The sequence below is a fragment of the Oryx dammah genome, unplaced genomic scaffold, assembly GCF_014754425.2.
Source record: "Oryx dammah isolate SB20612 unplaced genomic scaffold, SCBI_Odam_1.1 HiC_scaffold_27, whole genome shotgun sequence".
Classification (NCBI taxonomy): domain Eukaryota; kingdom Metazoa; phylum Chordata; class Mammalia; order Artiodactyla; family Bovidae; genus Oryx; species Oryx dammah.
In genome coordinates, this window is record NW_024070211.1 from 115,224,155 (window position 1) to 115,368,333 (window position 144,179).

The following is a 144,179-nucleotide window of genomic DNA, read 5'->3' on the forward strand; positions in this document are numbered from 1 at the left end:
TTGCAGGCATTTTTGATAAAAGAAAATGTTTACATTTAAAATATTAATATTCTATTACATAAAAATGAGGATAAATGCTTTAGTACTTTAATCTTAATAAAGCATGTATTCACTACAATTACCATATATTTTTTATTTAACATGGTAATATAAAATTCAGATTAGAGACATGAAAATTACATGACAGAACAGTTTTGCAAGAAAAGTGATTTTATTAGAGCAAACAATAAGGCTGTTAGTGTCATGCATTAATATTTTATTTTAAATAATTATGTGATTAACCTTTTAGTAACATATGAATTCCTTAGCACTTTTTTAAAACCTCATTCTTAAAAATTCCAGTGGCTTGTTTTCTTGTATTTTTCTTAATCATGGTGATCTTAAACAGATCTTCAGTTTTAAATCTGCTAGTTGTTCTAATACAGATGCATAAATATATTTTATCCAGTTGGCTATTTATTACAAAGACAACTTGTTTGTGGGCACTGTCAGGACATCTGCATTTTATTGGATTTAATTTTCAGTAATAAAGACCTCCCACATTATAGATTCTTTCCAGCCCAAATTAGCCTGTGTGGGAAGCAAAGAACCATCAGTCAGGGAGAAAAAGTGAATCCATATGGCACCAATGATTCAGTTTCTTTGGCTACAGTGAAGAAAGAGTTGAGTATAGACAGTTTCCCCCAGCAGATCTTTTTTTTTTTTTTTTCTCAAAAGCTTGCTACAACAAGATTGGTGTCAGTCCCAACCCAAAGCCTGTTAGCTAGCCCAGCTCATCCATGTACCATGCATCTAGTCATAGACACCTAACTGAAATTTGAAGGGCTAATTATCCTTCCTCTAATAATTCTGTTTCTCTTATATGCATGCCCAGCCCCTGGCTCTCACCATGCTCTTTCATTTTGGGGCTCACTTCTGCCTTGTGGACTCATTTTTGCCTGTCCAAATTCTTAGCGCTTTCTCAGGGCTTTGTTTCAGGTTCCTAATCAAGGTCTATAATATGGAGAAATCTTAAAAAAAAATTATTGTGTCAAAAAGCAGTCAAAACATTCTATCTTCAGCTTTAAAGTGACAAACTAAACCTGGTAATAGAACTTGAATAGATGATGGATATTCTTCACTTTTAAAAGTTATATATAATTCTCTGCTGTACAGAGAACAGACAGGAACCAAAAGATTTTCTTTCAGTTGACACTTAAGTACCTGGAACAGTTCATTTCTCTTGGTCAGTGTCACTCATGGGATGAGGAGGAGGAAACTGGGCATAGCATACACTTTACTATCAGTGTTAACACCCTCAGCACAAGAGAAAGAAAGAAAGAAAAAGATAGTGCCAAGTCGTGTCCGACTCTTATGATCCCACAAACTGTAGTCCACCAGCTCCTCTGTCCATGAGATTCTCCAGGCAAGAATACTGGAGTGGGTTGCCATTTCCTTTTCCAAGGGATCTTCCCAACCCAGGAATTGAACCCAGGTCTTGCGCACTGCGGGCAGATGCTTTAGCGACTGAACTATGTAGGAAGCCTGAGGGATAAACCTATTATCTCTACTTCTTAAACACTGCTATGTTTATGTCCACGTGAGTTTTTGGTAAGTTGAAATTCAGTTTAGGAAGTTTCCTGGTTGCAGAGGGTGATATTGATGTGTGTGTATGTGTGTGCTTAGTCGCTTCAGTCATGTCCGATTCTTTGTGATGCTATGGACTGTAAGCCACCAGGCTCCTCTGTCCATGGGATTCTTCAGGCAAGGATACTTGAGAGGTTCTCATGCCTTCCTCCAGGGGATCTTCCTGACCCAGAGATTGAACCCACATCTCCTATGTCTCCTATGTTGCAGGTGGATTCTTTACCACTGAGACATGGGGAAAGCCCACAAATGTTGCTTTATCCTTAAAAAAATCATCTACTGTAGTGAGTAGAATTGTGTCTCTTCTCTCCCACAATAAGATAGGTACAAATTTCTGATCCCTGGTAACTGTGATCTTATTTGGAAATATGGTCTTTGCAGATGAAATCAACTTAAGATGAGGTCATCTTAAATGAGGTGGGCCCTAATCCAATGACTGGTGCCCTTATAAGAAGAGGGAAATATGCCCACATAGACACACAGCCTCTAGTTTATTGATGAAAGTGAAAGAGGAGAGTGAAAAAGCTGGCTTAAAACTCAACATTCAAAAAACTAAGATCATGGCATCCAGTCCCACCACTTCATGACAAATAGATGGGGAAACAATGGAAACAGTGACACACTTTTATTTTCTTGGGCTCCAAAATCATTGCAGATGGTGACTGCAGCCATGAAATTAAGACGCTTACTCCTTGGAAGAAAAGCTATGACAAACCTAGACAGCATATTAAAAACCAGAAACATTCCTTTGCCAATAAATTCCGTCTAGTCAAAGCTATGGTTTTTCCAGTAGTCATGTATGGATGTGAGAGTTGGACTATAAAGAAAGCTGAGTGCAGAAGAAGTGATGCTTTTGAACTGTGGTGTTGGAAAAGACTCTTGAGTCCCTTGGACAGCAAGGAGATCCAACCAGTCCATCCTAAAGGAAATCAGTCCTAAATATTCATTGGAAGGACTGATGCTGAAGCTGAAACTCCAATCCTTTGGCCACCTGATGCGAAGAACTGACTCATTTGAAAAGACCCTGATGCTGGGAAATATTGAAGGCAGAAGGAGAAGGGGATGACAGAGGATGAGGTGGTTGCATGGCATCACTGACTTGTTGGACATGAGTTTGAGCAAGCTTTGGGAGTTGGTGATGGACGGGGAAGCCTGGTGTGCTGCAGTCCATGGGGTCACAGAGTCGGACACGACTGTGTGACTGAACTGAACTGAGACACACAGCAAAAATGCATATGATGATGGGGGGCAGAGATTTGAGTGATGTGTCTACAAGCCAGAGAAGGCCAAGGATAGCTGACAATCCCCCAAAGCGACAAAGAAGCAGGGAAGAATTCTTCCCGGCAGCTTGGAGAGAAAGCATGGTTCTGATGACACCCTGATTTCAGACTTCTAGCCTCCATATATTTGAGAGAATAAATTTCTATTGTTTTTAGCCACCCAATTTATGGTTATATGTTATGGAACTAATATACTAGTTAAAGAAGCAGAACTATGGACCAAAAACTGTAATAGAGCTATAGAAGCACAAAGAAAGAAGACATTGCTTTCTAAATGTCATGGACAGTAATTCTCAGAACGTCATGTTTCTGTGCAGAAACTTAGTAAGCTATCTGACTTTTAAATTTACCGTGATTTTTTTTATTGAGGTATGATTGACGTAGTAGTAGTGTTAGTTGATCAGTTGTGTCTGACTCTTTGCAACCCCGTGGACTATAGCCCACCAGGCTTCTCTGTCCATGGGATTCTCCAGGTAAGAATACTGACGTGGGTTGCCATTCCTTTCTCCACAGCATCTTCCCAACCCAAGGGGCAAACCCTGGTCTCCTGAATTGCAGGCAGATTCTTTACCGTCCTAGCTACGTGGGAAGCTCTATGACTGACATACAACATTATATTAGTTTCAGATGTACAGCACAGAGATTCAAAATTTGTATGTATTGTGAAATGATCACCACAATACATCTAGTTAACATTTGTTATTCTGCATAGTTTCAGTGGGCTTCCCTGGCGGCTCAGACGGTAAAGCATCTGCCTGCAATGCAGGAGACCTGGGTTCGATCCCCGGGTGGGGAAGATCCCCTGGAGAAGGAAATGGCAACCTACTCCAGTACTCTTGCCTGGAAAATTCCATGGACAGAGAAGCCTTGTAGGCTACAGTCCATGGGGTCTCCAAAGAGTCGGACACGACTGAGCGACTTCACTTCACATAGTTACAGAAGTGTTTCTTGTGATGTAAACTTGTAGGATTTATTCTCTTAGCAACTTTTAAATATGCAGCACATTATTACCTATAGTTGCTGTGCTGTACATTATATACTCTTGACTTATTTTATAACTAGAGAAGTTTGTACCTTTTTATTTCTTTCACCCATTTCTTACACCTTGCCTCTGTCACCCACCAATCTGTTCTTTGTAACTATAAGATTTCATTTCTTCTTCTGTTTTTTTTTTTTCATGTATAAGTGAGATCATATGGTATTTGTCTTTCTCTGACCTATTTAAGTTAGGATAATGCCCTCAAGGTCCATCTATGTTGTTGCAATGGCAGTATTTCACTGTTTTCTATGGCTGAATAATATCCCTTTGTATGGATGTACATACGTGTACCTATATATTGTAACCTTGGGCAAACCACTTACGTTTTTAAGCCTCAGGCTTCCCTGGTGGCTCAGCTGGTAAGGAATCCACCTGCAATGCTGGAGGCCTGGGTTCGATCCCTGGGTTGGGAAGATCCCTTGGAGAAGAGAATGGCTGGAGCCATTCTCCAGCATTCTGGGCTGGAGAATTCCATGGACTGTATAGTCCACCGGGTCGCAGAGAGTCCAACAAGACTGAGTGACTTTCACTTTCTTATTTGCTTCAGCTACGTTCTCTCTGGCAAGCATGGTTGAGTAAATAAATAAACAATGACTGTCCATGGACCAATCAACAGTAGCTGAATAAAGGAAATTAATGTGGATTTGAAATCCGGGCTTGAGTGGACTCCCTGGGAAGGCAGTTTAACCTTCCTAAGCCTGTTTCTTTACCTGTAAAAGGGCAATAAGATCTCACCGGGTTGTTTAGAGGATGAAATGACATAGAATACTGTATATATATTTTAAGTCTGGTATTCAGTGGACGTTTAGGAACACTACACTAATACTTGGAATCTAAAAAATACAACAAAGTAGTGAATGTAACAACAACAACAAAAAGACAAACAGAAAACAAATTAATGGTTACAAGTGAGGAGGAGGAAGAGGCAATACACGAGTGGGAGTGTGTAAGGTACAAACTACTGGATGGAAGATAAGCTACAGGGGATAAGTCGGACACAGGGGATATAGCTAATATTTTGTAATGTAAATGGAGTTTAACCTTTAAAAATTGTATAAACATAAAATTTAAAGGAAATGGCAACCCACTCCAGTATTCTTGTCTGGAAAATCCCATGGACAAAGGAGCCTGGCGGGCTACAGTTAATGGGGTTGCAAAGAGTCGGACACGACTAAGTGCTCGAGAAGATAGAATCATGAGCTGCCTCTTGTTTGAAATCACTTAAAAAAAAAAAAAAAAAGAACTTATTTGCTTACAAAAATTTCGCTTGGAAAGGAAACTGAAAATTTCTGGGGTACACCCGCCCACGCTGTACGCCAGAGTCGGGAGTCAAATACTCTTCCCTTCTCCCTCCCCCTTCCTGGGGTGGCCCCCAGCGGCCGGGAGCCCGGGGACAGGAAATGCCAAAGAAGGCGGAGGCGGGGCCGGCGGAAGCGCTCGCGCGCCGCTGTCCGCTGCGCCGGAAGTTCCTGGCCCGGCCTGGCGGTAACCTTGGAGTCTCAGCCGGTGGTGCTGCCGCCGCGTCGCCGCGGGGGTGGGCTTTGGGAGTCCGAGCGTCAGCCGGAGCCAGGCCTGTTAGGTGCCCGGAGCCTCCGGGGTTGCGCGAGAGTTCGCTGAGGATCTCGGGGAGCAGGAACTGCGGGCGCAGGGCCGCCCAGCCGACATGTCTCTAGTTGCGGAAGCCTTAGTCTCCCAGATCGCAGGTAGCGTGTGTGGCCGCGGACCCGGACGGAGGCGGGGGCCGGCGTGGGGTAGTCGTAGGGAGCAGTGCGGCTTTAAGCACTGCAGCTTTCCTCCAGCCTTGCAGCATTAGACGCTGAACCCAAGCTTCGGGATAGAGGCGGGCACTGACTACCATCTCCTGGATGAGAGAACGGGGAGAAACGTGGCTAAGGTCAGCCTGGAGGAGTGGAAATCCCATGCGTTTTTCCTGGGCAGTGCTTTGTCCAGCTACCCATTGGGTCTGGAGGTGCTGGGATAAGTGGAGAACGCTGTGGGCTGGAATTAAGGTGGGGGGCGTGGCCATATCCGAGAGCTTCAGAGTTAAGTGTGGGGCAAGCCTCGGTGTGGGACCTGAAGTTTAAGGTGCATGTCACTAATGAGTCGCCATTGTCATTTGAGAGCCAGTGAAGTTTCATCTCCGAGCAGCACAGTATTGCCATTTGCTAGGCCTCCAGCATTCACTGACACATTTTTAAGGCTGCATGAATTTTTTGAAACACCTTTGACTTGACGGACTGAACATGACTGTTGTAAACAGAGTTACAATATATTTTGAAAATTTCTGTTATTGAATATATTTCTGTTATCGAGGTTCTTATTTACTGTAGTGAAAGACAGTAAATATTGTTGAGAAAGTGAGAGATTATTGTAGGTATAGGTTGATGCGTTAATCTTTAAATGGAGTTAGTCTTAAACGTCCTAGAAGTATTTTCATTGAGTACAGTAAATATTTAGTTACCCAGGATACTTAGGTACCTTTGCAATAAGGCAGTATTTTTGAAATGCAAAGTATTGAATGTCATGGAATTTGCCAAAATGTTTTTCATTACATTTTTGTTAAAATTCATTTCCTTTTTCTCACTCAAAGACATTGTCTTCTAAAAGTGAGGGAAGCTCCCACTAGATTGCAAGCTTCTTGAAGGCAGGAATGATACTTGCATTGTTTCTAGTATCTTGCGGACCTGTCAGTTGGTGCTCAGGAAGTATTCGTGACCTGAATCAATGAATAATCTTGAGATTTCAAGCAATGATTATTTGTTTTTACTGTTCATGTTTTTTAAAAAGTTAGATCATGAATGTAGATTACTATATTAAAATATTTCATATATTTAATATTTAATATAATAAATATATAATATTTAATATAATAAATATAATATTTACTATAATATATAATATTTAATATATTAATACTATATTAAAATATTTCACAATGTATGCTGATATTGGTATACAGTGTGCATGTTCCCTAATGTATGATTTCTTAAGGAAAAAATGAATATCTTTTAATCAATTTGGAACTTTACTTCAATTACTGAAATTTAGGAGTTTCTATGAATTTGATCAGTGTGCCATCCTAGCCTGGAAAATCCCATGGATGGAGGAGCCCGGTAGGCTGTAGTCCATGGGATCTAGAAGAGTCAGACACGACTGAGTGACTTCACTTTCACTTTTCACTTTCATGCATTGGAGAAGGAAATGGCACGCCACTCCAGTGTTCTTGCCTGGAGAATCCCAGGGATGGGGGAGCCTGGTGGGCTGCCATCTGTGGGGTCGCACAGAGTTGGACACGACTGAAGCGACTTAGCAGCAGCAGCAGCAGGCATCTTAGCTATTTGGGGTGATCACTCTAGGAGGAGGCATTTATAGATGGATAATTCAATAAGTGGTGTTGGGACAGCTCCTAAGTTATGACACTGCAAGAATAAATTCTAGATGGATTAAAAATTTAAGTGTAAAATAAGAACAAAAACCAAATTGTAATAAAATAATTAGGAAAAATATAGGTGATACAGTGCAGGATGCCTAAGCAAGACACAGAGTTCATAGTGCATGGAAGAAAAAATTAACAGAATTTTTGCAGATACCTTTTCAAAGCTTCTTATGATGAGGCACATAAGTTTCTACAAATTAATAAGAAAAAGGCAGACTAACAGAATCAAAGATAAAGGATAAGAACAGGCAGTTTACTAATGGGGGAATGCAAATCAGCAGTGAACATATGAAAAGAGGCCCTCCATCACTAATTTCCACCCAGTCAGATGGGCAGAAATGAATATGATAAATTTTAGTACTGACACTGGCATGGGGAAAACAGTTGCCCTCAAAGTATTGGGGAGTCTGTAAGAAACAGTTGCTTTTGGGGAACTTAACATAGCAATATTTATTGAAATGATACTGCAGATGGTGATTGCAGCCATGAAATTAAAAGACGCTTACTCCTTGGAAGGAAAGTTATGACCAACCTAGATAGCATATTCAAAAGCAGAGGTATTACTTTGCCAACAAAGGTCCGCTAGTCAAGGCTATGGTTTTTCCAGTAGTCATGTATGGATGCGAGAGTTGGACTGTGAAGAAGGCTGAGTGCCGAAGAATTGATACTTTTGAACTGTGGTGTTGGAGAAGACTCTTGAGAGTCCCTTGGACTGCAAGGAGATCCAGTCAATCCATTCTGAAGGAGATCAACTCTGGGATTTCTTTGGAAGGGCTGATGCTAAAGCTGAAACTCCAGTACTTTGGCCACCTGATGCGAAGAGTAGACTCATGGAAAAGACTCTGATGCTGGCAGGGATTGGGGGCAGGAGGAGAAGGGGACGACCGAGGATGAGATGGCTGGATGGCATCAACGGACTTGATGATGGATGTGAGTCTGAGTGAACTCTGGGAGATGGTGGTGGACAGGGAGGCCTGGCGTGCTGCGATTCATGGGGTCGTAAAGAGTCGGACATGACTGAGCGATTGAACTGAACTGAATTGACTCAGAAATTCTTCATGGGATTTATCTGATAGAAATATAAGGGCCAGTATTTATACGACTGTAGTAATTGTAGTACTATCTGTAATAGCAAAAACCCAGAGACATCCTAAATATATGTTAAGTTACAGCATGCGTGGTCAGTTGTGTCTGACTCTTTGTGACCTCATGGACTGTAGCCTGCCAGACTCCTCTGTTCATGAGCTTTCCCAGGCAGGAATACTGGAGTGGGTTGCCATTTTGTACTCCAGGGGAATTTCCTCATCCAGGGATCTAACCTGCATCTCGTGTCCCCTAATTGGCAGGCAGAGTCTTTATCACTGTGCCACCTGGGAGGGTATAGTTATGGCATGCCCACATTATTACAGATACTAAAAATGTAGAGGTATAGCTATTAAGCTTTCCTGGTGGCTCATTGGTAAAGAATCCACCTGCCAATGCTAGGGACATGGATTCAGTCCCTGGGTTAGGAAAATCCCCTGGAGAAGGAAATGGCAACCCACTCCAGTATTCTTGACTGGGAAATTCCATGGACAGAGGAACCTGATAGGCTGCAGTCCATGAGGTTGCGAAAGAGTCAGACACGACTTAGTGACTAAACAACAATAGCAACACAGCTGTTAAGCATATTGGCTTGAAGACTCTGATTATCTTAAATATTAATAAAAACGTTATAGAGTTATGTATGTATATATATAGTATGAACTATTTAAATGAATCCTGTGTAAACAGGTATATGTAAGCAAAAAAAATGTAGGAGAATATTCAATTTTAACTGGCAATTTCAGAGTAATAAGGATAGTATGTTGGTGGAATGAGAATATTTTACTTTTAAATGTAAATGGTTGTAATTATAAAAATTTGGAAGATTATATTTTGGCAACAGCAAAAAAAATGATGGGTAACATAATTTATATGAAACCTTGTATTTGACTAGTAAATGTGACTCAGATTCAGCAACTATTCACAGTATTCTGCTTCTTGTCACAGCTATTTGTAAGGCCTCCTCAGACAGCCATTTTGCTTTTTTGCATTTCTTTTTCTTGGGGGTGGTCTTGATCCCTGTCTCTTGTACAGTGTCACGAACTTTCGTCCATAGTTCATCAGGCACTCTTGTCTATCAGATCTAGTCCCTTAAATCTATTTCTCACACTGTATAATCGTAAGGGATTTGATTTAGATCATACCTGAATGGTGTAGTGGTTTTCCCTACTTTTCTTCAATTTAAGTCTGAATTTGGCAATAAGGAGTTGATGATCTGAGCCACAGTCAGCTCCTGGTCTTGTTTTTGTTGACTGTATATAGCTTCTCCATCTTTGGCTGCAGAGAATATAATCAGTCTGATTTCAGTGTTGGCCATCTGGTGATGTCCATGTGTAGAGTCTTCTTTTGTGTTGTTGCAAGACGGTGTTTGCTATGACCAGTGCATTCTTTTGGCAGAACTCTATTAGCCTTTGCCCTGCTTCATTCTGTACTCCAAGGCCAAATTTTCACAAATAGCTGTGAAAAGAGAAGTGAAAAGCAAAGGAGAAAAGGAAAGATATACCCATTTGAATGCAGAGTTTCAAAGCATAGCAAAGAGATAAGAAAGCCTTCCTCAGTGATCAGTGCAAAGAAATAGAGGAAAACAACAGAATGGGAAAGACTAGAGATCTCTTCAAGAAAATTAGAGATACCAAGGGAACATGTCATACAAAGATGGGCTCAATAAAGGACAGAAATGGTATGGACCTAACAGAAGCAGAAGATATTACGAAGAGGTGGCAAGAATACACAGAAGAACTATACAAAAAAGATCTTCATGACCCAGATAATCATGATGGTTTGATCACTCAGCTAGAGCCAGTCATCCTGGAATGTGAAGTCAAGTGGGCCTTAGAAAGCATCACTACGAAAAAGCTAGTGGAGGTGACGGAATTCCAGTTGAGCTATTTCAAATCCTAAAAGATGATGCTGTGAAAGTGCTGTACTCGATATGCCAGCAAATTTGGAAAACCTAGGAGTGGCCACAGGACTGGAAAAGGTCAGTTTTCATTCCAACCCCAAAGAAAGGCAATGCCAAAGAATGCTCAAACTACCATACAATTGAACTCATCTAACATGCTAGTAAAGTAGTGCTCAAAATTCTCCAAGCCAAGCTTCAACAATAGTTCACGTGAACCGTGAACTTCTAGATGTTCAAGCTGGTTTTAGAACAGGCAGAGGAACCAGAGATCCAAGTTGTCAACATCTGCTGGATCATCAAAAAAGCAAGAGTTCCAGAAACACATCTATTTCTGCTTTGTTGACTATGCCAAAGCCTTTGACTGTGTGGATCACAATAAACTGGAAAATTCTGAAAGAGATGGGAATACCAGACCACCTGACCTGCCTCTTGAGATATCTGTATGCAGGTCAAGAAGCAACGGTTAGAACTGGATATGGAACAACAGACTGGTTCCAAATAGGAAAAGGAGTACGTCAAGGCTGTATATTGTCACCCTGCTTATTTAACTTCTATGCAGAGTACATCATGAGAAGCGCTGGGCTGGAAGAAGCACAAGCTGGAATCAGAATTACCGGGAGAAATATCAATAACCTCAGATATGCAGATGACACCACCCTTATGGCAGAAAGTGAAGAAGAACTAAAGAGCCTTTTGATGAAAGTGAAAGAGGAGAGTGAGAAAGTTGGCTTAAAGCTCAACATTCAGAAAACGAAGATCATGGCATCTGGTCCCATCATTCCATGGCAAATAGATAGGGAAACAGTGACACAGTTTATTTTTGGGGGCTCCAGAATCACTGCAGATGGTGATTGCAGCCATGAAATTAAAAGATGCTTAGTCCTTGGAAGGAAAGTTATGACCAACCTAGACAGCATATTAAACATTCCTTTGCCAACAAAGGTCCGTCTAGTCAAGGCTATGGTTTTTCCAGTGGTCATGTATGGGTATGAGAGTTGGACTATAAAGAAAGCTGAGCACCAAAGAATTGATGCTTTTGAACTGTGGTGTTGAAGAAGACCTTTGAGAATCCCTTGGACAGAAAGGAGATCCAACCAGTCCATCCTAAAGGAAATCAGTCCTGAATATTCATTGGAAGGACTGATGCTGAAGCTGAAACTCCAATCCTTTGGCCACCTGATGCGAAGAGCTGACTCATTTGCAAAGACCCTGATGCTGGGAAAGATTGAAGACAGAAAGAGAAGGGGACGACAGAGGATGATTTGGTTGGATGACATCACCGACTCAATGGACATGAGTTTGGGTAAACTCTGGGAGTTGGTGATGGATAGGGAGGCCTGATAATGGATAGCGATCACTGTGGATAGGGAGACCCACATACACACACACACAGACAGACAGACACATAGACACACACCCAGACGCTTATGTTTTTGTGGAGGTTGGCCAACCAGATGCTAAGGCCGCAAGGTAGATAGCCATGAAGGGCTCCAGGAGGAGAGGGCATGTGCAGCTGCCTGCAGAGCCTGAGCTTCGTTTGTTAGTAAGTTGGGCCCACCCAGGATAATCTCCCTTTTGATTAACATAAAGTCAGCTCACTGGGGCTTGCTTTAATTATGTCAGCAAAATTCCTTCCCAGCTCGCCTAGAGTAGTATTTGAATAACTGGGAGGTGTTTGCTACAAAGTGGCTGTCTTCCCTCTGTGTTCCCAACACCTGCTGGAGGATGTCCCTTGTAGCTCACCCTGATAAGACACAGTAGAAAGGGTATTCTGGCAAAGGTAGTTTAGTCTCATCAGTTTAATGGACTTCAGAGCCATCACAGGTGTATATGAATTTGCTGATATAAATGGTACTTGCAAATACATATTTGTGTATCTAACTGACTAGTTTATTTGGATAAATTTTTTAAGGAGAGAATTTTGAATTTTTCTTTTAACTTAGTGACATGGAAAGGAATGGTAACTTACGATTTTTGAACTAAAGTTTGAATCTCTAGATAAGGACATGCTAGATTAAGAACTGTAAAAGGAAGATAAATAGTCTGGATATTGAATGGTTTTCAGAATCTTTTATAACAGCCTGTGTATTTTAAATTTTTACTTGCTTTTTTTTTAAACTGGCAAGATTTTCAATACATTACTTGAGTTTCAGGTTAAAAAATTATTTTTTTTACAGATAGTTGGGTATGAACATATCCTGGGGAATGATTCAGTATTCGCATTTGGGTTGTGTGACCACATTTGGCGTGGTCACTGTAGTAGCCAAAGGGATGGAATACTGAGACAGGAAAGGGCTGACTGATTTGCCTATCTCTGTACCAGGAGTGTCTCCAGCTTTTAGGGTTCCACACTGTCATCAGATACATGCAAAAAGCTAGAGAAATACTGAATTTAAACTGCAGGAATCTTCTACAGTGCTGATCACTTCCTTCGCCTTACTTTCTTCTTGTGGACTTGGAAGTGAGAGTCAGACCTGAGTTCTTATTCAGCTACTTGCTAAATGTGTGACCTTAGGTAAGTCACTTGCCTTTTAAAGCTTCAGTTCAGTTCAGTTTAGTCGCTCAGTCGTGTCTGACTCTTTGCGACCCCATGAATCGCAGCACGCCAGGCCTCCCTGTCTATCACCAACTCCGGGAGTTCACTCAGACCCACGTCCATCAAGTCAGTGATGCCATCCAGCCATCTCATCCTCTGTCGTCCCCTTCTCCTCCTGCCCCCAATCCCTCCCAGCATCAGAGTCTTTTCCAATGAGTCAACTCTTCGCATGAGGTGGCCAAAGTACTGGAGTTTCAGCTTCAGCATCATTCCTTCCAAAGAAATCCCTGGGCTGATCTTCAGAATGGACTGGTTGGATCTCCTTGCAGTCCAAGGGACTCTCAAGAGTCTTCTCCATCACCACAGTTCAAAAGCATCAATTCTTCGGCGCTCAGCCTTCTTCACAGTCCAGCTCTCACATCCATACATGACCACAGGAAAAACCATAGCCTTGACTAGACGGACGTTAGTCGGCAAAGTAATGTCTCTGCTTTTGAATATGCTATCTAGATTGGTCATAACTTTCCTTCCAAGGAGTAAGCGTCTTTTAATTTCATGGCTGCAATCACCATCTGCAGTGATTTTGGAGCCCCCCAAAATAAAGTCTGCCACTGTTTCCACTGTTTCCCCATCTATTTTAAGCTTCCGGTTTCTTATTTGCAAATTGGTAAAGATAATTGTAGATTATTTAAGGAGTAGATAAGAAAAGATAGAAAATGTTTGGCATTGTGTCTGGCACAGAGTAAGTGCTCAATAAGTGTTCATTACTGTTATTTTTGGCTCATTTACCTATCACTTTTTCTCTGTCACTGGACTTTGCCTATGTCCTCTTGTATAACAATACAAGTTTGGTAAAACTTGTAAAATTGCTTTTAGATAGAATACATAATTTATATCAATAATATAAAATATCTGTAAACAGTTACTACATTTATTAAAGTTAACTCCTATAACAAATTATTCTATTTGTTTCAAGATTATACCTTTGATAAGTTTCAGCCATATTTATCTTCGTTATATAATTGAATCTTCAGTATAGGTAATAGGTGTAAATACTCTGAGGCTTTTTCAGTGGTGGTTTATTTATGAGGTTTTGCTGAAAGGTTTTAGCCTTAAAAAATTAATTGCTGTGTATCTGGTTGATGATGAGAGTAAGTGTCCATTTTTGACCCACTGTGCTAGATAATACATAGCTGCTGATATTAACAATTTGATCCTTTTAGGTATTGTTTTTGTTTTATGGATAAGGAAGTTGAAACTTGTATAAAAACAAGGCTACTGGAGTAAGATAGAACTGAGTTCTAAGCTCAGTTCTGCCTTTTGTTTAATAGTCTTGGGCAGACCTCAGTAGGCCAGTTTCCTTATTTGTGAAAGGGGGACAGTATATTTTATAAAGTATGGAAGGCACCTCATTTAGGGTGGTACGTGATATGTTTAGTACATGGTAGTTTCTGTTATACTTTGTTTTCCTGGTGTCTTTGAGGATGTTATCATTGTAATATCCTCATAATATTTTGGACACCAAAATATCCGGTGTCTTTATTTTTATTAACTATACCATCTTTTCTGAGTTAGTGAATATTACTTCACTAATGTGTTGATATATTTTAAGCATATTAGTCAATTTCATCATAGCACAGTTAATAATCTTTTGAAATCAGGGCAATGTCTGTTCTGTTCTTTATTTAGAAGCTCCGTAAACTACATAAAGGATGAAAAAGAAGACGGGATATTTCATTTATCTCATTGTGGGTATGCAGGTGTTTAATTATTTAAATGTATTAATAATTTCCTTCTAGCAGTAGCATTACTTTATGGTATCATCTCAGAAAGTAGTTTTACAGCGTTCCATGACATCCTTATGTAAACATGAAGTTAAGTGTACAGACATGTTTAAAAATTTTGTTTTTATATCAGTAATAAACTTTTAAATTCCATCTTTCTTTCACATGAATACTGGGAAATCTGGACTTAGAGCATTTCAGGAGGATTCTAGAGGCTCAGTGAAGCGGAAACTATGGGTTAAAAGTCCTTTGTATAATAGAAGTGATGCTGTTGGTCACAAGATTTATTGAGAATAAAGAAATGATAGTCAGGGCTCTTATATCTGTATGTCAAATAATCATTGCAACAGATATTTGAAAAAATACATTAAATTTCTTTGTTATTGAAAATAAAGGTTTGTTAGTTATTTGTAATCTGCATTCTGAGGCTTTTCCAGTATTGAGGAAGGCACTGAAGGATTGATAAGAAGTTATTGAATTGGCCATCACATTTCAGAGAGTCTTTTTTCATTTGTGTTCATTGTAGGAATAGTCTCATACTGTAGTGCTTATCACCTTGGCACCTGTGAAGTAAATATTGAAGGGGCAAATGCAAAAACAAAGACAAAACAGGTTATACTTCAGATTAGAGGCAAAACACAATTTATTGACATCAGTGTGATCTATTTTCTTTTATCATGTTTGTATTCATGAATAGGTTGGAAACCAGATTCGTAGAGCCAATAGTTTGTTTCATTTTAGAAAACTTTGGTATGCTGTGAAGATCACATGAGAGACTTGTTTTTGATGTTGTAATAGTCCATATTAAGCATCACATGAATTTTGCTTCTGTTGTATGCTTCATTAACAATCTATACTCTGAAATTACTTGACTTTTCATTTTTAGCTTAAAAGATTTTAGTGCCCCATAAAATTTGTCAGTCTCACTTCTGTGAGAACTTACGAGTTATTAATGTTAACTCAAGCCTTTCATATTTGAGTGAAAATTGAAAGAAAACATCATCAAACGTCTTAACATTTTTCAAATGTTTTTGATATTTCTTGATAATCAGTTATCAGATGGACTGAAGATGTCAACTGGAAATGAGATATTAAATTCAGGCTTCTCATTTTTTGTTCAAAGACAGAAGTTATATTCAGCAAATCCAGCTACAGACATTTATGTGTAGAAGTATCTGCCTTGGCAGTAAGAGAAATGCATGTTTAATTTTTTATTGCTTTGTAAATGATCCTGTACTCTGTTCTTGAACACTTTTCTTATTTTTGTACGCTTTATAAATGAATCATGGTTTTGAACTTTTCTACATCAGTAATAAAAATGAAATTTGATTGGTTAGTAATAAAGAAGGTTCTTTTCATAAAAACAATCATTTTTTCATGGCAATTCCCATTAACTGTAACTGCTTTAGCAAAATAGAAACCATAAAAAGCATTTCATTATGCTTATACACTTAGCTCTGTTTTTGTGCTGATTATATATTTTTATCTCTAAGAAATTTTATAAGCCAAAGAAGTTACTTCATGACTTAACCTGAGATGTTAATTTGGTTAGATGGTTTTATTTCCAGACTTACAGCAAATTTTTGCTGTCAGTTATCTTTTAGGCTTTAGAGAGCAAAAGACCTGCTTGTATTTTCCATAGAATATATTTTTAGGCTGAGTATCTGATTTGTGCTGGGTGCTCTGCTAGGTGCTGGGGTACAAAACTGGGTAATAGTCGTTGCTTTTGATGAACTTAACATCCTTATGTAGGACACATCCATCAAAACAGATAATTTGAATACAAAGTGGTATATCCTATAATACAGATGCTAATTTAGGAAGTCTTTACTGAGCCTTTACCTCTCCTCTCAAACTGAATTAGGGGTGTTAGATATTTAGTGAACATCTGAACTCCTCTCCCTGCACCCTCACCCTCTGTCTGGTGCCCTTGTGATTATTATTATTTGTGTTTTTACTCAGTTCAGATTTCATCTCCTCTTGTGAATTCTTTCCTGTCTTCCTCAAGCAGGTTGTTATTTCTTCAAGAAGATTCCTATATTGCTTTATACAAACTTCTGGTCTGATGCTTATATTAATGTGATTGAATACATTCTGTGAGCTTAGAGATTGTATGTGGCATTCACATAGTTTATCTAGTTTTGTTCTTCCAAACAGCCTTACAAGGTGGGTCATTTTCCTCTTTTTACAGATGAAGTAAATGAGGCAAGAAAGATTATACAACTTGGTTAGGTCACTTAGGCAATAAGTTGTAGAATTGGGAGGGGAACCTAGCCATGTCTCACTTCGAGACCTGTGTTTTCCCCCTACCCCACCTGTATTGGTTTATTGTATTGTAAATTGTTATGTGTATCTCAGTCACCTCTTCTTACTCCCTCTATTCTGCGCCCCCCACCTGCTCAACAAAATTAGATCCTAGAGAGCAGTGGCAGTTTTATATTAATCTTTGTCTATTTATCATAGTCCTTGGTACATTTTGCAAGTTTAATAACCTGTGGTAGTTCAGTTACAGGCTTTAATATATTTTTTTCTGCCTCTCTGAGGATTTTCTTTCCCTGTGTTGCTTGTTCATGAAGGGATTCTGTGATGGTTAGGCTGTATTATCTTGTTTCCTGTTTATTCTGTCTTTTTGTTTTTGTTGTTGTTCTTGGGGAATCTTGCAATTCTATCAGGATTTCTGGAGATATAACAACAGATCAAATTCTCTGTAGGGAATCATTTGTCTCATGGCTACCGGAGAGGAGTGAGGCAGGAGGAATAGAGAGTTCTCTGGTTACCTAGCGTGATAGGAGAGAGTGAATCTATGTCTAGTATTAGAACATAGTAGATATTTAAAATAACAGATTCTATTATTACAATGATTGTAATGAGTTTAGAGTGGTGGGGAGGATTGCTTCTTAGTTGAAGGGACATTTATTTTCCATTTACTAGGATTAGATTTAGAAAACCATTAAATCTTGAAGGTTAACATTGTTGGCAGTGTTGAGGTCTGATATTTGTGTGGGACTGTTTGTCTTTTCTCAGTTTTTTGGCCAGATATTGCGCTTTTAATCTAAACCAGCTGTTTTTCTATAGGTCTGCTATAGATCACATATTCATCTTTGTTTCTGAGAAAAGCTCAGACATGGTGTCAGTGTTTCCTCTTTTATGAATTCCAGATTACCATTTTTAAAAACAAAATTCGCATTTTGAGCCCTAGCTACAAGGTTCATATCTATTCATAGTCATTTGGAGTTGGCCATCTTTTTATTGGAAATTAATGAAAAATGATGGATCGTTTTTATAATGAGACAAAGTCTAAACATAACCCTTTGAGAGGATGACATATGAGTCGTACTGAATAAGAATGGAACATTTTCAGTTTTAGCTTGTATTCAGTGTAGTCTGGGTTATTGGCTTGATGATGCTATGAATTTGTTTTCTTCACCCTTGTTAACCTCCAGAAATTTGTCTGTTTTCTGAAATTGATCCTTGAGTAACTTTTTAAAATTGATCTCTAGTTTCAAATAGATAGGTTCAAATGGCTCACGTTCAAATCTCATAACTACTAACTTAATTTTACTTTCCTTATTGATTACATTTAATGGAAAAACTATCATTTAACCACTTTCTGTTTCCAGAACAAGTGTGGCCTCAGTTCATTAATCTTAAAAGCTTATTCTGGAACACTGTAAAATTGCAAAATGTTAACTAAAGTATGTTTTAAAACATGGCTTTAAGCCATATCCACAAATACTTAAGTAGAATAAGATGGGCAAAAATCTTCTTGAATAAAATTAATCTACACAGATCCTTACTGCCACATTCTTTAATGAGGCAAATGAATGAAAGGGGTGAAAAGAACTTATTCTTACTTCAGGTATACTCCATGCCCTCTGGACAGTCTTTTTTTTTTTTTTTGTGGTCACAGACCATCTTCATCAGATTTACTGAGCATGCCTGTGGCAAGTTTGGATTCTTAGCCTTCATTTCTACAGTATCAGAATCTCTGAGTTTAGGGTTTGATGGATATACACAGTTTTACGAAGTTTTTTGGGGGATTCTTGTATATTAAAGGTTGAGAACCGTTGTTGTAGAATGATGATAATTGCTTTAATTATAATTAGTTATAATAATTATTACCCAAGTATGTTTATTTGTGAGTTCTGTAAGAGGTTAGCTAACACAGTTGTGTGTTCATGGACGCTGGAGCCACTACCTGACAAACCCTAGCCCTTGTCAGTGATTAGCACTGTGACTTTGGCAAATTATTTATGGATGTGCCTTAGTTTTCTTACTGTAAAATAGGGATAATAATAGTAGTGTCTGCCTTATCAGGGGCTTCCCAGGTGGCGCCAATGCTGAAGAACCTGCCTGCCAGTGCAGGAAACATCAGAGACATGGGTTCAGTCCTTGAGTCAGGAAGATCCCCTGGAGGAGAGCACAGCGACCCACTCCAGTACTCTTGCCGGGAGAAACCCATGGATCGAGGAGCCTGGTGGGCTGTAGTCCATAGGGTCGCGAAGAGTGAGGCATGACTGAAGCGACTCAGCACACATGCGCCTCATAAAGTTGTTGTGAAACAGTTACTGTGTCAAGCACTTAAGTGCGCAATAAATGCAAGAAGTGTTTTAAGATCTATTTATGATCTATAATTTATATACCTTTTTAAGTGTAAAGTTAAAAAAAAATAGTATATTTATAGAGTTGTGATTATTACCATAATCCAGTTGTAGGACAAACATTTTCTTCACCCCCAAAAGAAATTTCTTGCCTATATACAATCATTTCTATTCCCAGGCCCGCCTAGTCTACCACTAACCTACTGTCTGTAGATTTGCCTTTTCTGAGTATCTTGTATAAATGGAATCATACAGTGTGTATTCTTTAGCGGTTGGCTTTTTTCACTGGGAATAATGCTTTTGAAATTCATCTAGTTGCATCAGGTATTCTACTTGATTCTTTTTTATTGCCAAATAGTGTTCTATGGAATGGATATACCACATTTTGTTTACTCATCAGCTGATGGTCATTTGGGTTATTTCCACCATTTGATTATTATGAATAATGCTGCTGTGAACTTTCTTGTACAAATCTGTGTGTGAACATGTTTTCCCATTTCACATGGGTGAAATCCTAAGAGTGGAATTGCTGAGTCATAATGTTAATTTTCAGAAACCACTAAACATTTTATATCCCCACCAGCAGTGTGTGAGAATTCCAAATGCTCCATAGCCTTTAAATATTTGTTACTGTCTGTCTTGTTAATTATAGTCATTTTAGTGGCTCTGAAGTGGCGTCTCCTTGTGGTTTTCAATTGTGTCTCCCTAGTGACTCATGATATTATTTTTTCATGTGCTTGTTGGCCATTCATAGAGAAATATCTATTCATATCCTATGCTCATTGAAAAGACTGAGTTGTCATCTTTATTACTGAGTTGTAAGCATTTTAAACTATGTGCTAGATATTAGTGCTAAAATTCTTGAGAAATCTTAACTGTAGTCACCATCACCGCCACCACCACTGCCATCATCATCTGTGAAAGCAGAAGTCTAATTTTTTTTAATTTATTTTTTTATTGAAGGATAATTGCTTTACAGAATTTTGTTGTTTTCTGTCAAACCTCAACATGAATCAGCCATAGGTATACATATATCCTCTTCCTTTTGAATTTCCCTCCTATCTCCCTCCCATTCCACCCCTCTAGGTTGAAACAGAGCCCCTGTCTGAGTTTCCTGAGCCATAGAGCACTTTCCTGTTGGCTGTCTATTTTACATATGGTAATGTAAGTTTCCGTGTTACTCTTTCCATACCTCTCACCCTCTCCTCCCCTCTCCCCATGTTTGTAAGTCTATCTCTATGTCTGTTTCTCTATTGCTGCCTTATAAATAAGTTCAGTACCATTCTTCTGCTGCTGCTGCTGCTAAGTCACTTCAGTCGTTTCCAACTCTGTGCGACCCCATAGACGGCAGCCCACCAGGCTCCCCTGTCCCTGGGATTCTCCAGGCAAGAACACTGGAGTGGGTTGCCGTTTCCTTCTCCAATGCATGAAAGTGAAAAGTGAAAGTGAAGTTGCTCAGTCGTGCCCAACTCTTAGTGACCCCATGGACTGCAGCCTACCATGCTCCTCTGTCCATGGGATTTTCCAGGCAAGAGTACTGGAGTGGGGTGCCATTGCCTTCTCCAATTATTCTTCTAGATCCTGTATATATGTGTTCAGTTCAGTTCAGTCGCTCAGTCGTGTCCCCATGAATCGCAGCACGTCAGGCCTCCCTGTCCATCACCATCTCCCAGAGTTCACTCAGACTCACGTCCATCGAGTCTGTGATGCCATCCAGCCATCTCATCCTCGGTCGTCCCCTTCTTCTCCTGCCCCCAATCCCTCCCAGCATCAGAGTCTTTTCCAATGAGTCAACTCTTTGCATCAGGTGGCCAAAGTACTGGAGCTTCAGCTTTAGCATCATTCCTTCCAAAGAAATCCCAGGGTTGATCTCCTTCAGAATGGACTGGTTGGATCTCCTTGGAGTCCAGGGGACCCTCAAGAGTCTTCTCCAACACCACAGTTCAAAAGCATCAATTCTTCAGCGCTCAGCCTTCTTCACAATCCAACTCTCACATCCATACATGACCACTGGAAAAACCATAGCCTTGACTAGACGGACCTTAGTCGGCAAAGTAATATCTCTGCTTTTGAATATACTATCTAGGTTGGTCATAACTTTTCTTCCAAGGAGTAAGCGTCTTTTAATTTCATGGCTGCAGTCACCATCTGCAGTGATCTTGGAGCCCCCCAAAATAAAGTCTGCCACTGTTTCTGCTGTTTCCCCATCTATTTCCCATGAAGTGATGGGACCGGATGCCATGATCTTCGTTTTCTGAATGTTGAGCTTTAAGCCAACTTTTTCACTCTCCTCTTTCACTTTCATCAAGAGGCTTTTTAGCTCCTCTTCACTTTCTGCCATAAGGGTGGTGTCATCTGCATATCTGAGGTTATTGATATTTCTCCCGGCAATCTTGATTCCAGCTTGTGTTTCTTCCAGTCCAGCGTTTCTCATGATGTACTCTGCATAGAAGTTAAATAAGCAGGGTGACAATATACAGCCTTAACGTACTCCTTTTCCTATTTGGAACCAGTCTATTGTTCCATGTTCAGTTCTAACTGCTGCTTCCTGACCTGCACGCAGATTTCTCAAGAGGCAGGTCAGGTGGTCTGGTATTCCCATCTCTTTCAGAATTTTCCACAGTTTATTGTGATCCACACAGTCAAAGGCTTTGGCAGGGTCAATAAAGCAGAAATAGATGCGTTTTCGATGATCCAGCGGATGTTGGCAATTTGATCTCTGGGTCCTCTGCCTTTTCTAAAACCAGCTTGAACATCAGGGAGTTCACGGTTCACGTATTGCTGAAGCCTGGCTTGGAGAATTTTGAGCATTACTTTACTAGCATGTGAGATGAGTGCAGTTGTGTGGTAGAATACAATATTTATCTTTCTCTTTCTGGCTCATTTCCCTCTGTATAATACATTCTAGGTTCATCCACCTCATTAGAACTGACTCAAATGCATTCCTTTTTATGGCCGAGTAATATTCCACTGTGCGTATGTACTACAACTTCTTTATCCATTCATCTGTTGATGGACATCTAGGTTGCTTCCATGTTCTAGCTATTGTAAATAGTGCTGCACTGAACAATGGGATAATGTGTGTTTTTCAGTTTTGGTTTCCTTAGGGTATTTGCCTGGGAGTGAGATTGCTGGGTCACACAGTGATTTTATTCCTAGTTTTTTAAGGAATTTCCATACCATCTTCCATAGTGGCTGTGTCAGTTTACATTCCCACCAGCAGTGCAAGAGTGTTCCCTTTTCTCCACACTCTGTCCAGCATTTATTTTTTGTAGACTTTTTGATGATGGCCATTGTGACTGGTATAAGGTGATATCTCATTGTAGTTTTGATTTGCATTTCTCTAATAATGAGTGATTTTGAGTATCTTTTCATGTGTTTGTTAGCCATCTAGATGTCTTCTTTGGAGAAATGTCTGTTAGGTCTTTTCCCCACTTTTTGATTGGGTTGTTTGATTTTCTGGCATTGAGTTGTATGGCTGCTTGTATATTTTGGAAATTAATCCTTTGTCAGTTGTTTCATTTGCTGTTGTTTTCTCCGATTCTGAGGGTTGTCTTTGCACCTTGCTTATAGTTTCCTTTGCTGTGCAAAACCTTTTAAGTTTAATCAGGTCCCACTTGTTTACTTTTGTTTTTATTTCCATTACTCTAGGAGGTGGGTCATAGAGGATCTTGCTTTAATTTATGTCATCGAGTGTTCTGCCTATGTTTTCCTCTAAGAGTTTTAAAGTTTCTGGTCTTACATATAGGTCTTTAATCCATTTTGAGTTTATCTTTGTGTATGGTGTTAGGAAGTATTCTAATTTCATTCTTTTACATGTAGCTGTCCAGTTTTCCCAGCACCGTTTATTGAAGAGGCTGTCTTTGCCCCATTGCATATTCTTGTCTCCTTTGTCAAAAATAAGGTACCCATAGGTGCATGGGTTTATTTCTGGGTTTTCTATCTTGTTCCATTGGCCTATATTTCTGTTGCTGTGTTAGTACTGTACTGTCGTGATGACTGTAGCTTTGTAGTATAATCTGAAGTAAGGAAGGTTGATTCCTCCTCCTCCATTCTTCTTTCTCAAGACTTCTTTGGCTATTTGGGGTCTTTTGTGTTTCCATATGAATTGTGAAATTTTTTGTTCTAGTTCTGTGAAAAATGCCATTGGTAATTTGATAGGGATCACACTGAATCTGTTGATTGAGTTTGGCAATATAGTCATTTTCACAATACTGGCTCTTCCTACCCAGGAACATGGAATATCTCTCCATCTGTTTATGTCGTCTTTGATTTCTTTCATTAGTATGTTATAATTTTCTGTGTACAGTTCTTTTGTCTCCTTAGGTAAGTTTATTCCTAGATATTTAATTCCTTTTGTTGCAGTGGTGGATGGGATTGATTCCTTAATTTCTCTTTCTGATTTTCCATTGTTAGTGTATAGAAATGCAAGTGATTTCTGTGTGTTGATTTTGTATCCTGTAACCTTGCTAAATTCACTGATTAGCCCTAGTAATTTTCTGATACTATCTTTAGGGTTTTCTATGCACAGTATCATGTCATCTGCAAACAGTGAGAGCTTTACTTGTTCTTTTCTGATCTGGATTCCTTTTATTTATTTTTCTTCTCTGATTGCTATAGCTAGGACTTCAGAACTATGTTGAATAATAGTGGTGAAAACGGACACCCTTGTCTTGTTCTTGATCTTAGGGGAAATGGTTTCAGTTTTTCACCATTGAGACTAATGTTTGCTGTAGGCTTATCATACATGCTGCTAAGCTGCTAAGTCGCTTCAGTCATGTCCGACTCTGTGCAACCCCATAGACAGCAGCCTACCAGGCTCCCCCATTCCTGGGATTCTCTAGGCAAGAATACTGGAGTGGGTTGCCATTTCCTTCTCCAATGCATGAAAGTGAAAAGTCAAAGTGAAGTCGCTCAGTCGTGTCCGACTCTTTGCAACCCCATGGACTGCAGCCAACCAGGCCCCTCCGTCCATGGGATTTTCCAGGCAAGAGTACTGGAGTGGAGTGCCATTGCCTTTTCCATATCATATATGGCCTTTACTATGTTGAGAGGTTCCTTCTATGCCCATTTTTTAAAGAGTTTTAATCATAAATGGGTGCTGAATTTTGTCAAAGGCTTTTTCTGCATCTATTGAGATTATCATATGGTTTTTGTCTTTCAGTTTGTTAATATGGTGTATCACATTGATTGATTTGCATATATTGAAGAATCCTTGCATCCCTGGAATACACCCAACTTGATCATGGTGTATGAGCTTTTTGATATGTTGCTGAACTGTTTGCTAAAGTTTCATTGAGTGTTTTTGCATCTATGTTCATCAGTGATATTGACCTGTAGTTTTCTTTTTTTGTGTTGTTTTTGTCTGGTTTTGGTATCAGGGTGACAGTGGCCTCGTAGAATGAGTTTGGAAGTGTTCCTTCCTCTGTAATTTTTAAAAAGAGTTTTAGGAGGATAGGCATTAGCTCTTTAAATGTGTAATAGAATTCTCCTGTGAAGCCATCTGGTTCTGGGCTTTTGTTTTTTGGGAGCTTTTTGATCACAGCTTCAATTTCAGTGCTTGTAATTGGAGTGTTCATAATTTCTATTTCTGCTTGGGAAAGCTGAGCACAGAAGAATTGAAGCTTTTGAACTGTGGTGTTGGAGAAGGCTCTTGAGAGTCCCTTGGACTGCAAGGAGATCCAACCAGTCCATCCTAAAGGAGATCAGTCCTGGGTGTTCATTGGAGGGACTGATGTTGAAGCTGAAACTCCAATACTTTGGCCACCTGATGCGAAGAGCTGACTCATTTGAAAAGACCCTGATGCTGGGAAAGATTGAGGGCAGGAGGAGAAGGGCATGACAGAGGATGAGATGGTTGGATGGTGTCACTGACTCAATGGACATGGGTTTGGGTGGATTCTGGGAGTTGGTGATGGACAGGGAGGCCTATGCTGGTGATGGACAGGGAGGCGTGCTGCAGTTCATGGGGTCACAAAGAGTCAGATACAACTGAGCGACTAAACTGAACTGAACTTGGTTCAGTCTTGGAAGATTGAACTTTTCTAAGGAAGAATAGATATGCAAAGTTAAATAGAGGTAGATGAAAAAGGTTTATATACATTAAAGATTAACTGATAGGAGAAAAGAACAGTAGGAAAGGCAAAGAAGGGAATAAATGTAAAAAAATTTATAATAGGTTTAAAAAATTAATAATTAAAATTATAAAGAGAAAATAAAAAGAAAATGGAAGAAAAAAGAAAAAAGGGAAAAAAAGGAAAACTCCACAGGACTGCAAAAGGCCAGCTTAGAGGCAAAGGTTTATAACAACAATAAAAGGTGTGACTGATATTTGCATATACATATGCACCCATAAGCAAAATGAAAACAGTCCAACAAAAATAAAGTGCAATAGATTGACCTGGCGAACAAAGAAAACCAAAAATTATATCTACCAGAACAAAACTAACTAAAGCACAAACTGGGAAACAAAACTAAAGCAAGGTGCCAATTGGGGAATAAAGCAATAAAAATAAAACTAACAAATATGTTGAAGAAAGAAAGAATAGATATGCAAAGTTAAATATAGATAGATAAAGAAGATTATACATTAAAGATTAACTGCAAGGGGAAAAGGACAGTAGGAAAAGCAAACAAAGGAATAAATATAGAAAACATAATAGGTTTTAAAAATTAAGAAAAGAGAAAAAAAGGAAAACTCTGCAGAACTGCAAAAGCTCAACAGAGAGGCAAAGGTTTATAACAACTATAAAAAAAAGTGACAGAAAAAAACAAGCGTAAAAGCTTAATTAGATATCATAATGCCAATAAAATCGACAACCACAACAAAGTGGCGAAAAAAAGGAAAAAAATCCAAAAGAATCTAGAGAACAAAACATAAGAACAATAAATGTTTCTCTTGAGTCACTGCTGTCAGAGTCCTTTCCCTCGTTGGAAGTCACAGTCCACCTCGCCTCCCTAGTATGCCCTCCTAGGATGCTTATCTCCAGACCTGCTGTGGGGGCAGCTCAGATTCTAATCTGGTCCTACTCCTATGTGTTCTTGCTTCCAATGTCCATAGCTATCAGAACTAGTGTGTTTTCTTTTGTGGGAGCTCTCAAGACACAGAGTCTGCCTAGTTGATTGTGTGGATTTAATCTGCAGCTTGTACAGCTGGTGGGAAGGTTTTGGTTCTTCTTCCTTAGCCACACTGCCCCTGGGTTTCAATTGTGGTTTTATTTCCACCTCTGCATGTGGGTTGTCCACTGGGGCTGCCCAGGAGGACTTGGGTTTGCCCCTGTGAGGGCCAGTTGAGGTGGTGCAACTGCTTGGGTTGCAGGGGTTCTGACAGCACCAGGTACTCAGGGGAGTTGGCAGCTAGAGCAGAAGGAAATACAGTACTCTAGAAGAGTATGGCAACCAGAATTGGCCCATATGTTCCAGTGTTCTTGCCTGGAGAACCCCAATCCCTAACTGAGAAGCCTGGCAGGCCACAGTCTACAGGGTTGCAAAGAGTCAGATACTACCGAAGCGACCCTGTGCGCATAGATGCAAGACTTTTTTTTGCCTGTGGCAGCTCTGCCCCAGTGAGAGTGAGTGTGAAGGTGGTGCAGCTGCTTGGCTTGCGGGGACTCTGGCGGTGCCAAGTATGCAGGGACATGGACTGCCTCCGCTGCAGGAATTATGGCCCTATCAGTCTTTTTTTGAGCCTCTTGTAGCTGGCGTTTAGCAGGCTTCTTTGGCCAGTCTTTCTCTGTAGCTCTTCCTGTTCAGGCACTTAGAGGGCTCCCTTGCCTGGGGTCCTTCTCTGTTGTTCGGTGCATTGGGCTCATAGAAGGGCCCCCCTGGTTGGGGTCCTACTCTGTAGATCGGTGTGTCGGGCACTTAAAGGGGCACCCTGGGCGGGGTCCTACCCTACTGTAGTTCAGTGTGTCAGGCATTTGATGGGCCAGCCTCTCTGTTGTTCAGGTGCTGATGCTGGTGTGTGGGGTGAGAGAGGCTATGGTGATGGCTTAACCCCTACATGTGACTCAGCAGTATTGTCTTGCTTCTGTGGCTGCCTGGCTTTCCTCCACAGGCATTTCCCACCATAACTTCCTCCCTCATATCCCCTCGATCACGTCTCTTTGCAGCCAACAGCAGCCCTCACCCTAGGATTGCTCCACAGTTCCTAAACTCCAGCTCCCAGCTGCTGTGCTTTCTAGAGGACTTGTGTCCCTGTCCGGGGTAGGTATGGCTGCAGCAAGGACTGTCTGATTCTCATTCTATTTAGGCTGCCACAGATGAGCTGTTTCAGCCTCACATGTTTCTCCTCTGACTTAGACAGTTGCCCCGATGTGGGGATCGGGCCCCTGCTTCAGTTCCCCACTGGTGAGGGCAAGTCCAGTCCTACTAACCCTCCTGTTTTTTCCCCTAGTTTCTTTGTCCTACCGAGTTTTGCGTGGTTCCATATATTCTTTTCCACTGGTCAGGTACTCCTGTCTGCTCTCAGCTGGCATTCTGCATGCACTTCTGTGTCTGAAGATATATTCCTGATGTATCCGTGGAGAGAGATGTGTTCCATGTCCACCTACTCCTCTGCCATCTTGTTTTCTTTTTAGGTAGATTTTGACCAGAAGGAGATTTTTATTGTTCTCTAGTTTCATTTGGGCCCCCACTTTGGTTGTAAGGAGGAAGTTCTGCCCCTTACTAGTTGCCCTGAATTTTTAATCAGTTTTGCTCTTCTTCCTCTGCTTCCTGAATGGCAGGGTATTAGAACCCATTTATCTAATGTATCACTCAGTCATATATCCTCACTTTGAGTGAAAGTCTTTTGTTTACCACTTTGTTACAAATGAGTAGGTGGTTGGAGATATTCATGATGGGTTGGTGAGACTGATGATTTATCTGCTGAGGGCTCAGTAAATTGGCATTCCTTTGGCATTCTGGAGATTGTGCACTGTTGTATGTAGTTCTTAGTTGTCTGTAACATGTTGATAGAATTAAGACTTGTTATGAGTGTATTGTGTGTGCATGCATGCTCAGTTGCTCAGCTGTGTTCGACTCTGTGACCCCATGGACTGTAGCCTGCCAGGCTCCTCTGTCCATGGGATTGTCCTGGCAAGAATCCTGGAGCAGGTTGCCATTTCCTCCTTCAGGTTGGAATCTTTCCAACCCAGGGATCAAACCCGTGTCTCCTGCAACCCCTGCATTAGCAGGTGTATTCTTTACCACTGAGCCGTATCAGGTAATCCTTATTGTTATCTTCAGATGGGCTCGAGTATTCTAAAAAATATGGAGATGGGCCACATGGTACCACTAAAGTCTAAGTACCTTAAAGGCAGGTACTTGGTTTGCTTTGTAATTTTATCCTTAAGTGCTTGGACTGGTGCCTGGTACATTATATTTGGGGGGGTATATTTTTCTGTATATAAGTATATATATAAAATATGTGTGTGTGTTCTGTGAATATATGTTGAATGACTGATAAAACAGATTTGTAGAAGGTGGCTAAAAAGCTACATACAGTTTACTACATATATATGACAAGCAATAAAGAATATTCAGTGAATTTTGATGTCAGTCAACAAGTTTTTTCTCCTTAAGGACTGATGGATCAAGCCAAGGAAATGGTTCTAGTGTGGATCTTTTAGAGTTTGGCAGTCCCTTTGTTGTAGAAGGCAATGGCACTCCACTCCAGTACTCTTGCCTTAAAAGTCCCATGGACGGAGGAGCCTGGTAGGCTGCAGTCCATGGGGTCGCTAAGAGTCGGACACGAGTGAGCGACTTCACTTTCACTTTTCACTTTCATGCGTTGGAGCTGGAAATGGCAACCCACTCCAGTGTTCTTGCCTGGAGAATCCCAGGGACGGGGGAGCCTGGTGGGCTGCCGTCTATGGGGTTGCACAGAGTCAGACACAACTGAAGCGACTTAGCAGCAGCAGCAGTCCCTCTGTATTTATCTTACACTTCTCCAGTCTGTCTTAGAATGTCTGCTTCTTGCTTCAGGGCCCTTATTTCAGTCTAAGGTAGTCTTTAATCTTTTATCTGTGCTTTCTTGCAGTTTATTTTTTAAATGGCTCCTATGAATGTGTCCTCCTTCCCCCTACTCATGTTTTGAAATCCTAATCCCCAAGGTGATGTTATTAGAATATGGGGGTCATTGGGAGGTGATTAGGAATTAGTGCCATTATAAAAGAGATCCCAGAGAGCTCCCTCGCCCCTTCCACCATGTGAGGACCTGGCAGAAAGTCAGTAGTCAGTGACCTGGAAGAAGTCTCTTACCTGAACCCAACCGTGCCGGCACCCTGATTTTGGACTTTGAGCTTTTAGAACTGTGAGAAATCAATTTCTGTTGTTGTGAGCCACTCAGTCTGCGGTGTTTTGTTATAGTAGCCCAAAGGGACTAAGACTAACCTTACCACTGTGTTACAGAATACTACCTGTCAGTACTTTAGGGCTATGGAAATGACAGCATGACACTGCGTCCCTCCATTTGCTAACAGGAGCCACTTTCTTTTTTAAATTTTCTTGAAAATTGAAGTATAGTTGATGTACAGTATTGTATAAGTTACAGGTGTACAACATAGTGATTCACAATTTTTAAAGGTTCTACTCCACTAATAATTATTATAAAGTATTGGCTCTATTCCCTGAGTTGTAAAATACATGGACCACTTTCCCACATGTTGAACATTGATCTCTGACTGTTGAGGTGATTGGAGAATGGTTTTAAATTCCTGTTAAAGTGAAGAGTCACTTCCTGCTTACACATCCTCTGTAGTATCATTAAACATCCCCTAAGAGACAGTGCCTCAGGGACATTGTCATTTAATCATTTCATGATCAGTATTATCTGGGATACAGTGTTATCTTTGAATTGTACTATAATTTGAAAACTGAATTGCAGGTTTAATAGTTCTTAAAATTCTAGTTTTGATAAGGTTACATGTCATTATATTTTAAGTCTGAATATCTTGAAAATCTGTTTTAAATGAAGGCTTCATATCATAACTTCCTAAAACTTAACAGGTTTTGAACTTAGTGGCTATGATCAGTATAGTATTTATGTCAAACTAGTAAATTTATTTCCTTTTCTCTGTGTGTCTTGCAGCAAATTGTCCATGTTTAAGAGCTGCTAAATGTTCTTTGAGCATTTTGTTATATTAGTAGTATTTGCATTTACACCTTTGGCAGAAAGACATCCAAATTTGGAGACAGGTTACATGTGTTTCTTACCCCTTTTGTATTACACTGTCTAAATAGTCTTTGGAAGCTGAAGAGATGACATCTGTGAGCTTTTGGAGTGTAGTTGCCTAAGGATAAACTGGGTTTGACTTCATTAGTGCACAAATGATAGGTTTGTATAGAGTTATTATAGCATTAATCAATTTGATGGATTGGAAATATGACAGTACTGAAGCAGCATGTATTATTAGTGCCTATTATTCTACAAATTATGTCTTCACCTATATTCATATGCCAGAGGAGTCATGTTGTACATTAAGAATGCAGAACTTAAAAAAAAAAATCAACAACAGAGGGCATCTCTTTTCAGTGCCCTTCTCTTGTCGTTTTAGATTAGATCATCAAGAGGTGGACTTTGGAACTAGACTTGTTTATTAGGTCATAGCACTTTCATGCTGTGAAATGAGTGGAATGCCCTGAATTGAGTGGAATAGACAGATCTTCTGGCACCAGAAATACTTATGACCCAACTTGATACTTAAGAGAATACTGCAGGTAAAATGGCGTATTTAAGACTCTTAGGTATATACATACGTTAATTTGTTGGCAGTAGTCATTTCTTTAAAAGCTGTAATGGATTAATAGTAAAGAATGTTGGTGTTTTTGTTGTATTGGTTGATAAAACTTAAAAGTAGTAGGTACCTTAAAGAGAATTAAATGAGAATCAAATATGTATTTTGGGGGGCTATTAGAATTACTTTACCATGTATGCATTTCTAGCATAAATTTGTTTGTTTAGACGTTATTTATTTTATGTTAGGGTTTTCACAAGTCCAAGAGTATATATTCTCTCTTTCTAAACTTTCTTCTCCTCCAACCTAAATATTTATAGGAGATAGAAATTATCTTTGAAAAGCTTTGAAATTTATTTGCATAAAAAAGCCCTCTGTCTCACTAAAGGTTGCAACTTTAAGAGGAATCACCTTTGCTCCTAGTGAAGGAGACATTAGTGTAAAATTCTCAAGACAATTTTACCTAGATAAAATTGGAAAGACAGTAAAGGACAAAGGGATTAAAAGACTTCTAATAGTGTTATTTGAATAGGAAGTGTTGAGGTGCTCCAATATTTGCTTTGTTTCTAGATGTTTTAAATTTATACCTATAAAATAGTATATTTCTTCTTTATAAAAATGATAAACATTTTCATGGATCTTTTTGGTAGGGAATGGGATGTCATTGTAATGTTTAAAAATGAATTAATATAGGTTACTAAGAATGTCTTAGTGTAAGTTATTTCTTTGATATGAAAATGAGATAGTAGTTTCTGATTGTAAAAGAATTAATTTCTGAAAGGTGGGTAATTTTACTTTGGAACTCCTGTGATAAAGATTAGTTTTTAAATGATACTTAGACCAAAATAATTTAAATATTGCTTAATTTGAATTTCATATTTTTCCATATATTATATATTTTGTTATTAATATTGTATTCAGTTTGGGGCAGTTGAGAAGCTGAGTCTTTAATAAATACTCTCAGGATCATGGGAATTTTCACATTCTAGGAACTTACTGCCTAGAAAGGAAGATAAGATATTGACATAATAATAGAATAGAGTAGAAAGCAATATATAAGACAAGTGCAAACTGCTATGAGAAGTATAGATAAAGGAGAAATTAGATTTGTTTAGTTACAGAAGCCTTCTTGCTGGAGGTAGCATTTTAAGCTTGGTCTTGAAAAAGGTGTGGGATTTGGGCATGCAGTGGGAAGAAATATTCTAAGTAGAGGGTAACAGTTTGAGCAAAGTCACTAAGGTGAGAAAGTATAAAGTATATGGGAGAAATTGTAAATACTCTGGTTGGATGCAAGGGTCCTATTATTAGATGGTTGGGTAGTCAGGTATTCCCCCCACCCGACATTAATTTGTGTGTGTTCTTTCCAAGCTTTTTTTGTGGTCAAAAAGATGATTTCACCAGAATAGAGGAGGACTTGTCTTTGATCAAGGGTATGTGAATGGCTGAGTTCCCCGAAAAAATTTCAAATAAGTAGTTATTTAATCTGAACCATGTTTTCTAAAGTGGGGTTAGGTGTATATACAGGGGTTTTGTGCTAGATAATCCTTTCAAGTATGGAAAAGAAATACTGGAATTTAGGTTTCAACTTTTTAACTGTTTCTTTTTTAGTGTGTTTTTTAATGTGCACGATTCACTAGGTTAGGAATACCAGCTCTATGATGTCCAAATCTATTTGGGTCTGCATATTCAAATAGTTTATTGATGGGGACAAGAGATTTTAAAAAGTGGTAATCCCTAGGTTAGAGTTAAAGAATATCGACAGGGGAATAGTGAGATGACTTGTCAGATGGTTGAGGGCATTGGTGATGGTCTGAGGAGTATTGCAGTAGGAATATCCAATGGACATTATGTATTTGATATAAAACAGAAACAGATTTCCAGTTTTAGGGTAAGTTTACAGGATTAGATTCTGCCAGCTATTTCAGGGAGCTGTTTAATATTTTTATAGTTGTGTTATTGGCTGTAGAGTTGGCGTTCTCTGGGGCTTCCTTGGGGACTCAGTTAGTAAAGAATCTGCCTGCAGTACAGGAGACCCAGGTCAGGAAGATCTTCTAGAGAAGGAAATGGCAACCCATTCCAGTATTCTTACCTGAAGAATTCCATGGACAGAGAAGCCTGGTGAACTGCAGTCCATCAGGGACTGTAGAACTACAGTCTACAGTCTACAATCGTAGTCAGATAAGAGCGACTTACACTTTCACTTTCACTTCATCCAGAGAACCCCAATGTGTGTGTTAGTCCCTCAGTCATATCTGACTCTTTGTGACCTCCTTCTCTAGAGGATCTTCCTGACCCAGGGATCAAATCTGGATCTCTTGCGTTATAGGTAGATTCTTTACCATCTGAGCCATCAGGGATAAAAATTTACCTTTTTTGGCCATTTTGTATAGTTTTCTTGTCTTCTCTGCTGCATTTTTAGCCTAAACAGTACAGAATCATTAACAATAATGATAGCAGTAATAGTAAAAACAAACATTTATTCAACTAACATTTGCTGATTGCCTATTTGGCACTGGGTTCTAGGAATGAAAGTGAAAGTGAAGTTGCTCAGTCGTGTCCAACTCTTTGCAATCCCATGGACTGTAGGCCACCAGGCTCCTCCATCCATGGGATTTCCCAGGCAAGAATATTGGAGTGGGTTGCCATTTCCTTCTCCAGGGGATCTTCCCGACCCAGGGATCGAACCCTGGCCTCCCACATTGCAGGCAGATGCTTTAACCTCTGAGCCACCAGGAAAGCCCTCTAGGAATGAAGTGGTAAGCAAAAATCAGAACTGAACATTGAATTTATGGGGCTTACATTCTAAAGTGGGGGAGAGAAACAAATAGTCCTCAAATCCCTGTGAAAATGTTGACCTTGGTAAGTGGTACAAAGGAGTGTACATGCTGTTTAAGCTTGGAAAAGAGAGGCTTTGAACTATTCTAGAGGTCACTGAAGTCGTCCCTGAGGACAGGACCAGCTACATAATTTGTAGGGCCCAGTGCAAGATGAAAATGTGGAGCCCCCTTGTTTAAAAGAATTCTCGGACTGCCATAGTAGACTGTTAAACTGAGAATAGAACCCTTCAAGTACCACCCCTGTGCAGCTGCTCACATGTATGTCCATGAAGCTGGACCAACGTAAGGGAGTGATGTTTTTGCTGAGATGTAAGGACACGGTGGGTGGGGAAGATTGCTCCAGGGTAAAGGAAACACTTGAATGGCAGAAAGAGCCTCTTGATGAGGGTGAAGGAGGAGAGTGAAAGAGCTGGCTAAAGACTAAATATTAAAAAAAAACTAAGGTCATGGCACCTGGCCCCATTACTGCATAGCAAATAGAAAGGGAAAAGGTGGAAGTAGTAACAGATTTCCTCTTCTTGGGCTCCAGAATCACTGTGGATGGTGACTGCAGCCATGAAATGAGAAGATGATTGCTTCTTGGCAGGAAAGCCATCACAAACCTAGACAGTGTTGAAAAGCAGAGACATTAGTCTGCCGACAAATGTTCACATAGTTGAGGCTATGGTCTTTCTAGTGGTCATGTGTGGTTGTGAGAGCTAGACCATAAAAAAAGCAGAAGACCAAAGAATTGATGCTTTTGAACTGTGGTGCTGGAGAAGACTCCTGAAAGTCCTGTGGACAGCAAGGAGATCAAACCAGTCAATCTTAAGGGAGATCAACCTTGAATATTCACTGGAAGGACTGATGCTGAAGCTGAAGCTCCAGTATTTTGGTCATCTGATGTGAATAGATGACTCATTGGAAAAGTCCCTGATGCTGGGAAACATTGAGGGCAGAAAGAGTAGAGGGTGTCAGAGAATGAGATGGCTGGACAGCATCACCGATGGAATGAACATGAACTTGGGCAAACTCCAGGAGATGGTGAAGGACAGAGAGGTCTAGCGTGCTGCAGTCCATGGGGCCGCAAAGAGTTGGACACGACTGAGCAACTGAACAACAACAACAACAACAACAAAGGAAACAGCTTAAATGAATTTCCGGTGCAGGAAGAAACCTGATGCGTTCAGAAACTGGGTGAAGGCCAGTGTGGCTGATGTGCAGGGTGGTTGGAAAAGAAGGATGAGGCCAGAGAGGTAGAGAGAGCAATGTGTAAGGTCAAGTTGATCTTTATTCCCAAAGCCACAGAACTGTTGAGGTGTATTAAGCATAAAGTCTACTTTTGATACGCTAATTATACCAGTATCTTGTATCTTGACAGCCTTGGACAATGTTCTCTCTCAGTCCCCGTTTTTTAATCAGTCTCCTTTCCAGAAACTTTTAGTCTAACCTTCTATATTTATTCTAAGGCTGGTCCTTCCTTAAGGCAAGTCTAAAAAGGCTCTTCATATCAGGGAGGGCTTTTGGTGGTAGAACTTGAAAGTAGGATGAGTCATGAAATTTTATTCACTGTTGGATTAGTGTGGTCTAAAACATTTTAGGTTGACTGAGGGAAAACTAGTAAGAGATGAAAATGTTTTAATATTGTTTTAAAAAGATTTTTATTTTTAAATACTGAGATATTTAAGGCTTTTATCAGCACTATGATTTTGAATTCTTCATCTCCCTCTCTTTTATACATGATCAAGGGCAAGGGTGGGTATTGACCTGCCTGACCTTTGGAAACAGGAGTGGGGAATAATCGTATTTTTGGACTTTGTCTTTCACATAATAGGCATTCTCAATGAAAAGGCTTTATATAATATTACCCAAACCAAGAAATAGGCTTTGTACTTTGTTATGTGTGTATCATGTTTATGATTCCTAGACTTGCTTATTATGAAGACTTATTTCCTAGAAAGATAGCTACATGGTTGGTTTGTAGATCCAATGCCATGCCACACAATTTAGGATTTTCGCTCTTGTCTCTCTTGAATAACACACCAGCCATTTCTTCTCCCATGTCATGCTTAAAATGTGAGCTGATTCACATAGGTGATGCACTTAAATCGATGATGTTTATGTTTTCTGAACTGCTCATGGGTGAGATCATTCCCTGCATACTCTGCCATTTCTTCCCTTCTGGTCTGTGGGTGTACTGGAATTCCAAGCTGTTGACATAGCATGGTTATATAGGTTTACATCAGCTTGCCTTCCCTTTTTAAATGAAATGTTCTGTTTGTGACCCACTCCAGTATTCTTGCTGGGAGAATCCCATGGATGGAGGAGCCTGGTAGGCTACAGTCCACGGGGTTGCAAAGAGTCAGACATGACTGAGCAACTTCACTTTCTCTTCTTTCTATTTTCTGTTTGTGAAGACAACATTAAATGTTCTGGCAGAGTTACTTTCTGCGAATTTCTTTTCAGTAATAGTTTCTGAGTTAGAGCAGAAATTGGATAAAGGAAAATATACTCTGCCAAACCCATTTTCAGCTTTAGGTTCTTAATAACAACTTTTAAAAAATAATTTTCTTTTCTTCCTTTCTTTCTCTGTCTTTAGATTTGCTGGGTCTTCGTTGCTGCGTGGGCTTTTCCCTGCTTGCAGTGAGTGGGGGCTACCCTTTGTCATGGTGCATGGGCTTCTCCTCGCGGTGGCTTCTCATCTTGTGGAGCATGAAACTCTGCAGCACACTGGCATCAGTAGTTGTGGTGCATGGGCTGAGTAGTTGTGGTTCCTGGGCTGAGTAGTTGTGGCATATGAGCTTAGTTGCTCCATGGCATGTGGAATCTTCCCGAACCAGGGATTGAACCCATGTCTCCTGCATTGGCAGGCAGATTCTTTACCCGAGCTACCAGGGAAGCCCAGTTCAACTTCTTTATTCTTATTTGTGGTTGAGTAAATACCTTGGCCACCTCATGTGAAGAGTTGACTCATTGGAAAAGACTCTGATGCTGGGAAGGATTGGGGGCATGAAGAGAAGGGTTTGACAGAGGATGAGATGGCTGGATGGCATCACCAACTCGACACACATGAGTCTGGGTGAACTCTTGAGAGTTGGTGATAGACAGGGAGGCCTGGCGTGCTGTGATTCATGGGGTCGCAAAGAGTCGGACATGACTGAGCGACTGATCTGAACTGAACTGAATATGTTGCAAGATTTCTTTTATTTCTTATTTTTGTTTTTTTTTTTAAGATTTCTTTTAAATATGCCGGTTGTATTAGATCAGGAGAATGGGAGTGGGGCTGGTGATGATAAATGATTTTTTAACTGAACTTGCTAAACATATAAGTTCCTGTTCTTATGAGACCTCTGATATTGCAGAGTAGTGACTTTAGCTTCTGATTTATTAAAGAACACTTATATTCAGCATATATTTAATGCTAAATGTATGTTACTCTATTTTGAAAATTTGTAATCCATGGTCTCGTATGTATACAAAATAGCTAATCAAAAATTAAAATTATCAGAATATTTAATTAGAGCACCCTAGTACTTTAACCGGAAAAGGCAATGGCAACCCAATCCAGTACTCTTGCCTGGAAACTCCCATGGACAGAGGAGCCTGGTAGGCTGCAGTCCATGGGGTTGCTAAGGGTCGGACACGACTGAGTGACTTCACTTTCACTTTTCACTTTCATGCACTGGAGAAGGAAATGGCATTCCACTCCAGTGTTCTTGCCTGGAGAATCCCAGGGACGAGGGAGCCTGGTGGGCTGCTGTCTGTGGGTTGCACAGAGTCGGACACGACTGAAGTGACTTAGCAGCAGCAGCAGCAGTACTTTAACTGGAGAAGGCAATGGCAACCCACTCCAGTACTCTTGCCTGGAAAATCCCATGGGCAGAGGAGCCTGGAAGGCTGCAGTCCATGGGGTCGCTAAGGGTTGGACATGACTGAGCGACTTCACTCTTCACTTTCACTTTTCACTTTCATGCATTGGAGAGGGAAATGGCAACCCACTCCAGTGTTCTTGCTGGAGAATCCCAGGGATGGGGGAGCCTGGTGGGTTGCTGTCTCTGGGGTTGCACAGAGTTGGACACAACTGAAGTGACTTAGCAGCAGCAGCAGTACTTTAACATATTGATCAGTAAAACTTTGATTAGCCAGAATGTTTAGGGACTTGAGTGATAAGCTTAATATCCGTTTTCTTTCCATGCACGATTAATGAACACCACTGGATGTAAAACTTGGCACAGTGTGGCATAGACAATGCATGTGACACATTTTTGCCCTCAAGGAACTTAATTTCAGTGTCTTTGGAACTTTTGTAAATTTTATTCCTTTGCTTTATTGCTTTAATAAGATTAATAAATGCATTAATAAATAATTGAATCTTTGATGATGTAGTTTCTTATAACAAATGAACCTCACAGTATTGTTCGCATATGAATGTAAATGGTGTAGGTATGCTGACCATACAGTTTATCCTAAAAGGTTATTTTTGAGTAGTTTGCAGATGTCAGCTTGTTTTTGTTTCCCTGCCTTTTATTTTTAAAACTGTTAACACTGGTTAATTGGATTCTTATTGAAATTTTACTTTGTTAAAAGGTTTACAGTAACATAGTAAGATAGTCTCCAACTTAACAATGGTTTGACTTAGAATTTTCTGACTTTACAATAGTGCAAAAGTGATATGCATTCAGTAGACACTGTACTTCAAATTGTGAATTTTGATCTTTGCCTGGGCTAGTGATGTGTAGTGGGATACTCTATCTTGATGCTGGGCAGCTGCAGGGAACCGGAGTTCCAGTCAGCCAGAAATTGCAAGGGTGAACAGCTGGGCACTTAAAATAATTTTATACCCATAAAATCTTTCTGTTTTCACTTTCAGTACAGTATTCCATAAATGACATGAGATATTATCAATACTTTATTATAAAACAGGCTTTGTGTTAGGTGATTTCGCCTATCTGTAAGCTAATGTAAGTGTTCTGAGCACATTTAAGGTAGGCTAGGCTAGGCTATAATGTTTGGTAGGTGCGGTATATTAAATGCATTTTCAAGTTACAGTTTGTAACTCCACGGTAAGTTGAGGAAGGTCTGTAATATTGTGCATAACTGTACAAAACTATGATTTATTTGCTTGGTGATTTCATGGTGTCCCTAAGTATAAGTTTGATTTTGTGTAGCCCAGACCAAACCAAATTTTACAGTTTATAATAATTACTACACCTTTTTCTTTTCATTCTAAAGTGGAAGTAAAAGCAAATTAAGGTGTCCGCCTCCCACCCCCTCCTAAGACTGTTTAAGTGAATACATCTTAAATGATCATTCTTAAAAGAAAAAATGATTCATGTGTATAAATTTCTTTTTTAAAAAACCATCTAGAAGTATATATTAAAAAATAATTTGTTGCTATGTCACAGAGACTGCATTAGTTTAAACACCCTAAGAAAAGTTAATCAAATTTCATATATTTGACTGACTTTCTTGCTGACAGCAAATATAGTTAGTGTGTTAGAATTGGTGATTTTGATGTTTTATGGATTTTACAAAGAATTCAGCAAATAATATCCTGAATATTCTGTCTGTGGAGGCATTGCTTCTTATGTGCAGTTGATTAGACAAATTCAAATCTTGGGCTTTTTCCAAGCACTGGTAGGTTGCTAATACTCTTTGTAGCTGGAGTCTTTGCTAGATGAGAGGTTAAGAGTCCAGGTCAGGCCTGACTTTAGGCCTAAAATGAGCTTCACCAACTTTATTTCACATTGTTTTGATAGATACTTACTGCTTCATTGTATTCTCTGCTTTTGTGAGATGATGATATTGGGTTCAAGGCAATTAAACGTAGACAACAGGATTCCCCTGTTTAAATACTGCCAGCTTGTAAGGAAAGATGCACAGCCTGATATGCATAGATTTGATTCTTTCATAAAGTGTCTTCTGCAAATTTACTTTGTTAAAAGTTTACAGTAAAATATAAATATTGTTTCACTATTTTTCTTTTTGATAGCTGAAATTCAGTGTCTTTCTATATGTATGAATATAATTTTGGATATGTCTGTGTTTGAAGGAGGCTAAAGGAATAGGCAGTTTTATTTTTTTAATTTTCACTTTTGATTGGGCAAAATGTCTTCCATTTCCTCCCCATAAAAAATTAAACTGCCACCAAACATTCATTTGAATGAAATTATCTAACTTGCTTTTATAGGTTCTCATAGAATCTACAGTAATGTGACTAGTTGCCATATTTAAGGTATCCTTGGTAATTTAATCCTTGGCAATTTATGCTTGACATTAAATGCTCTAGGAAAATGTATGTGTTTATTAATTTGGTTGGTTATTGATATATTTTTGCCCTGTGTACCTGTTTCCACAGCTGCAGAACCTTGGCCTGAAAATGCTACATTGTATCAGCAACTGAAAGGTAGGTGCTTATTCTCCATTAAAAATGGCTTCATATCAAAATATGTGTGTTCAGTCATGTCTGACTCTTTGTGACCCCACGGACTGTAGTCCAGGGCTCCTCTGTCCATGGGATTCTTCAGGCAAGAATGTTGGAGTGGGTTGCTAATTTCCTCCTTCAGGGAATCTTCACTCAGGAATCAAACCTGCATGTCCTGTGACTTCTGCATTGACAGGTGGATTCTTTACCACTGAACCACCTGGGAAGCTCAGATATATCAAGTACATATCAAATATATCAAAATATATTTACTACAAAAAACACCCATTGATGATGTAATTTAATGCAAAGAGAACATGAAACATAAAGAAGGAATTCCCTTGTATAATTTGTCTGGGAGATTTTACCTAAACTTGTATGTGCCAGTGTAAACCAACTATTCATGGTCTGTAAGGTGCTTAGTTTATTATTGACTCATTATATTGGCTGCTGTAGACAGTGTAATATGATGTGGTTGCAGGAGTAGTTGGCAGATTTACTGCGCCAATAGCTGACACAGCAGATTTTTGAAGTCCTGTGGTAAAGTGGGCTCTCAGTAAAAAGGAACTGTTAAAATGTATAGGCTAGGATGGTTCAGGCTCCCGTTAGCAGCTCTTCATATATCATCAGATCACATTATGGACCCCATTTGGGGCTCAGCAGCCTGCTACCGTTGTCAGAAGACTGCAAAGTAATGAAGACTAATAGGCAGCAGCCCTCGTCTTCTAAGCATGGAATTTTTATTGCAGTGAACTTGTCATCTTTCTTTTGTGTGACAGATCTAGACACACTGTGCAATATTAACTGTGAGCTGGTTTTATACGAGTTTGAATGCTTTTACTTTTAACTAGAGAGGTTTGAGCAGAGATACTCTTTTACTTAATTTTAATGAAAGGGATTATTTCTTAAAAACTTGAAGAAAGCTTTCATTTTTAAGTGAGCAGTTTTACGTACATATTGCTGATAAAATATAATAAGTGATCAAATAGATTTAGAGGAAATAGTCTTCATTGTTATTTACATATCATGATACTTTAATCCAAATTATAATCTTGTAACATTGATATAGAACTTCATGATTACGCTTTCTTTTTAGAAATAGGAATAGTTTTTTAAAGTAAAAAGCATTTATAAGTGTATTTTACTTGTTTAGTAGTTATGCTTTTGACTCAGACCTTTCATTGTATTTCTACAGGGGAGCAAATTTTGCTTTCTGACAATGCAGCTTCTCTTGCTGTGCAGGTAAATATGTAAATAATTATTTACATATTATTTACATACAGTATTTTTTTACTTTTTGGTTTTGGCCAAATATGCTAGTATTGATTATTTGGGGTGATTTCTTCATTTATAGGCACAAACCTATTTTCTAACTAACTTGTAAAGATTTATTCACTGCGTATTTAAGTGTCACTCTCTCATTGTACTCATGCTAGCCTTAATCCATTTGGTGGTTATGAAGCAGACATATTTTTCTTCAGCGACGCCTTACATATTTATTGATTACATTAGTGCCTATTATCCCCAGACCACTTATTGAATATAATAGCTCTTCGAGTTTTATATCACAGTTGTGTAATCCACAAGATTTGTGGCCCTGTAAACTTTAAACTGCACTATAGGAAGAACAGGATACTTGGGGATTGTTTGCTTTTAAAGAAAAGAGAAATGTTTATGTAGATTATGGAATTACAAATATTGAAACATTTTACATATTTAGCTGCTCTTTGTTTGGTTAGCTTGCATAGTTTGAATCACAAAGAGTGTTTTAACGTGTAGCACCTAAAAGATAACTTAGAAATTTAAGACAAGCCATTTGTTGGAAATGAGATTGTGAGCTTGAGGACAGAAAGAAAAGAAAGAGGGACTGCTGCTGCTGTGTTGTAGGCATGATGCTAGGCACTTGGTCGTCTTGTGTTTTCTTTTTTTAAACACAACTTGGTATCTTCTGGACTTAATGATTGATCAGTATGTCATTCAGTACGTTTTACTTTTAAGTCGGAGAAAGAAGGAAAAGATAGAAGGAAATGTGTTTGAACAATATTTGTATGAGAATGAGTATTTTTAAGTTTCTTTCAAGTTTTTTTACTTCTTTTAGAAGATTTGTATATTTTTACAAAGAATATAAATTTTATTTACTTACATTTATCTTTAGGCACTAGTACTATAACTAGTGTATTTTCTTATGTTAATCTTTGAGAAGCAGAAATTCTAGGTTGGTTATATTTAATAAATGAGTATTTTATACTTTCTTTTTGGCAGGGACATAAGGAAGTTGGAGTTTGTTTAGTTTTCAAATACTAATAATATAGTGCCTAGCATATAAAGTGTGCTCAGTAAATATTTGTTGAATGAATGGTTTACAAGTGGGGTAGAAGCAGTCTTGCTTGATAACTGATAACACAAGTAAATTATTTGTTATGTATGAAATAGTGTCTTCAGTCTTTATATTTTTGAAAAGATAGCTTCAGGGCACAGTGACTATTTTAGTTGAAGCACTAATTCTTAACCCTGTTTTAGTCGCCATTTTGGGGATAATTCTTTCAGTCTCATGCAGCTATGGGATATTTTTCCAGAAAACATTGCAACACACACATAGATATAGACATACCTGGGCAATTCTGCGTATGGTATCAGGTTTATAGATCTCCCAGCTGAAGCTCTCTGGGTATCCTGTATGAAGAGCCACTAAAACTAAAGAATATTAGTTTAGGAAGTACTGCAGTAATTTTCACTGGTAGGAATGTTATTTTGGGTAAGAGTAGACCAGTGGTTCTTAGCTGAGGGAGGGTTTCAGACCCCCAGAGAACATCTGACAGCATTTAGACATTTCTGATGGTCACAGCTGTTGGGGAGGCTGTTTTTGGCATCTGTTGGGTAGATGCCAGGGATTCTGTGGAACAGTGCACGAGACAGTCCCGCCCCAGAAAGAATTATCCCACCCTAAATGTAAATGTGTTAAGAAACCCTAGAATAGATGGCTTAACTAGTTTTTGGTATAAACCAAGATATCAGTATATTACCGTTAAAAAAATTTAACATTTTAAATAATCTGGAGAAGGAAAGAAAAAAGAAATCTTAGTGTGTACCTTCTTTAGTAATTCTGTTTTTATGGTTCTTATTGATTTGTTTTCTCAACATTCATCTCAAATCATAGTTGCAATTAAAGCTAAAACCAGAAAATAAGAATCTTTTAAAATGCAGAATTTTGCATAACTGTTTTAATTTTTTGTTATCCTACACATGTCACTTAGATGATGAATTAACCAGCATATATTAAAAATTCTTGGTTTTCTTCAATATTCTTTGACTTGACAGCTGATAGTAGCCATGACTATAAATGTGACTTTTCCAGATATCTGATGTAAACTTTATGGAGTAATTTTCTTCTATATAGTGGATGAGTACCATTTGGAAGAATCAGTTAAATGTATAAAATTGATCTAACAGTGTGACAGGTATCCATAAGCTGGATATTTCCTAGAAAATACCAGATATTAAGCATTAGATACTTTAGTAGTTAGCCACCTAAGCCATCAGGAAATTTAAATTTTACATAGCGCATAGGCTTTGCATTTATTATGTTCCTGGAACTAAATGGTTAGACTTTTTTTTTTTTTTGATTAAAGAAACCTCTTTATGATTTCAGTTTAAAAGAAAATTAAAAAAATTTTCCCCTATGGCTGTTATTTTTGTCTTAGATTTGCTTTCCTTCTTTTATCCATGAAGTATTGTTGTTACCTGAAGTGTTTGCCTAGTCATAAAATAATCTTGTATGTTGAATATTATGAAATATTAGAGTAATGTGCCCTCTGGTTCTCACAAGCAGTACTATGTGTGTGTGTTTGTGTGTACACATACATATATATGGCAGTGCGTACATACAGTGTTGCTGTTGCTGCTGCTAAGTCGCTTCAGTCATGTCCGACTCTGTGTGACCCCATAGACGGCAGCCCACCAGGCTCCCCCGTCCCTGGGATTCTCCAGGCAAGAACACTGGAGTGGGTTGCCATTTCCTTCTCCAGTGCATGAAAGTGAAAAGTGAGAGTGAGTTCGCTTAGTTGTGTCTGACTCTTAGCGACCCCATGGACTGCAGCCCACCAGGCTCCTCCGTCCATGGGATTCTCCAGGGAAGAGCATTGGAGTAGGGTGCCATTGCCTTCTCCGACATAGTGTTATACATACACAAACATTAGGGAGAGAAATCTTCCATTTCATAGTATTATTTCCACTTTGAAGCTTGTACTGTTTGGAAAAGAACTTTGATACAATTCTCTGTTACTATCCTCTATCCCCTAAACCAACTGCCCGATCAATACATAATGTATATAATGTTGCCCACTTATATGTAAGGTGGTGGCCATTGTTTAGTCACTAAGTCATGTCTGACTCTTGTGACCCCATGGACTGTAGCCTGCTAGGCTTCTCTGTCCATGCAAGAATGGACAGGCAAGAATATTGGAGTGGGTTGCTATTTCCCTCTCCAAGGGATCTTCCCGACCCAGGGATTGAACCAGCTTCTTCTGCATTGCAGGTGGTCTTCTGCTTTACAAGTGGATTCTTTACCACTAAGCCACCAGGGAAGCCCACTCACATATGTATAATAGTTTAAAATTTTCTAGTAGCCACACTAAAAGAAGTAAAAAGAAATCTGAAATCAATTTTAATAAATATATTTCATGTAATATTGTCAAGTATTATCATTTTAACATAATCAATACAAAATTTATTAACGGGATGTTTTTCCTTTTTTTTTATGTTAAGGTCAAAATCTGATGTGTATTTTACACATCTCAATTTGTGCCAGCCACATTTCAAGTACTCGATAGCCATATGTAGCTGACAGCTCTTGTATTGGACAGCACATGTCTAGAAATACTGTATAAGCAAATATATATGAACTTCAAAGTTTTCTGCAGAAAATACTTTATTTGATTTTTCTTCAAGAAATGTATGTCTTTACGAATTCAGTATCTCGTCTTTTTTAGCAGATTCCACAAGTGAAATGAGTAAATAATCTCTGTTCCAGATACCTCAAACATTACTGTTTGTTTTAAGTTTCCTCATCTTTAAAATGCAGACATAATAGAAGCTGTCCTACTGGATGTCATGAAGGTTGAATGTGTTAAAAAATATATGAAATGTGTATAAACATTAAAGCACTTAGAAAAGCACCTGGTATATTTTAAACATACGGTGGTGAATACTGGTTATTTTCTTCTTTCCTGGTTCTTTGACAGAAGTACGCATTATCAGTGTCAGCAGCAGGAATGAAAGCTTGGAGGCTTTGTAATACCTAAAGTGATTAAAGCAAATGTTAGGTGTAAGAATTATTTTTGGATGTATTTAAATCTATATGAACATTAATAATTTTCTAATCATTCTTTCATTGTATGCCTAAAAGTTGTTAGTATAGATTGCTTTAATTCAAACAAAATATTATTTTAATAGTATTTACTAAATAAGGCCTGTTTTAGAATTAAGTATTGAATGCTTTTGTTGTTGAAGGCACTCTTTTTAAAGAGCTTTTCTGAGAGACATCTTATTCAATCATTACCATGACCCAAGTGTATGGTACTTGTTATTAAGCTCAGTTTTAAATAAGTGGAAATTGGGTGGGAGGAGGGTTCATGTTTGGGAACGCATGTACACCTGTGGTGGATTCATGTCAATGTATGGCAAAACCAATACAGAATTGTAAAGTAAAATAAAAAATAAATTAAAAAAATGCATTTTAATAAAAAAAAACAAATAAATATGTGGAAACTGAAGCGCAGGAAAAGTCTGGCTAAGGTCATAGAGCCCATAAATTGTGGAGGTAAAAAGACACCAGCAGCATTGGCTGAGTGCCTGCTACATGCTAATCACTGTGCTAAGCATTTAATTCTTAGGAACTCACTTAATCCTTATAATAACTGTATGAAGTTAGTGCTGTTAAAATCCCCCTTCTGCAGATAATACTAATAGAACAACAATAATAACTGTAGCTAAAATTTACACCGTACTTACTCCATGTGCCAGGTCTTATTATATCTACTTTAGGTATCATAGATAATCCTCATATGCAGCCACCATATGAGGTAAGTAGCATTATTATTATCATTTTACAGATTAGGAAGTTGAGGCAGAAAAGTTAAGCAGTTGGCCCAAACTTATATAATTAGTACTCGACAGAGCTGGAGTGCAAACTCAGGGAGTCTGGGTCAAGTCTATGCTTGTTAACACTTCGCTGCATACCAGTTAAGTGTGTGATACAGATCTTTGGAGTTTTATCTAGAAATAGGTAGATGAACTGAACTTAATTCAAAAATAATTTCTGACATTTCCTAGCAGATTATATATAACAATTTATGGATTACATTAAGACGTGAAAGCTATATTGCAGCTTTTGGATTTCTAAAATGTGATGAAGGTAGTCTTACCTATATTATGGGTTATTATGAAGTTCAAGTTAGGTAATAAATGGGAAATTCTTTTGAAAAAGGTGAAAGCAGTATAATTACAAGATGATGTTGAATGCTGAATTAGTGCCTATTTTTCAAGGATTGTGCATATTTTGTGAATGTCTGTATAATTTATTTCTAGTAAGTTTATTAGAATAGGATTACAAAATTCTATTCTAGAAAGGATTTTGTTTAGTATATATGAAGCCAATTTAAAAAGAAAACTGTTTCTCTTTTTTGTATAGCTTAATCTGAATACTGTAAAAGTTTAATTATTGAATTTATTTTTTAGACAGTGTCTCAAGCTGATTATTAGAATGCTGCATGAAAAAGTAGCCTTACTTTTTACTTGTGCAGTTTTTACTTATTTCAAGTAAGAATAACATTTAAGCTTAGGTTAAGGGAAATGTCCCTATTTTACTTAATATTCTTATTTTTTCCTATCCTTTGTGAATAAATACTTAATCTCTAAAAATGAAAGGGAACACAACAGAAAAACACTGTATTCTTTCTGTTGAATGTGTTTTAGTCATTTAAAAAGTCAGCATTTTTATAGGCTGCATTAATACTGGACCACAGACACTAATGTGTTAGATATGCTGATAAATAGCGGACACTTGCTTTTTCCTTTTTTGCAAATGATGCCTTTTAGGTGGACATATTAATTTGAGGTTAAATGGTAATATCCTGATGTTGTGATTGGGGAAGAGCAGAAGAGAGGAGTATCTCTTTTCTTTGAGACTGCAGGTCAGTTGTGTGGGGAAACAACTGTGGTTAAGAACTTACAGCCCTGTAAACTTGTTGTATCATTCAGATGGTCACAGTGGACAATTTACCTGCAGAATTTTCGAGGAAATTATTTTGAATTTTCAGTTTGGTTTAATACTTTTTTTGGTTTGCTGGTTCTATGCAGTTTCTAAGTGTCAGTTTAAACCTGATATAAATATAACAGGTAGGAATTCACCAGTGCAATTATTTTAATAGAGAAGTAATAGAATGCTATTTTATGTAAAACATTTTAAAATTGATATAACTTTCTTAAAATTTCATAAAGGAAATTAGTTTTAGTTTTTTAAAGTATGTTTATCCTTTCCACTTTGATCATTTTCTGCAAAACAAGGCTCCTGTGTTCCCTTTCAGGATGAGGAGAAGGAAAGCTAAGGGGTGGAGAGAATTCAGTGAATCCTTTTCAGTATTCTAAAATGAGCAGAATGCAGGCTGCAGATGTTTCCTTGATTTGAATTCTTCAGATTGAATGTTACATTAGGTTACCTTTTTAATCTCAGAAGTATTACAAAGTATTTTGGTGATATATGCTTATAGCACCTGTGATGATTTAAATGTACAAAATGTGACCTTTAAAAAAGATAACTGTGAGCTTAAATTGCAAATAGAATTTAGCAGATTAAAAAAATTCTCAGTATTAATCCCTCAACACATAAATGGTATGGTATATGTAAAACATTTAAATTAGTCTTACAAAATTTGTGAAAATGAAGTATATTCAAAACAGAATTAGATGGGTATTAGGGTTGTCATTATTAGTAATTAGTGAAATAATATAAAATGGTTACACAGAGGAATAGTTTGCTAATATCAGTATCTACCTAACTTAGCAAAAAATTTACATTCCTGTAGTTCTGAGAGATTACAAATTAGAATATCAACCATAGACTTTTTTCTGTTTAAGAAGTAAACAGCAAGCAGAATTTTAAAATTTGTTGCTGATAAACAGAACAATAAAGACATAGCAGTAAGATGAAAAAAATGACAGTCTATTTTCTTAAACAGAAAAAGCCTAGAATTCTTCATTATTAGATATACAGTATCAACATAATCAATCTAGCAGCATTATATTTGAGCTGAAAATACACTTAAATTTGAGGTCATACACTACCCCATGTGAGTGAAACATCTTTCATATACTTCTAAGATGAAATTACCCTTGAATGAATAGCATCTTCATTTATCTTCAAACCTCTTCTGTGCTTTTAGTGAATCTACTCTTTCAACATTCTACAACAAGAATTACATTATACCATTATACCAGAGTATTTCTGCAGTGTGAAATAGATTGGTTTGGAAAATGAACCTGGCTTTGCTATAAATTACATTCCCAGGTACAAAGGAATTTGTTATTTTGTCTAAAATAGTCACAAATATAATTAAGGTCTTAATTTATGTTAAACTACAAATGTGGCTATTGCTTTAACTGGATTAGGAACTTAATCTGTCACTTTAAGAATGATACCTAACACTTTTCATTTGTAACCTTTAGATACATTATTTCAATTATAGGGTCTACAGCTGTTTGATATAAAAAATGAATTATTTTAAAATTTGTTCTTGGTTTTTAATTTTAAAACATGTCTCTTAGTAAGGTGGAAAATAATTCTTCAGTTGTTGTCATAGATTTTCCTTTATGTCCTGGTGAAACAAGATATGAATTAAAATTTGGAATCATTTTAATTTTGTGCCCTGAAAATGGCATTGCATGATTTAGAAGAGTCCTTAGTGAGTTCTTACCTAAAATATTTCAAATTTAATTATGAAATGAATAGAAGCTTTGTCCTAAAGAGGAAAACCTGAGGTCTGCTGTCTGTGGATAACTGGTAACGGCTGAACTGAAAATGGATTTTCTCTATTTAGAATTTGGGTAATTTTGTAAATTTTAAATTTATGTACATTTGGAAACTATGTTTATAATCCCTTAAATTCCACAGTGTTAATCGGTGTAAAGCAGTGTAATAAGTTTTAAAAACTTATTAAAGACAATTCTTTAAAATTTTGAGTTATTTTAATGTTTTTATTGGCAAGCAATGTTGATTTTTTTGCTTAAGTGCAATTAAAGAATATTGTTTTGTGTTTAATTTATAAGACAAATATTCCTTCTGTTTTTGGGCTAAAGAAGTGGAAGGAAATTAATTGTGTTGTTCATTGGTAAATGATTCATTATTGAATTAATCATTAGGTTAAAAAATGAAATGAATACACTTTATATTGCTGCCATCTACCACTTAGTTTATCCTAAGAATTTTAAATTTAGTGGGTTTGTTGTTGTTGTTGTTATTTCTCTCAGTTGGAATATTTATTTTATCTGTGAATAACGGAACTTCACAACATTCACGGGAGCTTAGAAAAAAGTAGTTTCTTGTCATTAGGCCCAGATTGTTCACTGAATGCCAGTTATATGACTGGTATTCTGTTAGGTTCTTGGGTTCCAAGAGTTGGTTCTGGGTCTTTAACTACTTTATAACTCTTTTACTTAAATTTTGACTCTACAATTTACGTTTACTTATATTTAGTTCTAACAGGGAAAGTTTATACCTTTTCCTGTTATGGTCGTCTTTTTTGTTGCTTTCTTTCTGAACTTGATTTTTTTCTACAGCTGTCAGGTATGGATGTATCTAAATTTGAGTCAGATACTCCAAGAGTGGTATTCAGGTGAGAGTTGTGTTAATTAGGAAGGTCCTCTTTTATGTGATCTGTCTCATATGTGCTCCCAGTAGCATTTCTTGTTTTTGGTAACAAAGTTTCTCTGTTTAAAAGTTTTTGTGTGTATTGAAGTGTAGTTTCTGATGATTTCTGCATAGCTAATTTTTTAAAAAGTTGAATTCCTGTTACTGTTTTTCTAAAACATTACTTGTTTAAATACCTCTGAATTTAATAGGAATCACATTGATCTTTTTAATGCAGTGAGCTTTGGTACCATAAAATCATGAAATGCCAATCTGTGTTGTAGCTTACTAGTTTTCTGTGAACTTGGGTGTGTTTTTATTTTTATGGATATCTGTGTCTTATTTATTAAGCAAATGTTTGTTGAGAATCTATGGTGTGCTGAGGATAAAGTAGTGAACAGGATAGACATGGTCATTTTGTACTAATGGAGCTAATGTTCTGGAGGGGGAGGCCTTTTATCAGTTTCATCAGCGTGTGTGACTTTGAAAAGTTATTTGTAAAGTAGAAGTTTATGTCAGTATTAAAATATCTTCATTCTTATTTTTGCTTTGTTGAATCGAGTATGTATTGTATAGGCTTTTGGTTATATTCTATTTATTCTTTTAATATCTACTTAGAGGTTTTTATCTTAGTATACAGTTTTTCTATTTTGATTATAAATAGTTACAGTATATAATTACTATTTATTTACCCTTTTCTCTTAAGGACATGTTAATAGGTAAAGTTTTCTTTTGAAATCACCAAGGTTGAAAAGTCTTTTTTTCCCACAGATAGATCTATAAGTATTTATTAATACTAATATTATTACTACTAATTTTAATAATAATATATTTATTAAAATACTGTGTGCCAGCTGGTGTGTAAAGTGTTTCACATCCAACCCCTCAGTTCATCTGCCTAATAAACTGTCTTCCTTTTAGAAATGGGGAAGCTTATGAGGTAAAGAAACTTTCTCAGACTAACACAGGCGTCAAGATTCTACACTGAGATGGCTCACTGGGAGACTTCTGCTCTGTTACCTCTTATGGTTCTGTATAGACTCTTAAAAGAGTAATGCAGAGGTTCCCATTGTTCTAAGACACTCTAGTCTTCCACTTAAACAGCTTGCTTCTTAAATCTGTACTCTGTTAGGACCTATTGGGTTCTGCTGGGCACTTAACCAGTGACAAAGGAGTGGGATTGTGCTGATAGTAGCCCGGTTATAAGAGTGGGATGGCTTATGAGTCAGCAACAGCAAGTCAGAGTACTTTAAATGATGATCAGGACAGCATCTCAATGAGCGAGCATCTTCCCTCTGCAGATGCAGCAACAAGGGTGGGCCTGTTGTTGGGCGGCTGTGTTTCCATTCAACCAGGGTTGAGCCCTTTTCACCATTTCATAAACTGAGTATTTTTAATTATCTTACCAGAAGCCTTGCCACCATGTTACTGAAGGGTTGCTGTTATAGAATCCGTCTGTATTCCTGATGCTCTTTTTAAAAAAAAATTATTTTATTGAAGTGTAGTTGATTTATGGGCTTCCTCAGTGGCTCAGTGGGTCAAGAGTCTTCCTGCAGTACAGGAGACACAGGAGACACAGGTTCTATCCCTGGGTCAGGAAGATCCCTTGGAGAAGGAAATGGCAACCTGCTCCAGTATTCTTGCCTGTAAAACCCCATGGACAGAGGAGCCTGACTGGCTACAGTCCAAAGGGTTGCAAAGAATCAGACACAGCTAAGCATGAAGGCAGGGCATAGTTGATATACAATGTGTTCATTTCTGTTGTACAGCAGAATGATTCAGTTATGTGTATATATGTATATATTATATATTCTTTTTCCATTATGGTTTATCACAGGATATTGAATATAGTTCCCTATGCTATACAGTAGGACCTTATTGTTTATCCATTCTGTATATAATAGTTTATATCTGTTAACCCCAAACTCCTAATCAATACCCCACTCCTTGCCCCCAACCTGTTGTCAACCACAAATCTGTCCTCTGCTGCTGCTGCTGCTAAGTCGCTTCAGTCGTGTCCGACCCTGTGCGACCCCATAGACAGAAGCCCACCAGGCTCCCCCGTCCCTGGGATTCTCCAGGCAGGAACACTGGAGTGGGTTGTATTTCCTTCTCCAATGCATGAAAGTGAAAAGTGAAAGTGAAGTCGCTCAGTTGTGTCCGACTCTTTGAGACCCCACGGACTGCAGCCTACCAGGATCCTCCGTCCATGGGATTTTCCAGGCAAGACTACTGGAGTGGGTTGCCATTGCCTTCTCCAGTCTGTCCTCTATTGCCATTCTTTTATCTGCAGCGTGTGTTAGGTTTTTCCCCAACATTTAAGCTGCTAGTTTTATAATCAAAGCAGTTGCATTGTTATCTACAATAGCAACTTTTGAATATAGGATTTAAGATATTTGTAAGGGTCAAATTGATTGGTAACAGATTGTCCTTATTTCTTTAGACTCTTGGCCTTAATTTTAATTGTATGTAAATGAAGTATATTTTATTCCTGAGTTATTTTTTTATAAAGTATCTGAGCATTCTTGTATGTTAGTGGCTCTCTGCCTCCTTTCTTTTTGGTATATTTCTGGAAAGGGGGATTGTTGGCTGATAGAGTAGGCATAACCCACTCCAGTGCTCTTGCCTGGAGAATCCCAGGGATGGGGGATCCTGGTGGGCTGCTGTCTATGGGGTCGCACAGAGTCAGACATGACTGAAGTGACTTAGCAGTAGCAGAGTAGGCATCTGCTTAGTAGTCAGTATTACTAAACAGATCAAAGTGACTCATTTATACTCCCACCAGCAATGTATGGGAGGCCTATCACACAAAAAATGTATACTGTCCCACCCTACCCCAAATCCTGATACCCAGAGACAACATCTTTCAGTTCTTTTAGCTGCATTTTTTCTCTTGGGTATTTACTGCTATAATTTCAAAGTAAAGATGTTTGTGTTTCCTGTTGGGGTCCTTTAATGGACCAGAACCTGGTGTTCTGGAGTCAACAATAAGAAAGTAAAAGAGAGAGCCAGAGGGAGAGAGAGAGAGAGGGAAAGAAAGAAAGACATGGGGACCCAAGCTCAGATGGAGCATAGGTGCTTTAATGATGTTTCTGTGAGTACAAGAAATTTCTTTTGACAATGATAAAGATCAGAAAACAAAACGTACAGCAGCTGCTACCAAGGGAACAAGGAATTAATAATGGTCACAAGGTCAGGAGACAATCCATATCTCAAGAAAGAGACTAAGCAGTTATGTGGTAAGGAGAATGTTTACTGCAGGAGATTCAAGCCTGTCTCATCCTATGACCTCAGTCCTGGGAGCGGCTTGCCGTTCCATTGGTTTCTGGCAACAGAAACTGATAAGGAACAGAGGATTTATGAGAAACAGCACGTAGGAATTCTGTTAAACATTCCCTGACAATTCCCCCTTATTTATTTATAATATTTGTAAAAAGTGTTCTCACTTTTTGAGTTTCTTTAGTTTTAACAATTTTTGCATGAAGGCAACAGTTCAGTTCAGTCGCTCAGTCGTGTCCGACTCTTTGTGACCCCATGAATCGCAGCACGCCAGGCCTCCCTGTCCATCACCAGCTCCCGGAGTTCACTCAGACTCACGTCCATCAAGTCAGTGATGCCATCCAGCCATCTCATCCTCTGTCTTCTCCTTCTCCTCCTGCCCCCAATCCCTCCCAGCATCAGAGTCTTTTCCAATGAGTCAACTCTTTGCATGAGGTGCCCAAAGTACTGGAGCTTCAGCTTTACTTCAGCAACAGTAAGCGACAAATATAATTGTCAAGACAATCACCAAAATTACAGTTCCAGACCCGATGCTGGGTAATGCTTTGAAACCATCCGTGTGGGTCTAGCCCAGAAAACTGATCAGCTAGTTGTTCAGCTAAAGTTTTCAAATTAGTGGAAGAGGACAGATTTTTAGAAGAGGTGTCAAAGATTTCTTTTTGTAATAATGAGGCATTGTCATGTACGTTTTGTAAATGAAATTTGATTTGCTCCCAGTTGTAGGCGCTGTCATTGAATTGAACGGGAGTAACACGAAATTGAGTAGAATTCCAATCACATTTTAGCATCACCTGTTTTTGTACATCTATTAATTGATCTCAAGCCCATTTGATGGCTGTCTTTAGTTCCTGTATTTCATCTTGAATATCCTCATCTATCTGAGCCTGAGTGGCCCACATAGTAAGAGCATCTTTAGTCCAATTTTGGATCAAATTCTGTGTTTGAATTGAGGTTTGTAAAGCAACGCCAGTGACGGCAGCAGTGGTGCAAATAGCTGTTAATCCCAGAATGCCAAAAATCACCCATCCAATGAATCGTTTAGATCGCCGAAGGAATTTAATAAGTAACCAGGAAGCAGGTCCAGCCATGGGACCTTCTTTCCAGGGCCGCTGGAGATTTATTGGTAATCACAGACTATGTCGAGATCAAAGAATCAAAAGGGGCCTGGAGACGGCGGGAGCGCTTTCGCCATGGTGGCCGGGCCGATCTCCGAGCGAAACCAGGATGCCACTGTGTACGTGGGGGGCCTCGATGAGAAGGTTAGCGAACCACTGCTGTGGGAACTATTTCTCCAGGCAGGACCAGTAGTGAACACGCACATGCCAAAAGATAGAGTCACTGGTCAGCACCAAGGCTATGGCTTTGTGGAATTCTTGAGTGAGGAAGATGCTGACTATGCCATTAAGATCATGAACATGATCAAACTCTATGGGAAGCCAATACGGGTGAACAAGGCATCAGCTCACAACAAACACCTGGATGTGGGGGCCAACATTTTTATTGGAAACCTGGACCCAGAGATTGATGAGAAGTTGCTTTATGATACTTTTAGCGCCTTTGGGGTCATCTTACAAACCCCCAAGATTATGCGGGACCCTGACACAGGCAACTCCGAAGGTTATGCCTTTATTAATTTTGCTTCATTTGATGCTTCGGATGCAGCGATTGAGGCCATGAATGGGCAGTACCTCTGTAACCGCCCAATCACTGTGTCCTATGCATTCAAGAAGGACTCCAAGGGTGAGCGCCATGGCTCAGCCGCTGAAAGACTTCTGGCAGCACAGAACCCGCTCTCCCAGGCTGACCGCCCTCATCAGCTATTTGCAGATGCACCCCCTCCACCATCTGCTCCCAATCCTGTGGTATCATCATTGGGATCTGGGCTTCCTCCACCAGGCATGCCTCCTCCTGGCTCCTTCCCACCTCCAGTACCACCTCCTGGAGCCCTTCCTCCTGGGATACCCCCAGCCATGCCACCACCGTCTATGCCTCCTGGGGCTGGAGGACATGGCCCCCCATCAGCGGAAACCCCAGGGGCTGGACATCCTGGACACGGACACTCACATCCTCACCCATTCCCACCGGGTGGGATGCCCCATCCAGGGATGTCTCAGATGCAGCTGGCCCACCATGGCCCTCATGGCTTAGGGCACCCCCATGCTGGGCCGCCTGGCTCTGGGGGGCAGCCACCACCCTGACCACCACCTGGAATGCCTCATCCTGGACCTCCTCCAATGGGCATGCCCCCTCGAGGGCCTCCATTTGGCTCTCCTATGGGTCACCCAGGTCCTATGCCTCCGCATGGTATGCGTGGACCTCCTCCACTGATGCCTCCTCATGGATACACTGGCCCTCCACGACCTCCACCCTATGGCTACCAGCGGGGGCCCCTCCCTCCACCCAGACCCACTCCCTGACCTCCAGTGCCCCCTCGAGGCCCACTTCGAGGCCCTCTCCCTCAGTGATTTCTCATTGTTTTTCCTCCTATTGTAGCCTCCCAATATCTATTCACTTCCTTGGACCAATCAGAGTTGCTATAGCTCCGAGGGGCTAAGGCACTAATCCCTCTCAGGCTTTTCTTTTGTAAGTGTAATTTTTTCACAGGAGGCTGTATTTTATTTTATTTTTTCCTATGTTGGCCCTAAGTGTTTTACAAATACCCAGAGAAAATTAAACGAAAGTCCTTGTTTAAAAACAAAACAAAACAAAACAAAGAATCAAAAGGGATTCATTTCTTAAGGAAACGGAAGAGTTTAGACAAGTATATAATTTGCAATTTATACAGGTTACAGAACGTAAAGTCTTATTGAATTGTAAACTTCCTATAGCTAGAACAAAAGGAAGGGGAACACAAGCTTGTATGAAATATGATTGATTATAACAAAAGAAAGAAAGAGTTTCTTTCTATAATGAAAGAAATAGCTTCTGTGACTATGATTGGTCCCTGTGCAATGTCCAGTCCAAGTCCCAAGTTCTTCGTGCTCGCAGCAAGTTTCCAGATGTCCCATTGTTCAGGCCCAATCTGTTTATCAAGGATGATTCCAGGACGAGGCCACCCAGTAAGCCACCCAACATCAAGCCACCCAAGAAGCCCTTTGTCATGGTAACGCTCCATTGTACTGTTCAGTTCAGTTGAGGTCAGTCGCTCAGTCGTGTCTGACTCTCAGCAACCCTATGAATTGTAGCACGCCAGGCTTCCCTGTCCATCATCAACTCCCAGAGTTCACTCAAACTCACGTCCATTGAGTTGGTGATGCCATCCAGCCATCTCATCCTTGGTCGTCCCCTTCTCCTCCTGCCCCCAATCCCTCCCAGCATCAGGGTCTTTTCCAATGAGTCAACTCTTCACATCAGGTGGCCAAAGTACTGGAGTTTCAGCTTCAGCATCATTCCTTCCAAAGAAATCCCAGGGCTGATCTCCTTCAGAATGGACTGGTTGGATGTCCTTGCAGTCCAAGGGACTCTCAAGAGTCTTCTCCAACACCACAGTTCAAAAGCATCAATTCTTCGGTGCTCAGGTTTCTTCACAGTCCAACTCTCACATCCATACATGACCACAGGAAAAACCATAGCCTTGACTAGATGGACCTTTGTTGGCAAAGTAATGTCTCTGCTTTTCAATATGCTATCTAGGTTGGTCATAACTTTTCTTCCAAGGAGTAAGCGTCTTTTAATTTCATGGCTGCTGTCATCATCTGCAATGATTTTGGAGCCCCCAAAAATAAAGTCTGCCACTGTTTCCACTGTTTCCCCATCTATTTCCCATGAGGTGATGGGACCAGATGCCATGATCTTCGTTTTCTGAATGTTGAGCTTTAAGCCAACTTTTTCACTTTCCTCTTTAACTTTCATCAAGAGGCTCTTTAGTTCCTCTTCACTTTCTGCCATAAGGGTGGTGTCATCTGTATACCTGAGGTTATTGATATTTCTCCCGGCAATCTTGATTCCAGCTTGTGCTTCTTCCAGTCCAGCGTTTCTCATGATGTACTCTGCATATATGTTAAATAAGCACAGTGACAATATACAGCCTTGACATACTCCTTTTCCTCTTTGGAACCAGTCTGTTGTAGTGTTAGTAACCTTCTATGCTACTTGACCTGCCTTTTGAGAAACGTGTATGCAGGTCAGGAAGCAACAGAACTGGATATGGAACAACAGACTGGTTCCAAAGAGGAAAAGGAGTATGTCAAGGCTGTATATTGTCACTGTGCTTATTTAACTGATATGTAGAGTACATCATGAGAAATGCTGGGCTGGAGGAAACACAAGCTGGAATCAAGATTGCCAGGAGAAATATCAATAACCTCAGATATGCAGATGACACCACTCTTATGGCAGAAAGTAAAGAGGAACTAAAGAGTCTTTTGATGAAAGTCAAAAAGAGAGTGAAAAAGTTGTCTTAAAGCCCAACATTCAGAAAACGAAGATCATGGCATCTGGTCCCATCACTTCATGGCAAATAGATGGGGAGACAGTGGAAACAGTGTCAGACTTTATCGTTTTGGGCTCCAAAATCACTGCAGATGTTGACTGCAGCTGTGAAATTAAAAGACGCTTACTCCTTGGAAGAAAAGTTATGACCAACCTAGATAGCATATTGAAAAGCAGAGACATTACTTTGCCAACAAAGGTCCGTCTAGTCAAAGCTGTGGTTTTTCCATGTATGTGATGGATGTGAGAGTTGGACTGTGAAGAAAGCTGAGTGCCGAAGAATTGATGCATTTGAACCGTGGTGTTGGAGAAGACTGTTGAGAGTCCCTTGGACTGCAAGGAGATCCAACCAGTCCATTCTAAAGGAAATCGGTCCTGGGTGTTCATTGGAAGGACTGATACTAAAGCTGAAACTCCAGTACTTTGGCCACCTCATGCGAAGAGTTGACTCATTGACAAAGACCCTGATGCTGGGAGGGATTGGGGGCAGGAGGAGAAGGGGACAACCGAGATGAGATGGCTGGATGGCATCACCGACTCGATGGACGTGAGTTTGAGTAAACTCTGGGAGTTGGTGATGGACAGGGAGGCCTGGCATGCTGTGACTCATGGGGTCACAAAGACTCGGATACAACTGAGCGACTGAACTGAACTGATGCTACTTGAGTAGCATAATCACACATAGTGCTGTTAATATCATTTGAGCAGTTAGAAACCCACATACCATGGATCCCCAATCAACAGTGGTGTAATTGACCATAAACATTAATTTCCCTGATTTAGCTTGACATTTATCTCAATAAACAGGAGTATATTTAAAGCTTTCATAAGTAAACCTCTTACATTTTAACTTTTGTCCTTTTCCTAGAGTTTTGGTAGTATTGACATGGTTTTTATAAAAGGACAGGGCAGTAAACAGTCCAAGCAATGGGTGGACATTCCTTTTTGGAGGCAGGACGAAAGCCCATGTTTGTCGATTAAATTAATACATAATTTTGTTGGGCCCATACATAAAGGAAGGATTTCATAGCCTAGCGAAATGTTAGTCTTCTTTCTTCCTCAAAATGAGAGGGCCCCTCCAAGCTCCAAGGAGGGGGCATATATATTGAGTCATTAGTGGATATGATTGGTCTTATATCTGTCCATTCTATAACCTACAATAAAAGGGGGTAGGGGTGAGGTATATAAGCCCAATAAGTTTGATCAGTCAAGTCAGTCTGAGTGGGGAAAGCAAAAGCAAGCAAAGCAAGCATAGCGAAAAAATATTTTCAGGATTCTGAGGCATTCCCTGTTGAGAAATCAGATTTTCAGCTTGATTAGTAAGGGTTTTTATCTGTCCCCAAGTAGGGAGATCATAAGGTCTATGACGTCGAGTGCAGCGTTTTTTGGAAATTCTTAAAGCCGCCATGGCTTGTATTGGAATTTCTTCCTCTTGGGGTTTTTGTTGTTTCATCTCTAGTTTGAATGCTGGGGGCCCCCTTAGGTTGAATCTTCTGAAGAGGAAGGCATGTGAGTTCGTTGGATCCATCTAGAGAAATATAAGCATACCCTTTTCCCTGTAAGATTAGTTTCCTTGATTTCCATTGATTAGTTAACCTGTCTTGATACCAAATGGGCAAAGGAAGGGAGGTATCCTTCAATGTCTCCAAATGTTTTTCTGCTTTTGTCAAAATATCTTCCGGTAAGTTTAAAAAATTTAAAACAAATGAAGCTATATTGACAATAGTTACAGGCTTAAAGAATATACTGCATTGGAATCTAGTACAGTCTGCTCTGGATAAGGAAGATAAACGTGTTCCTGTGTATTCTCCCTTATTTAAGTTTTTATTTGTAGTTTCAGTGTGTAATGTGTTTGTTTAATTATGTCTTGTGTTTGTGGATTGTAAGGAATGTCTTTAATCTGTTTAATAGAGAATGAATGTAAAAATTGTTTGAAGTGCTTAGAAATATAGGCAGGGCCATTGTCTATTTTTATAGAATTAGGTGTTCTCATTATTGCAAAGTGAGCTAACAGGTGGGTTATAACATACTGTGTAGTTTTACCTTGGAGAGGTGTGGCCCATATAAAAGAAGAATTTGTATTGATAGAGACATGTAAGAAGGAAGAGGAAGAAAGTTCAGGGCAGTGAGTTACATCGATTTGCCATAAAATTCTCTTTCATTTGTCATAAACCTTTTTTATATTTTTGTATTCATCATTCACTTTCATGCATTGGAGAAGGAAATGGCAACCCACGCCAGTGTTCTTGGCTGGAGAATCCCAGGGACGGGGGAGCCTGGTGGGCTGCCGTCTATGGGGTTGTACAGAGTCGGACACAACTGAAGCGACTTAGCATAGCATTCATCATTTTATTTGCTATTTCTTATGTCTTTTTATTAAAAGCATATATCTTACTTTTCTTTAGCAACTATGAAGTGTCTTGTATATTAGCATTTTATAGATTGGTGAATATATTTATTATATTATATTATGTATTATATATATTTATATATATATTTATTAATAGTCTAATATCTCTTCAGTTTTTCTGTAAGAAAAACTTTTTGTAAGAGGAAGTTAGTATTCAGTAATTAATGTTTTAAAATCTTAGTTTATTTGGAAACAACCTAGCTATTTAATAAACTTTTATCATTTAGTTTAGTACAATTCTAGAAATTTAAGTTACCCTGATCCTAAGAGATTATTTTAGATAGACATTTTAAAAAATATAATTATTTTTAATAGAGTATATCTAAAACTTTTCATCTCATTTATATATTTATATATATATATATTAAATGAGTTACTTTTTTGTTGACAAACTTAGTTTACCTTAAATCTGAGCCTTTGACTGTGTGGATCACAATAAACTGTGGAAAATTATGAAAGAGATGGGAATACCAGACCACCTGACCTGCCTCTTGAGAAACCTGTATGCAGGTCAGGAAGCAACAGTTAGAACTAGACATGGAACGACAGACTGGTTCCAAATAGGAAAAGGAGTACGTCAAGGCTGTATATTGTCAATTTAACTTCTATGCAGAGCACGTTATGAGAAACGCTGGGCTGGAAGAAGCACAAGCTGGAATCAAGATTGCCGGGAGAAATATCAGTAACCTCAGATATGCAGATGACACCACCCTTATGGCAGAAAGTGAAGAGGAACTAAAAAGCCTCTTGATGAAAGTGAAAGAGGAGAGTGAAAAAGTTGGCTTAAAGCTCAACATTCAGAAAACGAAGATCATGGCATCTGGTCTCATCACTTCATGGGAAATAGATGGGGAAACAGTGGAAACAGTGTCAGACTTTATCTTTTTGGGCTCCAAAATCACTCAGATGGTGACTGCAGCCATGAAATTAAAAGATGCTTAGTCCTTGGAAGGAAAGTTATGACCAACCTAGACAGCATATTGAAAAGCAGAGACATTATTTTGCCAACAAAGGTCCGTCTAGTCAAGGCTATGGTTTTTCCAGTGGTCATGTGTGGATGTGAGAGTTGGACTGTGAAGAAAGCTGAGTGCCGAAGAATGATGCTTTTCAACCGTGGTGTTGGAGAAGACTCTTGAGAGTCCCTTGGACTGCAAGGAGATCCAACCAGTCCATTCTAAAGGAGATCAGCCCTGAGTGTTCCTTGGAAGGAATGATATTAAAACTAAAACTCCAGTACTTGGGCCACCTCATGTGAAGAGTTGACTCATTGACAAAGACTCTGATGCTGGGAGGGATTGGGGGCAGGAGAAGAAGGGGACGACCGAGGAAGAGATAGCTGGATGGCATCACCGACTCGGTGGACGTGAGTTTGAGTGAACTCCAGGAGTTGGTGATGAACAGGGAGGCCTGGTGTGCTGCGATTCATGGGGTCGCAAAGAGTCGGACACTACTGAGCAACTGAACTGAACTGAACTGAGGCACAATAAAAGTATTATATAATGTTGATGATTTAAGACATGAGTTAATTAGCAAACAATTATATTTAAATTATATTTAAATAAACATTATGTTTAGTATTGGATATTTTTCAGTGCATGTGAACTTGTATTTATCAATAGAGCTCATTAACTTCATATTATCCAAAAGCAAAGACATACATTGAGACATAGATCATTTTAGATAGACAGATATAGGTTTCTGCTTGAAATTTAAAATATCTTTTATATATATATCTATATATATATATATATTTTTTCTGAGTTCCACCAATTTGTGTATGGCTGGAGTCCCAGATAGAGTGGGCTGTGTATCCCAAGCACATGATAAGAGTTAACTTTAGGTTTTTTTCTTAGGCCTGTTTTTGTTTCCCAGGCAGAATTGGGAGCTCCAAAAAAGTATTTTAACAAGTTAACCTTTTCCTAACTGCACGTGTAAGAAGATCTCGTTTTGCAATTTCAAAAAAGATTTTATTTTAATCAGTTTTCTCTGGAGTCTAAAGAATATCATGGCCATTCAGTGTCAAAAATATCATTTCTCCTTTTTGTAGTTACAGTATATTATTAATGATATATGCATGAGGGAATTGCTGTCACATTGGATGTAAAGCCTTGGCTACAAAATTTTGACAAGTAGTAGGACTGTTAAGCATACCTTGAGTAACACAGTCTATTGAAATCTTTTATGAGGCCTGATATGATTAGAATAAGGGAGAGAGAAAGTGAATCTCTCTCGGTGTAAAGGGTATAAAGGTATATTAAAAAAAGCAATCTTGTAAATCATTAATAATAATGTACCAATTTTGAGGAATAGTAGTAGGTGATGGGATCCCTGGTTGTAATGCACCCATAGGTTTCATAGATGGATTAACTTTTCTAAGGTCTGTTAAGAGATGCCATTTGTTAGATTTCTTTTTTATAACAAAAATAGGAGAGTTCCAAGGAGAGCAAGATTCCTCAATATGTTTTAATTCTAATTGTGTCTATAAGTTCTTCAGTAGCCTATAATTTTTCTTTCGTAAGCCTATAAATTTTCTGTCCAAATAGACTCGTCATTCTTCCAAGTTATTTTAATAATTGCTTTGTTTGTTAAATGAGCAGTGGCCCTTAGGAAAAATGTGAAATGTATATCTGAGTTTTCTATTGCATAAGTAAGTCCCTTCCTATTAGATTAAGGGGTGCATCTATCACATAAGGTCTTAATGTTGCAGGCTGGCCTTTTGGTCCTTCACATGGGTAGATTTGAACATTTTGATCAATTTCTTGTACTTTGAGAAATTCCTGCAATTTGGCAAGAGATTTTTTTTGTATAGGCCAGGATTTGGGCCATAGTGTTTGGAAATAATAGTAATATTAATATTAGATCCAGTGTCGAGGAGACCAGCAAATCTTTTACCATTAATTTTGATATTTGTATTTGATCGGGCATATTCAGATACCAATGATGTCCATAAGAATTGTTTTTGGTCTGTACTGCTGAATCTGCCTGTCCATACATTACTAGAGGAGTTAATAAGAAGTAAAAGAAGTAATTGAGCAAATTTGCCCTCCTTTTTGAATTGTCATAGAATCTGAGATGACATCATAATTTGAATCTCTCCTTTACAATTTGAATCAATTATTCCAGGGTGACCAGTAATTCCTTTAGAAGTCAAACTAGATTGGCCAAGTAAAAGACCGAAGGTTTGTGGGGGCAGGGGTCCAAAAAGTCCAGTTGGTATTTTAGAAGGGACTGCTTGAGGGTAAAGGAAAAAATCATTTAGGGCTGGTATATTGACAGCAGCACTGCTGGATGTTGAGGGTTTGAGGGAAAAGATAGAATTTGCCCCTGGTTTTTGTTGAAGCAGACCTAGGGGCCCCGCTGCTTGGAGTTTCCTGGAATAGGTTTTCTTTCAATATCAAATTTAGATTTACAGTCTTTGGCCCAATGCGTTCCTCTATGGCAGCGAGGGCAGATTTTTGTAGGGTTTTTTATTAGCCTTCTTAGGGCAGTCCCTTTTTGAATAGTTTTTATCTGTCCCTGTTCGGGCGCCACTTCTTGGGGTCCTTTAATGGATCGGAACCTGTTGGTCTGGAGTCAACAATAAGAAAGTGAAAGAGCGGGAGGGAGAGAGGGGGAGAGAGAGAGAGAGAGAGAAAGAAAGAAAGAAAGAAAGAAAGAAAAAAGACACGGGGACCCCAGCTCTGATGGAGCAAAGGTGCTTTAATGACGTTTCCGTGAGTATATATAGGCTGTTGTACAAGAAATTTCTTTCGACAGTGATAAGGATGAGAAACCGTTACCAAGGGAACAAGGGATTAATAATGGTTACAAGGTCAGGAGACAATCCATATCTCAAGAAAGAGGATCGAGACTCAGCAGCTTTGTCATAAGGAGAATGTTTACTGATGGAGATTCAAGCCTGTCTCATCCTATGACCTCAGTCCTGGGAGCGGCTTGCTGTTCCTCTTGCTGTTTTGGCAACAGAAACTGATAAGGAACAGAGGATTTATGAGAAACATCGTGTAGGAATCCTCCTGTTAAACATTCTCTGACATGTTCCTATTTCATCTTTTAATTTAAATTTATGTATTGAATTTCACTGTGAAATTTAATTTCCCTTTTACAACTCTCTCTCATCTTCCCAATAGTTCTCTAACTTTGGGGTTAAATTAATATTCAGTGTTTATATTATAATTAGAATGTAAATATTGATCCTAGCTGAGTGGCTTGGTGTACAACGGACATATTCTTTCTATATGATTTTTTTTTTCTTTGAGTAAATAATTGCTTTATCTAATTCATTTGGGTAATTTTCTCTTTTATACTCTGAACTATAAAACTTTCCCTCACAGTAGTCAAACACATCATGTCATTTATTTATTTCTTGGAAATATTACCTTTGTACTTTAAATGGAATGGTTCCTTTCTTGGTAGGCTTTCAGAAATGTAATCCTATGACTGCTGTTCATTATCATTCAGGGAATTCTCTTTTCCTTTTTTTAAATGTTGGATCCCCTAATTTTCTGCATTCTGTGCTTGTTTTTTCTTGGTTTATTATTTTTATTTTGGCTTTTTAATGACCTTGCTTGTATTGTGTTGTTCTTATTCTATCCACACTCAATTGATACCTTAGCCATGTGGAGAATTTTAGGTTGGCAAGATTTTCCTTTAGAATTTGGAAGGCGTTTTGTCATCTTCTAACATTTGGAATTGCTATTAAGATATTCATTGTCATCTCAGTCCCTTGTATGCTTTGGTTTTTTTCTTTTTCCCCCCTTTTCTTTGTTTCCTTTTTTCTTTTTCCTTTTTTTCTTCTTTCTTCCTTCCCTCCCTCCTTTCCTTTCTACCTATATGCCTTAAGTAGATTCCTTAATCTCTCTGTACTTCTGTTTTCTTATCTTAAAATAGGGATTTTTTTTTTTTTAATCCACCCCATAGAGTAGAGCTTTTACATAAGTACCTGGGACATAGTAAGTGCTCAATAAATATTAACCATTATAAATTTTCTTTGAAGTTGCTCTCTGCTTTCTGCCTTTTCTGTTTCCTCTCCCCTCCTTTTTTTGTAGTTTGTTTTGGCTCTGTATGTTTGAGGCTATTCTCAAATATCTCTTGATCTCTGCTAACAATTTATATTTAAGACTGAGGCACTAAAAAGGCTGATAGGGGATTTTTGACATGTGGGCTTCACTATAGACTGATTGCACAGTTTGCTACTATTTTTTTGGCCATTACCTTAAATGGCCACCTACCCATCAGTATTGGCAGGCGTTTTCTATGGAGAGAGAGTCTGTAAGGACTAAATTTGGCTGCCAGTGTTTGGGAGCTTAGAGAGAGAGTGACGCTTCAGCGTACATACTTTCCCTTCCCTTTCTTTTCACTGTTGCTCTCCATCAGGGCCATCAGGTTTGGTTCTTCCGGAGGATGAACCTGTGAATTTTGCCAGGTTGGGGATGGGCCGGTTGTCTGATGACTTTCATGCAGGTCTCCTGTTTTTACTGCTTTATCTCGCCTCTGCCTGCTGTGGTACTTGGTCTCCAGTTTTGGAGTCTTCTAGTTTCTGTGATGCAGATGGATTGTTTTTCTCCTCTTTGTGCTTAGGTTTCAGCTTCCCCTGCCCTGCGAAGTCTGCTTTTCTTCTTACAAAAACGGGCTGACACCTCTGGTCTGCTTAGGTCTCCTCTTCCATTCTTTGTGTTTTTCTGAGTTTATATGCTTTCTGTTTCTTCACTGTTATTTCATTGGATTTTTTTGAAAGGTTGCAGAGATAAATATAGAAGTTCAATCCTTCATATTTAACTGGTTGTCGATGAGCTAGTGTTACTTTTTCCTTTGAGTTTTTTTCAGAAATAAAAAAAATATATACCAACACTCTACCCCTTCAATGAATTTTTTTGTGTGCTATGAATTTAATTAATTCATTCAATATGTTGAAACTCCATCAAGTTTATTAAATTTCAGGGTCTCAGCAGTTAGGTGCTGGGTATTATGTTCTGTGTGTGTGTGTTAAAAAATTCCTACCATGTCACGTGTTTAGACACTCAGTAATATATTCAAAGAATTAATACATTTAATAGCTGTGGTTTTATTTAATTTATTAATTCTAAAGTCTTAGTTTTCACTTTTTAATAAACTTACCTGACCATTTTGTCAATACGGATTGCTCAGCAAATGAGTAAACCCTGTACTAGGTCTTTCTGAAATTGAAAATATTATGGTATTTAATGTGTCACTGTCATCAAAAGGTGATTGATCACTTGCAGGATTTGTGGACACTGTAATACTATGCAGGCTGTTTTTATAATATTTAGCCTAATCTCTTTCAGATGATGTCAGCCTCTTTTGCTTAGATGTCTTTTATGCACTGATTGCCATTGCAGTAGACCCATGCTGTCCAATAGAACTTTCTGTGATGATGGAAATGTTCTGTTATTTATACTGTTCAATAAATGTGATAGCCACTAGCCACATGTGGCTGTTGAGTACATGAAATGGCTAGTACAATTGAGGAGCTGAAATAGACTTTTCAACTTTTGTCAATTTAAATTTATGTTAAATAGCCACAGGTGGCTAGTGGCTTCCATATTAGACAGCACAGTTATAAGTCATTGTTCTTATAGGATGTGCTAACTTTTTGATTTAAGTTATTTTATGTTATCAGTCACTTGAATTAGTTTGGAATAATGTATCCAACAGAGGAATAGGAGTTGACTGAGTTATCCTGACTTTCTTTATTATTATTGGAACTACATTTTTCTTTGGATTTACATAAGAATAAAAATATCCAGATTGCTATTTCAGAATTGAAAATAAAATGTGTTTTAGGTTGGTGTATCATGCTTGTTTTATTTGGAGTATTTGAGGTGCAGATAAGAGATTGAAAATGCAAGTGAAAGGTGAAAGTACTGTTTTGAAACCTCAGAGATTTTTCTCCTAGCCTACAAGAGAAAGGGGAAATCAAAGTCTGGTTTGGATTTAGAGTTTCTATATTCTTAAAGACAACCATGGTAATGTTTTGTTTTGCATTTTTAATGTTTGGATGAAAATACTGTGTTTGAGACCTCAGATGTCTTTATGATTAATTCAGATTAATTCAGAAAATTTCTTCTGAATCAGGGATGAAGAATAATTGCAGTGAATGCTATAACATTAATCTTTGGCTAAGTAGAATTGTGGCATCAGTTGAGGTCTGTGGTAAGTTGAATATTGTTAAATTGGTCAAAATTAAGTCAGTTTTTTTTTAGTAAAGAAGTAAAAATTTTATAAGGCTGAAAACATGGCTTTCATTGTAGAGCATTAAAATTTTGCTTAACCTTTTTTAGTGAAACAGAGCTTTTTGGAATAATGATTAGTATAGTTACCAGTATAATACATGGAGGTTAGCAAAATATATTGTGTTTGCTATTTTATATAGTATTATGACTGTGGCTTGTGGCTCAGCTGGTAAAGAATCTGCCTGCAGTGTGGGAGACCTGGGTTCGATACCTGGGTTGAGGAGATCCCTTGGAGAAGGGAAAGGCTACCCACTCCAGTATTCTGGCCTGGAGAACTCCGTGAGCTGTATAGTCCATGGAGTTGCAAGGAGTCGGACATGACTGAGCAAGTCTCAGTTTCATGACTTAAGTAACAACTGAATATTTATTATGATCTTCAAGAAGATACTTCAAGCGGTTCTTTCCAATTCCTTTTGTTCTTCTGAAGCCTAAAACCCCTCTGCTTCCTTCATTCTCAGATAGTTTCTCCTCCCATTTCACAGAATGTGGCACTCCCTCATTTTTCCATCCTCACTTATCAGCTTATAGTCATCATCACTGATTCTGACCACCCCTTGCAAGTACACTGAAAAAGTGTCCTGTTTCCTGGGGGGGGGGGAAAGATGCTTCCACCTATGCTCTTAATTCATTACTTTTTATCTTCTGTTACTTGTATATCAGTTATTACCTGGTTCTTGTCATTTCAGCCTATTTACACTGTTTTTTCCTGCTATATATGGTTTAATGAGCTCAACTTTTTTCTTATCATTGGGTACAGATACATATGCAATGAAGAGAGTTGATCCTTCTTAATTCCTTTCTCCCTTTTCTTCTCAGTCTTCTCTAAAGATCTCTTTATACTTATTTTAATTCTTTTCTTAGCAGTCTGTGTTTTAACAAGCCTTCCGCATGATTCTGATACACACTGAAGCTTGAGAACCACTGCCTGCAGTCCATACTTGTGGATTAACCAAGAAACTCACTATTGTTGTTATAAATTGGGAGCGTAGGTTATAGTTTTTAGAGGACTGTTAATGTATACTTACACAGACATAGAGAGTCTATGGTTGGATGAGTTGTTCTTTAAACCTGGAAACAGTTATTGTTGGTCAATTAGGTAGGATTAGGTTTGGCTGTTAGTTTTGGAAAACCCAAAATAGCAATGGCTTAAAAAAGAGGATTCTTTCTTTCTTTCTCTTTCTCTCTCTCTTTTTTAATACAACTAATCCAGGTTTGGTGACTGCATGATTTTCAAAGACTTAAGCTTCTTTACTCTAATTGTTGCTTTGCCACCTTCAACACTCAGCTTTGGCTACTGTAGCTATATAATCAGCCTTTTCACATTCTAGTCAGCGTGGAGGAAAAAGAGGAGCGGTCATATCTCTTCTTTTTAAAGACACTTCACAAGCAGTTGCCCAAACTTTAAGTCCCATGAGCCAGAATTTAGACACTGGTCACACCCAGTTGTAAGGAAGCTTTGGAAATAAAGTTGTTATTTCACACAGCCTTGTGTGAAAATATAATTAATGACTTAAAAAATTGTATAGCATTATGTGGTTTGCATTTACCGTAAATGATTTACCCGTTCCCTATTGTTAGACAGTTAAGTTGCTTATAAAGTTTTTGTGGCTATTTTTGTTGTTCAGTTGCTCCGTCACGTCTCCTGCTCCTTGCGACCCCATGGACTGCAGCACGCCAGGCTTCCCTGTCCTTCACTGTCTCCTGGAGTTTGCTCAGACTCATGTCCACTGAGTCGATGTCAGTTTCAGCATCAGTCCTTGCAATGAGTATTCAGGCTTGATTGCCCTTAGGATTGACTGGTTTGATCTCCTTGCAGTCTAAGGGACTCTCAAGAGTCTTCTCCACAACCACAGTTCAAAGGCATCAATTCTTTGGTGCTCAGCCTTCTTTATGATCCAGCTCTCACATCCGTACATGACTACTGGAAAAATCATAGCTTTGACTTTATGGACCTTTGTCTGCAAAGTGATGTCTCTGCTTTTTAATACACTGTCTGGGTTTGTCATAACTTTTCTTCCAAGGAGCAAGCACCTTTTACATTCATGGCGGCAGTCACTATCCACAGTGATTTTGAAGCCCAAGAAAATAAAGTCCCTTGTAAAATTTTTGTTGCTATAAACAAAGTAAAAATAAACAATTCTCTGTCTTTAAAAAGTGAATTAGTGAGCATAAAAGCTGCATGTTAGGATATTGAGTATTGTTGGAGAGAAATTTGAAGTAGTAAAAACAGTTTGAGAGTTTCCGCCTAAGACGAAGATAAGAATCCTAAGAGAGTAGTGGAATTAAGTAATAACTTATAAAGTTTGGACTTTTAGTTATCTGTTGTAGAAAATTAAAGAAATACACAGTATTGCTGACTTAACTAATGCAGTAAAATGTGGATAACTTACATTTGAGTATATAAATGCTTTAAGCTTCATACGTTTACTTGAGTCTGAGTCATATGTATTGATCCGTTAGTATTGAAATGACATTTTATTTTTGTTTTAGAGTACAAATCTTTCACTTTAAATTGATTTATTCTTTTCCTTTTCCTGAGCTTTACTTAAGTTTAGAAAAGAAATAAAATGTTGTGTTCTAATATGCATATACTTTCATTAGACTTACTATAGATTTCTTTTGATTGACAGGCCTTTTTGCAAATGTGTAATCTGCCTATCAAAGTGGTCTGCAGGGCAAATGCAGAATATATGTCTCCATCTGGTAAGTGGTTTTTTTTTTCCCTCCTCTGTTAATACTCTGCATTGATAGAATTGCAGTGATAGTCCAGTTTGTACCTAGATTTTTAAAAAATGCCTACATTATACTGTAGTCTGTTAATCGTATAATAGCATTGTGGCTAAGAGAAACAATATACATATTTCAATTAGAAATACTTTATTGCTGAAAAAAATGCTAACCATTGTCTGAGCCTTCCATGAGTCAAAACCTTTTTGCTGGTGGAGGATCTTTCCTCCATGTTGATGGCTGCTAACTGATCAGGGTGGTGGTTGCTAAAGGCTGGGGTGGCTGTGTCGGTTTCTTAAAGTAAGATAACACTGAAGTTTCCCTAATTGATTGACTCTTCCTTTCACAAATGATTTCTCTGTAGCATGTAGTGCTATTTGATAGCATTTTACCCCACAGTAGAGCTTCTTTCAGAACTGGAGTCAGTCTTCTCAAATCCTGGTGTTCTTTTATAAACTAAGTTTATGTAATATTCTCACTCCTTTATTGTCATTTCAACAGTCTTCACAACATCTTCACTAAGAGTACATTCCATTTCAAGAAACCACTTTCTTTGTTCATCTATAAGCAGCAACTCTTCATCCTTTAAAGTTTTATAACAGAATAATAATAAAAATGTTATTGTAAAAATGAATTATTGTGAAAATTACTAAAATATGATACAGAGACATAAAGTAAGCAAATGCTGTTGGAAAAATGGCACCAATATACTTAGTCAATGCAGGGTTGCCGCAAACCTTCAGTTTGTAAAAACGCTCAATATTTGCAAAGCACAATAAAGCAAAGTGCAGTAAGATGAGGTATATATAAACTCTTTGTTCCAAGAACTCCAAACTGGATATTGGAAATGAGAAATACACTTTGCTCTCAAAATGTACCACCCCAAAATACTCTTCAGTCTGGACATTGATTCACAAATAGTTTTCATTCTGTAATCATATTATCTCAGAGGACCTGCACTATTTCTAGCAGTATAGTAGTTGTAAAGATTTTATCCCAAGTTAAAGAAAGAGTGTGATCTAATGCTTGTGCAGATAAGATTTTTTTTTCTCTTTTGCAAGATTTATAAAGCAGTAGAAAAAAAAGAATGCAGAATTCAGTGTTTTTATATTGGTAAATGGAAATGTCTTCTAAATTCATTTGCTGAGTTGTATTCCAAAAGGCCTGCATTTCCTTTGTAATGTTATCCTATGGATGCAGATGAAGCTTTTGTTGGTGCAGTGCACCTCATCCATTACCCTCAGTCTGTCTGAGCTGCAGAGGAGTGAATCTATTGAAAAGGACCATGAAGAAGCCTGCTGTTAGTGCGAACTCTGTTTGAACTAGGTCTGACAGAGTTTCATCCTCTAGCATTTTAAGTAGACTTTATTACTATTTGGAGATTGTCATCTCTGATAATTTCACCAGTTATTAGTATTTATAAAATGAAAATATTACTTTTTAATGTGATACTTACTTAGAGATGCCAATTTTTCTTTAAGTTAAATTAATTAATTAATTTTAGTTGGAGGCTAATTACTTTACAATATTTTGGTGGTTTTTGCCATACATTGACATAAATCAGCCATGGGTGTACATGTATTCCCCATCCTGACCCTCCCTCCCACCTCCCTCCCCATCCCATCCCTCTGGGTCATCCCAGTGCACCAGCCCCGAGCACCCTGTCTCAAGCATCGAACCTGGACTGGCGATCTATTTCACATATGATAATATATGTGTTTCAGTGCTCTTCTCTCAAATCATCCCACCCTCGCCTTCTCCCACAGAGTCCAAAAGACTGTTCTTTACATCTGTGTCTCTTTTGCTGTCTCACATATATGGTCATTGTTACCATCTTTCTAAATTCCATATATATGTGTTAGTATACTGTATTGGTGTTTTTCTTTCTGGCTTATTTCACTCTGTATAATAGGCTCCAGTTTCATCCACCTCATTAGAACTGATTCAAATGCATTCTTTTTAATAGCTGAATAATATTCCGTTGTGTATATGTACCACAGCTTTCTTATCCATTCGTCTGCCAGTGGACATCTAGGTTGCTTCCATGTCCTGGCTATTGTAAACAGTGGAGAAGCCAGTTTTTATAAGCATACTATTTATTCTTTTTTTCCCCACATGTGTTGGGAGCAAACTTTGTATTATAATTCATAAGCTAGTACCTTCAAAGATTGTTATTCACTTAATTCCTGATATTTTTTGAGTCAGATACATTTATTAATGTATCATTATGTGCTAAACAATTGACCTCAATGGTTGTCTGAGATATGAAAGTAGTAGATGTAAGAAAAAAAAAAGTCTTTATAAATATTGTTTAAATATAGGTTGATTTATTGTAATCTGAAGGGAAGGCCTAGTTAAAGTTTTAAAAATCTATCAGTCATGAAACAATGTCCAGGCTTAGTTCATATAATTTGAATAATTAGTATTTACTGCTGTATAGTGATTTGTTAGTGTTAGCTCTAAAAAGGGAGTATTATTATATGCAAGTGAGAGCTCTAGAAATGAATCTTGTCTCTTTCTTTTATTTTAAAATTAGTAATTGATGTTAGAAAATTATTAGAATTGAATATACATGCTTAACTGTAATTCTAAAAAGTCATAATGTTACAAAACTCTGTATTAATAAGATATAACCAAGTGTTGTGTTGATTTCCTTTTTAGCACAAATTTTAATTAACTGGTCATGTTCTCACATTGTTTTTCCCCTTCCACAGGTAAAGTACCTTTTATTCATGTAGGAAATCAAGTAGTATCAGAACTTGGTCCAATAGTCCAATTTGTTAAAGCCAAGGTAATAAAGAAGATATTAAATGGATTTGATCACAGTTACTCTTAAATAGGTCATTCATCATCTTTAGTGTGTCATAGCATTTACATTGATTTTAACCTACTTTTATAAAATGCTGATATAAACTACTGGAGAAATATTCTGAAGAGTTTTTTTTTTTCCTTTTATAATGTAAATCAGTGGCAAAAGAGGACATTTGATCTTTACAAAATGAGAGATAATTTTCTCATTCATGTTTATGAGAATTTTGGTCACAAATGAAAACTATTAGGTTGTTGTAAAATATCAGGTTAACTTTTGAGAAGGGAGTTATAGAATGTTTATGGGTTGAATGTACTCCTTTACCCATTATTCAGTTTAGATTTTAATAGTTATCAAAGAACAACCTCCGTTAACATTTTGGGGGACATCCATCCAGAATTTTTTTTGCATATGTAGAAAAATATAAGTAATACTATTAGTCTTATTTTGAAACTTGCCTTTTAAAATCATCAATATATTTAGAAATTCTTCCATGTTAATGACTGTAGATAATGATAATGTTAATGACTGTCCATCACCAACTCCCGGAGTCTACTCAAACCCATGTCCATTGAGTTGGTGATGCCATCCAACCATATCACCATCTGTTGTCCCCTTTTTCTCCTGCCTTCAATCTTTCCTAGCATCAGGTTCTTTTCCAGTGAGTTAGTTCTTCGCATCAGGTGGCCAAAGGCTTGGAGTTTCAGCTTCAGCATCAGTCCTTCCAATGAATATTCAGGACTGATTTCCTTTAGGATGGACTGGTTGGATCTCCTTGCAGTCCAAGGAACTCTCAAGAGTCTTCTCCAACACCACAGTTCAAAAGCATCTTTTGTATTAGAATTTTTTTACTTAATTCTTTATTGATGGACACATAAGTTGTTGGCAACTTCTTGCTGTTATTGAATGCTAAGATAAATATTCTTTTATATACACCTTTGTACACTTGTTAAATTATCTCCTTAGCATAAATTCCTAAGAGTGATATTACAGTGTTATAGGGTATACATTTTAAAAATTTTACAACAGATCATCAGATTGAACTAAAGTTTATACTATTTTGTAAGTCTACTCATTACTGTAGTGTATTAGAATTTAAAAATTAGTGTCTTTTTCCCTATCCTTTACTAATAACACTTCAAAAAAATCTTTGACCACTTTATAAGTAACACATGTCAATCTTTTGGAATTTATTTTATTACTAAGGTTTAGTGTCTTAAAAAAACACAGTTTACTGAACATCCTTATTTTCTTCTTTGGTGAAATAATAAATTTTATCTCTTGAACGATATATTTTTATAATGACAAGTAAATACTTCTTACTAATATTTTGTAGTCATAGCAAAGTATTATTTTTTCATAATTTTCACATAAAATAATTATGTTTTAGGGGCATTTTGAAAACTAATCCTTTGGACATCTGCAGTAAAACATTGATATTGTATTACTTGGTAGTAAGATAACTGAAAGTTTTTGTATGTTTAATATGATGCTCTTTAAAATTTTTTTAAATTCCCTTTAGGGCCATTCTCTTAGTGATGGGCTGGATGAAGTCCAAAAAGCAGAAATGAAAGCCTACATGGAATTAGTCAACAATATGCTGTTGACTGCAGAGGTATAACAGAAGATAATAGGCTTTGAAAATAAGCTTTTTCTCTCATAAAAGATTATCTTTCTTATGGCTTATTTTAAAGTTACTGAAATAAAGGAAAATAGTCAAGTAAACTCTAGGGCTAGTATGGTTACCCAGATTATTTAATCATTATGTTTGAATAAGTTGCCTGTTTTTTCATTTCTAGTTTTTTCTTTTTGTAAACAGGAGTGATCATTTTATTTTAGTCTTGTGAAGTTTTCTTAAATAATATCCGTAAAATACTCTAATGGCATTTAGAGATATATTTTATGAATAAAAAGTATTTTTTAGGTACCATCATTAAGCTTAATAATTCTGTGTAGAACATTAGCCAAGGGGAAAAAAAAAAAACGTTCACATATGTGACTTCAATGATACTGGTTTATAAAAATTACTCTGGCAAGAAATAACTTACTTTATCCATTTTCTCTTTGATATTCTAAAGTTTTGGTGACTGTTTTTTTTTTTCCTAGCTATATCTTCAGTGGTGTGATGATGCTACTGTAGGAGAGGTGAGTGGTTCTGCAGCATTTATCTTAATTAAAATTTAATGAAAAAACACTTTTGCTCAGAATCATAAGTCCCTGCTCATAAATGAAACATTGTGGTTTGTACCATTAGTGATATAGTTTTTCACTTAACTTTAATTTTGCTTGCACATACATTTTAGGGAAGCCATGTGTTGTTTGATATAACTGGTTGCAAAGTGCATAAAAGTTTATATATTTATAAAGGGAATCATTTAAAATTTTAATTTTAAGATTGCATGCTATGTTTTTGTTTCTCTGAACATATATTTCCTTTAGAAATCTATTTGTGAAAATAGTTTATTTTTAGGATCTCAATTTTAACATAATCTTTTTCCTTTAGATCACTCATGCTAGGTATGGATCTCCCTACCCTTGGCCTCTGAATCATATTTTGGCCTATCAGAAACAGTGGGAAGTCAAACGTAAGATGAAAGCTATTGGATGGGGCAACAAGACTCTGGACCAGGTCAGTTCAGGTTGAAGTTGATAAAACCCTCAACTTTAATGCATGAAGAAAAAGAATTTTTAAAATTCATAGTCCTTTAAAAAAAAATCCCAACATAATAAAAAAAATTAACAAAACATTTGTTCTTATTTTCTCTGACATGAAGTAGTTTATTGTTTTATAAAAATCACACATGCTTATTGTAAGACAAATTGTGTAATACAGAAAACTTCAAAAAAGGAATAAAAATTGCCTTGGCTCCTGCCACCTAGAAATTGCCACTGTTAACTATGTGAAGAACATTCTTCTAGATGTCTCTTAATAACATTTTTATTTTTTTTATTTTTTTTTAATAACATTTTTAAAAAGTGGAATCATATTATACTTGCCACTCTCTAACCTAATTTTTTTTCCATTCAACAATACATTGTGGGCATTTTTTATGCCAGTAAATATAGATCTGCAGCATCAGGGCTTAAAAAAAAAAACAAAACCCTGTTAAATGCAGTGCTTAAAATTCCTACTTTTCTTTGGTCTTACATTACTGAAGTAGAAAAATTATAAAAATATGAGTTTGAGTATCATTAAGCAGGATACCCCTAGTCCACGCAAGCCAACCATTGATTTGTGCCACTGGCCATGAGGAGGATTGGGTAATTGAAAGGAGCAGAGTAAATAAAATGTTTCCACTAGTGGAAAACAATCCAAATGCTACTTATTCATGGTAGATCAGTAGTGTCATCTTTATGAAGCAGATTTTTTAATATATGTGAAATCATTTGATTATATGGATTCAGGAAAACTTTTATAGGGAGTAGAGTATTGAGATAAAAACTTTCTTGATCATAATCCTTATGAGTAACTTAAATGTACTTGCATTTAAAGGAAATTTGTTCTCAAATTTTCATATTTCTTACATAGAAAGTATTACTTAGGCTCTCTATGTGGTCTCTTGTCTGATTTAAATATACTATAAAAGGTTACCTAAATTTATTATAAGCTATGTTACAAATGAAGTTTTAGACACATTGTACTGCTTGCTAATTTAAATGTTTTTCTTTGGGGTCTGTTGCTTGTGTTAGGTCTTAGAAGATGTAGACCAGTGCTGTCAAGCTCTTTCTCAAAGACTGGGAACACAACCATATTTCTTCAATAAACAGTAAGGATTTTATTCTTTTTAGTTAGTTAGTTTCTTTTCTATATTGTTATTTTATCATGTATATAATATCATTTTGTCATAGAGGAATTGTTTTATCCAGAAGTATTTATGAAAACAGTTACATTAAAATTTATTTTTGCATTCATTAAACATTTAATTTCTTGAGTATCAGGCACAGCACTAGCTTCTGGGAGACTAAGATTTCTAAAATGTGGTGCTAGCCATTAAGAATTTTCTCCTGAAGGCAGACTTGTAAACCTGTCATTATAGTATGATATAGAGGTTCTACTAGAAATACCTCAAGGTGCTTTATATGGAACTATGACATCTTAAAATTCTGAGCTTGCAAAGTACTATTAAAACATGAAGTGTAGCCATTGTCTGTATAGGCTAATTCCCTGAGGACTAGAAAAGTGAATAAAACTAAACAGTAAAAAATATTGTTGGATGGACAAGCACTATTAGCAACTTTTCTTTTTAAAATTTAATGAAAATATTTGTAAAGCATAGAAATGATTGTGAAGGATATAGATTCAAAATATGTATGTATATATGTGAATTGAGTATTTCATGTTTCATTAAGATAGAATTTTTTGTAATTTGGAAAATAATATCTAATGTAGGCAAAGAATGAATTTTTCCTTTTTTTTTTTTTTGAAGTTACTATTTTACTATATCAGAATCAATTATCCTGTGATCTAGTTTAAGATGGGTTTAAATAAGCATTTTAACCTCAGTGGTTTGCTTGGAATCAAATCTTTTTTTAGCTTTAATAAAAATCCCTTGACTTTTAGACTGATAATTTTTAAAAAGATTTATTTGCTATTATTTATTATATCTTCATAGGCATTCATCTGTAGCTATATCAAACATCTTTTGGTAGAGATATTAATATTTGTAGCAAAAATGACAATGATGATAGCTTGGAAATATGTAAGTTATATTAATGTATGTGCTATACAATTGATATTCAAATAAAATTGGAGTCTGTTGATCTCTGAAGCAGAAAATGTCATAGAGTTCAAACCATGAAATCCTGGTAGGTGAAGCTTCTATAGCTATATGTTCTTACTTTTAGTGATGTTTGCTATACTGATTCTAGTTGTTTAGTCTCTAATACAAAAAAAATGTATCAAAATGTTTCTGTTGTGTAGTTCCTTTTCTTTCTGATACAGGAATTCATAGGAGCTGAAAAGCTCAAAAAGGGTATATTTAATTAATCCAGCTTGAACATCTGGAAGTTCACAGTTCACATAATGTTGAATCCTGGCTTGGAGAATTTTGAACGTTACTTGCGTGTAATTATTTTTAAACTTGTAATTGAAAATTCAAAGTTTAGAATAGGTGTAAAAATAAGGTTTGTAACTGAGAAACTGTTTAACTGGTATCAAGATGTAGGTTTTTGAAATAATTTTATCTTATATGAGACTTAAACATTTTTGTTTTTGAAGTATAGAATAGGTTTAATTTAATTTTATGCAATTGTTTAATAATATTAAAATTTATTTCCCTGTGAATCCTCTGCTTACCCTCTAAACTTAGAATCAGCTTTTCTTCTAGCTTACTTACTAGACATGTTGAGAGGCTTCATGAAAGAAACTCAGTCCCTCCTGAGAAGAAAGAGGGAGAGGGTTGAGGGAGCTCTTGCGAGAATTTGTTGCTGCTGTTTAGTGCTAGGTTGTATCTGACTCTTGCGACCCTGTGGACTGCAGCCCATCAGGCTCCTCTGGCTCATGGGATTCTCCAGGCAAGAATACTGGACTGGGTTACCATTTCCTTCTCCAGGGGATCTTCCTGACCCAGGGACTGAACCTGCATCTCACGCCTTGCAGACGGATTCTTTACCATGGACCTCCCAGGGAAGCCCTGCAACAAGAATAGTAATTGGGAAAAGGAGACAAAGAAGCTCAGTGGTGGAAAGGAAAAAGGAAAGTGAATTTGAAAACAAATTAGAAATAATACAAAGTAGATACTAATGATTGTTGGCCTTTTTATCCTTCATGATGCATAGTGTTGGTGTGTCCGACTCTTTGGACCCCATGGACTGTAACCCGGCAGGCCCCTTTGTCTATGGCGATTCTCTAGGCAAGAAAACTGGAATGGGTTGCCATGCCCTCCTCCAGGGGATCTTCCCAACCTAGAGATCGAACCCAGGTCTCCTGCATTGCAGGCAGATTCTTGACCATCTGAGCCACCAGGGAAATTCATATTTCTAAAATGAAAGTCAAAATCTGTGCTATCTGTTGTGTACACATAACCTTGCTGATGTGATACTTGTTAAGACACCTATACAAAGACTGAGTCATTTGTTCCCTTTCACCTGGTGAGTGGATTTGAAATAAAAACCTAAATGTTTTCTTAAAGTGATATTTTCATGTTACTTTTTAATAAAAGGAAGAAGTAGAAAAAAAGTAGTTCTTAGAAATGTAATCAGGATAGTAAGTTATACTACTATAAAGCATTTATGAGCTCCTTGCAGGTCTAAGTGTTTTCCACATAAAATCTGTTAGAGGAAGCTCAGTAGATGTTGGTTAAAACTAGATTAAATTGAATGATAAATTGAAAGAGTTAGATTTGAAAAAGAAAAAAATACTGCTGTTAACCATTAAGTAAATGGTAAAATCTGAAAATTATACCTTCATATACAGATTGGAAATGCAAAAATTATACTTGGGAACCTTAAGAAAAATTTCAAGGGGGAGTAGGATTTCATTGAGCTTTTTTAAATTAAGAAATCAAGAAAATTAAGGAGAAATTGCTCAAAAATACCCACAGGCAAAATACCCAAAGGCAAAATATAGCGAAGTTAATGGCAAGAAGCTTGATTTACAAATTTGAGTGATAGTCCTAAAGATCAGTGATTGATATAAAGAAAGGATATGTAAATTATTTCTGTTAGTATGAAGAAATGACAAATTAATAGTATAACAGGAAAGAAAAATAAGGGAATACTCAGACAAAATTAATGTTTTTGGAAAGAAAAATTAGAGAACACTCAGACAAAATTAATCTTTTCGAAACTAGACGATGAAAGGTATCAGAAAGAAAGAAATGTGGAGCCATAACAATTGAAGAAAATGAAAAGGATGAGTGCAAAAATTTTTAATGGGAAAGGTTAGGAAAACATTCATGTTTTATGGTACTGTTTTTATATGCAAATGAAAGACTAGTAGGTAACTGATGGATGTTAGCTGAACCTATTGATAGCAGTTTTATAATATATGTAAATCAAGCTATCATGCTGTAAGCTTTAAACTTAGACAGCGATGTATGTTAATTATTTTTCAATAAAACTGGAAAAAAAAGAATAATGGATAACCAACAGAAAAGTAGAAAGAATGATAATGCAAGATGAGAAGGCAACATTATGAAAGATGTTAAAGGTCTTAGGAGGGGAGTTGCTATTTATATCCAAATTATAATCCACAAACTACTTAGTGGGCAGAAGGGTGGTTTTCTCTCCATATTATATAGAAAAGGTAATTAAAGCTGGAGGTTCATGAAATCTTGGCTTGATTACATGATTCAGTAGAAATACTGGGTCTCTCATAGGAGTTGCAAACATTTTTCTGAGTATATTGCTTTTTTTTTTTTAAGTCAAGTTTGTGGTATAATTTACAAAAAGTAAAATTGGCACTTTTATGTGTATATAGTTTTGTGAGTTATAGCAGTGGTATATAGTTGTATCCCACTACGACAGTGTACTCTTTATTTATTTTTTAACAATATCAATATTTCGATTATACAGTCATTAAAAGGAAAGAGAAATAGAAACAATAGAGAAGAATAACAGCACATACACACTGTACTTTTAAAAAAGAGTATTGTGGGAGTTGATAACTTACATGTCAGAGTCAGCTAATGTAAGCAGTTGCTGAAGGATTGCAGAAAATATGCATTGGAAGTTACGTCTGTGTGTTGATTTAGTGTAGTGTATCCTACTTCCTGTTAGATGTTCTGAAAGTAATTGGTCATGAAGTTGCTGTCTTTAGGAAACATCAGATCCATTTTTATATGCTTGTTACCTGTATATAATTCAGCACCTTTTGAGTTACACAGATTACATTTGCAGCAGATAACATTTTGACCACTTCAGGGGTACTACTAGACCACTCTGGTTTAAACGTACCTTCATACCCAAGCTCATTCAGAGCCTTCATTTATTGATAAAAGATGCCCTGCTACTGGAAGTTGCATCACAGAATATATTCACCTCTTTTAGGCTCTAGTACAAGAAACAGAGGGTAGTTAATCCTAAGTAAAGATTAGAAAAATAAATCCTAAATTGATAAGATACATATTTTAAGAAATAGGTTTAAGGGATCTGTAAGGATTGATGTTCGTATTACTTCTCATAGAGTGCCTCAGCTCTACATTTATCTACCTTCTGCATCTTTGGTTTTTTTCAGGTGTTCATTTGTTATTAATTCTTACTCTGTGATGCTAGGATCATAGTGCTATTAAGTCCCAGGACACTTGTGACTTTTTAAAATTATCCTGTTGACTACCTTCTTAAACATGACCATAAATTGCACATTTGACTTTTATTAATAGTTCATGAATGTGTCAAAAGAGGGAAGGCTTTGGAAGAATGTAAATAACTACTATTGAAAAATTAAATATCCTATACAGCTTAGGATGCTTTCTTTTTTGTTTCATTGTTGTTCAGCATATAACCATTCAGTTCCTTAGATTCCTTGTTAAGAACTGGGGTTATAAAGATATATGCTTTGTTACCTTTAGAGAACTTAGAGTATAAGAGGGAAACATTAAATAAATAGTTATAATGTGGTATGAAAAGTACTTCACCTTTTTATTGATTCATTTAAACGCATACTTATTGAGAACATACTTTGGGCCAGGTGTTGTTCTAGATAATGGGGACACAACAGGAAACAAGTAGACAGTGACCTGGTAGAAGGAGACAGATGATTAAAAATAAATATGAGAAAGTTTTAAGTGCCATAATAGAGAATTAAAATAGTATCACATCACAGTAAGTGACTGTATGCCCACTTTAGTTGGCATGGTCAGGGGAGACTTTCAGATGTGACATTTAAGCTGTATTCTGAAAGACAAGGAGGAGCCAGCAATGTGGAATCAAGGGAAGAATGTTTCAGGTAGCAGGAATAGTTGGGTCAAGTCCCTAAGATTGGCTAGTTTATGTTCAGATGGAAGAAGCAAAGCCATCTATGGTTGTGTGTTGAAAATGGTAGGAGGTACAGCTGAAGAGGTAAGCCAGAGCCAGATCATCTGAGACTTGTATGCTTTGGGTAAGGAGTTTGCATGTTAGTGTAAGTAGAGTGGAAATTCATTGGAATGTTTTATGCTTGGCATGGTATGAGCTGGTGATATTTTTTAAAAAGTAGCAGAGCAGTTAAGTAGAAGCAGGGAGATACAGTAGGAAGGTAGTACAGTGGTCTTTGTGAGATGATGGTGGCTCAGATGAGGAGGTAATAATAGATAAGTGGTGGTATTCAGGACATATTTTGGTGGTTATGTCTCACCTGGCTTTCCAATAGATGTGAGAGGATAAGAGAAGACTCAGGGGAACTCACATTTTTGGCTTGAACAGGTGGTGCATATAGGTGTATATAGACTTATTTTGAGAAGATGAGGAGACAAGCTGATTTGAGATCCTTATTGAACATTCATATGGAGATATTTGAATGTATTATTCTGGACTTCAGGGGAGAGACTCAGACTGGAGATAAATATTTAGGAATTAGTGACATGAAGACATATAAGGCCATGCAACCACAAGAGGTCATTCATGAGTGATGATCAAGGCTACATAGCTAGTAGGTTAGTGGCAGAATTAGAATTTGACAGAACCCCATTGCTGGGAGAAATATCAATAACCTCAGATATGCAGATGACATAACCCTTATGGCAGAAAGCGAAGAAGGACTAAAGAGCTTCTTGATGAAAGTGAGAGTGAAGAAGTTGGCTTAAAACCCAACATTCAGAAAACGAAGATTATGGCATCTGGTCCCATCACTTTATGGTAAATAGATGGGAAACAGTGGAGACAGTGACAGACTTTATGTTTTTGGACTCCAAAATCACTGTAAATGGTGACTGCAGCCATGAAATTAAAAGACGCATGCTCCTTGGAAGAAAAGTTATGACCAACCTAGACAGCATATTAAAAAGCAGGGATGTTACTTTGCCAGCAAAGGTCTGTCTAGTCAAAGCTGTGGTTTTTCCAGTAGTCATGTATGGATGTGAGAGTTGGACTAGAAAGAAAGCTGAGCACTGAAGAATTGATGCTTTTGAACTGTGATGTTGGAGAAGACTCTTGAGAGTCCCTTGGATTACAAGGAGATCCAACCAGTCCATCCTAAAGGAGATTAGTCCTGAATATTCACTGGGAAGACTGATGCTGAAGCTGAAACTCCAATACTTTGGCCACCTGATGTGAAGAATTGACACATTTGAAAAGACCCTGATGCTGGGAAAGATCAAAAAGATCGAAGGTGACGACAGAGGATGAGATGGTTGGTTGGGATCACCAACTCAATGGACATGAGTTTGAGTAAACTCTGGGAGTTGGTGATGGACAGGGAGGGCCGGTGTGCTGCAGTCCGTTGGGTCGCAGAGTTGGACATGACTGTGTGACTGAACTGAACTGAAAAGGTCTATTTTGCCAAACTAGGCTACTGCAACATATTTTTGCATTTCAGGTGGATTAAGATGTTTTCTCTATAACTTAGGACTGCCACTGTAGGATTGACACAGTAATTGCTGACGGCATATAACGATGAACATCCCCCTTTTAGTAATATTGTGCTGTGCTTAGTCACTCAGGCGCGTTCAACTCTGTGCAACCCCATGGACTGCAGCCCTCCAGGCTCCTCTGTCCAAGGGGATTCTCCAGGCAAGAATACTGGAGTGGGTTGCCATGCCCTCCTCCAGGGAATCTTCCTGATCCAGGGATTGAACCCATGTCTTCCCCATTGCAGGCGGATTCTTTACCATCTGAGCCACCAGGGAAGCCCAATATTGTGCTAATGCAGTATAATGAGAGGGTTCAGGGTTCTGACCCTCTGCTACAGTTGAAAATCTGTGTATAACTGTAGAGTCAGACCTTTGTGTCTGTGGTTCCGCATCCACAAACAGATTCAACCAACCATGGATTGTGTAGTAATGTAGTATCTATTTATAGAAAAAAAAACTTGGCGTATAAGTGGACCTTAACAACAATTCCAGCCAGTGTTGTTCACAGGTCTACTGTAATTATTTTAATATAATGTAAATTTGTGATATCCCCTATATAGACCATTGGTAGCAAGGTAGATAAATTTCATCTTTTTGTTAGTGATAGTTAATTAAAGGGGGAAAAAAAAAACTCTAGAAAAATTTTTGTTGAAGCCATTCTTGTATATCCTTCAGAAAGCTAAGTTTACTTTAAAAAGGGTAAGTAAACTTGCTTTCTTACTTTTATATCTTTAGCATCTGGCACAGTTACTGGCTCATTGGAGACCTGTTGTATATTTAGTGAATAACTTAATAAAATGAATGTGATTATTTACACTAATATTATTTTAACACATTTAAATGATACTACTATTTAAGAAGGGCTTCCCTGATAGCTCAGTTGGTAAAGAATCTGCCTGTAATGCGGGAGACCCCAGTTTGATTCCTGGGTCAGGAAGATCCACTGGAGAAGGGATAGGCTACCCATTCCATTATTCTTGGGTTTCCCTTGTGGCTCAGCTGGTAAAGAACTCCCTGCAGTGTGGGAGACCTGGATTTGATCCCTGGGTTGGGAAGATCCCCTGGAGAAGGAAAAGGCTACCCACTCCAGTATTCTGGCCTAGAGAATTCCATGGATTGTGTAGTCTATGGAGTTGTAAAGAGTTGAACATGACTGAGCGACTTTGGGCTTCCCTGGTGGCTCAGACGGTAAAGAATCTTCCCACAATATGGGAGACCTGGGTTCAATCACTGGGTTGGGAAGATCTCCTGGAGAAGGGAATGGCAACCCACTCCAGTGTTCTTGCCTGGAGAATTTTATGGACAGAGGAGTCTGGTGGGCTACAGTCCATGGGATCGCAAAGAGTTGGACACAACTGAGCGACTAACACATGCACACACACACACTATTTAAGAAAGCAAGTCACACAACTAGCAAATCATGGTTCAGAAGTTTTCATATTTTTTAACAGAAACTCCAGTAAAATAGAATAAATTCTATCAGCTTGGGGTAGGATTTATGTCTTAAGTTAGTGTTTTCTTTTGAATATAATAATAAAGTGTTTTTGTTTTAATTGTGTATATTCTACCTTGTAAGTTAAACGCTGTTCATGTTGCTCTTGCTTCTGCTTTTGTCTTAGGCCTACTGAGCTAGATGCCCTGGTGTTTGGCCATCTGTATACCATTCTCACTACACAAATGACCAATGATGAACTTTCTGAGAAGGTGAAAAACTACAGCAACCTCCTTGCTTTCTGTAGAAGAATTGAACAACACTATTTTGGCAAAGGCAGCTCATCCATCAGATTGTCTTAGAATTATGTGTTAATTTAGTTATTATTAAAAAATTTAAACTTTTGAAATATGTGTTACTTGAATGATGTAATAGATAATAGTATCAGAATTCAAAGCCCAAAATACTGCTTTTCAAAACCTCAGAACAAATTACATAATGTATCATGTACATGTACTTTATACTGTTACTTGTGTATATGTTAAAATAATTTTAAATGATTTCATTTGATATGTTGTACCCCATATCTTTGAAATTTTTGTGTTTTTTTTTGGCACATGTATGCGTATAAAAATAAAGCTCAAACAACTAAATGGCTGGTGTATTTATTAATACTTTCCATCTTTCTGAAAGCTGCTCTTTGAGCTTTATATGTATAAGAAACAGTGTTTTTTCTAAGGCAGTAATTTGTGTTCCATACTCCCAAGATTACTAGATACATGATGAACCTGCTCATGGGAAATACGTTCTTAACAGTGTACTTAGAAAATGCAAATGATTACAAAGCATTTAAATCCTGGAACAGATTTAAGAGCATTTTCTTACCTCAACTTTATTGAACTTAAAAACATTTCATCAGAGCAGCTATAATTTACATTTGATAAAAAGATAGTTTTAAGAACTTAACTTTTTTTAAACTTCTTTTGGAACAGAATATTTTAATATTGCTGTTTTATTCCTTTTATGGGGAAGTTGAGGCTTCCCTGTAGGCTTAGATGGTAAAGAGTCTGCCTGCAATGCAGGAGACCCAGATTCGACCCCTGGGTCGGGAAGATCCCCTTCAGTGGGAAGTGGCAACCCACTCCAGTATTCTTGTCTGGAGAATTCCATGAACAGAGGGGCCTGGTGGCTACAGTCCATCTGATTGGAAAGAATTGGACACAACGGAGAGACTAACACTTTCTTTACACTTTTGTTTTCTGAGGATAGTTTTCACAGAAGTATTTATTTATACCTAGACACTAGGATTATATGCTGTCTTTCTTTCAGTTTTTTGAATATTTTATGGAAAACCAGGGATGCTATAAGAATCAGATGTAAAAATAATTTCTTAAAATAGTCTAGAATAGTAGTACTTTTATGTTTATTTATGTACCAGACATTTTAACTCATTTAATCCTTACAAAAACCATGAAGGTTATTATTCCCAGTTCACACAAGAGGAAATGGAGACACAAAATAATAAAGTCATGGAGTTAGTAAGTGGTAGAATTGGAATTCAAACCCAGGTGGTCTTGGCATCTGTTTGGCTTTTTTAAAGAACACTATAATTTTTTTTAAGATGATAGATTTATACCTTTTAAGGAATGTATTAGGTTCTCCTTAACCCAAGTCCCACATAAACATTGGGTTCTCCCTTTTGACTGTAGTACTATTTATTATAACTTTCCTGAACTAATTTTGTAATTTGTATTATTTTTAAAAATTCCAATTTACGTATGCTTTTGTATAATTTTTATGACAGGTTTTTTGGCTCTGTATTTTTGTATGGTTTTTTTTTTTTATACTGGATAAGATTCTTTTCTTTTTAATAATACCATTATGAAAGGAAATGAGTACATTCTTGTAAATTCTGCTGTTCTCTTCAAGGAACCATAAGGGACAGTTTCTAAGTTTCCTGCCATGTCCCCCGTTTTTTTTCTTTTTCCTTTTTTTTGGTGAACTTCCTGTGAGGTCCTTCAAGAAAATCCTGTGAGTAAATGTGAATTCCTCTTGGTTTGTGGCCTCCAAGGTTTTGATGGTCTTTTGTTAGCTCACACTCTGCCTTTAGTCGTTAAAGTGTTAGCTAAGTTCTTACTATTGTCCAGTAGTATCTTTTTTTCAGGTAAACTGGTGCTCATGTCCCTTCTCTCCTTAGATTTGGCCTACAACCTCAGCTTTCGGCTGGGTTCAAGAACCAGAATGAATTTTGTATGGTGTTTATCATTATTACAAGATAGGGAGCAATGGTTTTCTTTACATTCTGAAATGGGGAATCTGGGAATCTGGGTTGCTTTTTATTCTTGAGATAAGAAATGCTCACTAAGAATTAAAAGTGCGGGATTTTTAAAGTGGCTTTATTATGAAAAATTTCAAACAAGAAGGGAAAAAAGAATTCTCATGTACTTATGAACCTACCTCATTTCAACAGTTAGCAAATCAGGGAGGTCTGTCCCCCCCCCTTTTTTTATATGCTTTATAATATATGTTGCATAAAAGTTCATGTAAGTCTGCTTTTGAAGATGTAATATAGAAACATACTCTTAAAAATATTTTCCTGTTATTTCACACTATTTTCATCTACTCCCAGCCCCTTTCCACCACTGGAAGTTGCCATTATAGTGAATTTTGTGGTAACCATTCCCATGATTTAACTTTTTGCTTTTAGTGTTTATATAAATGGAATCACTATGCACCTTCTGTTTTGTTTCTTTCACACAATATTACATTTAAAAATTTCACTCATTTTGTTGTACCTAGCAATGGTTCAGTTCAGTTCAGTTCAGTTCAGTTGCTCGGTCATGTCCGACTCTTGGCGACCCCATGAAGCACAGCACGCCAGGCCTCCCTGTCCATCACCAACTGCCGGAGTCTACCCAAACCCATGGCCATTGAGTCGATGATGCCATCCAACCATCTCAACCTCTGTTGTCCCCTTCTCCTCCTGCCCTCAATCTTTCCCAGCATCAGGGTCTTTTCAAATGAGTCAGCTCTTCGCATCAGGTGGCCAAAGTATTGGAGTTTCAGCTTCAACATCAGTGTTTCCAATGAACCCCCAGGACTGATCTCCTTTAGGGTGGACTGGTTGGATCTCCTTGCAGTCCAAGGGACTCTCGAGAGTCTTCTCCAACACCACAGTTCAGAAGCATCAATTCTTCTGCGCTCAGCTTTCTTTATAATCCAACTCTCACATCCATACATGACTACTGGAAAAACCATAGCCTTGACTAGACTGACCTTTGTTGGCAAAGTAATGTCTCTGCTTTCTAATATGCTGTCTAGGTTAGTCGTAACTTTCCTTCCAAGGAGTAAGCGTCTTTTAATTTCATGGCTGCAATCACGACCTGCAGTGATTTTGGAGCCTCCAAAAATAAAGTCAGCCACTGTTTCCACTGTTTCCCCACCTATTTGCCATGAAGTGATGGGGCTGGATGCCATGATCCTAGTTTTCTGAATGTTGAGCTTTAAGCCAACTTTTTTACATAGTATTCTTTTATATGCAAACATAGCACTTCTTTTCTCTGTACTCTTTTCAGACATTTTGGTTGTTACAGAAATTTGTTGTTATAAAAATTGCTGCTTATAAACCATTCTGTACACATGTCCTGATATAAATATGTATGAAGTTTTCCAGGGTATATACTTCGGCATATAATCACTCGGTTGTCAGGTATGTGTCTGTTTAAGTTCTTTAGGTAATTCCAGATCGTCTTCCTAAATATTTGTGCCAGTTTACACTCTTACACTTAGCTACTTTGCAAACATTTGGAATGATTCGTTTTTTTCACTAACTGGTTTTTAATTAGTATTTTCCAGGTGATATCAATGAGTTGATACATTTATTTTTGTTTATCTATTGTTAGCTGTTCTGGGTCTTCCTGGCTGTGAAGGCTATGCTCTAGTTGCAGCATGTGGGCTTATTTCTGCAGCTTCTCTTTCGTGGAGCACAGGCTCTAGGGCTCATGGACGGCCATAGTTTTGGCACATGGTCTCAGTAGTTACCGCTCCGAGGCTTTAGAGCACAGGCTCAGTAGTTGTGCACAGGCTTAGTTGTTCCAAGGCATGTGGAATCTTCCTGGATCAGGGAACGAAGCTGTGTCTCCTGCATTGGCAGGTGGATTCTTTGCCCCTGAGCCAGCAGTGAAGCCCCTACATTTATGTTTATTGGCCATTTTCTTTCTTTTTTTTTTTTTGAAGTGACTACTTGCTGTTCAGTCACCCAGTCGTGTCTGACTCTTTGTGACCCCATGGACTGCAGCATGCCAGGCTTCCCTGTCCTTCACCATCTCTCTGAGGTTGCTCAAATTCATGTCCATCAAGTCGGTGATGCCATGCAAGCAGCTCATCCTCTGTCATCCCCTTCTGCTCTCCATCCTTCCCAGCATCAGGGTCTTTTCCAGTGAGTTGGCTCATCACATCAGGGGGCCAAAGTTTTGGAAGCTTTTTCTGTTGGGTTGTTTGCTACTCTTAGGACTTATCAGAATCCTATTTGTATCATTGATATTAATGTCTACTTGATTACAAATGTTACAGATATCTCCTAGTTTGTTGTCTTTTCACTCCCTTTATGATGTATTTTAATGTACAGAAGTTCTTAATTTTTATATAGTCAGTGGTGATCAATCTTTACCTTCATGATTTGAGCTTTTTGTCCTGTGTTTATGCAGAACATCCTTCCCAATCATTATATATGAGTCAGGCTTCAGTGTTACAGTCCTGTCATTCATGGGACTCCAAAATATGGCCTTATTTCCTTTCCATGGGAAGTGACTCCTAAGTCCCTGTGCCGGGTTTGTTTTCTGTATTTTAATCAATCCAGTGGACACAGTCTTGGGAACCAGTATGGTTATGGTACATCTCAGTGTCATGGAGCAGGTAACTGAAAACTATATCCAGCCATTGTCTGATGTTAAGCAAAATATTTCTGTGAACTTAGTGTTCCCCTTGTAAGTTCTTGCCTATTTATATCAACAGAAGGGGAGACCTTAAAAAACAATATGTCAGAGTAACACCAAAAGAACACTTTGTGAAATTCCTAAGCACATTCAGTTTACTTTTTGTAAAAATTTGTAGAGAAAGACAATGTGAAACTGACCGCAGACTTGTTGAGAAAAGTATAATCTCAACTGCATAGCACTCCTATGTACAACTTGAAAAAAAGAAAAAGTTAAGTTCCTCAAGGATTGGTTAGCTTGAAGAACTGTTCTACAAAAGCCCAGCTAAACTCTGCCTACCTGGCTTCTGTGTTCTGTAGAGTTTTTTGGCATAATTTATGATGACTCTACTAATAAATCTAAAACTAAAAAACAAAAATCCCAACAGAATTCACTTTAGAGTGTTCAAGCAGGAGAGCATTTATTGTACACTAGGCTGTACTTGCAGTAATGACTCACAGAACTGGGTCATCAGTGAAGCTCTTGCCTCTTCTATGATCAGGAAGCCACGGGCTCCACAGCCATTTCTCACTGTTGTGATCAAGAAGCTACCATGATTGGAGTGCTTTGGTCACTGCTGCGGCATTCTGAGCAAGAATCAGATAACGCTGTAGAAAGCGTTAGCAAAAACAGATGCCTCTTAACACCCTTCCTCTTAACTTCACAAAGCTAGTGGCCAGATACCAGGGCCTCTACTGATGCTCAGTCGTGTCTGACTCTTTGCGACCCCATGGGCAATACAGTCCATGGAATTCTCCAGGCCGGAATACTCGAGTGGGTAGCTGTTCCCAATTCCAGGGGATCTTCCCAACCCAAGGATCGAACCCAGGTCTCCTGAATTGCAGGTGGATTCTTTACCAGCTGAGCCACAAGGGAAGTCCCTGCTGATGCTACTGCAAAAGAAACAGAGCCTATGTGATAATGCTACCAGAGAAAGAGTAGAATTGTACCTCTCACCTCACTTTTTCAAGTCTTTCACAAATACATCTGATTGGCTTACTCTAAATGATATCCAAAACCCTATTTGTAAAGCTTCTGGAAGATGTAGGTTTTAACTTTCTAGCTTCTGTAAGAAAGAGTGATACCATGAATGCTGAACACCAATCCACACTGTATTCATCACCCTTGAGTTTATAAAACTACTCCCCAACATATTCCTATACAAGTTTTGCTTCTCATACTAAATTTCTTAATGTATCTGGAATATTCTTTTTTAATTGTTTGAGGCGGCTGTTTAATTTCTTTCTTGTCTCAAATGGGTAACTAATTTTCCCAGCATTACTGATTTTATTATCTGGTTTGACTTTTTCCTACTGGTCCACAATCCCAATTGTATTATCAGTTTGCACATAGGATTGTTTCTTGGTTGTTCTGTGACATTGGTCTAGTCCGTGTATGGCTATCCTATTTGGCAACAAAATCAAATTCTCTTAGTTACTATATTTTATGTCAAATTTTGATATGTGATATGGCAAATCCCCCATTTTCTTCTTCACCTTCATAAATTGAAGTTGGACCTTTGCACGTCAGTGTAAGTTTTAGAATCAATTTTTAAAATTCCGTCAAAAACAAAAAGTGGAATTTTGATTGCATTTACATTGAATCTCTGAATTATTTTGGGAAGAATCACGAAATTCAATTTTTATGTTCCTGTGTCATGCTGCCACATATCTCTTTAATGTCCTTCAATAAGGTTTTTCTTCATAGAGGTTTTGAAAATCTTTTGTTGATTTTGTTTCTATGTTCTCCCTCTTTCTATTTTTAGCCATTATAAATAATTACAAATGCAAATTGTTGATATAAAAAAATCATCATGATTTTTGTATGTAATCTATCCAGTCATCTTGTTGAATGTTTTTATTCTAATGGTCTTTCTAAGGATCCTTTTTGGTTTTCTGTAGGTAATATAATTCCTAGATAATGGGAGTTGTGTTTCTTTCAAACTTTTGTTTTTTACTTGTCAGATTGTGGTAACCTGCACCTTACATTAATGGTAAATAAAAATGGAATATCCTTTTTTTGTAAATTAATTAGATGGGAGTTGACAAGCTTAAACATATTATTTCTGCTCTTAAAACATGGTAAATATCTCCATTCATTGATAATTTTCTTTTAAGTACTTCTTGAAAGTTTTATATCTTGCTGCATATAAACTGATTTTCCCCCTTACTACAGGTTGTATTTTCCTGCTTCTTTGCATATCTGGTAACTTTTTGATGTTGGATAGTGTTAACTTTGTCTTTTGAGGGTCTGGGTTATTTATTTCTATGAATATCTGTGAGCACTGTTCTGGGATGCAGTCTTCTGTTGAAATTTTGGAGTCTTTCTCCCATGGAATTGGTTTTCTCTGTATGTTTGCTAGTTCTTGGTCGTCTGCTTATCTGTCTTTGAGTATTGCTATACATTTCTTTGTGGATGCTCGTTACGTTCCTTTATCTGCTTCTTTTCATTTCCACGATATGCTTCTAAATAGAGTGTGGTGGCAGTTTGTGAGTGTGTTGTTTCTCCTCCTCGGGATGAGCTGTGTGCCTCACTGTCTCTCTAACCTCAGATCTGTGCTCGCTACATCATTCTGAGAGCAAATACTCCACTGCTGTTGAGCACTTGCTTCTTAGCCAGAGTTGGAGAGCCCCACTAGCCCACCTGCTCTGAATTCATTTTCCTAATTAACCACTTGAATACCTAAAATCCTTCCTGCACTTTGTATAAGGTGCCACCTACCAGTGGAGTTTCCTTAGACTCCTGCCATTTTTCTGAGATAACTTTCTGCTTCTACTTGGAGCTTTGGTTTCCTCCAAACTTATTTCTGTATAAATTTTATGCCATCTGCATCATTTTGTAAATCAGAAGTTCTTCAGAATTTATGCCCCTTAGTAGCCCTTTTGTGTGTGTGTGTTTTCCACTGTTGCTATAGATATATTCTTTTAAAACACGTATATATTCTGACAGTTTATGGGCTTTTGGGTAGAATATTATGGACATATGGTTAGCAGTTACATGTTCATTATATCAAGGCATATAGTAAATGTTTATCACCCTCATTAATAAGGGATTTAGATGGTTTACAGTGTATATGTTAGAGTGTAATAAACACTCTAACATATATCTTTAAATATGTAAATATTTCTTAAGTGTTAATTTTTAATGGTGGAAATTTGTTGTTCTTGCTTTTGGTAAGTTTTAAGAGTTTACATTGTCAAATTATCCCTCTACAAAATGTATACTTGTCCAAACCCATAGAATATATAATACCAAGAATGAACTGCAAACAGTGGACTTTGAGTGACTATGAGGTATCATTGTGGGTTCATTAGTTGTAACAATTGTACCACACTGTGTTGAGGGATGTTGATAATGGGGGAGAAGCTACACATATGTGGGGGCAGGGAGTATATGGGAAGTCTTTGTACTTTCTCTTCAGTTTTGCTGTGAACCTAAAACTGCTCTAAAAAATTATTTTAATTTTTTAATAGTGTATCTATTGAGTAAAGACTTACAGTACTTGCAGTTTTGAGACATTATTCTAAGCTCTTTACAGATATTAAAAATATGTTCTTCACAATAACTCTATGATGTAATATTATCCCCATATTAGAGATGAGAAAACTAAGGGCTTACAGAGAAATTAAGAAATTTGCTCAAGGTTATATAGCTAAATTAAGTCAGTTTACATCCCGCAAAACTGTTTCACCATGAAACATTTAAATATTTGCCGATCTAAGTGAAAAGTAACATTTCATTACTTTTTGACTTTGTGTCTTTATATAAGTGAGATTAAACATTTTCATATCTTTATTAGTTATTTGTAATCTTGGATTTTATTTGTAGCCAATTGGATTGTTTCTTTTCCTTATTGATTTACATGTGATCTTTGTTTCATGCATAAATTAACCCACTGTGTTCATAGGGACTATGGATCTTTGTCCTCAGCTTGCCATTCACTTTTAACTTCATTTTTCCTGCAATGTGAGAGACCTAAGTTCGATCCCTGAGTTGGGAAGACCTCCTGGAGGAGGGATAAGCTACCCACTCCAGTATTCTTACCTGGAAACTCCCATGGACAGAGGAGCCTGATAGGCTACAGTCCTTGGGTTTGCAAAGAGTTGGACATGGCTGAGTGACTTTCACTTTCATTTTTTTCCAGAAGTAAGTTAACAGACTGGTTCCAAATAGGAAAAGGAGTACGTCAAGGCTGTATATTGTCACCCTGCTTATTTAACTTATATGCAGAGTACCTCATGAGAAATGCTGGACTGGAAGAAACACAAGCTGGAATCAAAATTGCCGGGAGAAATATCAATAACCTCAGATATGCAGATGACACCACCCTTATGGCAGAAAGTGAAGAGGAGCTAAAAAGCCTCTTGATGAAAGTGAAAGAGGAGAGTGAAAAAGTTGTCTTAAAGCTCAACATTCAGAAAACGAAGATCATGGCATCTGGTCCCATCACTTCATGGGAAATAGATGGGGAAACAGTGGAAACAGTGTCAGACTATTTTTTTGGGCTCCAGAATCACTGCAGATGGTGACTGCAGCCATGAAATTAAAAGACGCTTACTCCTTGGAAGAAAAGTTATGACCAACCTAGTTAGCATATTCAAAAACAGAGACATTATTTTGCCAACTAAGGTCCGTCTAGTCAAGGCTATGGTTTTTCCTGTGGTCATGTATGGATGTGAGAGTTGGACTGTGAAGAAGGCTGAGCGCTGAAGAATTGATGCTTTTGAACTGTGGTGTTGGAGAAGACTCTTGAGAGTCCCTTGGATTGCAAGGAGATCCAACCAGTCCACTCTGAAGGAGATCAACCCTGGGATTTCTTTGGAAGGAGTGATGCTAAAGCTGAAACTCCAATACTTTGGCCACCTCATGTGAAGAGTTGACTCATTGGAAAAGACTCTGATGCTGGGAGGGATTGGGGGCAGGTGGAGAAGGGGACGACCGAGGATGAGATGGCTGGATGGCATCACGGACTCGATGGACGTGAATCTGAGTGAACTCCGGAGATGGTGATGAACAGGGAGGCCTGGCGTGCTGCGATTCATGGGGTTGCAAAGAGTCAGACAAGACTGAGCAACTGAACTGAACTGAACTGAATTAAAATTATTCTAATGTTTTCAGCTTTCAAATAATTAAAATGCAGTAGATTGTAATTAATAGTGAAATAGCATCAGGCATAACTTTAATTACTCAGAATGAATTAGAAAGTATTTTAGGGTATTGTAATGCTTTAGGTGGTTTTTGTTAAGATTAGTTAAGATGAAGAATTTTAGTGCCAATTGATACATTTATTGCTTGAATGATAGATATATTTGTTTATATCATAATTACTAATCTTTATGAAGTTCTGAAACACAGCTTATTTGATTTGCTCACATTCTATTTAAATTCAAACGGTATATAGTATTCATTTTATCCTCACCTGCCTAGTTGATGAGATTATATTACAGGATAAAATATTGATTCTCATTTGAAAAACAGTGTTTCTCCTTCCTGATTCCTAATTTCCTCCATTAATGAGTGATAGAAAAGGCTTTATGTTAAAAAACAAGCCCTTTTATTTAGTAGGTATTTTGAAAATTTTTACAAAATGTGTCAAATTAACATATTACCTAATATCTTAGGTGATCTTAATCTATGCTGATTATCAGATCAATGCATTAGATATTATTCAGTATGTGGGTTTCACATGCAAATATGTAATGTATGCACTTTCAATAACCATTGGGTTGAAATTGTACTCCAGAGGGGAGAGCATACTTAAATCTCTCTGCCTCCACATAACATGTGCATTTTGTTCATTTTGAACATGTAATTATTTCATTTTGGTTTAATCATACATTTAAAAGAGATACCATTCATAGGTACAAAGTTGTTTCTCAGGTTTAGCTCCTTGTTTTTCATTGCCTAGGTTTTAAAACTAAAGTTATTTTAAAGCTAATATATGAAAGACTTAGATCAGAAAAATGATTAATTTTATAGTGTTTTTTTCCTTTAAATCAGAAACATTGGGTCACTGAGTTTGATACAATATACTTCATCAATGTAATGTTTCATTCCTATAAAATCAGAGAGAAATGAAAAAACAATAAAGATATTGCTATTTTTAGCTTTTTGTTGTACATATTTAGTTTGAATTCCCAGTTGTATTTACTTTTTTCTGTTGGACTAAATAAGATAGGTACTTAAGGATATTATTAAGAATTTTTATCACAAACAGGGAAACTGAAAGAGAAGTAGAATGTGCCATGAGAAAAAACATATGACAGTCTCATTACTGACCATATATGGAGTTACAAAAGACACTCTTTTGTCTTTTTGAAGACAAAGCTAATGAATGAAATTAAGTAAATTAATGAATTTTTAAAAGGTCTACTTAAAAAGTAGGAAAGATAATTCTCTAGCTAGTTGTATATTAAGATAGTTGATTTTTTAAATAGACTAGAAAATTAGTTAACAATCTATGATATGTTCTTGCATATAAACCTAAAATTATGTAAACAGTAATTTAACCCACTAGCGATATTGGGTAGATCCACAGTATTATTTATTGATAGTCATTTGACTATGTGATGTTACAAGCTTTTTCTAACTAAAAACAATAACAGATTCAGTACAGTTCAGTTGCATAGTTGTGTCCAACTCTTTGCAACCCCATGAACTGCAGCATGCCAGGCCTCCCTGTCCATCACCAACTCCCGGAGTTTACCCAAACTCATATCCATTGAGTCAGTGATACCATCCAACCATTTCATCCTCTGTCGTCCCCTTCTCCTCCTGCCCTCAATCTTTCCCAGCATCAGGGTCTTTTCAAATGAGTCAGCTCTTCGCATCAGGTGGCCAAAGGATTGGAGTTTCAGCTTCAACATCAGTGCTTCCAATGAACCCCCAGGACTGATCTCCTTTAGGGTGGACTGGTTGGATCTCCTTGCGGTCCAAGGGATTCTCAAGAGTCTTCTCCAACACCACAGTTCAAAAGCATCAATTCTCCTGTGCTCAGCTTTCATTATAGTCCAACTCTTACATCCATACATGACTACTGGAAAAACCATAGCCTTGACTAGACGGACCTTTGTTGGCAAAGTAATGTCTCTGCTTTCTAATATGCTGTCTAGGTTGGTCATAACTTTCCTTCCAAGGAGTAAGCGTCTTTTAATTTCATGGTTGCAGTCACCATCTGCAGTGATTTTGGAGCCCCCAAAAATAAAGTCAGCCACTGTTTCCCCTGTTTCCTCACCTGTTTGTCATGAAGTGATGGGGCCAGATGCCATGGTCTTAGTTTTCTGAATGTTGAGCTTTAAACCAACTTTTTCACTCTCCTCTTTCACTTTCATCAAGAGGCTCTTTAGTTCTTCACTTTCTGCCATAAGGGTAGTATCATCTGCATATCTGAGGTTATTGATATTTCTCCCAGCAATCTTGATTCCAGCTTGTGCTTCATCTAGTCCAGCGTTTCTCATGACGTACTCTGCATATAAGTTAAATAAGCAGGGTGACAATAACAGATTAGGTGTCTTTTATCTGTTCTTTTGGAGAATTTAGAAGTGCTGAATTTCTCATTAGCACAGGAAGCATTATTTTGGCAAGTTCTTAAATACTCAAGTAGTCTTTATCTCTTGGTATCAATCATATTGTTTATCACTAGACTAAAGAATCCTCAAACTACCACACAATTCCACTCATCTCACACTCTAGTAAAGTAATGCTCAAAATTCTCCAAGCCAGGCTTCAGCAATATGTGAACCGTGAACTTCCAGATGTTCAAGCTGGTTTTAGAAAAGGCAGAGGAACCAGAGATCAAATTGCCAACATCCACTGGATCATCGAAAAAGCAAGAGAGTTCCAGAAAAACATCTATTTCTGTTTTATTGACTATGCCAAAGCCTTTGACTGTGTGGATCACAATAAACTGTGGAAAATTCTGAGAGAGATGGGAATACCAGACCACCTGACCTGCCTCTTGAGAAGCCTATATGCAGGTCAGGAAGCAACAGTTAGAACTGGACATGGAACAACAGACTGGTTCCAAATAGGAAAAGGAGTATGTCAAGGCTGTATATTGTCACCCTGCTTATTTAACTTCTATGCAGAGTACATCATGAGAAATCCTGGGCTGAAAGAAGCACAAGCTGGAATCAAGATTGCCAGAAGAAATATCAATAACCTCAGATATGCAGATGACACCACCCTTATGGCAGAAAGTGAAGAGGAACTAAAAAGCCTCTTGATGAAAGTGAAAGAGGAGAGTGAAAAAGTTGGCTTAAAGCTCAACATTCAGAAAACGAAGATCATGGCATCTGGTCCCATCACTTCATGGGAAATAGATGGGGAAACAGTGGAAACAGTGTTAGACTTTATCTTTTTGGGCTCCAAAATCACTTCAGATGGTGATTGCAGCCATGAAATTAAAAGACGCTTACTCTGTGGAAGGAAAATTATGACCAACCTAGACAGCATATTCAAAAGTAGAGATAATACTTTGCCAACAAAGGTCCATCTAGTCAAGGCTATGGTTTTTCCAGTAGTCATGTATGGATGTGAGAGTTGGACTGTGAGGAAAACTGAGCGCCGAAGAATTGATGCTTTTGAACTGTGGTGTTGGAGAAGACTCTTGAGAGTCCCTTGGACTGCAAGGAGATCCAACCAGTCCACCCTAAAGGAGATCAGTCCTGGGTGTTCATTGGAAGGACTGATGTTGAAGCTGAAACTCCAGTACTTTGGCCACCTCATGTGAAGAGCTGACTCATTGGAAAAGACCTTGATGCTGGGAGGGATTGGGGGCAGGAGGAGAAGGGGACGACAGAGGATGAGATGGTTGGATGGCATCACCGACTCGATGGACATGAGTTTGGGTGAACTCCGGGAGTTATTGATGGACAGGGAGGCCTGGCGTGCTGCGATTCATGGGATCACAAAGAGTTGGACATGACTGAGCAACTGAACTGAACTGAACTGAATACTCTTGAGAGTTAAGTTCTAATTAAATTTCATTTTCATATCCCCCAAAGTGCTATATTCATTCATTCAGTAAATACCTTTAATTTGCCAGATACTGTGCAGGGTTAAGTAGTCTGGATAGAGATCTGCTGTTTTCCTGTCCTGTTGCCTCCAGACACTTACTCACTTGTGGAGCATATATGGCAGATGCTCAGCAAATAGTAACTGAGTAAATTTAGGTCATGGATGATCTCCTGATGCTTGGAAATTAACCAAAGCACTTAGAAATAATCCATGCCAAAGAAGAAATCCAAAGACTATTAGAAAATATTTTGAATTTAGGAGTTATGAAAATATACCCAAGCTTCTGGCATTTAATTTAGCAATGCCTAGAGGGAAAACTATAGTTTTACATTCTCATATTAGAGAAGGAAAAAAGTTTTCAGTCAGTTATGTAAGCTTCCACATTTAGAATCCAGAAAAAAAGAACAATTAACCCCCACCCAATAAATACAATGAAGGAAATAACAATGAAAATCAATAAAATAGGAAGTGGGCAAACAATAGAGAAAATAAACCCAAAATGACATAGAAAGCAGAGGCAAAATAGAGAAAATCATAAAACTCTATAGACAGTTCAAATACTGGAATGGGTTGTCATGCCCTCCTCCAGGAGATCTTCCCAACTCAGGGGTCAAACCCAATTTTCCCACATATAAGGCAGTTTCTTTACCATCTAAGCCTATGCCTTCTCCAAGGGATCTTCCTGACCCAGGAATCAAACCAGGGTCTCCTATATTGCAGGTGGATTCTTTACCAGCTGAGCTACCAGGTAAGTCCAGAAAACAGATGAAATGGAGGAAATCAGTAAAACCCTAGACATTTCCAAAGGGAAGAATGGATAATGTTTTAGACAGATGATTCTGGAATAACTCAATATCATATGGAAAAAAAACCCCAGTATTACTTTGATCCTTCATAAAAATTAACCCAAAATGTATTATAGATCTAAATGTAAAAGTTTAAAACTAGAAGAAAACACTTCTAGAAGGAAGGGATCTTTGGGTCCTTGGGTAGGCAACAGTTTTATAGATAAGACAGAGAAAGCACTTATGAAAAAAGAAAATATTGAAAAATTGAACTTTATTTAAAATTCTGCTCTTCTAAAGAGACTTTGTAAAATGAAAAGGCTTGCAACAGATGGAGAAAACATTTTGTAATAGTGTATCTATTAAAAGTCTTGTATCCAAAACAGATAAAGAACTCTTAGAATTTAATAGAAAGACAATGGAGATTAAAAAGTGAACAAAATACATACACAGACATGATACAAAAGAGAGGATATAAATGGCTAATAAATACATAAAACAAGCTTAATGTCATTAGTTATCAGGTAAAAGTAAATTAATCCATGAGATACCACTCTACACCTATTAAAATGGCTAAAATTGGAAAGTTTTACATTATCAAGTGTTGACAAAGATGTGGAATAGGGCATTTTGCTGGTGGTCCAGTGTTGGGACTCTGCCCTCCCAGTGTGGAGGGCATGGGTTTGATTCCTGGCCAGGGATCTAGGGTCCCACTTGCTCCACAGTGTGGCTAAAAATAAATAAATAAATAAATAGATGTGGAACAATTGGAATTCTCATACACTGATGTACGGTGCTTAGCTGCTCAGTTGTGTCCAACTCTTTGCAACCCATGGGCTGTAGCCCTCCAGGCTCCTATATCCATGGGGATTCTCCAGGCGAGAATACTGGAGTACGTTGCCATGGGAGTATAAATTGGTGCAAGCATTTTGGAAAACTAAGTTTCTTAAATATACATTTACTATGACTAAGCAAATCCACTTCTAAGTATGCCCTAGAGGAATGAAACCATGTCCATTTAAAGATTTGTATGTGAATGTTTACAGCAGTTTAATTCATAATAGCATGGAATTTGAAAAAAAAAATCTCAAAATTCCATCCACAGATGAATAGATAAAAGTTATGGTTTATTCAAACAATGGAATACAACTCAGAATAAAAGAGACAAACTACTATGACTTGCAGCACTCTTGATGAATCTCAGTATCATTACCTATACTGAAGGTAAGAGGCCAGAAGTGAAAATGTATACTCTATATATGGATGTATGAAATTCTAGAACACGAAAAGTTAACCTATAGTGACAACAGATCAGTGGTTACCTGGGGTGAAATAATTTGGTTTTGAGGGGTATTTGTTTTTCTTTTTTATTGAATACAGAGGGGAACAAGGGAACTTCTGGGAGGGATGAAAAAATTCTGTATTGTGATGTTGTTTACAAATTGTATGCATTTATCAAACCTCACCAAACTGTATTTTTTTCCTATGCAAATTATACCTGGATAAAGTTGATATAAAGTAATGAATTAGATGGGGGCTTCCCTGGTGGCTCAGTGGTAAAGAATCAGCCTGCCAATGTAAGAGACACAGATTTGATCCCTGGGTCAGGAGGATCCTCTGGAGAAGAAAATGACAACCTACTCCAGTATTCTTGCTGGGAAAGTCCCATGGACAGAAGAGTCTGGTGGGCTACAGTCCATGGGGGTCACAAGAGTTAGACACAACTTAGTGACTAAACAACAACAACGGTGAGTTAGATAACACTCTGTTCTCTGAAACTTACATGATATAGTGATTGTTATTCTTAAAGTTTATTAGACTTGGGAGTGGAGTAGATTTTTGACGACCAATTCAGTTTATATTTTTTGTCATTAATTTATTTAGATTTTTCTCTCAAAGAGCAAATCAGTGGTAAATCAATAGTCTAGAATTTCAACTTCAGGTACTTTTCTTCACTTTTTATTAAAAATTGTGAGATATTTGGTTACTGAGTGAAGAGGGTTCTTGTTTCATTCTGTTTTTCTCCATTTATTTCAAATCTTGGCTAAAACTGTTCTTAAGAGTTATCCTGAGATCTAGGGTGGGTTACATTCCCCTCTTCTGTGTTTCCATATCACTTATAATACTGTGCAGTTTTCAAGAGATCTTGATACCATGCCAGGCATTACTTATTTAGATATGACAGAGATAAAATATTTCTTAACTGAAGAAATTGATGCTTAGATAATTTGTGATTCTTGAAAACTCTATGGATATATTTAGCCACATATTTTCATCCAAGTCATTTTCTTAGTTTTTTTCTTGGTTATTATTTATATCTCTCCATTTAGCTAGGGATCACAAACTCAATTCAGAAGTTAGAATGAAGAGAGACAGGATATTAAGACAATAGGGAATAGTGGGGGCTGTGCCAAACTGGAGAATGCATCCTTCTACTTAAAGCCTTTAAATAACATAAAAAAATTAAAACAACATGCCCGCCAAACAAATATATTTTTAGACCACGTTCAACAGATCGACACCATTATGAATCCATTGACTTGTGACTTAAGATATATCAGTGAACCAGTGAAGTTGCTCAGTTGTGTCCAACTCTTTGCAATCCCATGGACTGTAGCCTACCAGGCTCCTCCATCCATGGAGTTTTCCAGGCAAAAGTACTGGAGTGGGTTGCCATTTCCTTCTCCAGGGGATCTTCCCGACCTGGGGATAGAACCCAGGTCTCCTGCATTGCAGGCAGACACTTTACTGTCTGAGCTACCAGGGAAGCCCAAATATATGGTTTCATTTAAAGAAGTTTCTCAATTTGGAGACAAGGAATATCCTGGAAAGCTTTTCAAACAATACATATTCCCCTTACTATCTGCTTAATTGAGGGTGACTAGTAGACTACCTTGCTATTCAGTGCTAAATGATAATAATCAAGTTGATGGCACCATGTGGCTTTAGTTACTGGCCATTACTAACAGTTTTCCTTTTGCCAGCAGAGAATGTTAATTTTGCTATGGGTTTTAGCAAAACTACATTGGGCACAATTGCATTATTAGAGAAATGACAAGAGATAACCATATGCAGGTCTCAAATGACTCGTATTACTATGTTAAGTACTTGGGCAAGAATTCCATTTTCTCATTTATTATTCATTTATCCATTTATTCAATAAATATTTAAATGTATGCAAAATGAGTTAGTGGCTTCTTTACTCTGAAGATACTTAAAACTTAGTGTCGGATGGGAGAAAATCTAGCACTGGTATTCAAATGGTGAATGTCGCTGAGATGGGCTTAATGAAGCCTCTTAGGATCAGCTGGACTGCTAGCAAACGCATCATTTCCTATGGATTTCTTTCCTCACAAGCTGAGCAGAGCTTCAACAGTTCTCACAACAATTATCACCCACTTGTTCTGTAGGTCTCAAGTTTTTTGCATTAGTCAGGTTGAAGGATTCATGGTATTAATCACGACTGAAGTTGTTATTTATCACCTGCTGGGTGAGAAATAATAATTTTGGCACTAGTGGGGCAGCAGGCCAGAGGTACCAAATTAAGTAAAACATCTAAACACTAGCAAGGATCATTTCTCTGATTAATGAATTGTTACAAAGAAAAAGCGCTACTCATTATCTGGTCTTACCAATACAAAGTGGGGCATGTAAGAAAAAAATATACCAGCTTGCTCAGGCAAGTTTGTCTGTTTATTTCATTCCTTTCTTGTTCTTTCCCCATTCTCTCTCTCTCTCTCTTTTTTTTCTATGAACACACTTGTGTAGCCAATCACATTATCTTTTGTTTATTTTTGCTACCAAATAACACAAATGGACAAATACTTTATATTTGAATAGTACATCAGAAAATATTTCTGGCTATTGCAGCAGTATTTTTTGTGACCTTTAAGAAATTAAAGTGACTTTGAAAGAGGTTAGGTAAATTACATTTTAAATGTTGGATTATCTCCTCATACATGTATAAATTAAAGGTTTTAAATTTATACGTAGAAGACGGCATATTGTACTTTTTCTACTTTGAACTAAATACCATTTCTGAAGGGCTTATTTTAGAAAGAGTAAATTTTCATCTCTATTGGTTAGGTTTCTGTTTTAAAAATATATATTCCAAAGAAGAAAAACTCACTTGGACTCTGACTTCTAGAGCAATCTTTAACTTTCATTAATGCCACCAATGAGCTACTGCTTCTAGTCATAATGGGAGTAAGAGAGATTGGGTTTATTCTCCCACCTTAAACAACTAAAGAAAGCAGACAAAATAGACGAAACAATGGCTTTCAGACATGAAACAATAGTTTAGGACAGTGATCCTCGAATGAAGGGAAACACAGGTGAGACCCTCAGTTGCCTCAGTTTCTGCCTAGAAAACATCTCCATGCTGCAATGAAGAAAGAGGAATCCAAACAGAGCAGAACTGAGAAGATAAGAGCTGAGAGTTCAGGAAGGCCAAGGTGGCTAGAATTCAAAAGTAGAGTGCTGGAGATAAACCAACTGCACACAGAAAGACAACTCTAGAGAGCTGTAGATGGTTCCACTTCTCGTGTTCAGTTGAGTGTTGATCACCACATGTATATGAAGAAACTACCAAGACTCGGGGGAAAAAAAATACAAAAACATGGAAAAGAACAAGCAGAGCAATCTTTGGAACACCTGGAGGATTAGGAAGAGTTTGTGTTCCCACCAGATGAGGGTGAAAAGGTCAGACCAAGCTGTGTGGACCTGCCTAATATAACTTCAAAACAAGCCTCAAAAGAACTGAATTTCAAATAACTGCATCCCAGAACAAAACCTTAAAATATTAAAGGAACATAAATATCTCCACCACCCAATAATGTAAAATTCACAATGTCTGGCATGCAAGAAAAAAAAATTACCAGGCATGCAAAGAAACGTGAGAAATATTAGTAGAAATAGACCCAGAAATGACACAGATGTCAGTATTAGTGTACAAGGATGTTATAGTTATTATAAACATAATCCCTATCCTCCCTATATACAAGAAGGTAGATGAGAGAATGTTATGTAAAATAAGTGTTATTTTAGGTTGACAATTGATAGCAGAGCTTTGAAAAGGTGCTAAGGACTGAATCGGTGCAAATAAGCAGGATAAATATGATTAACTTTTCAGAAGATGCATTTTAATAAGTAGAGAAAGCCTTGAAAAATTTGTTATTTGTATTTTTAAACAATAGGAGAGGAAAATTATCCTGAATAGTAAATTGAAATGCTGAACTTTATGCTAGTGTTAAAAATTATCCTAAAATGATTAAAAATATACAAAGAGATAAAAATGTAGGCTTATGTTCTCTTCATTTGGTGTACCATCAAAACTTTAAAGTATATTTAATAATTACTATTAATTAGTGACACATTTCCCCTATAGAAGTTGTTTCAAGTGGTTTTCTAACAGGAGTCAGTGAACACCATCTCTGTAAAACATAAGGTCACAAGAAAATTTGGTTTCTAAAAGAGACCAAGAAATAAGTTACTTTATTTTAAACTCCTCATTTAATGGTGATTAATAATATATATAGTATTTAAAATAAAATGTAAAAGAATATGTCAAATAGAAAGCATTTAAGAGAGGGTTGTTAGGATATCTGAATATGGAGACCTATTTTAATGCCAGAATGGAAATTCCAAATTTAAAAACCATCTACTAACAAAACTCAATCAAAATAAATTCAGTTAGACATACTTGTTGAACATTTTAATATTGCATTTATTAAGTTCTTAAGGAGATGCAAAGGTAGACATAGCTTCTGCTGTCAAAAAGATTGTAATCTATATGGGTAGATCACACAAAGATGTGTGAAAAGTTAAATAAGAGCACAAAAAAGCAGCAATTTAAGAAGGGACATGGTTATATATAGTTAAGTATTTTTAAAATGACATAGTTTAAACGTGAAAAGTTATAGACATTTAATGGATTGGTTGTAGAAATATTCATGGGTAAAGTCAACTAAATTATGCTAAACTTTGAATGAGTGGAAACTTTCATTAGAAGGTCACAGTATTAGTCAAAAGTACCCAGCAAGTTCTTGGACAATAGGTAAATAAACGTGGTTGGATAAGAAGATTTCTATGGGATAGTCATGAAAAATGAAGTAATAAATGTAAATTTAGATTAGATTATAAAAGGTCTTGAGTGCACTTCAGAGATTTCAACATTGAGGCAACTTGCACTGATCCTACACAGAATGTAATGGAAATTGCTCCAGGCTTTGAATCAAAAGACTTGATTTAGATTCTTGGCCCTGGGTAGTAGCTATGCACATAGTTTCAGGCAAGTCACTCCCTCTTCAAGTTTTAGTTTCCTGGTTTACAAAATGGAAACGTGAATACCTTTTCTGCCAACCTCCAGCCTTGGTATGAAGATCAAACAAATTAATTAATGTGAAAATGCTTTGTGGATTATGAAGCACTCCACAAATCTAAAGTGTTATTTTTATTGGAAAGAAGAATAAAATATGATTAAATTGGCTGTTGAGCAAGTTTGATCAGGAAGTGAGGTGTCAGATGCTTCCTGCAGCTAGGAGACAAAAATGAAAGGCTGTTTCATTAATTTAAAGTGAGGTAATGAGACCTGGATTAGGAAGGTCGCCAAGTAAAAGGAAATAGAGGGCAGATCTGAGAAAAATGTAGAAGGAAAAGCTAACAGGGCTGATAGCTAATCAGATGTGGAGGGAAAAAAAGCATCAAAGGTTTTTCATCTCAATAGCAGAAAAGTTACAGTTTCTAGAAAAGCAGTCTCACGAGCTGTTGACAGTTTGGAGGTCAAGTGTCCAGTAGGCAATTTACAAAGACATTGGTTTTTACAATTCAAATTTAATGGATCTCTTGAAGAATCTTCTGTATGTAGAGAAAAATTTAATAAGTATTTCCTTGGTATTTTTAGGGTATAGGAGAACAAACAGCCTGGGGCTGGGGAAGGGGTAAATTGGGTATAATTTAGCTCTGCCAACCTTGACAATACTCATTTTAAAACATGCAAATTAAACTTGTCAGAATAACCTGAGGAGCTGCTGGCCACATCTTAAAAACTCCCCAAATGTAAATTCACAAACTCCATCATGCTTGTTTTCTATAATTTTATTATTAACATATGTATGTTTCCGTTTTCTTCCATTTTGTCATTAATTGAAAGAAGTATAGGTAACCAGAAGTGGCAAATATTGATGGAAATTCTGTTAACTGCCTGTTATTTTCAATAGACAGTATTCAGTTTCTGGAAAGCATATCATTTGTGTCACTATGAAGATGGCCTTGATGGCTTCTCTTTCATGAACTCCCATAAGCATAGCTGGTCTTAAGGGGGATGTTTCATTTTGGCAAGTACATAGATTTTTTTGTTTTGTTTTATAAATTAATTTTGAGAGATTGTTTTTTAAAATGAAAAGGTATTTTGGTTGAATTTTCAAAGTCCACGTACACAGACTTTTTGTTTGTTTATGTCCAAGCCTGATAAATGGTAAAGGAGGAGAACTAAATGTCATGTCTTCTTTTAGTGGCCCTCCCACTCCCGGCTGCCCACCCTCCACGGAAAGAGGAAGTTGGGGAGATATTTTATGTCCATGTGAATTTTATAGGAAAATCAACCCATGTGTTTCTGATGAACTTACAGTTAACTCATCAAAATGTGTGGTTGTGTAAAAGCTATTTGATGTCTAAACAGATCCCTTTGGGACAATCTTTAAACTTCTCAGTTCTCTATGGCTCCCTCCTCCTTCCTGATAAAAGCAGAAGAAAATGCTGTATTCTACCTTGAATCGAGTGTCTGGATTCTGGAGAGCTCTTAAAAGAAAAGATATCTTAATAGTTCAGAAATTATGTTTTATGATCTCATTCTTATCGTGAGCGTGTGTGTGTGTGTGTGTGTGTGTGTGTGTGTGTGTGTGTGTGTGATTTTGCAGGGATGATACTTCCCTCTCCTTTCTGTCTATAGTAATGACAAATACAACACCTTCTGGTTGTAGGTGGAGCTGGTTTGGTACCACCAGTGACTTCCAAGTATGCCTTACACCGCGTTCTCCTCCAAAGGAACAAAACACAGGCCGTTTCCCAGGCATTTGGCACAGCAGTTAACCAGAGGATGGCAAAGTGCCCTTTACTTTTCCCTTTATCAAAATACATTCATTCCAGTTTTCAAATTGCCGTTTTTGAGTCCTAAATCCCTACCCACACTAATTTCTGCGGGTCAGACTTTGACCCTGATTAGAACAAAACCCGGAGTCGGATATTCACACCAGAGCGCCTCCGCCGCGCGCGTGTCAGAAGCCATACTGCGGCAAATGCCTCACCCACCTTGGAGCGCAGCTTGTGGAACTGATGAGGTGAGAGCGCGGCACAGAGGCGCGGGCCCGGTAATCACAGGACTGAGGAAACACATACATCATCTGCCACCCAGGTTGGCATTTCAAGTAAAAAACCTTCACACTGTGTAAGATGTTGGACAAATGATGGCCATATGCATGTTTGTCTGGGTGCAGATGGCTCTGCATTCTCAGAGTGGAGAGAGCTGAGCTCGGCTCTTTTTGCAGACAGTTTAATATTGGTGACACAGTTTATGTCCTCTGCAAAAACAATAATGGAGGGGAAGGTGACATAAATTATTTGCAAATCGTTTGACATATGCAGGGCATTGTCCTTGCAATAATCACCATCAGGCTGTCAGTTTAAGATATGAACCGTGCCACTGCCATTTTATATCACTGTGTTAAGCTTTCACATGTTGTAATTTTACAGATCTGTTCTTTGGAGAACCACGGCAACACAAATCAAATTGGATTGTGTTTAGTCATGGACTGTATCATGCACACTGCTTAGATAAAAATAAAAACGTGCTTTCTATGGGATGGGGATCTTGAGGCAGTCTTCCATTCCATCTCTCAGTGAGGCGGTAGTTAAATAAACCTTTCCATCCGCACCATTAGTCAACTTTACTTCATTTTTCAAGTTGGTGAGGCGATTTTTTAGAGTATTGACTTTGTTTCTTACTATAAAGATGTATAGGATGTGGATAAGATGAAAATGACCCATAGTAAGGATTTTTCTTATGCTTTCTAATAAATTTAAAAGTTAATATGCAAATAGTCAATGCTATCTCATAGCCACCTTTAACTTTATGTATAGTGTTACTGGATTTCTTACTCAACCCATGAAATTGACAGTAAATGGTCATTAAAATGAGATTGTGTTGTCCCTGTTTCTACCCTGCAAACTTAATGCCATATGGCACTTTTTGCTTATTAAGTTCCTGATGCCAAATGATGTTGAAAACGATGTTTTTTGGTGTAAACATACACAGCAAATGTTATAAATACTCCTGTGTCATTGGTCTATTGCACATGTTTGGATAAATGAACTGATAAATGAACTTTAGAGACAGTTTCTCAATTTTCTCCAGGTTCCAAAAGACTATAAATTCTAAATTTATAGAAAACTATAAATTCTAAAACAGGGCATTCAGAAATTGAATATGAAAATTTCTAAAGAGAAATATGACTTTTTTATTTGGAAAAGTTACTTCCCTTCAGTTATCTTAGGAGAGCTGCATCTGCCTTTTTTCATTATATAATCTTTAAAACAAAGATTTATTACATTTCCATCTTTGAAATAACATTTTTTTTTTCAGGAAGTTACCTGTTATCACTATGCTATTTTGTATCTGAACTGATAAGTGTAGTGAGGCAAGTATTTGTAAATAAATTATTTTAATCTATCTTAAATGATGCATTTAAATGGTGCATCAGGGAATTTGACATTAGATTTATATGATTTCAGGAAGTTTTTATAGTAACATTAAATCAGAATATTCTTTCCTTAGCATTCAGAAAAGATTTAAATAAATAAATAATTAAACTTGATGAAGATTCTGATAATAGCAAATACTGTACTCATAGGACCAAAGTGTTAAAGATGACAATGTTTTCCAGCAAGCTTAACTCATCTATTTATTTTGGAATTTGTTACCTATATGCTGATATATGAACTGGTCTAATCTCCCATCACACCTATTCAACAGAATGTTCCATAAGCACCTCACAAAATAAAGTCCTTTCTAAACCACTCTTCTGTCAGTGTTTTCCCCACTTTGTTTAGTATCTCCATTTGTTCAGTTGCTCCTTCATCTCTGTTCTTTTACTTTCACACTAATTTCTGTTCCAAAATATTTGTGTATGTTATAGTTTATTAACTCTTCAAGAAAACTGTCAGGTCTTTGAGACCATGAAAGGTCTCAAAAGGTCTCAACAAGTATTGACCACTGATGCTTGGTAAATACTTGTTGAATCAAATTGAATCAGCTTTGGCTCCTCTCTTTTCCTTGTTTCAATATTAAGTACTGTCGGTTATTCTTGTGAATAGTCTCTAGAATTTATCCCATTATCTTCATCCCACTGTTTTGTCACTGGTTTCAGATCCTGACTGTTCTATTGGCTGACTATTCCCTCCAGACTGAGGTCTTCCCTTTCTGCCTCTTCTCTAGCTGGGTACATGTGTCCTCTTATCTCTTCCATGTGTTGCTTATCTCTTCCTGTACCAGGCACCTCATGGCCATAATTAATTGATCAAATACGACTTATCAATTTTTTTGCTGCTGTTGTTCAGTTGCAAAGTGGTGTCCAAGTCTTTGCGACCTCATGAACTGCAACATGCCAGGCTCCTCTGTCTTCCACTATCTCCCAGAGTTTGCTCAAATTCATGTCCATTGAACTGGTGATGCTGTCTAACCATCTCTTCCTCCTTTGCCCCTTCTTCTTTTGCCTTCAATCTTTGCCATTATCAGGGTCTTTTCCAGTGAGTCAGCTCTTCACATCAGGTGGCCAAAGTATTGGAATTTCAGTTTCAGCAACAGTCCTTCCAATGAATATTCAGGGTTGATTTCTTTTAGGATCAACTGATTTGATCTTCTTACAGTCCAAGGGATTCTCAAGAGTCTTCTGCAGCACCACAGTTCAAAAGCATCAGTTCTTCAGTGCTTAGCCATCTCTATGGTCCACCTCTCACATCCATGCATGACTGCTGGAAAAACCATAGCTTTGACTATGCGGACCTTTGTTGGCAAAGTGATGTCTCAGCTTTTTAATACTCTGTCTCGGATTGTCATAGATTTCCTTCCAAGGAACAAGCAATTTCATGGCTCTAGTCACTGTCCGCAGTGATTTTGGAGCCCAAGAAAATAAAATCTGTCACTGTTTTCACTTTCCTCCTTTCTATTTGCCATGAAGTGATAGGACCAAATGCCATGGTCTTAGTTTTTTGAATGTTGAGTTTCAAGCCAGCTTTTTCACTCTCTTCTTTCACTCTTATCAAGAGGCTGTTTATCAACTATTAATTGTTAATTTTTTGCATTTATTGAATTTGGGAATCAATTCTTTACATTTTATTATAACTTTCACCAACTCTGATCTCTCTTGTATGTGACATCTATTTTTAGCTCACAAGTCCATTTCCTGGTTTCCCTTTTGCTTTCAACTGGTAATATATGGTACTTAAAAAACTTACAAAAAATTTTAAACATACAAAAATCTAGAGAGACTAAATGTAATCACACCCCTGTACCCATTGCCCAGCTTCTACAGTAATAAACTCATGGACCATTGTTTCTGTGTGTCATTTTACTGAATCAGATCCTAAATTATATATATCATCTTTAAACATAGTATATATTTCTAAATAATGAAGACTCTCTTAAAACCTTAATAAGTACCATTATAACACAGCAAAATTAACAGTGACTTCTCACTATCATCTAATATGCAGTCAATGTTCATATTCCTTGGTTGTCTCACAAAGGTATTTTGAAAATTATGTTTCTTTGAATAAAGATCTAAATAAAGTCCACACATTGCTGTCAGGTTGATGCATCACTTACTCTTGATTAAGCTATAGAGAACTCCTTCATCTGTATTTTTTCTTGGCATGTAGTTGTGGAAAAAACTAAGTGTTTATTCTATATTTTCCTGCAGTCTGGATTTGCAGATGGCATCTCCTCCCCACCCCTACTTTTTTTTTTTTACCAGCTTCCAAATAAATGAATTTGTTCCCTAATATCCCTCAGTGACCAATGAGTGGATTTGTTGTTGTTGTTTTAGAATCATTATGAACAAATCTATCTTTAAAAGTTTGTTTGTTCAATCCACACACTTAGCATCTCACTGATGCTCAAATGGTCCCATCTTTGGCCAGTGGTAGGTTCTTCAATTTGACATCTGAGTCCTTTTGACTGGGGTAGTATTCGGTAGCTTCCTTTGGTTTTTATTGTGATCCATTTATACATTTTCTTTCTCAGACATGGGATCAACTACCTCTCTTAAAAATTCTGGCTCTTTTTGGTGGTTAATGGTATTTAGACAACACAGATTAGATGTTCGTTGCTATTGGGGCTGATCATTATTTTAGGCATTTCCAGTGAACAGAACTAGGAAATATAAATATAAGTATATTCATATATGTAAACAATACCCAAGGCATATTCAGAGAATATGAATTGCTATCTCTGTCCTGAGTATACCATATTCCATAACCCTAACCCTTCAGTTCAAGATACCATATTATTTTCCTTGAGATTTCTTCAATTCATATATGTGTTTTTAACAAACTATCCAACTATCTTTTTATTATTGATTTCTAATGTAATTAGAAATTAGCACCGAAGAATTGATGCTTTTGAACTGTGGTGGTGGAGAAGACTCTTGAGAGTCCCTTGGACTGCAAGGAGATCCAACCAGTCCATTCTGAAGGAGATCAGCCCTGGGGTTTCTTTGGAAGGACTGATGCTAAAGCTGAAACTCCAGTACTTTGGCCACCTCATGCAAAGAGTTGACTCATTGGAAAAGACTCTGATGCTGGGAGGGATTGGGGGCAGGAGGAGAAGTGGACGACCGAGGATGAGATGGCTGGATGGCATCACGGACTCGATGCACGTGAGTCTGAGTGAACTCTGGGAGTTGGTGATGGACAGGGAGGCCTGGCGTGCTGCGATTCATGGGGTCGCAAAGAGTCGGACACGACTGAGCGACTGAACTGAACTGAACGTAATTCTGTTATGGTCAGAAAATGTGCTCCATGTGATTTCAGTCCTTTTACATTTACTGAGACATGTTTTATGGTCCAGCGCAAGGTCTATTTTGGTGAATGTTCCATATGCAGTTGAAAAAATTTTGTTTGTTGTTTTTCCCTATAGTGTTCTATAAGTGTCAATTTGATCAAACTGGTTATAGTGTTGTTTGTCTTTGTGTTCTTACTGAATTTATGTATACTTGTTCTATCAGTTACTGGAAGAGGAATATTAAAGTCTTCAATTTATGCTCATGGATTGTATATTCTCCATTCAAATCTGTAGTTCTTGCTTTTCTCTACTTTGAAGCTTTTTTATTAAGTGAATTCACATTTAATATTGTTACATCTTCTTGATGCATTTACTCTCTTATCATTATAAAGTATTCCTCTTGTTTCTTGTTTTGATATCTATTATCTCTGGTGTTAATGTAGCTATTTTGTTTTCTTAAGATTAGTGTTTGCATGGTATATTTTCCCCATACTTTACTTTTTAGCTTATAAAGCACATTTTTTAGACAGCATACAGTTGGATATAACTTTGAAAAAACTCCAGTGTGACAATCTCTGACTTTTAGAGTATTTATTTCACTAATGTTTAATGTAATCATCAATGTATTTGTCTTTAAGTTTACGATAGTCCTCTTTGTTTTATATTTATGCTGTTTTTCATTCCTTCTTTTTTCCTCTTCTCCTTCCTTATTTGAGATTGAATATTTTTTTTTGTCTTCCATTTGAATTTTACTATTGGCTTCTTATTGCTCCCTCTTTCTCATTAATTTTTTTTTAGAGGTTGCTGTAGGCTTTGGAATAAGCATCTTTAACTTGTTACAGTCTAGATCCAAATAATAAGGTACCATTTCCTGTATAATGTAAGGATTTTACAGTTGATATGCCTCCATTTCCCCCTCTTATCCTGTGATTATTATTGTCATTTATCAATGTGTATGTTATAAACTCCACAATATCTTGTCATTATTTTTTGCTCTTAGTCAGTTGTCGCTTAATGAAATTAATGAATGAGTGAAAGAGTCTTTCACGTGAATCCTCATATTTGCCACTGCTGGTTGTTTTCCATTCTCTTTTGTGCTTTTAGTCTGAGAACCTTCCTTGCAGTGCATGTCTCCTGGTGATAGATTCTCTCTGCTTTTGTTTCTAAGAGTGTCTATTTGCCTTCATTTTGGAGGATATTTTTTTCACTTTGGAGGATATTTTTTAGGCATAGAATTTTAAGTTGGCAATAATTTCTTTAAATATTTTAAAGATACTGTCTTCTTGTTATATTCTTTTGGGTGTGAAATCCGTGACCATTCTTTTTTTGTTCCTCTTTGTGTATGTGCTTGCTCAGTTGCTCAGTCATGTCCAGCTGAGGTTCCTCTGTCCATGGGATTTTCCAGGCAAGAATGTAGAGTGGGTTGCCGTTCCCTTCTCTAGGGGAAATTCCCAACACAGGGATCAAACCCGTGTCTCCTGCGCTAGCAGGAGGATTCTTTACCACTGAACCACCTGGGAAGCCCATCTCTGTATGTACCATATCTTTTCCTCTGTCTGTATTTAAGATTTTCTAATTTTTCCTAGTTTTCTGAACTTTGATATCTTGGTGTGGTTTGTGAGGGGTGTGTGTGTGTGTGTGTGTGTATGTGTACATTTATTTTTATTGGGGTTTATTGAACTTCTGGAATCTGGATTTATATCATTCTCAGGTTTGGAAAATTTATATATAGCTCTCAAGTTTACCCAATGCTACTTATTAAAAAGTCCATTTCCCCCACCAATTTGAGATACTGCCTTTATCATATACTGAATTTCCATGTGCAGCTGGATCTTCTTCTGGATTTTCATTGTTTCACTGTTCTGCCTGTCAGTGCACCAAAATGATACTGTTTTAATATTTGAGCCTTTATAGTATGTATTCTACTCAGTAGGACCAGCTTCCTCACCATTGCTCTTTGTTTTCCAGACTATTATTTGTTTGGTCTCTCAAATGAACTTTATAAGCAATTTGTTTAACTCCAAAAGTGAGTGGAAGATGAGGGGGAGGTGCTTATTTTTTAGGGGATACAGATCTATAGAGAAAGTTCCATTTCAAGAGTATTTTGAAGGTTAATTTTTTTGAAGCAGGTGTTGCATCAAAGGGTAATTGGGATAAAGGTCATTTGGAAAGTTGGAACCAGACTGAGACATTAACCTTGATGTTTCAGGAAGTTACTATGAAAAGCACAGAGAACACAAATCCAAAAATAACAGTGAAAGAGATAATGATGTATCTTATTCTTTTTGTACTAATCTGATTTTATGTGTCCCTCTGAAGTTGTTAGTGAGAGCTGATTTGTCCTAACTTTGGCATTTCTCATCCCATAGAAGAGATTCCTTCCAGATAGAAAAAGACACCACTGATCTAGTCTTAATCAGATGTGTATACTGAATTAACTAGCCACTAGCAAAGATGGCCTACTGTAAGCCATGTGCCCTTGGTGTAATGGGGGGCATTCTGTTGCTTCAGCAAAAGCACTGCTTTTGGAATCAATCAGATCCGGGTTCAAATCTTAGCATCTCTGCTTCCTAGTTATAACCTTGGGAAGTCAATTTCTTCACTTGTAAAATATATAATGCTTACCTTAGGTGTATAGTAGTCTTTTCTCTCGTCTTTTATAAAGGCACCATTACTCAGCTGTGACTCAGGAAGGCTATGGTTTATTTTCATGCCCTGCTCTTTCTCTGTGTTAGGCCAGTGGACACATCTAGGAATTAAAGCAATGATCTTGGCTTTATTATCACTGTGTTGGTGAAGAAACTCACATTTAACTTTTATTTCATTTTGTTTGGAGTTAGAATGTTATTGAAAAAAAGAACATGTTTGTCTTTTTGCTAGAATGGTATTTGAAACAAGAGCTGGCAAAGAAGAAAGTGGTAGGTAAGCCTCCTCCTTTCATGGGGAATCTCCTTGAAGATGTGAATAGATCCAGGAATGTCTGCTGTTCTCCTCCACAGATGCAGATAGAATCCTTCTCAGATGAAGAGAATGCCAATACACCATTTTGGCTTAGAGCTCAAGCATGACTTCAGTGTTTTTAGGCTCTGTATCAATTAAAAAAACTCTCATTTCAAGTCTTAACTGATGGAATCTGTGCTGAATGGCAGATTCAGTTTGACACTTTTCAGTATTGTATATAATATCTGAATGATTTTTCAAACAAATCTTGCTAGAATCATTGATTCAGTCATTTGACACAAATTACTGAGCTCCTATGGTGAGTAAGACAGTGCTAGGTTGCAGGGACATAAAAAACAGTTAAGGTGAAATTCTTTTGCTTAAGTGATTTCTGAATAAAAAGAGGGAAACTAATGTGTGTAATAAAGAAGTTCAATTTCAGTATTTTGAAATCAGTTTTCTGATTTCTAGGTGCAGAGTGGGAAATAACAGGATTCTATGTATACTGAAAAAAATCCAAATACCCAAGAAGTATAGTAGATAGTTGAATGATTACTTCAGTCTTAAATATATCTCATGTAATTGGAAATGAATGATATATGGTAATCTTTGATCTTGAGTCACCTTGGTATTTTTACTACAAATTAATGTCAAATCAAATAAATGTTTAATTACAGGTATTTTGTGCCCTTTCAGTTCAGGTCAGCCGCTCAGTCATGTTGACTTTTTGTGACCCCATGGACTGCAGCATGCCTGGCCTCCCTGTCCAACACCAACTCGTGGAGTCTGCTCAAACCCATGTCCATTGAGTCGGTGATGCCATCCAACCATCTCATCATTTGTCGTCCCCTTCTCCTGCCTTCAATCTTTCCCAGCATCAGGGTCTTTTCAAATGAGTCAGTTCTTCACATCAGGTGGCCAAATATTGGAGTTTCAGTTTCAGCGTCAGCCCTTCCAGTGAATACTCAGGACTGATTTCCTTTAGGATCGACTGGTTAGATCTCCATGTAGTCCAAGGGACTCTCAAGAGTCCAACACCACAATTCAAAAGCATCAATTCTTCGGCACTCAGCTTTCTTTACAGTCCAACTCTCGTATCCATACATGACTACTGGAAAAACCTTAGCTTTGACTAGACAGACCTTCGTTGGCAAAGTAATGTCATTGCTTTTTAATATGCTATCTAGGTTGGTAATAGCTTTTCTTCCAAAGAGCACTCGTCTTTTAACTTCATGGCTGTAGTCACCATCTGCAGTGATTTTGGAGCCCAAAAATATAAAGTCTGTCACAATTTCCACTGTTTCCCCATCTATTTGCCATGAAGTGATGGGACTGGATGCCATAATCTTAGTTTTCTGAATGTTGAGTTTTAAGCCAACTTTTTCACTCTCCTCTTTCACTTTCATCAAGAGGCTCTTTCGTTCTTCTTCGCTTTCTGCCATAAGGGTTATGTCATCTGCATATCTGAGGTTATTGATATTTCTCTTGGAAATCTTAATTCCAGCTCATGCTTCATTCAGCCCAGCATTTCTCATGGTGTACTCTGCATATAAGTTAAATAAGCAGGGTGACAATATACAGCCTTGACGTACTGTTTTCCTGATTTGGAACCAGTCTGTTGTTCCATGTCCAGTTCTAAATGTTGCTTCCTGACCTGCATACAGATTTCTCAAGAGGCAGGTCAGGTGGTCTGGTATTCCCATCTCTTTGTGCCCTTTACAGTTATCTATTTATAAGAAAAGAAAAACATACTCTGCAGTACCCAAAATATTTATAATTTTGTATTTTTATTGCAGACTTACATATTTTTTTTCATGTCAGTGCCATAGTCAGAGCTTTTCTGAGATTTATCCTATTGTAGGAGGGAACCCTGAGATGCACATATATACACCTTAAACCTCAAACAAGTCAACCCACTCCAGATTTGCCCATTTGTAAGTATAAGGGCCATATCAACAGCCCCTTCCTTCCCTATGTTAAATATAATTGAGGTATATATTTGCATGTCCTTTGTCATTATAGTCTTTTTAGAAATGCAAATAGACTGTGTAGAGATGACCTTCCTCTGCTTTCACACAGGCTACCATAAAATGCAAAGATTTACATTTTTGTATTATGTTAACTCAAGGGAGCTGAAGCTCCAATACTTTGGCCACCTGATGTGAAGAGCTGACTCAATGGAAAAGACCCTGATGCTAAGGAAGATTGAAGGCAGGAGAAGGGGGCGACAGAGAATGAGATGGTTGAATGGTATCGTCGACTCAATGGACATGAGTTTGAGCAAACTCCCAGAAATATTGAAGGACAGGGAAGCTTGCGTGCTGCAGTACATGGGGCCACAAAGAGATGGACACAACAACAACAACAATTCAAGGGAATTTAACAAAAATAAAAGCATTATCACAGTATGCAGTGTCCCTCTACTTTCAGTTCAGTTCAGTTCAGTCACTCATTTGTGTCCGACTCTTTGCGACCCCATGAATCGCAGCACGCCAGGCCTCCCTGTCCATCACCAACTCCCAGAGTTCACTCAGACTCATGTCCATCGAGTCCGTGATGCCATCCAGCCATCTCATCCTCTGTCGTCCCCTTCTCCTCCTGCCCCCAATCCCTCCCAGCATCAAAGTCTTTTCCAGTGAGTCAACTCTTTGCATGAGGTGGCCAAAGTACTGGAGTTTCAGCTTTAGCATCATTCCTTCCAAAGAAATCCCAGGGCTGATCTCCTTCAGAATGGACTGGTTGGATGTCCTTGCAGTCCAAGGGACTCTCAAGAGTCTTCTCCAACACCACAGTTCAAAAGCATCAATTCTTTGGCGCTCAACCTTCTTCACAGTCCAACTCTCACATCCATACATGACTACTGGAAAAACCATAGCCTTGACTAGAGGGACCTTTGTTGGCAAAATAATGTCTCTGCTTTTGAATATGCTATCTAGGTTGGTCATAACTTTTCTTCCAAGGAGTAAGCGTCTTTTAATTTCGTGGCTGTAATCATCATCTGCAGTGATTTTGGAGCCCAAAAAATAAAGTCTGACACTGTTTCCACTGTTTCCCCATCTATTTCCCATGAAGTGATGGGACCAGATGCCATGATCTTCGTTTTCTGAATGTTGAGCTTTAGGCCAACTTTTTCACTCTCCACTTTCACTTTCATCAAGAGGCTTTTTAGCTCCTCTTCACTTTCTGCCATAAGGGTGGTATCATCTGCATATCTGAGGTTATTGATATTTCTCCCAGCAATCTTGATTCCAGCTTGTGTTTCTTCCAGTCCAGCGTTTCTCATGATGTACTCTGCATATATGTTAAATAAGCAGAGTGACAATATATAGCCTTGACGTACTCCTTTTCCTATTTGGAAGCAGTCTGTTGTTCCATGTCCAGTTCTAACTGTTGCTTCCTGACCTGCATACAGATTTCTCAAGAGGCAGGTCAGGTGGTCTGGTATTCCCATCTCTTTCAGAATTTTCCACAGTTTATTGTGATCCACACAGTCAAAGGCTTTGGCATAGTCAATAAAGCAGAAATAAATGTTTTTCTGGAACTCTCTTGCTTTTTCGATGATCCAGCAGATGTTGGCAATTTGATCTCTGGTTCCTCTGCCTTTTCTAAAACCAGCTTGAACATTAGGAAGTTCACGGTTCACGTATTGCTAAGCCTGGCTTGGAGAATTTTGAGCATTACTTTACTAGCATGTGAGATGAGTGCAATTGTGTGGTAGTCTGAGCATTCTTTGGCATTGCCTTTCTTTGGAATTGGAATGAACACTGACCTTTTCCAGTCCTGTGGCCACTGCTGAGTTTTCCAAATTTGCTTACATATTGAGTGCAGCACTTTGACAGCATCATAGGAAAGGACAATATCACTGAGGTTTTCCTTTGTATCAGATCTACTGCTCTTGGCCTAAGCACCCATGGTCTTCAGCTAATAATGAGCCAGGCAAATTAGTTCAAATTTAGTTTCTTATAATAGACTTGTGTGATCTTTAGTGGCAGTAAGCTGATAAAGTTACCAGATAAAATATATGATGCCTAATTAAATTTGAATTTCAGGTTAAGAATGTATATATTTTTATATGTTCCAAGTATTGTATGGGACGTATTTAAACACTAAATATTTATTGTTTCTCTGAAATTCAAATGTAACTGATGTTCAGTATTTTTCTTTGCTAAATTTGGCAACCCTGGTTGTTGGACTTCTTGACAAGAGACCCTTCTTACTGTATTCATGTTTATATATCTATGAAATTTAATATGGAAGTATGGCTAAAATAAGCCCAAACCTATGTGGGTTTCGGTTTATTTTTTATTTTGGTTTATTTTTATTTTTTTTAATATAGACATCTGTCTGTAAACCCTGTCCAGAAGTCCTGGTACAACTTACCTATTCAGCTTTTTAGAATCTTTAGAATGATTGAATAGTAAAGTACAATGTCTGAGAATGAAAACACCCCCAGTCTGTAGGGAGTTAAGAATCTCTGTGAGCTGGATCACACAGCCACTTTCTGCTGTCTGGCTTGATGTGAGCCTGGGTGTTTCCATTTCACCTCCAACAGGTCACAATAGGTACAAAGTCTTCTTCCCTTAGTCCAAGTTCACTACTTGACTTTTGTTAAATATTTCACAACAGTGGAGTTTGCATGTCTGAAGTTCTTTTTATTGGGTTTTGATGTCCGATTCTGTCTCCATAGGCATTGAAACCACTCACACAAAGACTCAGTTTGAAACTTGTTTTAAGGAACCCCCACCTCCATACATCTGGATATGCAGGACCACCAGCAATGGTACTGTTTTCCTGTGTTACCCCAGTGTAATGAATTTATAATCCTGAATCTTTAGATCTACTACAAGCTTAACTGAAAGAAGCATTTCAGCCCTAAGAGCTATCATCCAGTGAATTGAAGGGGAAATAAGAAAATAACATTGATGTGTGTCTAGGGTCCACAAATACACCAGAGGAATTAATATATTGGCTCAAAATTTATTTTGAAAAAGGTCTTATAACACAAAGTGTTGCATAATGAAAGATGGTTGATAGATACCTGTGACTAGGGCTACGATTTTTAGAGAACTATCCCCTTTTCTAAATAAGGGTGCATATCACCAGAGGCCAGTCTTTAATTATATGGAGAAACAGAAGAGACAGGGTTCTGGGAAAGCATCTGAAGGTGAATTACTATTATCAAATGGCCTACAACACTGTCACCTGAGGGCAATTAGAAAATAACAGGTTGAGCATGGGAGTACCTCCTTTTGGCAGTGTTGTCTTTTCCCTATTATATAAGAAATTCACATAATTCTCTTAAGAATTTACTTGGCTGTAATGGGGTGATCCTGATCTTGGCTGCTAACCTTTATTAAGTTGTAAGTGTAGTTTATACAGTTGTTGCACTTTCCTAGCCTATGAGAAATATTGCCCAGAAGAAACTTCTCTTGGTCTTCAATATTATCCAAGAAAAAGTCTTTCCAGAGATTTCAGACTTAGGTGTCCCTGTATAGAGAATCAGTATCTGTTTGTTTTTTTTTAAACATTTAAAAAAATTAATTTATTTTTTAATTGAAGAATAATTGCTTTACAGAATTTTGTTGTGTTCTGTCAAACGTCAACATGAATCAGCCATAGGTATACATATATCCCCTCCCTTCTGAACCTCCCTCCCATCTCCCTTCCCATCCCACTGCTCTAGGTTGATACAGAGCCCATGTTTGAGTTTCCTGAGCCATACAGCGAATTCCTGTTGGCTAGATAGCATCTGTTTTTGATTGATTTGTGATGTTTCCTCTGCCATTTGTTGAAGGTGTTAGCAAGCAGTGAAATGACAAAAAAACAAGGGACTGCATTTGACTCAGACTCATGAAGATCTTTTCCTTGTTCCAGGCCTTCAGAGTTTGGGATTTGGGCTGTGAAACAGTTGTATTTATGATTTTAGTTAGTTGAGCTCTTACTTAAAACATATTCATTCATTACAAACTATTGAAATCTAAGTATGTTTTTGAAGTACCTACATACCATAATCATTAAGCTGTATGTGGATTGCCTAAGCCTAAGAAGCATCTGAAACATTTGATAAAATATAAATTCCAAGGCCTTTTTCTGGAGATTCTGCAAGTTTAGAAGACATTGATTTAGAGAGGCTTAATGTATCAAGTACCCTGGTTGCTTGGAGATTGTCTAGAATTTGATCTGTGGGATTTGAGGAGCAAAGGGTACATCATGTTATCCTACTCATTATTTATTTCAGTTTCATGGACTTTGGTACATTTTGCCCCTTTAGGTTTTATTAGGGAATCTACATTTTTTAAAGTCTTCCTTTTTATGAAAACTTCTTCATGCACATGACCATTTTGCTTGCCTTTCATCTAAGCTTCTGGCCATGTGTAAATGTTAGGTACAAGGACCAGAATCACATGCATTTTTCCAGATATGAATGTGCCATTGTGACTGGGAGGGTAAGAACAGGAATTTATCTCTCAGCCTTCATCACTCCCAGACCCCGTCTCTTTACCTCTCTTCAGGTCATTCAGAACAGCTTTATCAACACCTCCTAGGCTCCCTGTGGGCCTTTGCTCCTATAGTTTTTTTCTTTCTGGGACACTGCATCCTTTCAGCCCATCTGTATCCAGCTAACTCTCACCACTTCTTCTATCTTCCTTGCCCCCAGCCATCTAGGCTGCTGCTTTTTCCATATAGCATCATGAGCTGCCATGCAGGAGAGAATTCATCGTATCACATCAATTTGTCATGCTGCAAGACTGTGTATTTCCAGCAGCAAGCATAGTACCTGGCATGTAGTCTGTGTTCAGTACATATTTATTTGAAAGAATGTTTATTGCATTTTCTGATGCCATCCCACATTTATTCACTTCTTTGCCCCCATGGCAGGGGACCTTGTCTATAGAGAAAGCCCTTGAACTCTTTGGCAAAATCGAAAGCCCAAATCCTGCAGTTTCATAGGTACATTTTGTGTGACTTCTAAATGCTTACACCCATCTCTCAATGCTATATGAAATCACAGAGTTTTGAGAGATTCTTCTGGTATTTTGTTTCTATGGACATCACACGTTGGCTATCTTACATCATCTATAGTCCAGGAGATTTTTCTTGTGCTCTCTTGCAGGACATCTATATGGTCCCAATTCTGATCTCTGTGGAAACTCATTTTTGTGTCCAGGAGAATATTGACTTCTACTTGCTTTTTTGTTTTTAGCTTTTATACTTCTCTATCCTTGACAAAATGACAGAGCTTTTAAGGACAGAGCTCTTAAACTCATGGATAGCCATTTGGATAAGAATGATTCTAATCAGACTTATAATTAGGTTATTAGAATGGGAAGAAGGTATATAAAAGTGCATCAATGAGAATCCATACCAAATAATGTTATGGAGTATAGGACCTTAGAAAGAAGTGGATACTTTCAGAATGTGAATGAAAGCATCTTTTTAGAACTCATTTCTACCAACTCAACTCAAAGTCCTTACAAAGGTGTAATAAGCCCGACAAGATCTGATCCCTGCTACTTTTCTGAACACACCTTTTATCATGTCCTCCTTCATCTACCAGGTTCCAGCCAAATGGACCTTAATGCTGTTTCTTATTCACTCAGCCTGGACCACTTTCTCACCTCTCTTCCTTCAATCTCTTGGCAAATATCACCTTCTTACTGAATTCAGTTCAGTTTAGTTGCTCAGTCGTGTCAGACTCTTTGCGACCCCATGAACCGCAGCATGCCAGGGCTCCCTGTCCATCACCAACTCCCGGAGTTTACCCAAACTCATGTCCATTGAGTCAGTGATGCCATCTAACCATCTCATCTTCTGTCATCCCTTTCTCTGCCTGCCTTCAATCTTTCCCAACATCAGGGTCTTTTCAAATGAGTCACCTTTGTATCAGGTGGCCAAAATATTGGAGTTTCAGCTTCAACATCAGTCCTTCCAATGAACACCCAGAACTAATCTCTTTTAGGATGGACTGGTTGGATTTCTTTGCAGTCCAAGGGATGCTCAAGTCTTCTCCAGCACCACAGTTCAGAAGCATTAATTCTTCTGTGCTCAGCTTTCTTTATAGTCCAACTCTCACATCCATACATGACTACTGGAAAAACCATAGCCTTGACTAGACGGATCTTTTTTGACAAAGTAATGTCTCTGCTTTTTAATATGCTGTCTTGGTTGGTCAAAACTTTCCTTCCAAGGAGTAAGTGTCTTTTAATTTTTTGGCTGTAATCACCATCTGCAGTGATTTTGGAGCCCCCTCAAAATAAAGTCAGCCACTGTTTCCCCTGTTTTCCCATCTACTTCCCATGAAGTGATGGGACCAGATGCCAGGATCTTCGTTTTCTGAATGTTGAGCTTTAAGACAACTTTTTCATTCTCCTCTTTTACTTGCATCAAGGGGCTCTTTTGTTCTTCTTCACTTTCTTCCATAAGGGTGGTGTCATCTGCATATCTGAGGTTATTGATATTTCTCCCAGCAATCTTGATTCCAGCTTGTGCTTCATCCAGCCCAGCATTTCTCATGATGTACTCTGCATATATGTTAAATAAGCAGGGTGACAATATATAGCCTTGACATACTCCTTTTCCTATTTGGAAGCAGTCTGTTGTTCCATGTCCAGTTCTAACTGTTGCTTCCTGACCTGCATACAGGTTTCTCAAGAGGCAGGTCAGGTGGTCTGGTATTCCCATCTCTTTCAGAATTTTCCACAGTTTATTGTGATCCACACAGTCAAAGGTTTTGAAATAATCAGTAAAGCAGAAATAGATGTTTTTCTGGAACTTTCTTGCTTTTTCGATGATCCAGCGAATATTGGCAACTTGATCTCTGGTTCCTCTGCCTGTTCTAAAACCAGCTTGAACATTAGGAAGTTCATGGTTCACGTATTGCTGAAGCCTGGCTTGGAGGATTTTGAGCATTACTTTACTAGCGTGTGAGATGAGTGCAATTGTGCGGCAGTCTGAGCATTCTTTGGCATTGCCTTTCTTTGGGATTGGAATGAACACTGACCTTTTCCAGTCCTGTGGCCACTGCTGAGTTTTCCAAATTTGCTTACATATTGAGTGCAGCACCCGCAGCATCATCTTTCAGGATTTGAAATAGCTCAGCTGGAATTCCATCACCTCCACTAGCTTTGTTTGTAGCGATGCTTTCTAAGGCACACTTGACATTCCAGGGTGTCTGGCTCTAGGTGAGTGATCACCCCATCAGAATTATCTGGGTCATGAAGATCTTTTTTGTATAGTTCTGTGTATTCTTGCCACCTCTTCTTAATATCTTCTGCTTCTGTTAGGTCCATATCATTTCTGTCCTTTATTGAGCCCATCTTTGCATAAAATGTTCCCTTGGTGTCTTTAATTTTCTTGAAGAGATCTCTAGTCTTTCCTATTCTATTTTTTTCCCTCTATTTCTTTGCACTGATTGCTGAGGAAGTCTTTCTTATCTCTTCTTGCTATTCTTTGAAACTCTACATTCAAATGGATATATCTTTCCTTTTCTCCTTTGCTTTTTGCTTCTCTTCTTTTCACAGCTATTTGTAAGGCCTTCTCAGACAGCCATTTTGCTTTTTTGCATTGCTTTTTCTTATGAATTATTCCTTGGCTCTTCAGAAAAATACACTTCCCTCATCTTGTCAGGTACTACTTGGGTCCCTCTCAGGGTTTTTCTTGAGTACCATCACCTTCTGATGTAAATACTTTATGTTTATTTCTGTGTTTTGTTTTTCTGTCTCATCTGCTGGCATATAAACTCCATGAAGATGGAAGTGGGTGTGTTTTGTTCACTGCCATATCTTTAGCACTTAAATCAATGCCTGGAAATAGCCTAGGAAGTCAGTTAGTTGTTCAATATCAAATTTATTTTCTATTGTACAGTATTTATAAAGTCTGCATTGTTTTAAAAAACAGAGTAGAGCATGATCAAGGAAGAATGAAAAAATTATGGATTAATTACCTCCTAAACTATTGAATTTTAATAATTTTTACTGAGGTTTTAAAATCTTTCATGGAATATTTAGCTAAAAAGCAGATCGACTAAAAATAGGTGCAATTCCTCAGTTGTAAGAATATGAGTTCACACCTTGGGCAGCTCTTAGGCTATGACATCAGTTTATTTGAGGGCAGGCTCAGACAAAACATCTTCCGAAGTATCACCGTTGGTATAGTCTATTTGGATATTTAATCAAAACACAATGTCAGTAAATACAGCCCTAGTCTAGAGTTTATAGTCTTCGGTGAGTAGCTTACAAGATGGTCACCATTTGTTTTGCTGTTTCCTTAAGCAGCTATCTTGATATCCAAAATGTCCTGTTTATAAACTGTCATCCAAGGGGCCAGGGAGCAAAGTGAGCCCTGTGATGGATCACCCTCAGCAGGCTGACTCCGCCTGTCGTTCTTGCTGCTCTAATTAAAAGACGGTGAAGTCAGGGGTCTAAGGCAGGGATGACAATAGGGCGGCAGTCCCCAAAATAGCAGCCAAGGAAAATGGATGCCTTTGAGTGATTGCATGATGTCTGAATTAATGGCCAGGAAATGAGCGATTATTGCATACTTAAAGCTGGGCTGTTTTATAAAGCTTGTGGTGTGCTCAAAGCCTTGTACTTGAACTTGGGGAAATGTAAGAGAGGAATTTGTTTGGTTATTGCTTGGCTGGAGATAATGCATATCCAAGCAGTGCTGAAACTAAGGAGAAAAACCGTTACTGTTGTTTTAGTATTGATGTTTCTAAAATAAGCATGATCTTATGAAACTGATTTTGTAGATGCATGTAGTAGCTAGCCAGTTGTTGACTTAGAGAGACCACATTTATTGCCACTGCCTCTGTTCCTGACTTGATAATATTTAAATAGATGTTTTACTGTGGAAGCAAAGCTTCTAAGATCACCTTTTTTTTTTTAAACGATATTTTCTCATAGCACTTGTGTTTGGCAAGTCAGTGATAAGCATCCTTATTTCTCTGTGGCTGATTAGTTCAGTAGGTTAAGGCATCACACAAAAGAGGCCAAGGTCCGGTGTTTGATTCCTCTGTGGGGGTGCGCTCCCCTAGGCTGCACTCCTAACCCCAGACGCCATCTTGTAATGGTGTCCATTCATCATGGGCGGAAACAGGAGAGGGTGAGGGTCGATCACAGCAAATCCATCACCACTGCTGGAAACCCAACTGATCACGCTGGCCTCACAGATTGGGGGCTGGGCGGGCTCAGGGCAGTTGTTTTATGCAAACAACAATGAAGCATGCCAATGAGGAAATTGAGGTATGGCTACGTTATATTGCTACATTTAAAAAATTAACCATTTTAATAAACTTCAAATCCACATTATTTTTTCCTACTCTTCAGTCAGTTTGAATTTTTTTGGACATAATCCTAGAAACATTTGCCACTATCTGGCCTGTATCACATATGGGCATCTAATTATTTCTTAAACTATCTTTTGTTCTAAAAATAACCACTGCAAATTTAATAGCTCAAAACAGATGTCAAATGAAACCTTGCTCACATATATCTTCTCACAGAGAATGGCCTACCTTCGAAGAGCCCATAGGGAATAAGGGAGAAAAAAAATAAAGCGACATAACACTGACTTCAAAAGGCAGATGATTTGGGCTGAGGTAGGGAACGTTATATTTGGCCTGGTTTTGTTTTTGCAGGACAGTTATTCTTAGAGTGGCTGACCTTCCTATTGTGGATTTCTTTTATCTTGACTAACCTCGGCTCTTCTGTTTTCTTCCTCATTTATTTATTTATTTTCCCTCCAACGGGTGGTGCTTCCGAGAAGCCCGTCTGCTCTCAGCCCTGCAGACCGTGTTGTCAGATGTTCTCAAGTGCCCTGGGCGGCTGAGGTCCCCCTCACACATACTAAGACCAGAATCAAGACTCCACTGAGATGAGAAAAATCCGGGCCGTGTTCCGTATTCCATTCTGTCCCATGTCACGTTTTCCTCTCAGCTGGACTTTCTCGAGTGCTCACAGAGTTGAGTGGGCACAGAAGCCAGGTTCTCTGAATGCTATTTGTATGCTTCTCTGATGAGAATGGTTTGGCTTTATTTTCCAGCGTGCTTCATCCACAGAGATTCGGAGTGTCCTCTTAGTTCAGACAGACGTTAACCTCCAACTTTGATTTGTTTTCTGTTTACAAGTGGCCTCCAGCCCTGGCATCACCTCTCCTTTCCTTGGCCACCAGTGTTATCCATTCCATGTATGTCTGGTCAGGAAAACATGGTTTTCAGTACCTAAAGCTCCAGTCCCCAGCCCTCCTTCCCTGACTCCACACTGTAGCGTCTGACCCTCTGGGTGGGTGGGAAGGCAGCTTCTGGATTTATCCTGAGCAGTTCCCACACACACTCTATTCCTTCTGATAGAAAAAAATAGCTCGTTAGTGATCCCAAGACCTAGGTAGAGAGGAGGCTTCCTGGCTCAGGATGAAGGAGGCTGTACATGTGTGCGTGCACACTCAGTTGTGTCCAGCTCTTTATGACCCCAGGGAGTAGGGTCATAGTCTGCCAGGCTCTTCTGTCCATGGAATTTTCCAGGTGAGAATACTGGAGTACAGGTTGCCATTTCCTCCTCGAGGGTATATTCCTGACCCAGGGATCAAACCCCTGTCTCCTGTGGCTTCTGCGTTGGCAGGCAGACTCTTTACCACCATGCTACCTGGGAAGCTTGAAGGAGGTCGCACAGCATTGTAATTAACAGCACAGATTCTGGAGGCAGCCTGCTTGGATCAAATCCGTCTCTTTGTAGCTGTGTGACTTTAGACAAATAATTTAATTTATCTGGCCTCCATCTTTTAATGCATATAACAGTATCTGCCTCACAGATTAATAGTATTCTTAAAGCATTTAGACCTCAGTTCAGTGCAGTTCAGTCGCTCAGTCGAGTCTGAGCAGCATGCCAAACTTCCCTGTCTATCACAAACTCCCAGAGCTTGCTCAAACTCATGTCCATCGAGTTGGTGATGCCATCCAACCATCTCATCCTCTGTCGTCCCCTTTTCCTCCTGCCTTCAATCTTTCCCAGCATCAGGGTCTTTTCAAATGAGTCAGTTCTTCACATCAGGTGGCCAAAGTATTGAAGTTTCAGCTTCAGCATTAGTCCTTTCAATGAATATTCAGGACTGATTTCCTTTAGGATGGACTGGTTGGATCTCCTTGCAGTCCAAGGGACTCTCAGGAGTCTTCTTCAACACCACAGTTCAAAAGCATCAGTTTATCACTCAGCTTTCTTTATGATCCAACTCTCACATCTACACATGACTAGTGGAAAAACCACAGCTTTGACTAGATGGACCCTTGTTGGCAGAGCAGACCTGGCAAAGAGTAAATGCTGCGGAAGTGTTACTCAAATCATGAGGATTTTTTTCCTCCTCAGCCTTTCTGCTAACTACCTTGCCTATAACGTTGTTCTTCTGGGTGGCAGGCAGACGAGGCTGTGTGTCTGGGGACCAGGAACCAGATACTACCTGTCTGCAGGCCCATTTCCTGGCAAAGGTGTGGCTGCAGAGTTAGTGCCTCTTCTCTGAAGGCGCCCATGTGAAGCCTTGGCCCTGATGTTCGGAATGAACTTCAGGGTCCTGCTGGCTGTGAAGTAGTCAGGTACATGTGGGGTAAGTGTGTGTGGTGTGCAAAACTAAGGGTGTGTGTGTGGTCTGTGAGGTGTGTGGGATATAGTGTCAAACCAGAATCTCTATGGGCTAAAGCCTATTTTGTACTCAAGACTCTCACAGAGATTTTTTAGAATGAGAAATAACAACTCAAGAGAACTAGAGTGAAACCCTGGAAAAGAATGTGTGTAAAGGAGAGGGGGAATCAAGAAATAATGGGAAAATTTGCTTTTTTGGTGAGAATTTTTTTGGTGAGACCTTAGTTACTTTGATGGCATTAACATGTACTCACTACAGCTAAATGGGGCCCTAATCTGACTGATAAGTGTAAAACAGCTCTCAGGGACACACATGTCAATGGGAGAGGGCGGGGCCAGCACTGTCAGCAACTAGGATCCTCAGAAGGGCCCTGGGGTCTCTTGGACATCCTTGTAACTCTCCATATTCCTCATCAAATCTGCTTTCATAGTCCCAACAATCAAGATAAAATCAATATACTCTTGCTAATGTATTTCACTGTTGTGTTCCTTTTTTTTTTGATGATTAGTCATGGAATGCATAAGGGAACTGCTATGTGTATGTTTTAAAGACATTTGAAGTGATCTATATATTTATATTTAGTTCTAAATTATAAAGATAAAAGTGATTCTTAAACACCCCCAAGCCTGGGGCTGTGTCTCTCTGATTACCATAACCATAGGACTCACACAGTGTGTTACCTCCTGAGGATATGTTTAATAAATATTTATTGCATGTAATTGCTGATTATATGGGTAAATGTGCTATCTATTATATAATCAGTTAAACAGGATTCTGGGCTAATATGTTTTTATTTCCACTGGGCTTCAGGTATGTAGAAATGGGTTGATAATTTTTCATTTCTGACACATTCTTATCATTGGTTGTGCTTTTATTGTTTACTTGTTTATTATTATAATTTTATAAAGTAGTAAATATCCATGAACCTACCATGCAAAACAAAAGCTTAATGTTAACAATAACCACCTTCCCAGGTGGCGCTAGTGGTAAAGAACCCACCTCCCAGTGCAGAATATGTAAGAGACCTGGGTTTGATCCCTAGGTCAGAAAGATCTCCTGGAGGAGGGCATGGCAACCCATTCCAGTATTCTTGCCTGGAGAATCCTATGGACAGAGGAGCTCGGCAGGCTATAGTGCATAGCGTCACAAAGAGTTGAACGTAACTGAAGCGGCTTAGCATGCACACACACACACACACACACACACGCACACACACACACACACACACATTACTTATAGTCATTCCCCTCACCCCCATCCATCTCCCTGCTCTCGATCCAAGGAGGCCACCATCCAGAATCTGTTGATAACTGATTGTCTAAAATATGTCTCTTGAGATAGGGATGAGGAAAAAAAAATTCCCATGTTCCAAACAAGCGGCCCAGGGATTTCTGACTCAAGTCAATTTGCAAGTTGGAGACAGTCTGTATACGTTATTTAGGCCGCTGGAAGACTATCTAGTCCGCTTCAGTTGGCCTTGGCCTGGAGGGCTTTGCAGGCCTGTGATGAAAGGAGTAAGATAGGAGGAATTTCTTTGCCTTTTGTTTATAGGGACATGATAGTGTACATTTGAAAGTATAGGAGCTAAGGCATTTAGCAGTTGACTGTCAGAACTGATGTTCATCATTAGGTAAAAGCTATAAAAGTCTTCCATGAAGAGTAATCGTCTTATTTACTATGTAATAAAGCTCTGCCCCCCCCCCATCCTTCAGCTACTTTCAGCTGAGTTGTTTCTTCTGGAATGACTTCCATATTTCTCAGTAAGTATGATGCACCCTTGAGGCATCAGTTTTACTTACTTCTGTGGAGTATCTCCTCTGCCAGAGAAGACTGTTCTTTTTACAACACCCTCCAGTCTTTCCACTTGATTTTTGGTTCAGTGCTTCTGAGTTTATAAAACTATGACTATAGATACTGTTGTCTGAGCCAAATAGTGTGCCATGATTATGTTTCTTTTCTCATTATGCCTTCACTTTCTCTGGAGTTACTAACTCCCTTGGTTTTCACTGGCCTTGTTTTCTTCCCAACCATTAATATGTCTTTCGGTACTTTCTTCTGGGCTTCCCAGGTGGTGCAGTGGTAAAGAATCTGCAGGCCTAGGTAGGAGACACAAGAGAGGAGGGGTTGGGAAAATGCCCTGGAGGAAGAAATGGCAACCTACTCCAGTATTCTTGCTGGGACAGTCCCATGAACAGAGGAGCCTGGTGAGCAATAGTCCAGAGGGTCTCAAAAAGTCTGACATGACTGAACACGTGGGTACGTACATATACTCTCTTCTGATCTCCCAGTACAGGTTCCTTTGGTATTAATCTGTCTGATTCTATCTCGTGTTTTTCCTCTACCCGCCCTCCTGACTTTTTCTTCCTGGAAACATCTCTCTTGGTTCCTGTGTCTCCTTGCTCTGATCTGAACCAGTAGCTCTGGAGCTCTGTGGTCCTGGGATTTTCCTTTGCCTTTTTCCAACATTGGATTTTCCTACATTGAATTTTCTGTTTTCTTTAAGCACAGACAAGCACTTCCAATCTTAAGTATGTACTTCACTACTTTCTTAGCAAGTTCCCTTTAGGAATTTTTCCTAAGGGAAAAATGGACAATGATGTGGACATGACAAGGCCTAGTAAATATAATATTGTAAATCAACTATTGTTCTTGTTCAGTTGCTAAGTTGTGTCTGACTCTTTGGAATCCCATGGACTTTTGCCCGCTAGGCTCCTCTGTCCATGCAATTTCCCAGGCAAGAATACTGCAGTGGGTTGCTATTTCCTTCTCCAGGGGATCTTCCTGATCCAGGAGTCTGCTGGATCCAGGAGTCCACGAGTCTCCTCCTCCTTGGCAGGCAAATTCTTTACAACTGAGCCAATTAATTAATTAGTTAATTAAAAGAAATGTGAAAAAATGCCCAGTGTAGCTTTACTTATAATATTAATTTTTTTTCTTTTTCTTCTTTTGTTTACTTATTTTAAAGATTTCCTGAGGGAAAAAAATCGTTTCATTGTCCTCTGTGTTCCTTTGAGAAGTCTGATGCCATTCTTATTCCTGACCCTCTGTGTGTTCCGGGTTTACTACTCTCCTGTTAGGAAACTATTAGGATCTTCTCTTTATCCCTAGTGCTCTACGCTTTTCTGATGTGCCTATTTTTCATTAGCTATACCAGACTCTCAGACGGCTTTTCTTTTTTCAGATTTGTAAACTTCAGTTCTGGTAATGTTTCATATATTATTTATTTGATAATTTCTCCCCAACTGTTTTCTCTTTTCTTTCTGTCTGTTCTGTTTGTCAGTTGTTCAGCATTCTTCACTGATACTCTAATTCTCTCATGTTTTTCTTTCATTGTCTATTTCTTTGGCAAATTAAAAAAAAATTTATCTTTCAGTTCTTCTGCTGGACTTCTTCATTTAGCTGTCATATTTTTCTTTTCTATAAGCTCTTCCTTCTTGTTTGTCCCCTTTTTATAGCTTCTTATTTCATGGATGCAATATTCTGTCTTTTCCCCTTACAGATACTAAAGGTAGTTTTTTGAATATTTTCCAACAGTGCACCATATGTTGTTTCTCTTACCTCTAAAGTTCTTTCCTTTCTACCAAGTTTACTGATTTAGATTTCCCAGCCATTTAATTAATTTATTTATTTTTGGCTTCCCCTGGGTCTCCAATGCTGTGCACAGCCTTTCTCTAGTTGCAGAAAGTGGGGGCTTCTCTCTAGTGGCAGCGCTCGGGCTCAGTAGTTGTGGTGTCTGAGCATGGCATTTAGAATCTTCCTGGACCGGGGATCAAACTCCTGTCCCCTGCATTTGGGGATGGTGGATTCTTAACCGCTGGACTGCCAAGGACTTCCCTGATGTAAGTCTGATAAAATATTCATTTACAGAGAAATGAAAAATTTCTTATAGTTCTGCCTCCTAGAGATAGCTACTATTTAAAAAATCCTTCATGTTTATATGCATATATAAAGAGATATTTATGTAAATGGAATTGTAACATACATGTTTGAAACAAACCTACCTTTTTTTTACTGTCCCTAGGCCATTAGTATCTTTCATATCAATACCCTTTTTAATGGCCACAACATTTCTTTAACCAGTTATTTATTGTTGAAAACATCTAGGTTTTTAATTTGTTACTACCACAAGTAATGCTGCATTAGGCATTTTTCACATTTTAAAAAACTGATTAATTGATTTTTATTCAGGTATAGTTGATTTATAATATTGTACTTACTAAGCACTGTTGTATACACGTGTTTGTCCACTTGCCTGATTTTTCTTTCAGGAAATATTCCTAAAGGAAAGTTGCTGAGAAGGTAGTGATATTGGAGGTGTTTGTATGTGAGGAACTTGTCCATTGGTGAGTCACTATAGAATTATCAGATTATGAACTGCCTTTTTCATTGACAAGCCCCCAAATATAAGTATCTGCTGATCTGTTTCTGGGGCTGCCCAAGCAGAGCTGTAATCTCCTGTTAAGAGTGTGTAAATCTGATTATCGCTTTGGAGAGTAGGAAGGGGCAAGGTCTGGCACCTCATCGTGTAACATGAGGATGAGCAGTCAGTGCCATTTCCCCCGTGCTCTCTGCTCTGCCTCGTGTCCCTTAGCTCATGTCATTTCCCATCTCCTGGCCTTGCAGAGTGGAGGTGAGGATCCAGGATAGCAAGGAGTGAACAACTGCTCCATGTGTGGACTTCAGCTGAACACCTTGGTTTCATGGGGCATTTAATCCCCATCTCTCCAGCACCTGATGCTTCCCGTTCCTGAGGCTTTCCTGGTTTGGGCATTCTGTTAGCTGGCTTCTCTTCAGTACGTCTCTCTGCAGGCAGTTAGCTTTAGCCTTTCCACCAGCTTTGCATGTGTACATAATCGTGACAGGATTTCAGATGACTCCTAGGCTCAACAGAGATGGAGCTTGTGGTTTTTGTCTCTTGTTTCACATACTGTTGTGTGGGTAGTTTTCAGAAGTGACGCAGGGGAACAGAAAAGTCAAATCTACAACATCTCAAGCCCAGAAATGTATAACTAATTATTTAATACAGTTATGATAAGGGTCTCCAAGAGATGTGAGAGTTTATAACAGAGGGGCTTTTGAGGGAGTGAGGGTTTGGCCTCCTGAGCTAGGAGGAAAGGTCCTGAGGAAAGGATACAGTTGTTACCTACAAGCAAATTGACCATATTAATTGTTTTTGGTTTTTCTTGAGGCTTAAACAGCTTTGCTAGGCATTTTATCTTTAAAGTAAAACATATTAAGATACACGTTTCTGGTTATAAAAAAATAAATCGTGAGGATGTAATGTACAGCATGGTGACTATAGTTAGCAATGCTGTGTTGTGTATCTGAAAGTTGCTGAGAGAGTAGATTTTGAAAGTTCTTATCATAAGAAAAAATATTGTAACCATGTGTGGTGATGGATGTTAGCTAGATGTTGTGATCACTTTGTAATATACATATATTGAATTATTATGTTGTAAATCTGAAACTAATATAATATTATATGTCAATTATATCTCAATAAAATTGATATATTAAACCTCAAGAAAATGTAAATTCTTTAAAAACAAAAACTGTTTCAATATAGTGTCCATTAGCAATGATCATTGGAATCCTTTCGTGTGATAGTACATTTTTTGGAAGATAGAGATTCTTCTTTATTTTGAAATGTTAAGTCATCTAGATCTTTAAAAAATACATTTTTCAAATCCTCAAATAGCATTTTGTGTTATTCTGTCTTCCTTGGAACATCCTGAAGTTTAGAAAAGAATCCATATTTCTCAGAGTTGACCTCCTTCTTTTTGCTAAATAACCATTCAGGCAACTTACTGACACTCAATTAACAAAAGAGGAAACACTGACACTCTATCAACAAAAGAAAGTTGTACTTGATATCCTGTTTGTATGGCTGACAAAAATAACTCTTCAAAAATAGCAGACTGAAGTTAATATTAAAGACATCCACTTTGATAGTGAGCATTCTCTGTCTCTGCCCCTGAGATAATCTATGCTACCGTAATAAATAGGCCATCTCATGCAGCACGATCATGTCAAAATCTGTTTTGCACAAATGCAAAATATACATATTTTGCAGTGAAATTGATAATAAAGATTTGCACAGGACTCATCTGTTTGTACCTTTCTTATTGCCTTGTTATTGGTGATATACAGTAGGACATTTTTTAATGAGAGGAAAAAGAACAGAACTCAATAACAGAAAGCCAATGGGTAGAGCTATTGTTGATAAGTAAGGTTCCTGTAGTTGGGGTGGCCATGCCCTCAGCATTCAAAGGATTCCTTTACAGACTAAGATTTGGAACAATTTCACTGTGCCTCAGGTATGGTGTCTAGAGGAGTTGTCTCTGGATTGACTTCTGTACCGCAGCACAGGTACATTAGTTTATTTAAGGGGATGCTGTTACATGTACCTTCAATACCAAACAAAAAGTTAAAGATGATCTAGGTCCAACAGACACATTTTAAAAAATTTAAATTTCTACCTGTACCCAGTATCTCATTCCTGTTTGGGAGCCAACTGGTCTAGAAACAAGTTCCCCATTTTATCTGTATAATGAAAGCTCCTAGAATTTTCCTCTACAGTAAATCACTTAGTGAGAACAGAGTCTAGAGAAGCATATGTAGCTTATTTTTTTTCTTCCTGATGCTCATCTAAACCTCTCTATATTAAAGGTCGTTCTTCACTAATGGAAAATTCTCTTAACCAGGCATCAGTATAGAAACCCAGCTCCCAGAAGTCATATTCTCCCCTGTGTGATTTGAAAGTGTTCTTGCTGGCTATTTTTATGTCCTCAAAGTCCAGGATCAGAAATGGAATTTTCAGATTAGTTGCCCACCCCTCCTCCCTTTGTAACTGAATGTGCTGTAATTCAAAAGGAAACTTTTCAGGCCATTAAGCTTCAATACAGTTTAATGCCTTTGGGCTGTGGGGCTTGAAATCATAGAGAAGCCTGAATAAATGTTTTAAAATAAAATCTGGAAAGCAAAGTACATTTTCCCTCCCTTAACAGCAGATTTGTTTTTAGTTTTGTGATTTTCTGCCTTGATCACATCAAAGATCTTGGTCACATGGAGGCTGCACCAGCCCGAGTGGATGGCCCAACCCAGCTGAGGAGTGGACAGGCCAAGTCTGAGAAGGTCTGGCTTGTCACAGAGGGAGGAAGGCAATGACTGCTGTGTCCTTCTGCTTGTAGCTTTAAAATAGTCCCAAGTGACCAGTTTGCATTCTGGGCTGTAGTAAGCTTTGCAGAATGAATAATATTTTCTTAAGCACTTTTAAGTTCTCATTCACAGCCTATTTTAAAAATGATTTAATGAATAAAAATATGCCGTTTATAAGTCCCTCAGTGCATATTTTTCAGAAAGACCTAAAAGAGTAGCTTTGTTTACACATTTAATTCGGTGGCCAAATGGAATGTTATTGTGGTTAGAACTCCCTCAAAATGATTTACTGAGAAAATAGCTATCTGCCTGGTCATCTTTCTTAGGATCGGATTTGATTTTAGCACTTGATTCACTTGAACCTGTACAGAACCTTGGTCCCATTTTTCAAATGGAAAAATTGAGGCTTGCAAATAGATGAATAACTTGCTCCTTTTGAAGCCAAAAAAAAAAACACAGGGTAATCAGGAGCAAAGTCATGTTGTCGGAGAATGTAGTCAATGTGCTGCCTGTAGACTGTAGGGAAACCTCCTTAGTCAGAAGAGCTCTGATAAAGGAGACAAGAATGGAGCTCTTACCTCTAGGCTGGAGAAAGGATTTTTTAAGCAAATAAATAATCTACAAAGGAGAGTTTAGTGCATGTGCTATTTAAAGTCTAAGGGAACAGCCGGTCTTGTGCAATTAGCGTGCTAATTATGAATTATTTCTCTGTCAGGTCCGTAAATAATCTCTTATTGCATACGTGTGTGCTAAGTTGCTTAAGTCGTGTCCAGCTCCTTGAGACCTTATGGACTGTAGCTCAACAGGCTTCTCTGGCCATGGGATTCCCCAGCCAAGAATACTGGAGTGGATTGCCCTGCCCTCCTGTAAGGGATCTTCCCGATCCAGGGATTGAACCTGAGTCTCATTATGTCCTGTGTATTAGCAGAGGGCGCCACCTGGGAAGCCCTAATCTTATTGCTGCTAAGTCGCTTCAGTCATGTCCGACTCTGTGTGACTCCATAGACGGCAGCCCACCAGGCTCCCCCGTCCCTGGGAGTCTCCTGGCAAGAACACTGGAGTGGGTTGCCATTTCCTTCTCCAATGCATGAAAGCGAAAAATGAAAGTGAAGTCGCTCAGTCGTGTCCGACTCTTAGCGACCTCATGGGCTGAAGCCCACCAGGCTCCTCCGTCCATGGGATTTTCCAGGCAAGAGTACTGGAGTGGGGTGCCATTGCCTTCTCCGAATCTCTTATTAGTAATACCTAATTAGAGTTCTTATGCCTAGGTTTAAGAAATGAAATGTTGTTGATTGAAATATTCTCTTATTCAGATTAGACTGAGCGAGGAAGTGTTGCAGTACAATATGCCATCTTTTATGCAGCAAAGTGCTAGCTTTAAGTGTCTTAATTTTTAAAATTAAAATTCAGGATGAAAGATTGATTCATAAATTTGCTGTTATCAGATCTATGTGGGGTTCTGAATACTTTCATTATTTGGAATTAACATTCTAATTTCAAATAAGAAATTGATTTTAGAAACCATTTCCCACCAAGAAGAAAATTTAACTTTATTTTTTGAAACACTATCTCTATGAGGCACTCCATAAGGAACAGCAGAGGCTGAGATGGAATTTAACTGAAAAATAAATTATCATGTAACAGTATGTTCTGTCAGACTTTTAAGTATTAGCATTCTATTTTCCTTTTAAGTTGAACCTCCTAGGAATAATCCATAACCTTTGAATAAACTTAAGTAAATGTATCTTTTGTTGTTTTTGTCAGTGTGGTGCTTTAGGAATTTCAGGAAGCCTATAATTCTGGCAAAATAAAAGAGACTACTTCAGCATTTCTCAGTAAAAAGGAGAACTCAGTGATATAATAATTTGTTTTGATACCCCAAATACAAAAGGAAAAAGAACTTTTATATATATATATAAAATATGGGCTATATATTATTCAACCCTGCAAATACAAAGTCACTATTTGACTTCAGTTGTTTTGTTTTAACAAATCTTCTAGCCCAAATCAATTCAAGCTAATCAGATATAGCCTACTGAAAACTGAAAATCCAGAGTGATTTAGGAGGTGTACTGCCTAGGCTAGTCATGAGAGCATCAGAATTCTTTTGAAGAGCTAAAGCTTTAAGTTGTTAAGTGTTTAAAGTGAGAAAATTCATCTTTGTTTTCCCTTTTTTAGTCAAAAAACCCAGGTCAAGCTGGAGTGATACAGTACATCTTAGTGGAGAATAATATTTAACTGATTTGAGGGTAGCAATTCTTGATGATTAGTTTTCAGGTACGGATGCCATTCTCTGGAATTTTGCATTAAGCCTGGTTTCACCTTCTTCTTGAGAGGTAGTTATTTTCATCCAGCATAAAGCGTTTCCTGTGTGGTGGTAATAACAATGAAATTTTATCAGGTGCCTCAGTAATGTATAGTCATCAATGAATCTAACAAGGATGCATTTTATAAGAAAATCAATAAGAGAAAATGATTATATTGTTGACTGGAGCCAGCATTCAGAAATGAAAAATAGAAAGAAAAATATCACTTTGCATTGGACAGGGTTTCAGTATATATAATATGCTGGGATCTTCTCTTGAAAGTTATTAGGTGTCTAGAGAAACAACAGGCAGCAATGGGATAAAAATACTTCAGGCTTTTTTAAATGTCAAGAACAACCTTAAAACCACTATTTCATCCCTAATCTGTTGTTTGAATAAAGTGCAGCTTTCTGTCCCATGGAAATGTTTGTGTCTTAGCTGAAATATGTTGTGAGCCTCTGTTTGGAGATATTCATATTTACAGATGGGAAAAACTACTCAAATAGTGAGTTGGAAAGAAATCAATGATGAATTCTACCAGATAAACATCTGGAAAACATGGGGAATGAATTTTTTAAATCTCTGAGGACTGAAGATCTTGTACTTAACCAGTGTTGTTTCTAAATACTCGTAAGGATGAACATATACTTGGGAAAGATTGATATACATTATAAAGAAGAATACAACACACTTATTTTGAAGTGTAGGTGTGTGTATTTAACACAATTGTGCATGTATGTACGTGCTCAGTCGTGTCCGAGTCTTTGCGACTCCGTGGACTGTAGCCCGCCAGGTTCCTCTCTCCATGGACTTTTCCAGGCAAGAATACTGGAGTGGTTTGCCGTTTCCTCCTCCAGGGGATCTTCCCAACCCAGGGCTCAAACTCATCTCTTGCGTCTCCTTCATTGGCAGGTAATTTCTCTACTAACTGCACCACCACATAATTGAAACTACCTTAAGAACCACTTTTGAAAATACTGAGGCAATATCGTTTGATCACAGTCCTCTGATTGATTGTTCTTCCCTAAAAGGTATATTGCCTTGACTTGAGGTAATATAAAGGTAAATTATAAGACTTGAAAGATTAGTGAGATTTTTTCACATTCACTATCATAAATGCATCTGATTCTAAAATGAAAATTTATTTTTATATCTTGATTCTACTTATTTTGATTCTTTTATTTTTTTAAACCCTTATCAGTTCAGTTCAGTTCAGTCGCTCAGTCATGTCCGACTCTTTGCGACCCCATAAATTGCAGCACGCCAGGCCTCCCTATCCATCACCAACTCCCGGAGTTCACTCAAACTCACGTCCATCGAGTGAGTGATGCCATCCAGCCATCTCACCCTCTGTCGTCCCCTTCTCCTCCTGCCCCCAATCCCTCCCAGCATCAGAGTCTTTTCCAATGAGTCAACTCTTCACATGAGGTGGCCAAAGTACTGGAGTTTCAGCTTCAGCATCAGTCCTTCCAAAGAAATCCCAGGGCTGATCTCCTTCAGAATGGACTGGTTGGATCTCCTTGCAGTCCAAGGGACTCTCAAGAGTAAAGATGTACATAAACAACAGTTTAAAAAGGCAAATATTTGAAGGCTTAAAATTGAAAACTGCAGCCCCTGACTCAACTTTTCCCTCTAGAGTCCTCTTCAGAGGTACCCACCTGTAACTCTTCTAATTTGTTCTATTATTTGTGATTATGTTTCTGAATAATATCCTTACACTACTATTAAAGTTTTTTTTCAAAATGAAAACACTAATTTGAAAAGATACACACACCCCAGTGATCCTAGCAGCATTACTCACAATTGCCAAGATGTGGAAGCAACCCGTGCCCATCAATAGAGGACTGGATAAAGACGATGTGGTGCATACGTATACATTGGAATACTCAGCTATGAAAAGAATGAAATTTTGCCCTTTGCAGCAACACGGATGGATTTAGTGGGTATTTTGCAAGTGAAATAAGTCAGCAAAGACAAATACTGTATTATATCTCTCGTATGTGGAATCTAAAAAATAAAACAAACTTGTGATGATAACAAAAAAGAAACAGATTCACAGATGTAGAGAACAAAGGTGCTCACCGCTGGGGAGAGGGAAGGAGGAAGGGGCAAGATAGGGGTAGGGGATTAAGAAACACAAGCTATTGTATATAAAATAAATAAGCTACAGGATACATTGTACAACACAGGAAATACAGCCAATGTTTATAACTATAAATGCAATATAGTCTTTAAAATTTGTGAATCACTATGTTGTACAATTGAAACATATAATATTGTACATCAACCAAGTTTAATTTGTTGTTTAGTCGCTAAGTTGGTCCAACTCTTTGCAACACCATGGACTGTAGCTGGCCAGGCTCCTCTGTCCATAGGATTTCTCAGCAAGAATACTGGTGTGGGTTGCCATTTTCTTCTCGAGGAGATCTTCCTAACCCAGAGATCAAACCCTCATCAGCTTAGCAGTGGATTTTTCACTACTGGACCACCTGGGAAGCCATATTAACTATACTTCAATTTAAAATGCTTTTTTTTTTTTTTCAGCTTTGTGCTGTGCTTAGTCGTTCAGTCTTGTCCGACTCTTTAGGGCTTCCCTAGTAGCTCAGCTGGTAAAGAATCTGCCTACAATGCAGGAGGCCCTGGTTCGATTCCTGGGTTGGGAATTCCCCTGGAGAAGGAATAGGTTACCCTCCCCAGTATTCTTGGGCTTCCCTTGTGGCTCAGACTGTAAAGAATCTGCCTGCAACACAGGAGAACTGGGTTCGATCCCTGGGTTGGGGAGATCCCCTGGAGGGCTACAGTCCGTGTGCGTATGCTTAGTTGCTCTGTCGTGTCTGACTATTTGCAACCCCCGTGGACTGTAGCCCGCCAGGCTCCTCTGTCCATGGGATTCTCCAGGCAAGAATACAGGAGTGGGTTGCCATGCCCTCCTCCAGGGGATCTTCCCAACCCAGGGATTGAACCCAGGTCTCTTGCATTGCAGGCAGATTCTTTATCATCTGAGATTAGTTTCCTACCACTAATGATGAGGTTTGGCTTTCATACACTTCCTGCCTATGAGCCACGTGGTATGATATTTCCATTATTATCTTCTTTGTTGTTTTCCCTGAATTAATACTCTCTCTTTTTCATTTGCTTAGTTTTCTGTTTTTGTTCTAGTTTATCCCCAAATCTTGGACAAAGGGGTAAATTTTCTCTGACTACAACCAAATAAATCAAGTAAACTTTTTCTTGGATGCATCCCCTTCCAGAATCCTCCTTTCAACTTACCAGTCTAGACTGCCTCACGGCTGTAGCCCTATAGCTCCCTTTGCCATCAGCATGTAGATTCCTTGTGCCCCTCTCTGCACGGGATCCCAAACCTTCCTCTCTCTTGTTTTACCACTCCTTTGTGTGGTACTACCTTTTGAGCAGTAAGCCTCTAGTCTATTGGCTTCCTAATACAAAAAGTCAGAGGAGATCATTTTGTTTGGTCTTTGCATTTCCACAGATGGTTTAATCTATCTTTACATTTGATCAGCAGTTCATCTGAGAATACAACTCATATGCAAATGACTTTCCTTCAGTACTTTGGAGGCATTGCTTTGATGTCTTCTTGTTTGCAATTTTGCTGTTAAAATGTCCTGTGCTATCCTTTGTTATGTGGCCCAAATTTGGGGGGTTTCCTTTTCTGTTTCCAGAGTTCTGAAATTTTATGATTATGAGCTTTGATAGCACCCTTTTTTTCACTTACTATGCTAGATACTTGAAAAGCCCTCGTATATGGAACCCCATGTCTTTCTCCACTGTGTGTTCTTTTCCAGTTTTAACGTCAATGATTTCCTCCTCACCTCTTTCTTCATTCTTTCTTTGTTAAGCTGCTATGATCAAAAGATAAACTTTCCAAACAGATTATCTGAATTTTTCATCTTACTTTTTCCACAGTCATATGTTTATTTAAAAAATCTGATTGCTGGGAATTTTTGTCATCTTTATCTTCCAACCATTCTACTACTCTAAAAAAATTTCAGTGATCATAATTTCCAAAAACTCTTCACTGTTCATTGAATACATCTTTTAATAAGTATATTTTTGAGGATCTTTCTTATTTTTTAATGTTTCTTCTGTTCCTGATTTTTTTCTCTTTTCCCCCAAGTCTTATCCACTCACCCTTCATTCCTTCCTTATCTCCTCTAATATTTTACACAATAGTTATTTATGAGAAAGGACTAATTTATCTTCTTATCAAAAGAATATCACTTCAAAATAAAAAGGTATTGCATGGTTAACCCAAGTCAGTATCAAATTCATTATTTAATATATATTTTAAAAATATTTGTATAATTATAAAATGTTTTAAATTGAGTGATGAAACTGTGTGTAAAACCTAAACTTTAGCCATACTTATGATTACTATGATAATTTATGATTACATAAAGGTTCATATCGTGTAAGATTGAAAGAAGTTTTCTAAATACCACCGAATGTAACCCTCTACTAAGTCCAATAAGATCTGTCTCTCTAGACCCTCTTAGCCTGTGAGCCTCTCTCCTTGTTGAATGTCTGTGGTTTCAGCCCTAAGGACAAGAAGTTCAAAAGCAAAGAACAAGCAATAATTCATAATGATTCTCTGATAAAATTTTTCAGTCTTTGCAGAATATCTCACCTGCAATTTTATTCAGTTATTCCAAACTTTTCCCAACAAGAAACCTCTGCAAACCGTCCAACTCCTAGTTATTTGGGAAAGAAGAAATTCAATTAGGGAACGGTAAGTGAGGTTGCCAACATCCACTGTATCATCAAAAAAGCAAGAGTTCCAGAAAAACATATATTTCTGCTTTATTGACTATGCCAAAGCTTTTGACTATGTGGATCACAATAAACTGTGGAAAATTCTGAAAGAGATGGGAATACCAGACCACCTGACCTGCTTCTTGAGAAACCTGTATGCAGGTCAGGAAGCAACAGTTAGAACTGGACATGGAACAACAGACTGGTTCCAAATAGGAAAAGGAGTACGTCAAGGCTGTATATTGTCACCCTGTTTATTTAACTTCTATGCAGAATACATTATGAGAAACGCTGGACTGGAAGAAGCACAAGCTGGAATCAAGATTGCCGGGAGAAATATCAATCACCTCAGATATGCAGATGACACCACCCTTATGGCAGAAAGTGAAGAGGAACTAAAAAGCCTCTTGATGAAAGTGAAAGAGGAAAGTGAAAAAGTTGGCTTAAAGCTCAACATTCAGAAAACGAAGATCATGGCATCCGGCCCCATCACTTCATGGCAAATAGATGGGGAAACAATGGAAACAGTGTCAGACTTTATTTTTGGGGTCTTCAAAATCACTGCAGATGGTGAT

The 144,179-nt window shown here is 37.9% G+C and overlaps 2 protein-coding genes across 3 annotated transcripts; both read left to right on the plus strand.

Annotated features, from left to right (window-relative positions):
• The first annotated feature begins 5,391 nt into the window (after positions 1 to 5,391).
• Positions 5,392 to 85,566, plus strand: MTX2 (metaxin 2). 2 transcript variants are annotated; one of them, XM_040228222.1, is made up of 10 exons: positions 5,392 to 5,648; positions 40,180 to 40,227; positions 41,441 to 41,487; positions 70,147 to 70,219; positions 72,958 to 73,034; positions 74,575 to 74,667; positions 75,159 to 75,197; positions 75,556 to 75,681; positions 76,743 to 76,819; positions 85,159 to 85,566. In XM_040228222.1, exons 1-10 carry the CDS (start codon positions 5,609 to 5,611, stop codon positions 85,331 to 85,333), a joined length of 795 nt encoding a protein of 264 aa, XP_040084156.1. In that variant the 5' UTR covers positions 5,392 to 5,608; the 3' UTR covers positions 85,334 to 85,566. The 2 variants fall into 2 exon arrangements, with proteins under 2 accessions (XP_040084156.1, XP_040084157.1); XM_040228223.1 differs by having other exon boundaries at positions 5,451 to 5,839.
• Positions 54,594 to 56,120, plus strand: LOC120854313 (splicing factor 3B subunit 4-like). The gene has a single exon (XM_040228221.1). The coding sequence runs from the start codon at positions 54,616 to 54,618 to the stop codon at positions 55,621 to 55,623; it is 1,008 nt and encodes a 335-aa protein (XP_040084155.1). The 5' UTR covers positions 54,594 to 54,615; the 3' UTR covers positions 55,624 to 56,120.
• Positions 85,567 to 144,179: the final 58,613 nt, after the last annotated feature.

Coding starts and splice junctions, on each gene's coding strand:
- LOC120854313 (XM_040228221.1), top strand. CDS start 54,616: ATGGTGGCCGGGCCGATCTCCGAGCGAAACCAGGATGCCACTGTGTAC.
- MTX2 (XM_040228222.1), top strand. CDS start 5,609: ATGTCTCTAGTTGCGGAAGCCTTAGTCTCCCAGATCGCAG. Junction 40,228..41,440: donor ATTGTATCAGCAACTGAAAG/GTAGGTGCTTAT, acceptor GTATTTCTACAG/GGGAGCAAATTTTGCTTTCT. Junction 75,682..76,742: donor GCAACAAGACTCTGGACCAG/GTCAGTTCAGGT, acceptor TGCTTGTGTTAG/GTCTTAGAAGATGTAGACCA.